The sequence below is a fragment of the Struthio camelus genome, chromosome 20 (assembly GCF_040807025.1).
Source record: "Struthio camelus isolate bStrCam1 chromosome 20, bStrCam1.hap1, whole genome shotgun sequence".
Taxonomy (NCBI): domain Eukaryota; kingdom Metazoa; phylum Chordata; class Aves; order Struthioniformes; family Struthionidae; genus Struthio; species Struthio camelus.
In genome coordinates this window covers 703788-845629 of record NC_090961.1, presented here as the reverse complement: position 1 = coordinate 845629, position 141842 = coordinate 703788, and the positions used below count along the sequence as shown (strand labels likewise).

The 141842-nt window shown below is 50.8% G+C and overlaps 1 protein-coding gene across 5 annotated transcripts; it reads left to right on the top strand.

The window, feature by feature from the left end:
- Positions 1–63298: 63298 nt before the first annotated feature.
- Positions 63299–140243, top strand: MVB12B (multivesicular body subunit 12B). 5 transcript variants are annotated; one of them, XM_068914578.1, is made up of 11 exons: positions 63407–63532; positions 70571–70656; positions 71717–71839; positions 80489–80596; positions 84250–84346; positions 87470–87599; positions 87743–87865; positions 101703–101800; positions 126407–126462; positions 128474–128533; positions 135113–140243. In XM_068914578.1, the coding sequence occupies exons 3-11, from the start codon at positions 71729–71731 to the stop codon at positions 135197–135199; spliced, it is 870 nt and encodes a 289-aa protein (XP_068770679.1). In that variant the 5' UTR covers positions 63407–63532; positions 70571–70656; positions 71717–71728; the 3' UTR covers positions 135200–140243. The 5 variants fall into 5 exon arrangements, with proteins under 5 accessions (XP_068770678.1, XP_068770679.1, XP_068770682.1 ...); XM_068914581.1 differs by lacking the exon at positions 70571–70656 and adding an exon at positions 73261–73375 and having other exon boundaries at positions 63426–63532; XM_068914580.1 differs by lacking the exon at positions 63407–63532 and adding an exon at positions 63932–64006.
- Positions 140244–141842: the final 1599 nt, after the last annotated feature.

Sequence of the window (141842 nt, the reverse complement as noted above, 5' to 3'; positions counted from 1 at the left end):
TCTACAGCTTACTGCCTATATCTCTGGGATTCAAATAAGAGGCAGGCGAACTTGCATACTTATACGTGGGATTTTTGAAACAGTCCTATTTTTTCTCATCCAGAGTATTGTCAGAAATACTGAAGTGCATCGCGCTGTCTGCGGTGGTAGTCAGAGACACTGGAGAGAGGAGACTTTGCAGCTGAGGCACCGCCAGATGCTTTTACCTTGCCCTGCTAATCCTATGGGGTTTGCTTTATTTTGCCTATAGGAAAGCTTGTGCCCACAAAGGGCATATTACAGCCGCTGAGGGTTGCAAAGTGGTACATAACTAATGATTTTTAATATCAGAATAATGAAACCAAGCTGAGAAGTATTAATCTTTTAAAAAATGTAAAGAAATATGGCCCGGTTTCCATGGCAAACCACATCCTGCACATATTATCTATCAATTGGGGATTACAGTGGCACAGTAAATAGAGGGGATAAATGCAAGAGAAAGGTGCTGCTTTTCTGCCTGCAGAAATAAATGATGCTTCCCGTACGAGAGCGTAGCAGCGTTCTCCCCAGCTGACAGCAAGCCGCCGCAAAAGGGTGAGGTTTCGACCAAGGCTCCCGGCCCCTCCGCGGGCCAGGGCACCCGCGGCTCGGAGAGGTCCGTGAAATCCCCGACCCGGTCAGGATTTGGGACCCGCTGCAGCAGCAGGTTGCAGGCTCCCCTGGGGCACGGGCACCTGCGTTACGTCAGACTTCATTTCATGTTCGCATATGAAGCTTTAGCATTTGCAATGGCTGCTTCATCGTTGCTTTGAAATATCCATCCAGCTGCTTTTCTCTAAGGATGCGCTCAACAGTACAGAAAACGCTGCTTTTGCAGGAAGATACTCGGGGTTCCCGCGGCGTCCCCCGCCTGCCGGCGTGGAGCATCCTCCACGGAGGGCCCCCAGAGCCCTGTGCTGCTCCGGGAGAGAGCCCAGTCCGCCGGGTTTTACAAAAAAGGAAAAACTCCGGATGAAAACCCCAAACTTCCCGGAGTTTGCAAAGCCCCTGCTATAAATAGGCCCCTAATAGGAGGCTGTAATAGGATACAATTTATTTCCGCATCTGATGGGCTGACCTTCATCATCACTCGAGGCTCTGCTTGTCGTGAATTATGGGCAATTCACTCACTAGTGGAAATAAATTGTATTACCAGCGCTCAGTATCGTGTCCTACGTACGTAGCGATGGACAGCAGCCCTTCGCCGGCTTTGTTAGAAACCGGTTTCCTTCCACATCCGTGTGAAATCCCTCTTTGGGGAGCCACTCAGCAGCCTTCCGCCTGGACAGAAACAGCTGCATTTATAAGTCATTTCTGAAAGCGCTGCGTGAGCGTCCCACGCCGCTGCTGCCGGGGCGGCTGTTAATCTCGCGAATCGACACCGGCCGGAGACGCCCCGCGCTGCGGGCTGCGACCCAGCGCGCCCGGCCAGCCCTCGGGCCGTTTCCCGGCCCCTGCGGCGTGACCCGGGGTGCCTGCTTCGGAGGGGATGGGAGGACAAGACGGCTGCTGCACAGAGCCAGGGGGGCCCCTCTCCCGCCGCCCTCGCGCCCGCACTTAGGGCAGCCGCGGCCGCGCAGCGCCCGCCTGCCGCAGAGCGGTGCCGGCTCCCGAAACGCAGCACCGCGGGCTCCAGCCCAGCCCCGGCCCCTGCCCTGCCCGCGCTGACTCCTCTCCCCGAGCACAGCAAGAGGTAGGAGAGAAACCAGGAAGATGGACTTAATTTGCACTGCAGTAAAGTGCAATTAAGACGAATGTAAACAAAGCTTGATCCTGAGCAGAGCCACAGGAGCGCTAAGGGAGGCCGGCGGGGCATGCTCCGCGGCAGCAAGCTCCTGCCGGGCGCCGGCCCGTCCTGCCCGGCTGCCTCCCGCCTTCTCGGGTCGTCCTGCCCCGCACAGAGGGAAGGGCAGGAGTGCAGCCCGGAGCGCGGAGGTCCTCGCTCCCCACGCTGCCCGTTCCCGTCTCGGCCCCCTCTGCACCCCCGGCACTTAACGCAGCTCTGACACGTTGCACGGGCTGGATGGCGGCAGCAGTTTCAGAGCAAGCCTAATGGACGCGTTCAGGCTTGCAATTAAGTGCGAGCCTATGGGCAAATAGCAGTTAGCTGCTGCGCTCAAAGCGGTTTGCTCAGCAGAGCGGCGAACGCTTTGCTACAGCTCTATTAGAAATGGTGGGAAGCGCGGAGCGGGGCGACGGCGTGTTAATGGCTTCGCGGCAGCGCCACGGTCGGCGCCGCATCGCGTCCGAAGGCTGGCAGCACGGGGCAGAGACGGGCAGCAGACGGAGCTGCAGGGTTCCCGGGAAAAACACGGGCCTCAGTCAGCGTAAGGCAAAGAGTCAGAGCAGATACTCGTGCAAACGGCTCTGAGCGTCTCTGGCCAGTGCGAGGTGCAGCTGCAGGTCCTGGCTACGCCTACGTGCAGGTCTTCTAAGCTTGGGATGTTTCAGAGCCAGCACAAGGATTTTATGAACGCTTTTCTTCCTTTTGCTCTAAATGGGCACGTTTAGAAGGTGGAGAGAAGCGAAGCAAGGTCAGCACAGGTGACCGGTGGCAGGAGGTGCTCTGGGAGAGCCCGAAGGAGCCACCGCCACTCTCCCGAGCATGCCGGCTCCAGAGGTGAGAGCAGCCTTCACGCACGCCCGGCTCCCGGCCCGGCTGCCGAGGGAGGCTGTCAGGCAGGCGGGGAGTTATTGCCAGGTTCGGTATTTATAACGTGCTTGCCCATGCATATACAATAAAGGATTTCTCAAGCTATGTGGTGATGAGCTCCTGTGTAGCTCAGATGAGAGCTGCGCTTGTGGCGGGTGTTACGCAAGGAGCACAGGAAGCAGGAATTTATTATTCCACACTAGAAACAGTGTGCATGGAATTCTCCTTAGAACAAAAAGGAAAAGGAAGCTCAGACTTGCCCAGCAAATAGAAATCCTCTGTTCCCTGAAATCCTCTGAAAATTTCCAGTCCCTCTTTCCCCCAGCACGGCCCCGTTCCTGCCTGCAGGAGCTCAAGCGGTCAGCCTGCCCCACAAAAATTCATTAAAGGCAACAGCCTGTACCATGGCTTATCAACAATTCATCAAGGCCTGGTCCAACAAGTGGCCAAACACGAGATAAATTATAATCCGTGGCATCAAAGAAGCAACCATCCATTAGCGCGAGAGCTGCCGGGCCCCCTCCCGTGGGACCGGTCCCGGCTGCCCCACGGCAGGACGGCGCCGCGTGGCCGGAGCGCGCTGCTCCCTCGCTACCCCCCTGCCTTAACAACATCTTGAACTTTGAAAGCTTCAGCTCCCATGGCTTGGCTTCCCAGCGCCAATTCGTTATCGAGTTGGCAGCTTTATAATTAGCTGAGAGGAATGTGCTGTTCTCTTTCCTCCTGGATTCACACAGGTGAGCTCGCATGAGCAAGGACCCCTTTCCTTGCCAGCTAATGAACTTCACTGCTCCCCCAAGACCGAGCCCCTTTTCCAGGGCCGAAATTACTGCTAGGAACAGATACTCCGAGTAGGATGCCAGCACTCATCAGCTACCCCGGCTTGTTCATAAATAAGCTAAGTGACAGCAACATCTTTTTGCTTCTCTTGGTGTAGGCACAGAAAATCTCTGCACCTCAGTGGTTCAGAGTTTCGTGCTCCAGCCATGGAGGAACGTCGGAGCTTCTCCCTCCCCGAGTGGAGCCAGCCAGGGCCGAGACCGGCAAAGCCTGCACAGCAAGGCAAGGCTCAGCCTATGCAGAGTTGAAAAGGAAAAGGATTATTCAGAGCTGAGGGAAAAAAATAAGGTTTGTTCTACAGTTTAGTCACTACCTATTGAAAGGAAGAGAAGCACTAGAAGAGTTCAGAGACTGAAAGCTTATCCTGCTCATAGATTTAAGGAGTCTTCCTTCCCTAAACACAAGTCGGCTGTTTTCTTGACAGTTGCCTCATACACAGGTCTCAGGAAAGCAGCTACCTACATTCACCCTTTGTAGCTACTCCTATTCTACAGGCTAGTCAGAGCCTAAAGAACTAAAGTTCGGAATAGTGAAGCATCCCTGTTTCTTCAGGATATTGATAGAGCTTTTCCCTAACTTGGTTTAGGGCTGCAAGCAGAAAAGACCTTGTGCTGAAGCACCATTGAGCTGCTGCCACCCTAAAGCAGCAAGGCAAGAGCCCAGACTCCAGGAACAGCAGGTTTTCCTCCCAGAGCCTCACATTTACAGGACGCCGGCTCCCACCTCCCCATGTGGTGGGTGCATCCTCAGCTGTTTGCTGCAGTAACGAGCATTTTGTGCCTTTAGTGGGGGCAGCTGCGGGCACTTGGTGTCTCTGGGCAGGGGCTATTTTCTTTCGGCTGTTGGTCTGCTGCTTGTTACCTTGCAATCTCCTTTCTTGGTCAGGGAAGCCTGCTGGGTGTAGCGAGGGGCACGTGCAGTTCTGGGCAGAGGTAAGCTGGAATTAAGCCTTTTATAAAAACTACATGTCTCTGCTCTGAGCCTCTTTTCCTAGTTACAAGGCTTTCCAGGTTGGGAGGCACTGCAGTAAAGTAGGTGTACGATATTTTCCGGTGAAGGAAGATTTAGAGGCAAGCTATGTTTCTTAAGTGCTTTCGCCCTTTGTCCGCTGCGGCAGCTGCTGGAGCTCTCCCGTGCCCGCGGGGGCCGAGCGCCAGCCCTGCCCCAGCCAGCCGGGGGACGGGGTGACGGACGAGGGCCCACGGTGCCCCGCTCGCCCTAGGCTGGGCTCGGGGCCCCGGCGGTGGGGTCTGTCCCAGCTCCTCTTCAGGAGCACGAGGCGCCTCCCATCTCTGTTCCTAGCTGTGAAAAGTCCTGCTAAACTGGCAGAAGTAACCTCCTGCCTCAGCTCTTCCTCTGACCTGGAGAGGTGCGTGCACGCTTAGCTGTCTCTTTTTTTTTGTGCTGGTTCTAAAAGTAAGTTTTTTCTGGAGTTTCTCTTTAGGTAGTCCTGGTGGGTAAATGGCTTTATAGCAGGTGGGCAATTTTCTAGGGAAAATACTATTCACATGGGAAGCTATAGGAGGGTCCCAGCAGCTAAGCAAGAGATTTCGAGAAACTTTTAAACACGTGTCTGAGTCGAAGCAGAGGGGCAGCCTGGAGTGTTGCAGGCAGATGCATCTTCTCTCTGTGTGCACAGGGCGTTCAGTGCAACTTTTTCCTCTTTGTTCCTGCTCTAGACGCCCTCCCTTCTCTAGAGCCAAAGGGCAGGGAGGTTTTCTGTTGTTGGAAATTCATCTAGTATTAAATACAATACAAATATGTTGTTTTTTTCAGTAGCGGATGAATATTGCTCATAAGACAAAAAGATGTCACTTTTCCTCATTATTTTGCAACATCCTTCTTACCCAGTGTATGCCTTTGAAACAGTAAGGTACTGCATGGGTATTTTTCCTGTTTTCCTGGCTGCGGATGCATTGAGAATCCTAATTAAAACTTTTGAGTCTCATTCCATTTGCAAGGAGCATATCATTTTTCTTCTAGCTTTTTTTAATACAGGGTCTCAAGGCCCATTACAAAAATTCCAATGCATCTTTGAAGTTAGCAGCTAATTATATTTCTCAAGTTATATATCTGGAGTTCTAGATGTGGGAAAGGCAATTACATTTTTTCTCATTTAGCATAACAATCTCCAAAGCTTTATTGGAGCTCCAGTGAGTCGCACTATAGATCAGAGGCCGGGCTGGAAGGAGGAGGATTTGGGGGTGATGCAGGTGCTTACTCAGCGCTTCCAGCCCCTGCCCCGGTTGGCGTTCTGCTCCCACCAGGACGCTCTCTAATTGTTTGCCGAATGACCGCGGCGCTTTCTGCCTCGATGACTTGGCTGGGTAGGTCATTCAGCGCCTTCGTTAGGGGGGCACCTGCTAGCACTGCTGCCGCTGAGGCTCCGTCAGCGTTTTACAGGAGTTTGTAACTCGGCCGTGGACGTTTGCATAGAGCCGAAAATCGCTGCAGGAACATGAGGCTGGTTCAGCCCATTTGTCTCCTGCCCCTGCTGCGCAAGTCCCAGCTTGCCAAAAACACGTGGGACAGCCTCTAGGAAAAACAGGGCTCCAGAAGTCGGCTGCTGGCGGCCGGCCGGGGCGCGAGAGCCTGCTGGGCAGCGAGCAGAGGCGACGCTCCGCAGCTGGGCGGCTGCAAGCTTCAGTGTGACGCTCCCCGGCTGTGGGGCTTTTTTTTTAAAGCTCTTTGACCCTCAGACTCGCTCTTCTCTTTTCCTTTCACAAAAGCGACCTTAGGAGTGCTCCCCGACATGGGTCGGGGATCTCTGTGTGCAGCATATGAGATGAAATACCGGACCGGCCGTGGTGCCCTGGTGATCACGTGCACGATAAATAGTTTTGCGGGGATTTCTTCTCATCGAGATGGCACTTGTAATAACGTGAGAAAGTTTAAAAAATAAATTCTCTAGCTGGGACCTGCTGGGACGGGGAGGAACGGCAGCCGGTTTCCTGTGGGCTTGGGCCAGCGCGCAGCCCCGCGCTCCTGCCCGCAGGACGCGCAGCTGAGGCATGAGGCTTTTACAGTTGGATCTCCTGCAAGCTCTGCCCCGCTCCCCAAACCCAGGGGCTGGGGGGGACTTGGGAACGGGCAGCGGACCCAGAGGTCCTGCTGCAGGCGCCCGGGGGCCGGCGTCTGCTCCGGCGCTCGCCGCCCCTCAGCCGGGAGCCGTCCCGCTGCTCAGCGCGCCGGCTCGCCCGGGGGAAAACGCCTCCGAGCTCTGCAGCGAGGGCCAAACGTCACCCGCGCGCAGCCCGGCTCGGGGAGAGCTGCTCCCCGCGGCGCTGGTGACGACGGAGGCCGAGCCCGGAGCGCGGCCCGGCCGCGGGTCAGAGCTGCCGGCGCGTGGGGACGCTTGGCTGCTGCGGAGCCGGCCAGAAACTCAATTCTCCGCTTGGCTGGTCCGGGCCGCTCGGCTCGGCTCTGCCGGCTTCTTCCTTCGTTATGTTTTCGGCCGATAACCGACGGCGAGGTTGCCTGCGCCGGCAGGACGGCCCCGCGTGCGGCCCCGCTCCCGCGCGGTTTGCGGTGCCCGGGGCCGGCTGGGGGCACCAGGCTCGGGCCACCGCGTCCCCGGCGGAGCTCGTGGGGCGCCCGAGGAGACGGCGCCTCCTTCGGAGCCGGTGGCTGAGCGGGCGGCAGCAGCGACGCGCGGCGCTGGCCCCCGTGCCGCGGAGGCGTCCGCTGCCTGCCGCGCAGGGGCCGGGGCGCCCAGGGGTTCTCGCGTTTGGGGCTGGGTTTCCTCTCTCTAAGGGCAGAAGCGATGTCGTTTCTAAAACAGCGTTTCGCTGTGTGCGCACCCTCCCGTCTCCGTGCGGCCGATGCCTTTGGAAAGACGTGAGGGTGCAGAAGGTGACCTGGCGTGGGGTCAGAGCCAGCCACATCTGGCAGCCGGTCACATCTGGCGTTTCACATCCCAGGCGTTTCCTCAGCCGGGAGCACCAAACGTACCAGGTTTTTGTTTAATTAAGAGCAAGCAGGGAATTTAAAGATTGGGTTTTCTCCATCCTGCGATAAATTAACCTCCTCCTCGCTCGGGAGCACAGGCAAAAGCTCGAGATCAATGATCTTACTGAAGCTTGGCCTCTTGCTCGTCTGGAGGGGAAAAGAACAACGTGCGTCAGCCCCTGCCCCAGCGCTGCCTCGTGGGGCAGGGAACGGAGCGGCTGCGCGCAATGGTAATGAATGGGGTCATTACGGCTGAAACCTGGACCTGAAGCTAGAATTTTAGGCTCTGTTCGTGGAACAATCCGGCTCCTGCTGCGCTGTTTGGTGGCGTTTGCAGCGCAGCCACAGCACTGGGGTCCTCCAGGCGAGGCGTTGCCGCGCTGCTGCGGCGCGCTCCGGCGTTCGGGGATCGGAGGGCTCCTCCTTCCCTCTGGAGACCGTGGGGCCGCCCTCGGCGGGCGAGGGCAGACGGCAGAGCGGGGCTGCGGGGTGCTCTGGGCTCCCGCCCCGGGGCGGCGGGCTTCCCTCCGGGAAGCGGCCCTTGCAAGCCGCCTTGCGGATCTCCCGTCCAGGAAGCCGGGTTTGATTGCCGGCGCAAAGGGCGAAGCAGCGCGCTGCAGGGGCCCCTTCGTGCCGGTGCTGAGCTGCTATTGAGAGCAGCACGGGCTCTGCAGCGACGGCTGATGTTGTTGCTACTGGCCACAGGAGGGGTGCTAATTTTATTTTGCGCTCTCACTAATCATCAAGAGCAGTATTAGCTAAACTGTATCCAACAAAATACTGCTTTGGAACAGCATGTAATAATGACAGAGTCTGAAAAACATTGATTTAAGCATGGGGGAGCTGGCACGGCTGTGCGCTGCGCCGTGCGAGCGCTCGGATGGGCCAGAATTAGCCCAGGAGCGGGTCGCTGCCCGGCCGGCCGCCGCGCGCCCGCCTGCCCCCGGGCAAGGAGCTCCCTGCCCGGCTCCCCGGGCTGATCCGGGGGCTGCGGGCGCCCCGCAACCACTCCTGAATACGGTCTGTGCTGCAAAAGAGGGTTTTTGGCGAAGGCTGCTCCTGCCGGCTTCTCGGCAGACGCCCTCGGGGCCAGCGCCGGCCAGAGGGGGCTCCGGACGCTGCCACCTCCGTCGGCACCGGCGCTCCCGTCCCGTCCCGGCAGCCGGGCGTCCCCCGGGCCGGCCGGACCCTCAACCCCCTTGGCCGCAACGCGCGCGGCGGCGTGCGGCAACCTGCCTCCGCATCCCGTCGCCGGAGGCAGCAGCCCCTGGCTTCAGACTCTAATTTGTGAGCGTTTACATCGGAAGGCTAGATTTATAAATTCTCAGAAATCATTAAATAGATGGTATCGCACTTGCAGCTCTGTCCAAACAATGCTGGTCCTTATCTGTAGTTTTCGCTTTTCTAAACTCCTTCTTTAAATGTATTTTTATACAGCAGTGTTGACCTTTTCCGCCAGCCCCTGTGGAGCGAGGTTGTATCTTGTGTAAAAGTCATATCAAATGGGCCACAAAAAATCACTCTTGCCTGATTAAAATGAATAGTCTAGACGACGTGTGCATTTTCCTTCTGTGTCGTTAGCTTTGTGTGAGAGCTTGCAGCAATCAGGGCTTTTATGGGAGAAATACAGCTACAGGTACTGCTAGCTGCCTTAACGGATACTAATTACAATCCTTGCAAGGATTGATTTGCAAAGAAAATTTCTATTGCCTCAAGGACAAACGTTTGTGCAAATCATATTATTGTGCACGGAGAAATTGGTAACACTTTATGAAATGGTTCATTTATAAATACTTCACTATTTATTAAATTAAAGGGTGTTTATAACAATCCTTTTGCTAAGTTAAAACGTAGCGAGCGCTCTGGTTCTCACGTTATTTCTACGTAAAGAGCGCTGAGATCTCGCGTCGCTGTCACCTGCGGGCCTTTGCGCGTCTGGCGCGCCGATGCGGCTCGGCGCCGGAGGGGAAGGCGGCGCGTTGCGCCCCGCGGCTCCAGAGCGGGGTCACCTCCTCCTCGGCGGCGCCGGCGGGACCGGGGCGAGGGCCCGAGCGAACCCTTCTCCGGGCAGTGACCAGGGGCTCGCTGGCCCCGCGCGCCCAGAGCAGGGAGCCGACCTTGCTCCCGAAACCCTCGCCCGCCGCGGGAAGCGGGCGGACGAGACGTCTTTACTGAGCTAGAAATTTCTCTTGAGCGTGCCCTCTGTAATTTACGTTCCCTCTCACTTCGCTGCCTGCGGCGAAGGCCGTTAATGGTGGCGGTTTGTGACACAACCGGAGGCTTCTCTGACGGGTCCCACGGCTCTGCCGCGGGCGCCGCGGCGCTCGGCTTCTCCCCCTCTCCTTCCCCGGCTCCGGGGACTAATCCTTCCTTCGGCTGCTTTTGTGCTACTGTGGCAATATTTTCTCCCCCGTAGTGGTAATCATACAACGGTCCCTGCGAACAGCAGGAGAGACGGTGCCTGTTAGATGCGTAAAAGGTAAGATGAACTACATGTCATAAAACTTTTAAAAGTTCCCTTTTTGTGTTTGTGCGGGGGTTATTTTATATGGCTTTTGATATGAAGCTAAAATTGCACATCAAAAAGGATAATGCATCTTTAAGCTGTTACAATGACTTCTAAATTTTTCATTTAATGTCAGTGAGGAAAAAACCCCCTCAGTTGGCTGAGCTACGTTGGTGAGATGGCTGTTTCATTCCATAAAGTGTCTGCAGTGGATTTGAACAGTAGGAAATCCAAGGGTGATAAATAGCTATTTCTAAGTAAATTTCATGCAATTGCCCTTTGGTTAAAGTCTTTCCTCTCAGCACTTTCCTGTGCACATAGCCCAACTAATAATATTCAGGAGCAAGTGCTTTCCAGTGTGACAACTGATTGCACTTTGAAGCAGTAAATGGCTGATTTCATAATTGGTATAATTTTTCACAAGTACCTGAATGTCATATACAGAAAGAATAAGCAACCTGGACTTAATACGGGAGCTTTTTCAATTCTCCTAAAAATCAATAATGTATTAAACCCCTCTAACTGATTAAAATAATGTGAACCCTGAGTAGGTTTTGTGAGGAAGGCAGGTTTCTTCAAGGGTGGCAGATTTATGGCAAAAGGGTTAATACACGGGGAGGATGGGGATACGTTACAGATGGAGCCAGTTTTCCTAATTAAACTTTTATCAAGATTTTCCCGGTTTGAATTGTTTCAGCTAGGGCGATGGGAAAGAGCGTTGCCCTTGCGGCCGGCGGCGCTCGGGGAGGCCCCGAGGGGCCGGGCAGCGGGGCGGCGCGCGCGACCCCCCGGCTGCAGCAGCGAAGCAAGGCGGCCGGAGCCCGAGCCCGAGCCCCCCGGGCGGCTGCCGTCCCCGAGCGGGCGACGTCCACGCGGAGCCGAGCCCCGGGGCCGGCTCCAGCCCGGCTCCTCGAGACCGGGATGAAACGTCTCCAGCTCTGCGTTCTTCGCCTGTTGTTTCGAACTCGTTTCCTATTTTCCAGTTGAGGAACTCCGCCAGAAGCGCTCTTTGCCAGAGATTAAAACAATTTAGGAAGCAGGCACCCAATTCCTTTCTTTGGGTAGCAGGCAAATTGGATATCTGTGAGAAGCAAGCAAATTTTATTATCAACTGGTAGTTTGCTACTTAACCGTCCTGAAGAATCCCCACGCGCTGAGAGGCTTTCCGAGGCGCCCGCGGAGGGCATCCCCGCGCGGGCCGCTGCTGCCCCGACGCCCCCGGCGCGGGAGAGCAGCGCCGCGGGGGACCCCCGGACCGCGGCCCGAGAGCGCTCGGCTGCCTTTCCGTCCGCGTGGTTCGTACCCGCCTGAAACGCCTCTGTTGGGAGTCTGTCGGGGCACTGCCGCGTTACTCCGGGGCAGCCCGTGCTCTGCGAATCTCCGAGGATGCTCGTAACGGGGCCGGGGACGTGCGGAATAGCGCTTATGGCATTAGCTGTGCCTCTCATTGATTGGTATCAAAATAGCTGTTTTAAATGTAATTGCCACTAATTTGTGAAAATGCACCATTAGATATGTAAATCCATTGGCTAATGGATGCACGGAGCAGGAATGACGTGCAATAATGAAACCAGAATGGTTTCTCAGGCTTGCTCAGTACCTTCCCGGGGCCTGGGAATTTGGGAAGGCTGCTCGCCGCCGCTGGCTCTGGCTTCCCCTTCGCGGCTCTCCCCCTCGCCTTTCTCGCCATGCCCTTGGCTGCGATCAGCCGACAGCGGACCTCTGTCGTTCACAGAGTCCTTCCGTCTTCACGTCGCGTTTAGAAAATGTTGAGGCTTGATGTTTTGTTCCCAAACGATTGCAAACGTTTTGCTTTTCCAAGTCCGTTATGGGCGGGGCAGGAAATTCTGCGGACTTCCAGGAGGACAAAACGGATGGCTCTTAAAAATTACACAAAGATCCAAAAAAAAATCATAAAATCATTCATCAGGATTCCTGTAGTTCTTGACCACATAGTAAATGATTTATTTAATCTTAATATATTCCATAAAGAGTCCCCATATTTCCATAAATATGTCATATCTACCTAATACATAGTAATGAACCTGCTCCAAGGGTAAATAAATAAGATCTAAGCTCAGCAAGCCAATGTTTATCAAAGGGAGATATACAGATATTGAGTCCTTTAAAGTACCATTCTTCACAGCAATCACAACCAAGTTAGGCAATTTATAACGTGTCAAGTCAATTAGAATTCCCGGCAGAGCCGGGGTGCGAGTGCGAGGGGGAAGCTGCTCCGGCACGGCGGGGCCTTCGCGCATGTGTGCCTGCGCACACCTGCACGCACGCCTGCACATGTGCCTGCCTGCACACACACCTGCACACGCCTGCAGATGTGCCTGCACGCACCCCTGCACATGTGCCTGCCTGCACACACACCTGCACACGCCTGCAGATGTGCCTGCACGCACCCCTGCACATGTGCCTGCCTGCACACACACCTGCACACGCCTGCAGATGTGCCTGCACGCACGCCTGCACATGTGCCTGCCTGCACACACACCCGCACACGCCTGCAGATGTGCCTGCGTGCACCTGCATGTGCGCCTACGTGTGCCTGCACACACGCCTGCATGCGCGGCCGCACCGGCGGTGCTGCAACAGGCAGCACACTCAGGCGCGTGGCTGTTGCACGGGCAGGTGTTACGTGGCGCTTCGGGCTCAACGGGAAAATAACTCCGGCGCGGCTCCTCTCACAAATTCTCCAAAATTGCTAGTGAATTTTCTCTAGCAGTCCATTAGCGCTGCTATTTTCACATGAATTATTTTACAACAGGATCTTTTAATTTTCATCTATAGAAGGATTTTTTTTTTTTTTGGAAAATAATTTACTTTAAAAAACTGAAATAGTTTCACACTGAAAATTTTCCTTGGGCTGTTTTAATTTTTATTATTACATTATTTCATGGGATTGCACATAATGGTGCATAACATGGCATCATACCCTAGTCTAAACATTCATTTTTATAAAAATGTATAAAAACGCAGTCACAAATAGAAATAACTGCTAATTTTTATAGGTTTCACCTTTTAATCTTATTTTCTAAAGCAAAGTATTTCCTCTCTGTGTTGTAATTAATTTGGCAAAGTCAATAATAATAGAATATTCTGATTATGTCAATATGACATGTAATATTATGCACTTCTACTACTATTATGCATATTATGACATGACTTGACATGATATGACAGGTCACATTATGCACTACTACTGATGTCATAAAATAATGTAAAAGTAATGAAAACAAATTTTGAAATGAAAAATTTTAAAATGAATTCATGACTTTTTCTGAAACAAATTCCTGAGCCAATCTTTCTCGTTTCCATTTGCAAATATTTGTTTCATTCGCATCCAGAAGGCAAACGGGTTTTGAAACGTTAACGTTTCCCGCCAGACGGGAACCTCTGAGGTTCGATCGGGGGTGAAAATCCGCGGCCGGCTCTCCGACGGCGGGAGCGTGTCCGTGTTCCCACGCGCGTCCGTCCCCGCTTCCCGCAGGGCAGAAACATGGAAAATCTTCACAGCGCGTTAAGTACGAGCGCAATGGGAAAATGCAGGCTTTTACTTAATAAATTAAAACCTCTCGTCCTTGCAACAACACTCCCGGTCTGTTTTTGCTGTGAAGCCCCGTCCGCGGCGGGAGCCAGGCAGAGCCGGGACCGCGGGAGGCCCCGGCCGGCGGGGGGCCGGTGTCCCCGGCGCCCTCCACGGCTCTTCCCGGCACCCAGCAGGGATTTCCTGCGCTAAACCGCTCTCTTCCCGGCCTTCGCTCCGGCTGCCCCTGACGCTGCTGCAGCCCGCTCCGCGCACCTCCCGGGGTTTGCCGAGCAGGCGCGTGAGCGTGTGTTTCCGAGTAAAACACGTTGCCCCATCGTCCGCCTCGCTGCCTGTTCGCCGCTGCGCTCGCTCACGGTGCGGTCCGCTCCCGAGCTGGCTGTGGAGCTCCAAGGAGCGGGGAGCGCGCGGGGCGCCCCGGCCTCGGCCTGCCGTCGCCAGCTCCTCCGCGCTGTTCCTCTTTGCTTGCGTTTGCACAGAGACGCAAGGACGAGTCTCGCCTCCCGGAGATGCAAAACAGTTTGGAAAATATTTATAACGAGTCGTTAGTGAGCTGGATGCTTAAAAACCCGAGTCTGTCCTGTTCTCGTACACGCTGTAGCTCTGAAGGTGTAGCTTCCCCGTGCAAATCATTAACAAAATTGGCATGTTCTGGCAGGTAGGTAGGAGTTTTAGCGGCCAGGAGATTTAAGCAGAAATCAAACGCGGGCACGAGGGAACGCAGACTGCGCTCGATGCTCTGCTGCTTAACAGCCAGTGAGATAAGGCAACGGCTGGCGTTCGGGTTCGCCTTAACGAAATACTTTTTGCAACAATCCTACAGCAGCCCCAAACGGTGGCAGCCAAGAGGGCTGCGCTCGCCGGCCGGGGCCGAGCCCCACCACCGGCCCCCCAGCGCGCCGCGGCTCCCTCCGGCCCCCGGGGCGCGCGGACCGCGCCGCGCCGCGACTCCCCGCTGATGGGCGCGCGGGGCGAGGGCGAGGCGAAGGGCTGCCTCCACACTGCGTTTCCTCTCCTGGCCTGCGGTGTGATGGCACGTTACAGCCTGTAATATTCCGCTGCTGCTCTTTTGCATGATTTTTTTAATTAAAAAACTAAGGAGTGAACCGACATTGTGCTCTGGAGTAGCCCCGCAGAGACCCATCGCTGCCGTGTTTACATCCCCGCGCTTTTTCGAGAAAGTTTATATCTGAACCAAAAAAAAAATAATAATAATATCACCCACCCAAACAGTTAGTATTGGATAAAAGTTTGAAGTGAAAGGCAGCTGGCAACCTTCTCCAGCCTGTGAAATGATATTAACATTTTATTATTCTAAGGTGAGCTTTTTGAAACGGAATTTTAAATGTTACCCTGCTGTTCCAGAACACAAAAACCTTTAATTTTATGCAAATGAACAGCGAGGAGCTGAGCGCTTAATGTAAACGAACACTTTCTTTGTAGGAGAGGTTGGAAGAGAAAAAAAAAAAAATTCCCAGGGATTCTTTAATTGCTGTCTGAAATTATGTAAATCCCACCGCTAGGCAGAACGCAATTATCCCGTGCCCCTCTCTGCCAGCATTGCTAATGTCTAACAAAATATCGGTGGGTGACATTTAGTCGAGGTAATGCAAATGAGAATTAATTTTTTTCCAAGACAAAGGGCAGCTAAAAGATCACCTCGTTGGGGCGCAGCGGAGGGCGGCGGGGAGGGGCGGCGGGAGCGCGGCGCCGGGCTGGGGGGTGCCGGGGGGCATCGGGGGGCGCCGGGCCGGGGGGCGCCGGGCCAGGGGAACCGGGGGGCGCCGGGGGCCGGGCCGGGGGGTGCCGGGGGGCATCGGGGGGCGCCGGGCCGGGGGGCACCGGGCCAGGGGAACCGGGGGGCGCCGGGGGCCGGGCCGGGGGGTGCCGGGGGGCATCGGGGGGCGCCGGGCTGGGGGGCGCCGGGCCAGGGGGGCGCCGGGCCGGGGGGTGCCAGGCTGGGCTGGGGGGCACCAGGGGCCGGGGGGTGCCAGGCCGGGCCGGGGGGCACCGGGCCAGGGGAACCGGGGGGCGCCGGGGGCCGGGCCGAGGGGTGCCGGGGGGCACCGGGCCGGGCCAGGCCTGGCCCCCAGCTCGCCGCCCTGTCAGCGGAGCGAGACTCGGGGCGGGCGGGCTGTTGGTTTGCTTTTCTTCCTAATTCCTGGTCACTCTGACGAGGGGGCAGGGTGGGAAGCGAGATTGAAACCCCCTAACGGCTCTGCCTCGTGCTGTGCAGAGACTGCTCGTAATTCATCACCTCGTTGTGCTGATAACTAGCAATAACGCCATTAAACATTCAGAGCGAGGCCGTTGCCACGCCGTCCTCCGTCGGGGTTGGCCGGTGCGGGAATGCCTGCCGGGCGCAGGAAGGGGCTGGGGCGGAGGAGCGAAGCGGGGGGCTCTGTCGGCGTTGGGGGCACCCGGCAGGGAAGTCGCCTGGGGATTTCCTCTTCCTCCTTTCCTTTCTCGCTGCTTGGCTCCGCAGCCCGGCCGCCGCCGCCGCTGCTCCCGACATGGCGGCGCTCGGAGAGGGGGGCTCGGCGGCGAGCCGGGCCAGGCCGGCGGGAGGGCGAGTCCGGCCGCCGCTCCGTCCCCCCGCGGCCCGCCGACCTTCCCAGCGGCAGCTCCCGGCGGGAGGGCGAGGGGGCCGCCCCACGCTGGCGAATCCCCCTCGGGCCGGGCGTCGGGGCCTCCGAAGAGGGAGGCGAAGAGGCCTCCGCCGCCCGGAAGGCCCCGGCCGAGCCCGCAGGCGGGAAGCGCCGTGGCGTAGCCGCCCGGTCTGGCGCGGCGCTCGCTTTGCTCAGGGCCAAATCGCCTCATTTCCCCCCAAACCTCACCTGCGCCAAGCTCTGCCCTGAGACGAGCCCCCCGAAGGCAGCCGGGGGCGGGCGCCCCACCCCGGCCCTGCCCCGGCCCTGGCCCCATCCTTGGCCTTGGCCTTGTCCTTGTCCTTGTCCCTGGCCCCGGCCCCATCCCCGTCCCCATCCCGTCCTTGTCCTTGTCCTTGTCCTTGTCCCTGGCCCCGGCCCCATCCCCGTCCCCATCCTGTCCTTGTCCTTGGCCTTGGCCTTGTCCTTGTCCCTGGCCCCGGCCCCATCCCCGTCCCCATCCCGTCCTTGTCCTTGTCCTTGTCCCTGGCCCCGGCCCCATCCCCGTCCCCATCCCGTCCTTGTCCTTGTCCTTGTCCCTGGCCCCGTCCCCATCCCGTCCTTGTCCTTGGCCTTGTCCTTGGCCTTGTCCCTGGCCCCGGCCCCATCCCCATCCCCATCCCGTCCTTGTCCTTGTCCTTGTCCTTGTCCCTGGTCCCGGCCCCATCCCCGTCCCCATCCCGTCCTTGTCCTTGGCCTTGTCCCCGGCCCCAGCGTCATCCCTGGCCCTGGCCCTGGCCCTGCCCTTGGCCCCATCCCTGTCCCCATCCCCATCCCCATCCCCGTCCCCATCCCCATCCCCATCTCTGGCCTCAGCCCTGTACTTGTCCCTGTCCCCATCCCTGTCCCTATCCCCTTCTCCATCCCTGTCCCCGTCCCCGTCCCCGTCCCTGCTCCCGGCCCAGCGCCTTCTCCCAGGGATGCTCACGGAAAGGTCGGCCAGCGCGCGGTGACAGGCGGCGCGTGGAGCTGGAGGTGCCCAGCGCTCCGCCGTCCCGGCCTCCGGCCCCCCGTCCCCGCGCCAGCTCTGCCTCTTGCGGCGTCCGCCAAATGTTGCAAATGAAATTTTGGGGAAAAAAACAAAAATGTTTTTTGAGACAGGTCCGGGAGCTGCCTGGGCTGAAGGGAACTGGGCGGGAGCTGCTCTTGCCGAGCGCTGGCCAGCGGGAAGGGGCGTCCGGGCCGGCACCGGGCTGTGCGCCGCGCGGCGTCGTTCCTCTGGAAAGAAATGTTATATACGGCCTAGGTGGGAGCAGCACAGAACAAATACCTTCAAAATCTGTGATTACTGTAGGGTACTTTTTTTTTTTTATTTTTACATTGGTGGCTGAGTTCTGCTCTTGCTCCGAAGGATTAGAGGGATAATTCTATTACAATTTAGTAACAAGATTAAAAGAGCCAGTTATCCAGTTATGGGGGTCTATGGAAAGGAGCGGCGGCTTCCAGAGGGCTCGGGATGGGGGCAGGGGTCTCGCTCGCTGCCCGGCCGCCACGGCCAGCTCAGCCCGGCGGGACCCGCGCAAGGGGACGGTCTCGGGATTGGCTGCGAGCGCAGCGGGCTGGTGGGAGGCAGCAGAGCGGCTGGAGGTGCTGCAGCACGGCACAGCGTGGCACGGCACGGCATGGCACGGCACGGCACGGCACAGCATGGCATGGCACAGTGCAGCATGGCATGGCGTGGCACAGCACGGCAAGGCAGCGTGCAGCAAGGCACGGTGCAGCACGGCGCAGCACAGCATGGCACAGCACGGCACAGCACAGCACGGCACGGCATGGCGCAGCACAGCACGGCACGGCATGGCGCAGCACAGCACGGCACGGCACGGCACGGCCCGGTGCTGCTCCGCCACGTGGTAGCCCGCCTGCCCGCCGCTGCCCGGCAGAGAGCAGCACCGCGGTGCCGAGCCCCGCGCCCGCACGCAGCCCCAAACCGCCCGGGTTAGAAACTCGCCATCGCTGGCGTCGTGTGTGTCCTCTGTGCTGATTAACTGATTAATTGATATTTAATTGATTGCACTGTCAGAGCAGGACTTTAGCACGTGCTGATTGTCTCGCTGGCTGTTGCTAACGAGTCTGAGGAACGCTTAGGATAAATCCCTAGAAACTGTACCTGCAGACGGCCCAGAGACTGCTTGAGTTCGGAGAGCGCTGCCGGAGCGCGATGCAAGCGTTCACCTGCGGAAACACCTTTCTTCTTGCTTTTAAATATAATTGTTCAGCAAAATGTAAGTGTAGCTGAGGAGGCGGGGGAAGGATGGTCCTCCGGTTGGCTGCACCAGGACGTAGCGCGCTGCTGTCTGCTGGCCGAACCGCGTTTACGGCGTTTGTGCCGTTTTTGCTCTGTGCCGCGGGTCACGTAAGAGACGGCGGGAGCGGGGCGCTGCTCTGGCCGCCGGCGCAGCCGGGAGGCTCAGGGCCGCCAGCCCAGGACGGCGCCCGGCCTCGGCCCGGGGCGCCCTCAGCTCCCTGACGGATGGGTCTGCGCGTGCTTGTCGCTCACTTTGCTGTTTGTCAAGAGCTTCTTTAAAGGCCTCTCACTCTGCAGAGTTACAGCCCATTGCAATCTGTCCTTTTCTCCTCAAACAAACCCTTTATGGGCTTGTTCTTGTGAAATTTATGGGTTGTTGGGTGAAACATTAGGAAACATTACATCAAAAATGTAGAATGCTTTTCACAGCCTGAACCAAGGTCTGTGGCAAGTGCTGGCTGCTGAGATATGACTCTGACAAGCCTTTTCTTCGCGGAGACCAGAGCTCCTAAATAATATTAGCCAGCGCTGGGAACCCGTCTGCAGGACCAGGGCTGGTTCCCGCACGTTCCCTTTCAACTGGTGTCACTTTGAAGGGACGGATTATCCCACTGGAATAATAAAGATGCAGAGGATGTCATGGACCAAGCTGATTTTTAAAAGACGAATAAATGGGTACCCTGGTAAAACCCGAGAGTTCGTGGAGAGAACAAAGCTGGCTGGAAAAGAGCTCTAAATGAAGTATGAGAATTTGAAGCGACCAATAGGTTTTCAGAAGAGCCACCAGACAATTGTAACGATGTTGTCTTGGTGTATTAGTTTAATGTCCACTTGAATCACTGACCTTAAGGTCTGAAAAGGACTAAATCTAGAAACAGATGATTTTTTCCATGCAACATGACAGAGGGGCTGTGGTCGCTTCTAAATGCAATTTTACGTTCACTTATGGAAATGCATTGTTCCTTGGCTACTTTAAAAAAGAAACCAATATATGTTCTCTTGAAAGGGGTTAGACCTCAATTATTTTAAAGCCATTGTGTAGCAGAGCAGTGACATTAGCTGACAGCGCTGCAGAGCTGTACCAATGCTACCCCCTTGTGACCAGAGCCGCCGCGCCGACGGCCGTGCCGCACCGCGCGTTCGCAGCCGCAGCCGCAGCCGCGCGTCTCGCACCGCCGCTCGCCGCGGGCCCGGCCCGGCTGCGGAGCCGCGAGCCCGGCGGGCGATGCCCGTGCAGCGGCACGCGGGTTCGCTCCGAACAGCCTTCCCCGCTCTTTCCCGTGGGGCTGGGCGGTGATTTCTCCCGTGGCGCTTTACGCTCCGACAGAGCGGAAGGAGCGGCGGAGGTGGGCTTGGCTTCGGCACCCACAGCTCGGAGGGGAGCGGCAGGAGCAGGAGCCCGCGCGGGCCGGCGGCCGGGCGCTGCGGGGCCCCGGGGTGCCGGTGCAGAACGAGCGCAGCAGCACGGTCTGCATGCACGCAAGCATGCAACCTGGCCTGGAGCTGCCGTGCAGCCCGCATCACACAGCTCTGCGTTATACTGCTCGCTCTTTGCATCTTGTTAATGAAAAGCATGGATGTAATTTCAATTAAAGATAATTACATATTTAAACTTAACATTAAATTCTGCACTAAAACAAAATTACATGAAATCTCAGTGTGCAGCCGTGCTGCAAGGCGGCATGTGAGGCAAGCGGAGGAAGGAAATGCTATTATGCAAAGTGAGCTGATCCTTCCTGCCTGCATGATACTTCCCTGTCCAGCAAGGTAAATCCAGCCCGTTCCCACGCGCCACCATCGGAGGCGATTCCTCACGAACTCGGCTTTGCTGGGCCAGCCCCTCCGGCCCCTCGGGCATAACCACTACTGCACTGCATATTGTAGGCAAAACTGAAATACCCCGGGAGCAAGAGCATCCGTCGCCAGCTTCATGAGTGGGGCTTTGCTGAGACTGGCCATTATTAGCAGCAGCCACCACCTTGGCCGAGCAGCCAGCTCCCCACGGCCTCAGAGTCACCGCGGTGCTTGTCCGGGGTCGAGGCTACGGAGTAAAGCTGGGAAGTGTTTTGAACTAGTGATGAGAGACACAGCTTCTGGGCTACTGAAATTTTATGTGTATTAGGTGAAATTCAACAAATTTGTTAGCCCCAAAAGCTTTTTTGAAAATTGAAAAATTTTGGATTATTCTTTACATTTTTTTCTGCCAAATCCCAAACACAACTTCGCTTTCTTTCCAAAACAAATGGAGTTATTTTGTAGCCTCCAAAGCACTGAATATGACTATTTTGAAATGGCATAAATCACTTTTTACTCCCTGTTTGACTAGCAAATTAAAAAGCAAACAATTTGCCCTGGTTGGCGCCAGGGGGTTCGGGGGCAGCATGCTCCTGGCACAGCGCAGGACCTCGCCGCGGTCCCGCATGCGCTTGGCGGTGCCTCCATCCCGCCGCGCTGTGCTGAGCCCGACCGAGCGCTCCCACGTTGGTGGCCTAGCTGGGAGGCTCTGCAGGGATTTTTTTCCCCTAGTTTTATATATTTCCTAGAAATAGATGGTCAGCGGATGAGTGGGTTAAGGCCATGCTAATTCAGGCTGGCTTAAATCCATGCTAACACAATCTGGGCGATGAAGGCGCTGCTAAGCGGTCTTTTGCCCTGGCTGCGCACTGGAGCCAGCCCAGCCCCGGCATCTCTTTCCCTGTGCGCTTTCTGAGCTGCCTTTGCAGAGACCCTCGGGTGGGCGGGAGGGAAGGGTGCCCCCACCCGTGCCCGGGGACCAGCGCTGCCCTTGTGTCCCCCGCAGCGTCCGTGCAAACCCAGGAGGACAACACGTGCGTGTACATGCAGAGACAAAACATAAGGCAAGGGCCCCACTTCTGAAAACCGTTTCTCCTTGCTGTAGACAGGAAAGTCGCGAGAAGAGCAGGGATTTGGATGTCCCATACATGCCACCACCATTCAGGCACCATGCCTATGGTTATTCATGCAAAAAAACAGAGATAGGAATTATTTCTGTCCTTGGCAAGGGCTGGTGTCAGAGGACTGCGCATTTGGCCTATTAATATAAACCTGTGTGCCCTCAAGTTGTGCACAGGGACTCTGAGGGGTGGATGCAGGTAAGAAGCCAGATAGGCAGGCAATAGGCAGAATTAAACAAATTGCATCCAAGGCCCCAATCCCTCCATAGCAGGCCTGAGCTCTGCTCTGTCCGGATGCTGTGCTGTGGCAAGCTGAAGATGCTGTAGCACCATCAAATCCTTCCAGAAGAGAGGCTTTTGTTTAATAAAACATGAAAATTATTCATTGTGTGATTTAATTTGATAGGAAATTCATGCTGCTCCTGTAATAATTATTACCATTATTGATTATTGCAGTGCGGCTGAGCAGCTGCAGCCACGGGCCAGAGGCCCGCTGCGCACGGGCAGACCTCCCCCTGGCAGCCTGAGCTGGCTGCGAGCGCGGAGCTGAAACCCCCGGGTTGTGCCGTGTAACGGTGGGGGTTGCTAGCAGACTTTGTGGTTGCACCAGGTAATGCAATGGGAGGGTGAGAAAATCAAGACATTAACTGAGCAAACGTGATACGTGCGAAACGGAGCACCACTTCACGCTGGTGTTGCTGTCATTAAGCTTCAGTGTGAACACCACCTGAGGAGCCGTTTGTTCCTCTTCTCGGGCCGCAGTTGTTTTCCTGTCCCTAGAAGATGTGGTGTCCTTCAGCTCGCGCTTGGGAGGGTCAGTTTGCAGCCGGGAAGCTGGAAGGAGCTTGGGTTTGCTTGCTGTGCCGCTTGCGCCAAGGCCGGGCGCCCAGGTCCCCGCGTAGCCCTCGTCACGCTGTGCCACTGCGGCCGGCCCGACCTGCTCCCGCAGTGCACCGGGCTTTCCCCTCGCCCGGGAAATGATTGCAGTTATCAAGCACTGACAAGTGGCATTAAAATTTATTAGCCGGCATAAAGTTTTATTTAAGGGATGGCTAGAGATTTAGTGGGCTCTGCGAGTCGGTGCCGAGGCGGCGCCCGTCGCCCTCCCGTTCCCGCGGTCCCGCAGCCGCCGCGCCGGCGCCGCGGCAGCCCCGGGCGCCCTGGGGCGGCTTCGCCCGCGGGAGCCCCCGGCGGCCCCGCGGCCCCCGCGTCCCGCCGCGCTGGGCCAGCCCTCCCGGCCGCGGCAAGGGAGCTCCTCCAGCAACGCTTCCCATTAATCAGTTTGGCAATCGTGAAATACACTACATGCATACCGGAGCTTAAATCCTGGACTCGCTAATGGTTTACTACCCACTAAATCCCCCTTCATGTTATTTAACTTTTAAACCCAAGGAATATTCCAAATCAAAGAGGCTCTGTGTCACGCTTAGTCCATCTCAAAGAGCTGGGAATTAACATCCCTTCATGGCTCGACAGAGCCTGCTGCACGGAGCCACCCCGCTCTCCTTATTAATATTTATAATGGGGAGAGAAAGTTGCATAAATCTTAGTTGATACTTAATTAAGCCCCTCTTCTTTTGATTTCTTCTCTTTCAGCTTCACTTAGTGTGGACTGTACGACTATCAGACGCTCACCCTGCAAGGAGCAGCCCGGCGCGCGGCCGCACGCCCGGGACGGAGCGGGTTTAGCGTCGGCGGCCACCCGCTCATCTGGCCCGGACGGTCCCCGGCCGCCGGCCGCCGCGCGCCAGCCGCTTTGCGGCTGCAAAGGCCCAGCAGGCTAATGCGGGCCGCCGCCGAGAAAGCCCAAGCCAAACTTCAGCCCTTTTGTTTCGTTTTATCTGTGCCTCGTGTCCGATCGGGAGCGTGATTCATAAGAAAACAGTTAACACGCAGCTGACATATCTCTGATACAACGATCATACAGAGGAAGCAGCTTGACCCCCGGAGGCTCCGCATGCGGCGGGATTGACACTTCACATTGACTTTGCTTCAGGCTTATCAACAAATCTAAGCCAATTTTATTAAAGAGCCGCGCGCGGTGTGTGGAGCGTGCCAGTTAGAGACAACTTTATTTATTGGCGGCCCCGAAACCGGGCAAGTGTTTGCTCGCTTTTCCTCTCATCCGCGTTTTCCCTTTGCTTACTGGCAAATTTGACTTTGAAAACATTCACGGTTTGTTTCTCCTAAGGCCGGAAAGCAGCAAAACCCGCAAGGTTTCCTCGCCGTCTTACTCAGAGCGCGGCGAGCGGGTGGATGCCGGGAGGCGCCGGTGCCTCCCGAGCAGAGCCGGGGCGGCGAGCGCGGCCTCCCCGGGACCCGCGCGGTCCGACCGGACCTGCTGGCGCCAAACGTCTGGGAGGTGGTTCCCGCGTGCCAGGAGATGGACCGCCCGGGAGCGGGCGCGGGACGGCGCCGGCCCGGGGCCGAGCCGTGAGCCCCCGCGGTGCCGCCGCGGCGCTCCGGGCTGGCCGGCTCCTGCTGCCGCGGCCCCGCGCGGGCTGCGGGTCCCGGGTCCCGGGTCCTCCCCGCGGGGCTCCCGCCAGCCTGCTGCAGGTTTCCGCGTGGGAAAACGGGGCCTCTGCCTCCTACGGCGCGGTGCTTCCTGCCATGAATTGCAACCGCTCAGGGAAAACATGGAATCCTGGATTCCCACCCAAAATCCAACTGCAGCTGTGCAGACAGTGCTGGTTTTTCTAAACTGGTTTCCTTGTTTTCTGCTCTGATTTTAAAGTCAGTTTAATGTATAGATGATATTTTTAGCCCAGGAAGAGGGCTGGGTCCCGCAGGATCAGAATCAGGGCAGCCAGCAGCCGGCAGGAACCCTCGGCTCTGAGGCATCATTTGGTAATTATGTCTCTTTTTACTCATGCAAATTTTATCAATATTATTTATATATTCAAAGCCATTTATAAATAATATATACATTTATGCTAAGGTAATTGTCTCAACTAGATTATTTGTCCCAGTTTTTATTGTCTATCCAGATGCTGAATATTAGAAGTATGTTTTCCTGTACGCATTAGCAGTTCAGAGCTGGCTGTCGTGTCTTGGAAACTGCCCTCTGCATCTGCGTGCCGGATGCAGGCAGGAGGCGGAAGGTGCCGGGCCGGGTCTGGGGAGCCCGGGAGGCGCAGACGGGGGGTCCGGGCTGGCGGCCGTCTCGCCGCTCGCCCAGCGCCGGCGCCTTGCAGCGGGGAGGGCGAGCGCGGAGAAGCCGGGCGCAGCAGGCGCGCAGGACGACGCTGGCGCGCCGCGGCCCCTCCGGCCCCGCGCCGCCCGCCTGGTGCGCTGTCACCTGCGATTTGCAGCCCAGGCACCGCGCGAGCAGCGTTAATGAGCAGGAGCTGCTGCTTTATTACCCAGCTGTGGAGTGCCTGGTGCTCCAGTTCACTAGCATATTTTTGGTTGTTAAAACGTCTCAATTTTTGAAAGAGAAATGGACTGTCAACGGGAAGCAGCATGGCTGGGCCATCCAGCAGGAATATGGTGGCTGGTGACGCTGCTTCATTAAGGTGTTAGCAGAGGTCTGACCCCCCAAGTCCGGTGAAGTCAGTCGGCGCCCAGCTCCGCGCTGCAGCTGCTGGGAGCTGCTCTTCTGCCAAGGCTGCAGGGAAGGATGCTGCGGGGCGCCGGGAACCGCGGTGCGCAGGCCTTCCTCCCCGGCGCGCTCACAGCCGCTGGATCCTCCCTCGTGCCTTGCTCCCCCCGGCCCCGGGAGGGCGTCCCTGGGACCCTGCCGTGCGGCGGAGGCCGACGTTGCACCCGGGTGCCGCCGCGGCGGGGGCGATCCTGGCCCCCCAGCACTGCGTCTCCTGGAGCCGGGCTGGAGTTACGCACGGCACAAAGCAGAACGAACCCCCGAAAGAGCATTCCTCCCCAAGCATGTCAGCAAAATACACCACGCAACCCCGCGGTGAGCTGCCCTCCAGCCGTGGCACAGCGTTCGGGAATGCCTTTACAAACTCCGTCCCGGTATCATTCACTTTCTGCCTCCCACCTCTTCACTTACCAAAACTTGACATCACAATGAAAAAAGATTAGGAGCATTGACAGGCCTGCAAAGGTGACAGCTACAAAGAAATATGGAGCAATCACATTGTCAGAGTGCCTATTAGGAACCTAAAAAACCTCAGCTCTCCTGCACAAGCAAAACTGATTTATTGCACAGCACAGTTCATGAACTCATCAGTGGTTTTGCATGGAGAAGAGATGGATTTTCTCTCAGATGTTTATGGTGTGAGTAGACTGTCCTGAAAGTTATTGTTTGGTTTTATGAAATCAGAACTGCTTGCTAGGGTGAAATAAGCACAAACCTGAATCTCCGTTCCAAAACACAAACCAAACTCATCCCGAGGCTGGAGAAAGCTCTATGCATTTATAACCTTTTGGGGAATTAGCAGCAGCACCCTCACTGAATGGAGAAACACCTGCGCGTAACACGGACGCTGCTCCCTGCAGTGCTAGGGCCTGACTGCAAGGAGGATTATGTCCGTATCTTCCAAGAAAGCCAAACTGTGTAACCTTTTCTGACGGGTTTCCAGATTAAAGCATAATCTTCCCACGCATTTGTGCAGCACGTAGCAAGCTGGCCTGGACCTCGCTGCTGGCGCTGCAACGCCGGGAGGCTGCGTGCACCTCGCAGCCTGGCTTCCCCGGCCACCACACCGGGCCCTGACATCCTGCCTCCGGAGGGGGAGTTTTACAGGTGCGACGTGCAGAAGCAAGCTTCGCTTTCTGACATCTTGTACCTCTGCTCAACATGCAAATGTTTCCCTCTCCTGCGTGGGATTACACTTCAGATGTCCTGGGAACAGCTGTGGTTTATGTGGATTTTAAAGGTGAACTTTCATGCTCAGTGAAATTTTAAAAGCAGCTGATTTACACATGAATCCATTTCTCCGGCAGCGTCTATGCGGCTGTTTCTCCTCCTAAATGGTTTGTGACCGAGGAGCCGGCTGTAAACAGGAGGTGCCCGGGCAGAGCGCGGACGAGGTGGCCCCGTCCTCCGCGGCCTCGGCCCTGCCGGCTCCGGGGAGAGGAGCCCCGTCCCCTCGCACGGCAGTGCCGGGCTGGAGGAGCGTTTCCTCTGCGGACTTCGCAGCCCTGCAGCGAGCTCCGCGCGCTGGACCGGCCAGCAGAGGCGCTTTCCGGGGCCGGCCAGCGGCAGGCAGGGAGGCAGGAGCGGGAGAGACGGGCTGGGGGCCGCGCTGACGTGCCGCCGCGGCCTCCCCAGGGCTGCCTGCCGCCTCCGCGTGCTCGGCGGCTCTCCTGAAGCTGAAAAGCCTGTTCATAAACACGAAACGAGCAATTCTGCAGAGTTACTGGTGCAGACCCAGCAGGATGGCATGAAATGTTGTTTATGGGAAGCAAGTGCCGGTGACTTGCCCATCTGCACAGCCCTCGGAATAAGAATTCCACGGACTGATGTTGCCATTTAATACTGTTTATAGCAAACAGTTCATAAAAATTCATGTCTGCAGCTGCGCCCCTCTGCTATCTTCCTTTATGCACATTCCTCTCGGGGAAGTACCTACTGCCGGGTTTACGGAGCGGTGGGATATGTGACCTCGAGCACATCGTCCCCTCCCCAGGGACCGGGACCTCCGGCCAGCGCCCTGCACGCAGCCCCAAGGCCAGGCAGATCCGTCGCACCAAGGTGGGAATGTACAGGTGCATCCGCGGTAAAATCCTGCCCAGGAATTCCTGCCTCCCCTCCTCCTGCGCTTCCCTGGGCTCCGATGACGATGAGGCAGGCGCTGGCCCTGAGCTAGGAGAGGCCGCGCCGACCGCTCTGCGCAGCTCGGAAACCTCCCTCCCCGCGAAAGCCGCCAGGCCGGCGCTGCTCCCGCGCTGCGCGAGCTGGCCCCGTGATCCCATTTAAACCCCAGCACCGAGCACAGCTCCCCAAGCCCTCTCCGGCCCTGACCCTTTAAAGACACTCTCTCTTTTTCCTTTGAAAACACAAACTTTAAATGGCTCTGAATAAAATAAAAGAGAATAACTGAACTGTGAAGGGTGATGATTGTATTTCTTTCACTTGTAAGAGAGACCTTTATAACTCTCTTGGGAGGAAAAAAACAATAATGGTCCTTCATGGATGAAGTGTTCTAAATATGGTGTATATTTTTTAAAATACCAGTTCTACAGTTATTGAAACAAATTATTGTTAAATGCATTTACAGCATAATAACTGAGCTAATTTGCTGATAAAAAGCACCCAGCGTTAAGCCCCCCCCCCCATATATTATTTTGTCATTAGCATTTGTTAGCTCCTCTTAGGTATTTTCAGACAGAAGGCTTTGTTCTGTATTTAGCACACGGGCCCTGCATTCCTCGCTCCCCCTGCCTTTGAGATTTGCTTGTGCGCAGAACTGGAGCTTTTTTTTTTTTTTTTTTTTTTAAAAACTTCATGTTTAAAACCGGAAAATTTATTTCATTAATGGGAGAGGGAGGGGCGGGGAAGGGAGGGGCGCGCCACGTGCAACGGCAGCGCCAGCCGCGGCGAGGCCGCCGCCGGGCTGCGGAGCGGAGCGGGGCCGCAGCCAGGCGCGGAGCGGGGCCGCAGCCAGGCGCGGAGCGGAGCGGGGCCGCAGCGCGGAGCGGGGCCGCAGCCAGGCGCGGAGCGGAGCGGGGCCGCAGCCAGGCGCGGAGCGGAGCCGCAGCCAGGCGCGGAGCGGAGCGGGGCCGCAGCGCGGAGCGGGGCCGCAGCCGGGGCGCGGAGCCGCGCGGAGCCGCCGAGCGCTCGGAGCCGCTGCAGGGCGCCGGCGCCTCCCGGCCGCGGCCGGTCCCTGCTGGTCCCCGGCCGGGCAGAGCGGCTTCCGCGGCCCGGAGCGGCCCGCAGCGCCCAGGTCGCGGCTGGAGCCGGCGGGGCCGCGGGGCGGGCGGAGGCGCGGCCCGGGGCACCGCGCCCAGCTCGGCTCGGGCCGGCTCGGCTCGGCTCGGCTCGGCCCGGCCCGGCTCGGCTCGGCCCGGCCCGGCTCGGCTCGGCTCGGCTCGGCCCGGCCGGTCGGGCCGGGTCGGCTCCGTCGAGGCTCCGGCGGGCAGCGGGGCGGCCCGCGCGGGGGCAGGCGGCAGGCAGCGCCGGCGAGCGGTCCGGGGCTTTTCTGGAGACACTGTTGTCATAGCAACTCTACTACGATCATATCGCAGCCAGAAAAGAAAAAAAAAAACAGCTTTATTATCAACACAGATCTTCCCAAATTAACCCCTCACATACCCGATGAGCTTCAGTGCACCCAGAAAACCCCCAATTTCAGACCCAGGAGACAACGTTACAACTTCACCAAGGCCGTGTGGTGCCTTGTGGTTGCTCTCAACAACCAGTCCTTGGCCAAGCCCCAGGAACATTTATGGCTATAGTCCTCCCCTTTCCAACGCAAGTCAGTTACAAATGTGCCCTGTGAAATACCTGGCATCCTGGCACGGAGCGTGTGGACAGCGGAGGATGTTTGGGGTGTTTCCCAAGGAGTGAGGGCTGCTGAGCAGAACGTGAGGTTTTCTCCCACTCAGCGCTGAGATCAAACCTCCTGCTTAGCTCCCTTTCCCGCCGTGAAGAGAAGGTCACATCTGTGAGAGATTTAAAGTCTAGTGAAGCCAACCTTTATGACTCTCTCGCTTCATGCTATTAATCCTAGCAAAGAGATTGTTGCAGTTTTTCTGATGAATTCTGTGGAATTAGGAGAAAATGAGTTTACGCTTTTCTAGAGAGTAACTGAAAAATCCCAGAGATGTTTCCCTTGAACAGAAAAGCCTGGCAAGAGCACAATTGCAAGTTGGTTGGGACTGGACGGGGCTGAACCGCGTGCAGCGGTGGAAAGGCTCACACCGGCCTTCAGATTGCACGCAACCACCATGCTACAGCAAAGCCTGACATTGACCTGTGGGGAACTAGCACAGAGGAAAACATTTTCATCAAATTTCAGTTTAAATGAGTTTTGAGAAAGACTCAGATTAATAAAAGGCATCAACGAGTGAGAAGTGAACATGCCGCCAGCTGCCCTGTTTGCCGCGCTCCCGTGATCCCGCCACCCGGAGCAGCGCTCCCAGGCGCTGCAGGGTAACGAAGGGCTTTCAGAGCTCTTGGGCTCGTCTACGAGTCCCACTCCAGGAAAGAGCAAAGGAATTGTTCTGCATTAGTGAAATGTTAATTCTTCCAAATCGCCTAGGGAAGTACGAGCGTGTTGAGCGTCCTTTAGAATCAAAGATGTTTATTATTGTCCATGTTAGCACCAAAACTTTTAAGTCACCCGTGTAACTAGCATCACTAAAAGCAGCAGCGATGTGCAGTTTGTGCCCTGCCCGTGCAGCGTGGAGCGTGGGGAGCTGCTGGAGGGACGTACGGATGGGCGGAGGGAGGCAACGCCGAGCAGCAGGCTTGGGTCCCAGCCCCGCTGCCCAGCCTCGCTGCCTTTAAAACAGCAGAGATATAGCTCCCCCCTGAAATGCTGAAATATTACTGCTAATGCTCGGTATGAATGTTCCCTGACCCTTCCCATGGCCTCCAGATGCAGCCACAGTGCGGATAAAGATAACAAGTAGCAGGAAGGGACTCAGGCCCAGGCCTCAGCGGAGAGCGACGGCCAGCAGTGATCGCAGGAGCTGCTTAACGAGACGTAAAGAGGAGTTTTAAACTCGGCCACCGCACGGCCCCGCTTTGCATCCTTCTCCCAGGAACACGTTGAATGCACCCGTTTTTGTGCCGCCACAAAGCCGCCGGCGACCCCTCTGATGCCTCTTAGATAACTGATGACCTGCAGATTGAAGGCCTTAGACAAATCAATTAGGATAGCTACTGTATATTGATTAATACCCGTAGCTATAAAAATATAATTGATTACTTAAAGAAGAGCAGAGGTAATGTACAGAACAGACAGAAAACCTGACTGAGAAGTGATCAATACTTACACTCGGGAAACTTACTCAGGAGTGTAATTGGACAAAGCAGAATTTGGGCCAAACCAAGCACCAGGAAAATAATTTTGCTAACAACAAGCCATTAGGAAGCTTGCAGGACTATCCCTCATCCATCCCAGGTCTAGTTTATAGCTGCAGTAGCTGTAGTAGCATTTTTTATTTTGCTCTTTTTGGTGAAGGGAATGACCCCAGGGGACCCACGGCTGTTTCTCGACATCGGCCGCTCTCCTGGCGGGGGACCGCGAGCGCTTTCCCGTGGCCGCCCTGGACGGGGCTGGGCCAGGCACGGCAGGGGCGGCAGCCTGAAAATAAGGCTGTTTGGTCACACGGGGGTTTTGCCCTGCTCTGGCCCCCGGTGTGACCGGGCACTGCTGTGCGGGGGCTGTTCGGCGCGCAGCTCTCCTGCCCCCGGGTGCTCTGCCCAGCCCTGTCGCGACTGAGCAGCTTGTTCGGTCGTTCCTCATCGTTCTCCTGGGAAATGCAAGCTGAGAATAACAAAATCACCCATGAACTAAATGCTGCGCTCAGGGGAACTGCCTGAGAACGGGGGTCTGTGCACAAAGGCAAGCTATGGGCTATTCACACGCACCGGTCTGAGCCCTCGGCAGGGGTAAGTCGGGTCCCTTGCTGCAGCAGCGGCCCAGCTGAGCTCAGCTGCCTTGGGAAAACCTGACCTGGTAAATGTGCTGAATTCCCACTCCTTGGAGAGGAAAAGCAAGCATCATTTGCAGGGTATTTGCACCAACCGGAGTGCTAGACCTGCTTCCTGCCTTATAGCAGGGCAAGACAATTAGTGAGACACGCAGCAAGATTACAAAATGCAATGAAATACTTAAAATCTACCCTCCAGACTAAAGTAAATCAGACATGACTTTGACAAGGTGAAACCAAAGTGATGAAACCAATCCATTGTGCTTGGGGAATCGATCTCCCCGGCAGGGAGTAGAGAGGCCATCGATTCACAGCCTCAGCAGTCAAGGAATGTCAAGCCGCCTGATCTAAATTTCTATATGCATCAGTCCCGATTAAATGATGGAGGAGCGGAGCAGGCGTGCACCCGCGCGGGGCTGGCCGCGAGCACCGGGCTCGCAGGCCCGCGGAGGCGCGCGCGGGCGCCGAGGGAGCGGGGGCGAGCGATGCGGCCGCCGGGCGCCCCGAGCCGAGTCGCCTGCGCCGCGGGGACGGAGCGCGTTACAGCCGCCCTGGGAAACCAGGTGTACTAATTAAGATTTCATCTTTGAAAATTAAATATTTATCGGGGAACATGAGCTGTGGCGGTGAGGGCGGGAGGCGGGGGGGCACAGCTCCGGCTCCAGCCCCGACCCCGGCCCCGGCCCCGGTCCCGCCACGCGCCGCGCCGTGCCGGAGGGGCGCGCACCGGCCGGCCGGCCGACGGCCGCTTCGTCACCGTCACACCCGGCAAGGCCGTTAGTTTTGTCAGTGCGAGAATAAAGAGCCGTCTCTGGGGAGAGGTGGGAAACTCGCTCCGGCTCCCAGCAGCCCTGAGGGGGTTGTGTTTTACCATTTCTTTATGACTTACCAGCTGGAACCAGAGCAGACGTAGCAGTCGCGAGCGGCAGGAGCGTTTTCTGCTTCCAGCCCCCTCTGGGAGTCGGTGACAGAAAGTCAGGGAGTCGTGGCAGGAAGCTGCAGAGCCGGAGAGCAGATCGAGGTGGTGGAGCTCCGCTGTGCCAAATCTGAGACATTGTGGCCCGTTTTGGCCCGTCGCGCTGCCCCTGCCCTGCAGGCGGGCGCCGGTGAGAGCGGACGTCCCGCCTGGGCCATGGGGCTCCGGTGCCGCTGCCCCGCCGCCACCCCGTGCCGCTTGCCCAGCCGCCCTTAAACCTCCTTCCTCGTCACTTCTAGTCTTGCAATAAGTTTGCAGCGCAGAGACACGCAGGTTTAAGCTCAGGAGGAAAAACAGCTGCAGAAAGAGGAGAACTTCCAGGGAAAGGCTTTGCGGGTGTCCTGCGGGGCGAGCGGGAATGGTCCTGCCTGCGGTCCCCTGAACCGGCCTCGGCCCGTGGCAGCCGGGGCCGGCAAACGCCCTGGGCGGGCGCCTGCGCTGGCAGGTTTCGTCTACCGGCTGCGGCTGGGTGAGCCAATGAGTCCTGGGCTCCGGACTCACAAAATCCTCGGAATAAATATATCTGCCTCCACTTTTTTCATCCATAGAAGGACAAAACCATTCTTTTTAAGCAATCGTGTCTCAGGACGTATTTAACCATTCCAGTATAACGACATGGTAGTAATAGAGAGGGCCATATAATAGGCAAGAGGTAATTTAAAGTGTCCCCATGGGAGCCCGTGCATCCCGCATACTCCCATGCGTCCCACACGCTCCTGTGCATCCCATGGGAGCCTGTGCATCCCACATGCTCCCATGCATCCCATGTGCTCCTGTGCATCTCATGGGACCCTATGCATCCCACATGCTCCCATGCATCCCATGTGCTCCCGTGCATCCCGTGGGAGCCCACACATCCCACACACTCCCACGCATTCCGCATGCTCCCATGCATCCCATCAGAGCCCACCTTGGGCCTGCAGTGCCTGAGGGGCTGCAGCATGGTGCAACCTGGCACACACAGCAGAGCCCTTTCCTGCATTGCCAGTTGCAAAATGCCATCCTTTAAAATGCTCCTGTTTGCTTTTCAACACTCTTTAAAAACTTAAATCCAGTAGTATCTGCTAAAAGAGCACGAAGGGCGGTCAGGAAAGGCAAGCAACATCGAGGAGCCCAGCCTCGCCGTCAGCCTTGTAGGGAGTGCAAAAGCAAACAAGCAGCATTAACAAAACTTTAGGAAAAATTTAAGCTTTGAATATTTTAAAGTATTACCGGTTTGATAAGGATATAAGAACTTCTAAATTATTTGCTTTTTTCAAGCCTCACCAAGCCTATTTGCAGTTCTTTGCAGTAATTCCAATGAAACATGCGCTGACAAACATATCTGAAGAAAGGGAATTATCTAGGCACTTAATAATTGTTTATGCAAAATAACGGTTGCTGCCAATGTTTGGTATTAGTATATATCTTTGTCAAGAGGGTTTTAGTAGTGCTCCAGTTTCTGTACAAACTGTTATCTTTGCAGTACTGAGTTATGAAATACTACCCAGCTCCCGCACAAGTTCAGCTACCCAAACAGTTTCATATCACAAGATGTTTGTACTACCTGAAAGGTAGTTTCAAAATTTCATGTTAGTAGTTACAGATTAAATAATATTTAACAGTATTACACTTGAAAGATTTGTTTCCAAGGAGCAAATAGATTCCCCATATTATTCTTTACTGTAAGTAGTTGTTGTTATATCTTATTCATCTGGAAAATAATTTCAAACAGCCATGAAAATAGCGGATTTCTCTCTGTTAAAATGATAGTCAGAGCCTGGGCCGCTGACATATAGTAACATGATTCACTTGGACAGTTACTGACTGCACATCCAATTCATTTCTTCTCTAGAGCACCAAGTTATTATCTGAAATGCACAAGGTGTCTGGGGGTAACATATGATCAGCCAGGGACGCTTTTGACGGCTTGAAGAGCAATCAATAAAAATTGTCTCCAGCAGTTTTGTAGAGTATGGAAGTTGGTGGTGAAATGAAGTGATGGAGATTAACTAGCAGAAGTCAATGCCCTGGTGCTGTGAACCCTGTTTTTTAATTAAAGATCCAAAGCTGCTTTTCACTTGAATAGAGTTTTTTCCCCCCCATACCAAATTCTGTGCTGAAGGATAACTTCCCTCCGCTCTGCGTGTGCATGAGTGCGTGTGCACCGTGTAATAGCTGCCACCTTCTCCGTCTGGCCGGGGCTTCTGTGCATCTGCAGCCAGACAGCAAAATTTGCGTTAGCTGGTGGTGCTGGCTCTCCTTCAGCCCCAAACAGCCCTGCTCCCTCATCCCGTCGCCATAGAGCATGAGGTTTTGCTGTTGTGAGCAGTCACAGTTGCTCACTCCTTGGAAACATGTTTTAAGGATAATCTCAAAAATCATTTTGCCTGAATTAATTCTCCTACTGCCAGCTCCATAACCCAGCGATACCCTTTATTGACAGCTCTTAGCTCGTCCACTACAAAAAGGACCGGTGAGCTACTAGTCTTTTATGACAATAAGTTAATTTAGATCCCTTATTTATGAGCCTGCGTGTGCTCCCACTGAGGTTAATGCAAGTTTTTCAATTAGCATTAATAGTGCGGGACTGGGTTCTGTTCTCTTTGCGAAGAATGACATTTGTTTTGCGGGTAATGACGTCGTGCAAGGGCTGCTGGTTCCTTATTGTTTATCCGCCCGGCAAGGAGGTGTTTGTCTCGCGGAGGTGGGTCACGGCAACGTTGCCGGAGGCACCTGCCCGCCGCCGGCAGCACTCTCCGCCTGTCAGCTCGGGACAGATCCCTTCGTCGCCCCGCGCGTCTTTGTGAAGCAGAAGTACCTCTTTTTAAAGCCCTGTGTTCATTTCTTCCGTTAAGCATGGTACAAAGCTATATGTTTTTGAGGGTAACATAAATACTGAGGGGCTTGTTTAGAAAAGAAATAGTTACTGTTTGCTAAAAAGGTTCCACGGAAAACGTTCCCTGCAGGGGTTTAGCGCCGGAGCACTGTGTCCGCAGGCCGGGCAGCCGCGAGACTCTGCCGCCGCCGGGCTCAGCCCTGCCCGGGGGGCGGCTCGCTCGCTCGCTCCCGGAGGGGGCCGGGAGGGCCCCCCCTCCCTCTCCCCCTCCGAGGGGATCTGGCCTCGCCGGCGCCCGCCGGCCCCGGTTTGCTCCCCTCGTGCCGGGCTCCCGCAAGGCGAGCAAAGAGCATCGGGACGCGCCGCTGGAGGAACTCGCTCCCGAAGGGAGGGCAGGGAAGCGCGGCTGCCCCGAGGGCGATGAAATCGGTGGGACTACTCTTCACCGCTGGCCTGAGCACCGATAGGGGGCCGGGGGAGCCCTCGGTCCGGGCCCGGGGACGGGGGCACGTCCCGCACCGGCGCGCGTCGGCTCGGCTCGGCTCGGCCCGGCGCTGCTGGGCGCGGTGCGGCGCGGTGCGGTGCGGCGCGTGTCGGTGCGGTGCGTGTCGGCGCGGCTCGGCGCGGTGCGGTGCGGTGCGGTGCGGTGCGGCGCGGTGCGGTGCGGTGCGGTGCAGTGCGGTGCGTGTCGGCGCGGCTCGGCTCGGCGCGGTGCGGTGCGGTGCGGTGCGGTGCGGCGCGGTGCGGTGCGGTGCGGTGCAGTGCGTGTCGGCGCGGCTCGGCGCGGCGCGGTGCGGTGCGGTGCGGTGCGGTGCGGTGCGGTGCGGTGCGGTGCGTGTCGGCGCGGCTCGGCGCGGTGCGGTGCGGTGCGGCGCGTGTTGGCTCGGCGCGGTGCGGCGCGGTGCGGCCGCCTCTGCACCAAGGCGGCGGGAGCAGCGGCGAGCACCGGCCCGGGCTGCCCCCGGCCCCGCTCCCCCGGCGCCACCGGCGGCGCGAACGGCGCAGGGGAAGGAGCTGCTGGACGTGAGAGAGGGAGACTTGGCCGCGAGCCCAGGGCCGCGCCGGGCCGCTCGCAGCACCCGCGAACCGTATCCGCTGGGAGCAGGGCGCAGGGGGCTCCGCGCACCCCGCGCACCCCACGCACCCCACGGGCCCCACAGCCCCCACGGGCCCCACAGCACCTGCAGCACCTGCAGCCCCCGCAGCCCCTGCAGCCCCTGCAGCCCCCACGGACCCCACGGACCCCAAGGCCCCCGCAGCCCCGCGGCCAGCAGCGCCGCACGCGGCCTGCAGCTCCCGCCTGGCCCGCTGGCTGCGTCCGCCGGCGCGGCGCGGCGCGGCTGCCTGGGCTTGAACTGTACCGCTTGGTTTAATAAGAAACGTATAAAAATAATAAAAATGGAAACTCGTGGATATTATTTGTCAAGTGTGTGCCTAGCAACTCCCTGTTATTTCACATATCGTTCTAGTGGGAACATAAGTAAAACACATTAGCAGTAATTTAAAGTTGCTATGTGCATTGATTATTTATACACCTACATAAAACTCCAGTCTCTCCGTGCAGCACACCAGCCTTGATAAACTGTGTATGTTAAATCACAATCTCCGAATATGTGGACAGAATCTCCAGGCGAATATTGTAGGTTTTTTTAATATATATGGAGAGAGATAGATCCACTCTTTGGTAGTGACTTGTTTGGTCCAAGTGCATCTCTAAATCACACTATACATATAAATAATAAATAAGGGAGGCTCATATCCTTAACATTATTCTCATGTCTTATTAAACTAATATTTCAAAAAACTTTTATTTTTCCTTTAGTTGCAGGTCACTGCTAAAGTTAAAAAAAAAAAAAAGCAATCCAGCTGTGATGCTTCACAGGAAGAACGCGAGAGTCCCCGGTAAAGCACCGACATGAAGGATTATTCTAATTGCCTGGTGATGCCTTGCAAGAGATGGAATAATTAAGCAGCGAGATGATTGAGACCCTCGGCACCTCTGTCAGTGTCCCCCCCAGTCCCCTCCTCCCCGACACGGGGAAGAAAAGGACCATTCTCTGAAAGCATGTTTTATTTTTCACTTCATCACTATGAACATTTTATTTGATTTCTTGCCATGAAAAATCCTTCACCGCATCTGGGCTGTTTCTTACAGCCCTTTGTGCACAGCGCTACCTGAGGAGCGGGAGAAGCGAGCAGCTCGTGTGGTGGCGGATGAGGCTTGCGGACTCGGGCAGAGGAGCAGCAGCTAGTGGATGGGGAAGAGCCTGCTAACGTGTGGGGACGGCGCCTGTCGGCCGGCGCGCGGGGACGGCGTGCAGCAGCCGTGCACGCAGGGGCAGCGGGCACGGACCGGCGTGCGGGGCCGGCGTGCAGCAGCCGTGCACGTGGGGATGTTGTGCACACTCTGGGTGTGCGCACCCCGCTGCTCCCGCTCCCCCGCCTGCGCGTGGGCCGACACAGCTGCAGCTCCGCGGCGCCTCCGCCTGCACGCCGCGCGGTCGCTCGCTGGCCTTCCTGCACGCGCTGACTGCTCTTGCTGCAGGTTGCTTGCCCACGCACCCTGCAGCGCGTTTGCAACATAGCCGTCGACTTGGCCACGGCTGCGCAGACGGGCTGACGCCGACCCTGACGAAACGCCGAAAGAGCTGATATCCAGGCAGGATTTTCTGTGCTGTGCGCGCAGCGGTGGCTTCGCTGGGCAGGGGGCAGGGCAGCATCCCGCTCATCCAGCCGGGCCGGGCACGGCGCTGCCAGCAGCACTGCAGCTCACGGGCAAGCGGGGAGGCGACGGCAGGAGCCCCTGGAGGGCGGCTGCCGGGCGGCGGGGCGGGCAGAGCGCGCCGGGGCCGGCCGGGCACGGCTCCGCCGTCAAACCCGCAGCAAACGCAACACGTCACGATTCGCTGAGCACCGACGTCCGACGCGCCTGATGGGGCAGCGGGCAGCCTGGCGCCAGCTGCCGCCAGGGCGCAGCCCCGCCGGCGGCGGAGGAGCCCGCGCTCCCCCTCGGAGGCTTCGCCCGTCCTGGCAGGCAGCGCGGCGGCGCGGCGGGCTCCGCGTGCGCACAGACCCCGCAAGCTCCGGCGCAGACAACATGTTTGTTTCCGTTTGTTTACGCCTCTATTGCAAGGCCGGGTGTGCAGGGAGAGGTAGCGTTTGCTGTCAGGCCTGCGAGCACATTTGGAAAAGGTGTCGAAGCTTTTGGGCACGCAAGCGATCCTTCAGACTGGTGCCAAAGAGCCGCTGGCCGCTTTTCCTGCGGGCGCTCCGCAACGTCTCCCGCACATCCAGCTCACGGGGCTACGGCGCCGACCCGAATTCGAGGGGGACGGGGCGAAACCTCCGCGCGGTTTCTCGCCTGGCCCGCGGGTGGAAGCGCGGCGCGGGGAGCTGCGCGCGAGCGGCTTCGCCCCGGCTGCCGCCCGGCCGGGGGCTCCTCGCCTGCAGCTCCCCGGCGGCGCGCACCCCTGCGCCGGGTCTCCGCGACCCGGGCCTCTCCCGCTGCAAAATGCCAGTTTGTCCCAAGGCAAGACGCTCTGCCGGAACGCGTTGCCTTTGACAAAAATTTGTTTCGAAGGAAAAATTGGGGGTGTGGAGGGAAGTTTGCCTGATAAGGTCAAAACACTCAGTTTCAACCTTTTCAGAACAAACATTTCAATTGCCCGTGCCAGACGGATGTTTCCTTTCAATATGGCACTAAGAAATGTAAATAAAATAAAAAGTTGGAATTAAACGTCATGTCTGTGGACCCGAAATCGCTTTCTGCAGCCCGGGGTTCGGCGGGGCGCTGCCGCGCGGCCCCCCCGCAGCCCGGCTGCCGCCGCTCGCCGCGTCGCTGCCCAGCGAAAGGGTCCCCTGCTTCCCGTGGGGCGTGCTGTGCCTCCTGCCACACGGGTAACAGCATTCATAATAACGCACGATAACGTTGGCCGGGGCAGACGCGCCGCAGCCAGCGTTGCGCTCTCCCGCGACGGCGAAACAGGTAGGAGCTGCCGGAAGAGAGAGCGCAACCCTCGCTCGTGCTCGGCAGCAGCGCCGCCCGCGCTTCGTAAAGAAGCGGGCATCCTCGGTCGTGAGCGATCGCAGCGCCGGAGAAGCTGCGCAAAGGGAAACGTACAGCTCGGGCGCCGCAGACGCACGCGCGCCTGTGCCGTTCGGGCAGCTTAGAGGCACCGCTACTCCGGCGATAGGCAGCGCTACCTCCCGACAGCGCCTGGAATCACTTCGCTCCGGGCTATAGCCCCACTGCTGAATTATTCCCGTGCTGCCGCTCACCGGAGCGGGCTTTACAGCGAGGGGCCGGTCTGCACCTGCCGCTCAGGTTTCCTGGGGCGGAGAGGAGCGTGCAAAGTGCCTGCACCTGCGCTCCTCGAGGGGCCAATTACAAATCTCTAGCAATTAGGGAACCTTCAAAACTCCCCATTAAATCTCAGCTGTTTCCATACCTAGCAGACAGATCTGACTTGGACTTTCTCAGGATGAAAGCACTCTGTGGCACTACTGGAGAGAGCCCAGTGGAGGTCTACCAAGATGATGAGGGGACTGGAGCAGCTCTCCTCTGAGGAAAGGCTGAGAGCTGGGCCTGCTCAGCCTGGAGAAGAGAAGACTGAGAGGGGATCTCATCCACGTGTACAAGTATGTGAAGGGGGGGTGTCAAGAGGATGAGGCCAGTCTCTTCTCCGTGGTGCCCAGTGACAGGACAAGAGGCAACAGGCAGAAACTGAACCACAGGAAGTTCCATCTGAACCTGAGAAAAAACTTCTTCACTGTGAGGGTGACAGAGCACTGGCACAGGTTGCCCAGAGAGGTGGTGGAGTCTCCTTCACTGGAGATATTCAAAACCCGTCTGGATGTGATCCTGGGCAATATGCTCTAGGTGACCCTGCTTGAGCAGGGAGGTTGGATAGATGATCTCCAGGGGTCCCTGCCAACCTCAACCCTTCTGTGATTCTGTGAAACCGTTAAAGCCGTTGGCGCTCCCCACGGCGGGTGCTCCGCTGCTCTGCTCCCCGCGTCCCACCGGCCCCGAGCGGTTACAGGCACCAGCTCCCGCGGAGACGCGTTGCCCGACCTCGGCCGCCGAGCGCCTCTCCCAGGTAGGGAGCTGCACTGAAGGCAGCAAAGAAGCGAGCGCGGGAAGGAGCCGCGGCGCCCGCCGGCCTGGCTGCCGGACCACGAGCTGCTCCAGGGCCAACGGCTCCTCCTCTGCTCCCGGCTCGTGCACAGATGGAAAAGTGCGTGTTCGCTGCCGGGGTGCGGGGCAGCCTGCGGTGCTGTGAGCAGGGAGCCGGGGGGGAGGAAAACAGCCGCAGCGGGGGCGACACGGGTGTTTTGCAGCGGCTGCCAGAACACCGGCAGTTTACACATGAAATGGGTCTTTCATTTTGTTTTTGATAATAACAGCACACTTCCTGGGCTGGGATCGCCAAGGATTTAGCAGCCCGCTCTCCCGGCATGTCACACCCGTAAATCTCCGCGGGCGGCAGGACGAGGATGCTGCCGGGCACCGGCTGCCCGAGCTCCTCCTCCGCAGAGCCAGGTGCTGGCGGCCCGTTACGCGGGCTGCGCTCCGGCCTCAGCTGGTGTAAATCTGCGCCTTCCCCTAGCCCTCCGCGTGAGCAGGGCACTGCACGTGCGTGTGGCTCCCGCGCAGGCCCCATGTGCACGCCGCTCCCATGTGCACGCGGCTCCCGCACGCAGCTCCCACGCACACAGCGCCCGCGCAGGCCTCCAGCTCGTTGCTCCCCGGCGCGAGGGCCTGCTCTGTCGGGCTTTGCTGCGTCGAGCAGGGCAGGGGTCGCGGGCTGGCAGCGTCTCGCGCCTCCTTTCTGTGCGGCTTTGGTGGCCGCCGTGACAGCGGCGCAGCGCTGCCGGCTTCCTCGGCGGCTCCGTCTCCCTCCCAGCGCGGAGCTGCTGTCGGCGGCGCTGACATGAGAACAATACTTTATGTAAATAACTTCCAAGTGGAGTTACTCATTATTAATGCAGACAGTTCTGAGGGCGAAAGCAAACAGCACTTGGCAGCGAGAACTTTTAATGAGAATGTCATTAAGGAATTCAGACTGCGAACCGCAAAGTGATTCCTGGTGCACCCGGCTGACTTCTCTGCCTTTCTGTTTCTTTCCTGTCCACTAAACGTAAAAATGTCATTTGTTTTTATAACCCCAGAATCCAGGCTTTCTCTCTCTCCTTTTATTAACCAATTTATTAGCAGGACAAGAGCAGCCAGCTGGAGTTGGAGGGCAGTGGCTTATGAACCCTTTTTTTGCAATCGCCCTAATTATTTATTGCTATCAGACATCAGTGTTTCTATAAATTAAACCCTCTCTTCCCAAAGCTGCCCCACGGGTTTAAATCAATACAGTGCATCGCACATACTACGCAATTATTAATAAGCGATGGTTCGAGATCGTTCTGCACGCCGTGACCGCTCAGTCCAGGAGGTGCCGAGAGGCGGGGGGCGAGCGAGGGCGCACGGGCCCAGAGCGCAGGGCCTGGGCGGCCTTAGGGGCTCTCGTAACCCTAAAACTGAAGAAAAGCTTAGGGTTAGAACTGCTCGGAAAACAGTATTTCCGGCCTATGGAACCGACTGGCCTTTTCATATGCGTTTTTCCTTTGAACAGGAACAAAACCGAAATATTCGCCACAGAACAGAGGGAAAACTAACGCTTAATTTAGAAGCATCTGAGATTTCCTTCTGATAATATCAAATTGTTTCATTATGAATAAAAATATATTAAATACGTATTACAATGCAAAATAAATATTTAATATCATATGCAATTTTAAGCAAAAAGTAATTAAAGCAAGAATGGTGAATGTATTTATTTTTAATATTTTTACCTTATCAAATCGAAATTTTAAACCAAATATAAAAAGGGGGGGGGGGAAAAATTCTTTAATCTTTCTCCCGTCAAAGGTGTCATCAAAACTGACATCCCCACGAAATATTTCCACTTCAATGAGAATGCTTTCCTTGATGGAGAACGGCCCTGCTGAGAAAGGGCGAGGAGGAAGAGCTGGGGCGCTGGGCGCCGCTGGCCGAAGCGGGGCTGCCGCTCGAGGAGCCCGGGCCGGCGCGGGGCCCTCGGCCCCGCTGCCTCCGCCTCCTTTGGCGTCGCTCTGTTACGCGGTAAAGCGGTAACGGCGGTTCGGCGGCGCTACCCGTGGGGATGCAGCCTGGCGGCGGGGGGTGCAGGGCTGCAGCCCCGCTGGGTTCGCGGGCGGTCTGGCTTCCTGCCGCCCCGGCGTCCGCTTTCCCTCGCCCCTGGAAGGGCTGTTTCTGCCTTTTCCTCTCATGCTCTTATGTGGTTTAGTACAGAGAGAGCTTTAAATGCGAAAGATCCAAATGTAAAATACTTTCAGCAATAAGGGCAGGTGCCGGCGTCACTGCACGTCCCGTCCCGTCGCGTCGCATCCCCGGCCCGAGCGGCGGCATCACGGCCCCTGGGCTGAGCAGGGCAGCGCGGCCCTTCGCCACCTCCGCCGCTGGCCGCTGCGTCAGGCGGCACTTGACAGCAAATTGTATTGACAGGCTCTTATTGAGCATAATTACTCACCAGCAGCCACCCCCATCCATTAATCACGCTGCAGCTCAAGTTTAATTTTTCAGGATTGCAGCCCGCACAAAAGTCCCCGCTCGCGTCCTGCTCCCTCGCGGCAGCTCGCGCCGCTGCGGGCGGCTGCAGCCTGTTTCGCCGGGGGGAGGAAGCGCCCGGGGGGGCGATGCCCCATGTCGGGGCGCAGCCCAGGACTCTGCTTTGCCGGGGCTTTCCGGGAGCAGCAGACTCCCCAGCCGTCCACGCTGTGAAGACGCCCTCGTACGAGCAGCTCCTGGGTGCCCAGCGCTGCCTGGGAGGTTTATTTGCAAAAGAAACGTCCGGGGATCCTCGCCTGCTCGCCAGCCCCCGGAGCCGGGGGTCTCCCTCTGCAAAGCTCCCACCATCGGGTCCCTCCCTGCACGTGCTCGTGCCCTGCAGCCTCCAGCAGCACCGCGGCTGGGTGACGGGGACCCCCCGCTCTGCCCCACGCCCTCCCTCGGCCCCGGCGGGACCCGGCTGCGGTGCACGCTGCTGCGCTGCGCCCGCTGCGCCTAGCTGCCTTCAACAGCACCATCTTGTGGGACTGCCCGGGAGGCGCTGCGCGTGGCCACGCTGCGCACGCAGCTGCGCCGTGCATGGGACGCACCGCGCACGCGGTCACGCGGCACATGCCGGCAGGAACACGCTGCACGCTGGCCACGCTGCACTAGTAGGCGTGCTGCGCGCGTAGATGCACTGCACATCAGACATGCTGCACACTGGCCATGCTGCACACTGGATACGCTGTGCACTGGATATGCTGCACACCGGACATGCTACACATCGGATACGCTGCACACTGGATACGCTGCACACTGGACGTGCTGCACACTGGACACACTTCACACCGGGCATGCTGCACACCAGATATGCTGCACACCAGACACACTGCACACTGGACATGCTGCACACCAGACACACTGCACAAGCCTTTGCAGTGTTCCTGGCTCTAGTGCAAAAAATCACACCCTGGGCTTCAGAAATCAGGAGATTTGTATTTGGACACCTGAGACCGTTAAAGATGAACAAATAAATGTAGTCATGCCAGGCTCGGGGAGGCCCCCAAGCCACGCAGAGCCCGGCATCGTTCTGGGGGCAGCGATAGCTGTTGAGGTCTCCCAGCTGTCACTGAGGAGGCAGCTGGAGCTGGGGTTGGGGCTGGGAATGGGGCTGTGGATGGGGCTGGGGCTGGGGCTGGGGATGGGGCTGTGGATGGGGCTGGGGCTGGGGCTGGGGATGGGGCTGTGGATGGGGCTGGGGCTGGGGCTGGGGCAGGGAGGAAAGCACTAAACGCCCCCGACTCATGACAAAATCATGCAAGCTAGCAGTGAAGGAAGCTGGGCCCAAACGGGACGACCCAAATCCTTCCTTCCTGACTTCTGGAGACCCAGGCGGCTCCTTTTGACCTCACCTGGCACCGGCAGGTACCGGAGCATGTGTGTCACCTTCTGCCAGAGCCACGGCACCACCCTGAGCTGGCTACCAGCAGCTTCTTTCCTTTTCCCTTTTCCCTTCCTTCCTTTCTTCCTTCTTCTCTCTTTCTCTCCTCCCCTTTTTCTTCCTTTCTCTTTCTCTTTCTCTTTCTCTTTCTCTTTCTCTTTCTCTTTCTTGATCTTGCTCATTCTTTCTCTTTATTTCTTTCTTTCTCTTTCTTTCTCTCTTTCTTTTTCTCTTTCTTTTTCTCTCACTCTTTCTCTCTCTTTTTTCCTTCCTTCATTTCCTTTCTTTCCTTTCTTTCCTTTCTTTCCTTTCTTTCTTTCTTCGGTTGTGATTAATTAATGGGTCATTTCTTCCTGGGAATTTGAAGGCTCTCTTCCCAGCCATCGCTTGGGCTGGAGCCAGTGCTTCATTGTGCCTGCTCTGTAAATCCCATCTGTGGCAGGCTGAGAAAGAAGAGAAAAGTGCCAGTTTGAAACACTTAGAGATTTCTCCCCTCAAATGAATTGTGCAGCGTTTTCAAGGACACCTTCAGGAGTCACAAATATTAGCCTAAATGCTAACAGAAAAGGAAACAGAAAAGGAGCCTCTACAGCTCCAGTGCAAGAGTTGTTCTCTCCTGCACACAGCGCTGGAGATCGCTCTTTGGGAACAGCCCTGCCTTCAGAGAGCAATGGGAAAAAAAAACAACTTTTTCTTGTTAAAAATAATTATATCTTGTCAAGTACAGTGGCGTCTGCAAAATATCTGTTAATCTAAATTATATGATACTTAAAGTGCAGAACTGGAAGCTGTACTGATGGTTTTTTTTTTCCTTTACCCACTGTTTTAGAAATGGAATTAACATCTTCGTGCGACCTGTGCTGCGCTCGTGAAGGAGCGACCCTCTCGTGGCCAGGGGACTTGCACCAGGGCGTCTGCGCCTCCACCGCCGCTGCGTGCGACACCCGTCCTGGCTCAGCGTATCACCTGAAAAAAGCATCTTTCCTGGTAGGCATCCCGTGCTGTGCAATCTTGTGACAACAGCTGCGGCGCTTTCTGCAAACCGCCGGTTCGGCGGTGACCAGCGCGGGGCCGGGCTTGGCATGAGTCTGGGCGTTCACCGCTTCTCGCGCCGCCCCAGCTCCAGCCGCTTCTCAGCGACTCTTGTTTCCGGACGCCCAGCACAGGCGGACAACGACCAAGGGTATTCGCGCTTGTGCGCAGGCGCCCGCGGAGCAGGGGCTGGGAAGACCGAGCGGAGGAGCGTGCGTACGAGCAGATTAAAAACACAGAGGCGTCCGCGCCGGGGCCGGGGCCGCGCTGCGAGGAGCGCGCCGGCGCCCCGAGCAGGCTGCAGCCGGTGAGCAGAGCCCCTGCAGCGGCGGCAGGACGAGGCGCCTGGCGTGCCGCCGGCCCTGCTGGCACCCGCTGCCGGCGCTATCTGCACGCGCGCAGCTGTGCCGCTGCCGCCCCGTGCCAGCCGGCGGCGGGAGCCAGCGGCGCGTCGAGCGGCGTCCGCAGCCGTCGGCCTCCCGGGCGCCTGCTGTGCACAACGCGCCGCTGAACAGCTGAGGCCAAAAGCTTTTCCCGGCCCGAGAGGAGCGGCGAGCGTCCAGCAGCGTGCCATGCCTGAACGCATCCCGTTCCCAGCGCTCGGGCCGCGGTGCCGCGGCACACGTGCGGCCAGAGCCAGCGCGAGGTGCGGGCAGAGGGAGCCCGGCGTTGGCGCCAGCTCCGGGCTCGTTATCAAAACCTGCGAGACGTTTGTTAGCTCGTTAGTGCTCCTCGCTCCGGCCGGCTCGCGGCAGCACCGGGTGCCCTGGGGTGCCGGTTGCACGCTTGTCCGCTCCCCATGCTGCAGATGCCATCTGGGGGATGAACTTGCTCTCCTGACGCTGGTCATCGTCCACCCGCAAGGAGAAAGCAGAGCTGGCTGCATCCTCCTCGAGTCGCGGAGACGCCCGAGGGAGGTGCAGGGTGGCGGGATCTGGGTCCATCCCTGAGGGGTGCCCGCCGAGAGGAAGAGGCACTGCGCACCCAGAGGAGGACCTTGCCTAAAGGAGCTTGCACTCCTCCGTTTTATCTAGGCCTTCTCACCATCAACATGCAGCCGTGAGGTGCTCTGCTCTAACGCGGACCGAGGAGCCAGCGATGGAGGGGGCACAGAAGTCCGAGTGTGCAGATACAGCGCACCTTCCTGGGGGCAAAGACATGCATTGTTAGAGATTTTGGGAGAGCTCTTCAATTCATCTTGGGTGCTAAACCGTCATGGAGCAACCTCAATGGGAAGCACTTTCCAGCAAATGCCAGGAGCCTCCTGTCTTGCCAAGGATGTCCTGGCCCCAGCTGCTGGTGGTTGCACCTGCAGCTGGCGAGGGCCACGCAGCGTACCTGGGAGCTCGCTGGGCAGCGCTCAGCCAGCAAAAACCGCAACCCTCGCCCTGTGGCACCCATGCCTGCCCGGAAAGGGAAGGAGCGAACGTGCAATCCTGTCACCTGCTGAACTGGGGTGGCCTCAGGTTTAACGAAGAGAAGAAAGAAGTTACGAATGTACATCAGACAGAAGGAGTCTGGGCAGGACTTGAGATGGGCTTAAGAGGGCTGAACAGACAGTCCACAACATGATAAAACACCTCTTTCAAACAGCTGCCGCAGCGTGCAAGCGTTAATGCTTGCCCACAGCTCACTGCCTGCAGGTGAGAAAGAAGCAGGTTTCCAAGAAATAGGTTACTGATGGTTCAGCTTTGGTAGCTTCCAGACAGACCCAGGAGGCAGCAGAGAGGACTTGCTTTGCTCCGTGTTGAGCTGTTGATAGAGCTACTATGCAACATTGCTCCTGAGTCCTGCTGCAGTCAGTGAGACATACATGAGTGACAGCAAACAACGGGCTCGTACCAAGAGGCAAAGCAGGCTTTGACAAACACTCACTAGGATATAATAAAGTGGCAAAATAATTCTGCATCGGACACACTTACCAGAGCATAAAGAGTCTGAAAAGGAGACAACATCTTGTATCATCTATCTTCCTTAAATACCCAAGCTGTGACAAAGTGAAAAGCAAAATTATGATGAATGATCGGACATATTTAGTCTGTACCTGTGCTCTTTAACTAGGCCTGGTGAAATGGGTGCTAATGAAAAGCAGAACACCTACCAAAAAGAGGAGATTTCATTGAAAACAAGTCTTTATTACAAATTGGCACTTCGTTTTCATAAAGTGCATAATGAAGGTGCATATTGTGACATAAATTAAAACAGGCAAGTGATGGGTCAGCACTGCAAAACATTACACAAAGACAAATCACCAGTGAGCCCTCGACAATGGCTGTATCTCATTTACAATTTTTCGAGTACATTTTCAGATTGTGAGGGAACACGGCTAGGTTTTGTTCATAAACGGCATGCCATCATTTATTTTACTGCCTCATTTGAATATGATGAATACTGTAGCCCTTTATTTGTTCACAACAACCAAATAATTGTAGATCCGTGGGTTTCTGGGCAATTAATCACATTTTTTTTCCCTCCAACAATCTACTATAAACATGACATTGAACAATAAAGTACATTAACCTCTGCTTTGCACAAAAACTTTGCTTATTTAAACACCGCACGGGAACAGGTTCCCGTTCTCCGTCAGGATTCACCCGCACGTGGCGGGCTCTTCCCGGGGAAACCGCCGGGACTGTCCCCCGGCCGGTGCCGTCGAAGGGCGCCGTGCTGTGCCGCCGGCAAGGCCTGGCCCAGGGAAGCCGCCGGCTCCTGGAGCTCCCATCCCCTCCACGCCGTCCGGCCCCGCTCCCGAGGCCCCGGGCGCAGCCGCGGCGGCCGGACTGCACGCTCGCCAGCCCGGCGTGGTGCTGAGCAGCGTCGGTCCGAGGAAGAGGAGAGGAGAGGAGAGGCAGCCGGGAGGCGGTGCCGCTTGGCCGCTGTCGCAGCACCGCGTGGACCTGGCTGCAGGGAGGACAAAGGGCAACAGCCGGAGGGGCAGCCCGGCGCCGGGCCCGCGGCTCAGCGGCTGGCCGGGGCGGCCACGGTCTCTGCTCCGGGGCCGCAGCTTGGCCCAGCCCGTCTCACCCTCTCGCGCGGGCGGCGAAGAGCCTGAACTTCCTGCCCGTGCAAGCCCGTACTGTCGGCTGCGGATAGCGCAGGACTCACGGGACGAGCCGGGCGTGCTAGACCCCGGGCAGCGCTGTGGGTTCGGCGGCCGGACGCCAGCATCAAACCCTGCGGCCGGAGGACGGGGCCGCCGCCTCGCCCGAGGGGTGCGACGTCCCGTCCCGCGGCCGTGCCTCTGGCTGCTGAGCCTTTTCGGCCTCCGCTAGCTTTTCCCGACTGCGCTACAGGAAGGCATCGCTCCTTTTTTTGCGTTTATGAAACAAACGTGCCCGTACGCCCGCCTTGCGCTGGGGCTGCCCGCGGGGCGGCTGAGGGAAGCCCCCGAGGCCTGCGCCCCTGTTCTATTTACAGCAGCGTCACGGATCAGCCCAGCCGGTTTCCGCCTTTTCTGCGGTGCCGTCAGCAGCGCCGTGGGTGCCGCCGTGGGTGCCGCCGCGAGCGCGGGCCGGCTGCCCTCGCAGGACCACGCCAGCGGCCACGGGCACGCGTGCCGGGAGAGAGTCAGCTCCCCCGAGTGATTTACCAGGCACCTGATGTTTTCTGAACGGCATCCAATAAATATGTCTGTGCTCCCAGCGTATAAATCCCGCAGTAACTGACAAAGAGCTGATTCCACGTAATTCCAAAATGATTGAGCTGCTGCTTCCTTCTGGCGGCAGGAGCGCGGATGGCCGAGGGAAAGCAGCCTGGCGCGCGCTCCCGGGCTCGCCGGCAGCGTGGGACGGGATCCCCGTGGGGACCGCCGGCCCGGCGCCCTCCATGCCCCGGGCACCCTGTCCTGCTGGGCACGGCCACGAGCTCCGGCTGGCGGGCAGGCAGCCCTGGGACGGGATGGTGCAGAGCAGCCGAGGGGTGCATTGAAATAAAAGGGGGACGATGTCGCAGGAGGCTGAGCAGAAGCCGGGCTCCTTCCCCAGGGACTGCCTCCGGTGGCCGGCTCAGGGCCGCGGGGTGCCCCGCTGCCGGAGGAGGCCCCGCTGCCCTCGTCCGGCGCCGGAGCTGCCTCCCACAGCGGCTCCGAACGGGCCCCCAAGCCTCCTCCGCACCAGCAGCCCGCGGGGATCCCAGCTCGGGCCGGGCCGGGCTGCCTGGGCATCATGCGAGGCTTTTTGGTCCCTGTGAAGAACGTTGTTCCTTCAGCACTTGCATTAGTTATGGGCAGGATCAGTCCAGAGAATTTCCCCACTCTAAAAAAGTTGGCAAGAAAGTTTGTCAGTAACTCACATGTCCTTTTTACAAAAGAATTGCAAAATTTTCCTGAAATAAGAATACCTTTTTGCTGCTTTTGCAGCCTTGGATCCAGCTGACCCATGAGTCAAGAGGCTGCTCGTGCCTCTCACCTGCTAATGCTTCTTGGGCTGCTCCTGCAACCAGGGGAGCGCCGTGCCACGCAGCCCGATCCCACGGCAAAGGCGATCTCACACCCGGCTTGGTCCTGCAGAGCCACTGCTGCTGCTGCTTGCGCTTGAGAGACGTCCTGCGGCTCCACGTGAACATGAGGCCGTGTGCGTGGAGGAAAGGTGGTTTCCCTCCGAACCAAGCTCCCCTGGCGTCTGGCCAGGCCTGGGGGGCCCTTGGCATTCCCATTGCTCTGGCTCATGTGGGCAGAGATGGTCCGCAGCAGCGAGTCGTTTCTCTGTCTCCTGAAAGTTGTTGCTGTGATTTCAGTCAGGACCCGACTGCTGACTTGCTGCTCCTGTAAACGGCTCCACCTCCCACCATCTCGCCGGGCTTCGGCTGACCCCAGCTGCCCGTGCGGGCAGCACAGAGCCTGCCAGTTCCCAGGCTGGACTGAAGGACGGTTGCCGGAGAGCCTGGCACCTACCCACTCTGCAGCATTAAACTGCAACATATCTTTCTTCCATGTTGCTGTTATTTTTAACATGTTGAAAAATCCTGTCTGTGTTTTTTTTTTAGCCTGCCACTGGGGATAGAGCCTGCCTGGAAAAAAATGTGAGTGCAGTCACTGTTAAGCCATGAAAAGCAGTGACTGGACTGTTATCTAACACTGTTGTAAGGTTACTATTTATCTAGAGCAACTGAAGTTGGCACTCACATCTGGCGCCTGGTACTTAGTGCAATTATTTATGATTTCCACCAAGATTTAAAAGCTCATCGCCGGCCTTGTAATGCAGTAACTGATTGCACTGCTAATGTAATTAAGAAAAGATTATGATGTCCACGTGGCACACCAGATGGTGGCATTCATAGCAAGCGGCACACACAACTGGCAGACAACTGCACAAGGGCAGCGAGGCACAGGCAGCTGGAGCGCTTCATTTTGTACCATCCACTTGGAAATGAGAAAAGGTTTCACACCACTCATCCTAGAGAAGGAGCGATTCACCACCAGTGAGTTACAGCTCCCTGGCTGCATTGCTCTCTTAGTGCACACCACCAGGTTTTTGTAGACCCACACCCCCAGGCCCTTTCTCAGCACCCACTATGACCCTACTTGTATAGCCCATCGAAAACACTGTCTCTGAATGCATCCCTGTGGGATGCCCAGCACATATTCCTGCGCACAGCCCGCCCAGTTCACCCACTCCCAAACACACACCGGTGTGTGTGCAGGGATGTCCCGCTCAGGGCAGGTGCACGCTCGTCCCTCTCGTAACACACGCTCTCCCTCACACATGTACACCCTCCCACCACCTGCTGGGTTTGAGAAATCAGTTGCTAGGAATAGTATCCAGTTTGCTGCTCATCACTGAGTTATTCTGGTTAACTTATTTCCCAGGATAGCTGCAGTCTCTCCACCTCTCCCGACCCATGGCAAATTCCCATCCCTTCCTGCAAACTAGCACTGTACGTGTATGTTAACGGGGGACCTCGGGACGCTTCTGTAGCCGCTGGTGTGACTCCCCCTTCGTTGCTAAGCTTCAGTTAGTGACCAGCGCTACCAGATTCCACCTTCCCGTGATGGCTGCAGTTTGTCTCCTTTACTGCTTCTGTTGGCTTGTTTTGTAAGTGTTCTTGCCACAGGCGCCACGGAGCAGAAGACTCTGAAGCTTCCCTTCAGGAGCCTGGGGCGGATTTCTTACGCTGAAATGCGCTCGATGTGTTCGCACAACTGTTCAGAAGCAGCAATGGGCCACAGCACGACATGAGGATCTGCAGCAAATCTTTGCTTGCTGGAGGCATGGGACAAAGCCTCCTTCTTCCCATGCTAGACGTGATTTTTTTTTCTTTTAATATGAACCATTTTGTTAGATCCCTAACGTAACAAAATAACACTCAGTACAGACAAATGCAAAGTGTGATGCTTAGCAAGAAGGAAACAAATGAAGCAAGAAGGAAACAAATGAAGAGATACAAAGTAAGGAAAAAGTGACTTAGCAGTGTGACTGCCCAACAGGATCCAGGGACGGCAATGGACCAGAAACTGAACCTGTGCATCAACAATACAAAGATGCTGGAAAGGGATAAATTTTCTTCTGGGATGTAATGCTACAAGAACGGTTTCTCAGGTACGGAAGGAAGTTATTCTGCTCTGCTTAGCGCTAGTAGGCCTCAGCTGCAGTAGTGTGCAGCCTGGGACACCTTTGCTTTAGCGGAGAGAGAAGGCTGCTGGAGAGAGGTTGGAGACAAGCAGCAATAACAATATGATAACTCCACACTCCTTCACTCCCTATGGAGTCGAGAAGTATGAATCTGAGCTTTTCTTGAGTGAGCTCTTGCCATGGACAGGAATCCCTGCAAAGTTTACCTAGGAACTCCTCCTCCGCGATTTTGCATTTCCCATGCGCAGGAGAGGCTCGTCCCTGAAACGGGTGGATACGTTATTCAGGATAAATGCCCATTTGCTTTTGGACCTTCTGTTGCATGAATAATGCTGCAGCCTTGATTTACTTCCAGCAGGGCAATGGAGAAACTAGAGTTAATATTCTATTAGAGCAGAGAGAACAGAGGAGTATTTGCTCTTTGAAGAAATAATATATGCAAGGAGCTTGTGTCACCTAAAGCCTATTCAACATTGTGTGTTTCCTTTCCTTGCTATTGCGTGTGAATTTAATGAAGTGCCTCTGACTCATTCACTCTCTGTAGTGGAGCTGACATAAGTAAATACGCAGGCTGCAACCTCGCTGGAGATTTTATACCATCTGTATTTACAACATGAATATTTCAGCAAATTTGACATTTTGGAGACTTCTGTCTTCCAGGTTTAGTGACGACGAGTATCTAGGTCAGAAGTGCTGCAGGTTCACAAGCAGCACCCTGTCAATAATTTAATGCTCTAAGTGCTAAGCAGCGCTAGCAGGATGCACTCCGTCACTGCAGGGTTTGTTGGCTCATTGAGCTGACACAGTTTTGAAGCAACGCAGGAACGGTTTTTGATCTCTCGCTGCTGGCCTCTGCCTGGAAAGCATAAAGCAGGAGGCATCCCTGTGGCAGCTATTCCGCTAATGTCACCATAATATGGATGCTGTTTTACCGTCACTTTGAAGGTGGGAACAGAAATACATGGGGTAGGGTAGGACAAGGCCTTTCTTAGCCTTTTTTCCGGCCGCCCAGGTATCTGGACAGATTGGTGTTCGGCAGGAGAAGCCCGGCACCTCGTCCAGCGCTGGACGTGCCGTGCAGTGCCACGTCCTTTGTCAGCTCCTCCGGACAGCTCGCGCCTGTGCGGGAGCCCGGGGCGGCTGTCGCAGACACGCGGCCGCCCGAGCGCCCGAACCCGGCCTGCACGCGGCAGCGCCGGAGGGACAGCAGAGAGCCCACGGGAAGCCGGGCCTCGGCGTCGGCCGCGCTGCCTCGGGGGCACCGTCCGGCCACAGCCTCGACCTGCTGGGGAACACCAGCCTGGTTCGGCCGGGAACCGGGACGCGTCTCCGGGGCGGGACGGGCTGGGGGGGCGCGGGACCCTCCGAGCGCGCACCGGCAGGGAGGGGAGCCGAAGGCCGTCTCCCTCCTCGCCCTCGCGTCCTCCAGCGGCGGTGTCCACGCCGGGTCCAGACCCGCAGGGACGCCAGGGAGGAAGGGGCCAGACATGCCCCACGCAGCGTGAATCCCCAGCTGCTGCCAGGGCGCCACAATTTCTGCATTTAGCTGGGTGTTAGGGCCCGAGTCGGACACCTCTGTTTATCACTTCGGTGCGGGGTGATCGTGGCCGCGACGTGGGCTCGTCACAAGCGCCGGAGGGCAGGCACGGGGCGGGCAGGCGCGTGGCGGCGACCGGCCCCCGGGGTCCTGATGCAGCGCCGGGTGCTAATGGCCCCAGGACCCCACGGGCCCCACCTGGGCCTCTGGGCCCACCCGGCCCCATCTGGGCCTTCAGGCCCAGCCCACCTGCCCACCTGGACCCTATTTAAGCCCAGCCCTGGGGTACCTCCTTCCCCTGGTTCCAGGCCCTCAACTGGCTCCAGGTCCTCCTGGCCACCTTGCTCAGGTATGATGGGGTGGGACTAGGAGAGCTGCCATCCCCTACACAGTGGGTGGTGGATCTGGTGCTGGGGAGCCAGGGGTCTGTGCGGCCAAGGGGAGGCTTTGTGGGTCTCAGCTGGCGTGGTGCTGGGGCTGGTACACAGTTCAGCCCAGTTTTCCCCCAAAGGAAAGGGTGCCAAGGGCCCTTTGCAGCCCCTCCTTTGAGGAGGGGGTAGTGCCACTAGGAGAGAAATGGAACAGCTAAGAAATGAAATACTGCTTATAGACAAATTATTATAATAACTGCCATAATTTTCCAAGTGGTACAGGGAGTGGTGTCCTGCAATAAAGTCTGTGACAGAAAAAGAAGAGACTCTGAGCAGGTCTTCTGTTAAAGTCAGGTAATGTTTTTATTCTTATGAACTACTGTTCTTATAAAATATTTGTAATTAAAAAATGCACCATTTTCCATATAAAAGCATACACTCAGCATAAGCATCCCCTCAGTTAGAAAGGAACTGGAAGTATCCTCCTTCTAACATCAGCTTGTTATTGTATTGCTGAGGCATATTATAAACAGTGAGAGGAAAGAGCACTTTTGCAGTGTTGAACCTCCCTTTGGCTAGCAAGAAGCTGATGGCTGCAGCAGTGAGGAGCAGCCCTGCCTCTGAAGTGTCTGACCTCGTAGGATGCACTTTGAGGGAAGCGTGGGGCTGCAATTGTGGGGCAAAAAAATTTAAACTTATGTAAGAGTAAACTCAAAGCTGGAAAGAAAATAAAATGGCATGTCAAATTATGTATTCAAGGAATAGCTTCTCATTAGTAATGCTGGATGATCTGTAGATTCTCCTATCACATGATACCCCTTCTCTTGTACTTCCTGGCAATGTAGAAATCTCCCTGAGGGAACTGGCTGATGCACTTCACTTTGGTTTTTGTCTCCTTCCTTGTAAGGATTAAGTATGTTTTTCTAAAGAAATCCTACAGACATGTTTCAAACATCAGAAATTCTGGAAGGACACTAAGGAAGGTGTTGAGTATGCAGTCTTTCCTGCAGTCACCTTAGCTGACTGCACTGTAAAATCTGCATATAACCATGCCACAGTGGTGCTCAGAACAGCTCTGCAGAATCAGACTCCTTTTGCTTCAACCACTAACCCGTGTTTGGTTTTTTTGGTGGAGTCCACATTCCTGATCTTGAGCCTCAGCTGTGTAATTAATCTCGCTGGGTTTCTACTCTTGCCTGGAGGTGCTGTGATGCCCTTGGGGCAGTGCCCCTGCATTTGGGGGCTGCCCTAGAGGAGCTGTGGAGGCAGGGGAGACTCTAGCTGTTCCTGCTGGCTGTTTGTTAAAGACATTCTGGTTCCAATTTTTCTCATCTCCCAGTGATACTGTAATTGTCCAGTTATGACTGACTTTGGCATCATTATCCACACTGAGTCCTGTCAGATGGATGAGAAACTCACTGGGGTGCTAATATGCACAAGCTGCGGCAGCCAAGGAACCAAGCAGCAGCATCTAATACTGCCAGCTGGCCTGGGAATTATAACTATGGGAACCAATGTGCTCTTGAAGGAGGGGATAAGACCTTTGGTGTTACCTGGCATTGCGGTGCTTCTTCCCATGTTGCAGCGCAGAGAAGTGGGGCAGGAAGGATGGCTTGGGGTTGCAACTGGGGGCATAAGTTCTCTGGCCACAGCAGTTTTGTGATCTGTTAATTATTTCACTGGGATTAAGAAGAATAAAGAGTACTGGCTGTGGTCCTGGTGTGGGGAGCTTGAAGACCAGAGGTCTGCCTGCATTTTGGGATCCTATATGGCTAAGGGGCTGCATGTGGAAGTCCTGCAAAGCTAGCTGAAATGTGACTGAGCTCCCAGCTCTGCCTGCCAAGTGGTCACCTATTAAGTTATTTACTAGCATTCCTTCACGCAAACCCCAGGTCATGTGCATGCCATTCACGGCAGAAAATGCTGTCTCAGGAGCACGCTGGCATCTGTGGCAGCCAATGACTGTAGCTATTTCCTGCACATAGCCCACAGGGAAGGACTTGATAAAGTGGTAAGCAGCACGTGGATTAGTCCAGTTAACTCTCATTCCTGCCTCCATCAGCCTCCCCTGCAGCAGATGAAGGCACAGGCTTTGGGGCTGCTTGCAGAGGGGCAGCTCTAGTTGTGGAGCTCCTCCAGGGACACACAATGTGAACCAGACATGGAAAAAGCGGCTTGTTCTATATGTTCACTTAATTGGCACTTCTGGCTGTGAGTATGGGACATAAGAATACTGTCCCCTTGCTGCTGTGCTCCTGCTGTGTGTCTGCAGAGGGGTGTGTACTGGCAATGGGTGGTGCAGGGAACTGGGGAGGCTCCAGCTGCAGAGCAGGGGTGCACCCTGCAGAGCTCTGGCAGAGCTGCCAGAGGGAGACCCCAGGCCTGCCTCTAATCAGTTACTAACGGGGCTGTTAGCAGTGAGTAACTGTTGCAGCAACCTGCTAATACTTACAAGGAGAAGAGCAATTTATGCTCAGTCAAATTTATTATGGCCTTTTCCTAAATGAACTGGAGTGGGCAGGCACTCCTTTATGTACAGACACAGCTTGTTATACCTTCAGCTCATCCATCAAACTCTTGTGAGATCTTCTAGAGTGATATAACTGGTGATACAACAGCTGTCACTGGCCCCAGAGGAATGTTGTCCAGCAGAAGTACTGGTTGGGATGAAGCACACAGGGGCTGCCTGGCAGCTTGTTGTTTTCCACTGCCAGCCAAGGAGGAGCAATGAGCTCCCAAAGCAAAACACTGACTCACCAGGTAGTGACCCTGGAAGCTGGAGCAAGTGTCCTGGCCTGGCTGCTGTGACTGGGAAAGTCTGGTGCACTGTGCTACCATGCCTGTCTGCTGGGAACCTGGATTTGTCTTTGTCTGCCAGCAGCCAGCTCACAGTACAACCTTGGGCAAGTCACAGGATTGCTTTGGGCTTCAGTTTCTCTATTCCAGAATGGAATTGATGAAAGTCCCTTTTTCCTGGACCATCTCTTCAGATGAGGAGTTCCCTGAACCTGTTTTATAGTAGATAAAGCTGGACACCTACCCTGACTAGCAGCCACTAGATGCTATATAAATCAGTTACCAGTAGCAGTATCATATGTGTTATTGTACAATATCATATTTACATGTGTTAGTCTTATGACATATGAAATGCAATAGGAAATGTAATACTCATGCCAGGCCCTAATTATACTTGCAAATACAGCAGCAGTGCTATTTAATAACTACAGGACAGGAAAGTAAATAGAAAATAAATGCAAAATGTAGTACCTTTTCCAGGTTAGCTTTATCTGTTCCAAAGTGGACCACTGTGAAGCAACTGTTCAGAATAATTGTCTGCAAAGGTTATTTTGGTAATTTTCCAGGCATTACTCTTGCTCATTTCCTGCAAGTGTGGTGCTCCACTTGCAAACAATATTTTCCTAAATGTGTGCGGTGGGAATGGAGGAAGTCAGCTGACAGGCCAAAGCCAACTTACATGCACAATCTTGGAAACATGCTTGCAAGTGCCAGTAGGACACTGAGCTGATTATCACCTTGCAAGTAAGTGCCACCCCGCACCTACAGCGGGGTTCTTTCAGGATGTTTGATGGCTCTTTTATTAGGAGGGGAGCAGACAGAGCCAGCTGCCCCGAGGGCATGCATAGCTAGTCTGATTCCCTACTTGCCTCTGCCTGACACCTACCAGCCTCTGAACTGTCTTAACTGCACGTAAGTGTCCATGGCACAGCCTGTTTCTTTGGCATGGCCACTGAGTAACTGACTCCACAGCCTTTCCCTTAATCCAGTGACCTATTTAAGCATATGCTTAAAATTTAAGTAGCTCTTTTAGCCTTAATTCAGCAAAGCACTAAGTGGGGAACTGATAACACTGAAATATATAATATATTTTTTTCTTTTGTATTCAAGCTCCAGCATGAGCTGCAGTGTATCTTGCCAGGACTGCAACAACAGAGGTAGGAATGGCAAAATAAGAATGAGTGAAAGAGTGTGAGAATGAGCCACGCACTACTGACATTCCACATGGAGAGCCACCCGATATTAATACGCTACATGGTGTTCCTACCTCCAGGGCATCTTTGCCACTAAATAAGCCAGAAATCAGAACAGAACTACATATAAAGATGCATTATTTCAGTGAATTGAGCTATTTATTCTCCATGTTTCATCTCTGCACTGGTGTTTTGGCCTGGTGAACCCCTTTGTGAACATGCTGGTTCCCAAGCTTCATCTGGGCAAGGCATTCAGGCTGAAATTTTTCTCTGCACCTAATGTTGTCGTCATGATGCCAGCCTGCAGGAGAGCCCACCTGCCTCACTCCTCTTCCGTGTTCACCAGCCCTCAAGCAGGGACACATCACGGCGAGGTGCAGCTGTCAGGTGGTGTACGAACAGGTCATAAATGTGTTTTACAGATGGCTGTTAGTGTGTGCTGAGCAATGCTTGTTCTGTCAGGGAAAACTAGCTACAGGGTGATAGTGAGGCTGCTTCTCTACTGTGGTCCTTAATACATAAAGGTTATGATATAATGCTTCCATTTTTGTCCTTGTACTTTGCCCAGTCCTTGTCCTCAGTTTGTTCAGTTCAGCCTGTTCTGTTCTGGAAAGGTTAACATATTGCTTGTGGTTGAAAGCAATTATCAGCTAGAATAAGTGGCATGTTTATATGCTTCTCTCCTTATTTACTCATTCTCTGCTGGCTGGCAAGGGGCCCTCTGAGGCTTGCCTTTTGACCCCCAGCAGCACTTGACACTGCTACAGGAAGTTTCATATTTTTAGGGTAAAATATGACAGGCCCAGTCTACTCCAGTTATATATTCTCCAACAAATGGATAGGGTGAGAACTGTGTCAGCTCAAATCACTATCATGACACTTAATTTAATGTACCTCCTGTAGTTATCTTGAAAGTGCCTGGATTCTTCAGAGCCAGCCTGAATTCAGCCCCTCAGGAATGTAGTCAGCATCACCCTTGGGGACAGGAGGAAGACCTTCTGCAAGCACCCAGCCTGCATGAGGGCTCAGGAAAGCAAGTGTTGGGGCCCCAAGTGCTGTGTTTGTAACTGTCAGGAAATTTATGAACAATTCATAAATGTGTTTTACAGACAGCTGTTAGTGTGTGCTCAGCAATACTCGTTCTGTCAGGGAAAACTTGTTACAGGGTTATAGCCAGGCCACTTAAATATTATGATCCATAATATATAAATAGTGGGCCAAGTGCTGCTGCTGCTTTGTGCTTTAAAGAGAGGCCTGTGCATTCTGCCTGGATTCTTAAAAACATAGCAGCTAAAAGTGTGCCTGCAAGCCATGTAATAACACAGGTACTTGGTGCTTCTAAGTGCTTCCCACCCCATACTGGGGTCACCTAGCAGACTACTTGAACCGCATGCCACTAGCCTGCCATGGCTGTGGCTGGAGGGAAAGGCAAGGCTGGAGTCTAGAAAAGATTTAGTGACTGAGCTAGTAGCAGTCTTATGCTACCTGCTCAGACCACTGGCTTGCAGGTAGAGGTTTAACTTCCATTTGCCCAAAACCAGAGATCCAGCGATACTACATGCTATTTCACTGAAGGATCTTGAAGGGGAGTACAATTACATCACCTTCAGCAATGAAGCACAGATGACATAAGAGTATAGTGGAAGTTTAAATTCAGAAATGACTTCTAACCTTGACTGATGTCACATTCTTCCTCAGTGTCATGGCCAGACCAAATCAAATCTCTGGCAGGGAACCAAAAGCTGCTGCTCTGCTGGAGCAACTCTGAGAACTGGGAGCTGACAGGCTTTCAGCAAAGTAGCTGCTGGGCCGTGGCATGGCTTGTCTGGCTGTTGAGCTCTCCTTGTAGACTGCAGCCTGGCCTGCCAGCTGTAATGCACACAAGTACATCAAACAAAATAGCCAAAACCAAGAAGAGCTGCTGTACTTACAGTGAGGTTTTCCTACAGGAAATATTACATTGCCTTGTTGAATAAGAACAAAAGATTAAACTCAAAGTACAATGAAATGCAAAAAAAAATGCTATGAAACCCAGTGAGTGATCTGGGGACCTTTGACTACTGCGAGTTCCTGAAATAGAGCTGCATTTCTATTTAGGATTGTGTTGCTGCCTGAAGTGCTTTGGGATCTCTTTACTCAAAGTAACTCACATGTATCCCAGCAGAAACAGTCATCTACTGCACAATTTGCAGGTCGTCTTAAAGCAAACAATCTATTCAGAGAAGCTTTAGCTAAGAATTTGCCGCTATTGTAAGGAACGGCCCTTTAGCTCTTCCAGTGTCAATCTATAGCCAAGGCAGTGCAATGCCCTAGGCTCTTGGTGTCTCTGAGGACAGAAGTATAGTCCAGATAGTTCAGTTACTTTCAAGATTTCTAGCAAACCCCAATTAGATATCCTTGGAGTTACAACCACCTGGAACCTTCTCTCTACCTATCCTTCGAGAAGGATTAATGCCTGGGGATAGTCGTATATTAACAGCACATCATTCCCATTCAGAGATGCATATCCTCTGCATGTTCTGATTTAGGCAAGAGGGCCTTTTTATTCTTTTCTAAATAATCAAGATATAAAATAGAAATAAAGAAGGGAAGTGGTAGCTGCAAAGAGTTGCTTTGTTGCACAGAGTTAAATGGTAGCAGGTTGAACGTAGGTACATGGTAGCTTAAAAATAGGTATCAGCTGAACCTCAATCTGTACCTCCTGTCATGGGAACTTTGCTGCTGACAGCCTCCACCTGTCTTGAGGGCCTCCACTGGACTCACTGCAGGATGCTCATGGCTGTCATGTCCTGGGAGCCTGGCGCTGAACACAGTGTCCAGGTGTGGTCTCAAGTGTCAAGTGGAACAATTGCATGTCAGCCTGCTGACTACACTCTTGCTAGTACCAGCTGGGATGCTGTTAGCCCTCCTTGTTGTGAGGGCATGTTGCTGACCCCTGCTTGACTAGCTGTCCACCACCAGGCTGTTTTTTCTGAGCTGCTCTGCAGCCAGACAGCCCCCAGCCTGTCCTGCTGCACGGTGCTATCCTGTCCCAGGAGCGGGACTTTGCGTTTGCCCTGGTTGAACATTCTGCCAGTCCATTTCTCCAGCCTTTGCAGTTCCTCTGACGAGCATATTCTCCAGCACAGCAAACAAAGCGTACAAGTTGATGCTGATTCAGGGCCTGTGTTTATGTGCTGTGAAAGAGCACAATAGTGCTTTTCCCTAATCTCAGAAATCTGCCAAGGCTTAAAGGTCTCTATATGCAGAAGCTCTGAGTCCTCGCTGAGCCATACAGGCCTTCCCCTTACTCCAACGGAGAAATTCATTCTCTTGTACATTGTAGTACTCTCTTTCGGCAGCTTCCCTGAGTGTAAAGCTGAAGCAGCAACTAAGCTGTGCTCATCTTCCTTCCCTGGCACATGGAAAGTGACTTGTCTCTTTGGAAAAAATGTTATTGCAGATCGTGGCACAGGCACACTGGGATATATGTTTGCAATGTATCTTAGAATATTTCTTGGATACTAAGCAGCAATTAGAGTCTTCCTTTGGAATCAATTCATTTCATACTGCTATGGTAGGCAGGGAGGATCTTATTGAAACTCTAGGATTTTTAATATTATTACACTAAAGACTCTCTCAGTATCAGCATCTCCATGGGGGAGCATTAACACACTGTAATGTGTAACAACTACTTCAGTTCAGGAAATCTTGTTGTATTTGTAATGGGGCATTTGGGGCATATATTATGTATGGGGCATATATTTCTCATTTCCACCAGGCATCATCTTTTCTTCTTTCTAAATTACTCTCCAAATCAAAAAATGCATTGCATTCTTTACCACTCATATAGATATATATTTTTTTTTAATCTTTGGACCCAGAAGCCACTACCAGCCATCAGGGCTGTATCCCATAGAAGCTAGAAGGGCCTGGGTTGAACAGTGAGGGAATAGACCTGTACGTACTGAAGAATACCCAGTTATTGCCGCCTTTTGGCAAGTACTGGTCTAACATGCCTTACCAGAGGGACGTAACAGCCGGGATAGGGGAAGGTTTGGTCCAAGTCCAGGGTTGTATCCAGGAGGAAGACGGATGCAGGGTTTCTGCTGTTGCAGATTGTTTACATTATTGACAGGAACGTAACAATAGTGTTTATGCTGCTTTTTCAGACAAGCTTCTCATACGCTAATTAATCAAAGCTCTTAGTGTTTCTCTTGGTGAGTACAATCATACCAGGATAAAAAGGAAGGATACGGAACAGCCCTGTGGCAGCCTGAGAACCAAACCCAAGAGTTCCTCTGGTTCTCAGCTCACTACGCGTGCACCCAGCTCTGCAGTCATCTTTAACAACCGTGAACCAACCACAGCTGGGCCTCTAGGAGACTCTTGGACAGCTGAGCTTCTGCCTTTCTTAATGAAAGCCTATTAGGTGCAAAAATAGCCTGGAGACACCCACCAAAGGAAAGAGGCTATTTGCTCAGCCCCTCCAGCTGGGCTAAAGGGACTTGCATAGACAGAAGGGTCTAAATAAGACTGAAAAAGCAAATGGCTATCTAGGCGGGAAAACAGCAGGCTCAAAAGAGCACTTAAAATGAACATATCTCAGCAAAAACAAACCAGGGGAAAAAATCAGGATTATTTAGGAATTAGGCATGTAATTAAAGGCAGAATATCAGAGAAGGAATCACCCCGTAACAATGGTGAAGGACCATCCATTAAATGCTCTACCCATTCAGATGGTACTTTTCTTTTTAAGGGCAAAAGAGAAAGGACAAATGGGAGGAAAATTGTAAGACAGCATCTGAGTGAGACCTTTCTCCTTACAACACGTGGAGGCCGTGTTTCCAGGACAAATGAAACCACGTGGTGGAAAAGAGAGGAAAACAGTGCTAGAAGGAACCTGGGAGACCATCTTGCCTGCTCCCTGCCCCAAGGGGATGACTGAGTGATGTCTGACAGGTTTTTAGGAGGATTTTAAACTTGTCCTGTGATTAAAAACTCCCCAAGCTGTGTTTCACTGTCTTTGCCACTGTAAAGTTTCTCCCTGTGTTTTTACAAACTCTCTTTTACTACACACCCATCACCTCTTAATCTAGCCACAAAGGGCATGGAGGACAGGTCACTGCCCTCTTATTTAATGTACTTACAAATTAACTTGTTTCCCTCCCTCCTTTTATTCATCCTTCTTCCCCAGTTTTTTTTTCTTTAGATTAACAACTCCAGCACTTTCACTTTTGCATCAAAGGCCATTGATTCCAACCTTTTCATCTATCTCACTGCTCTTCAGATTATCTTTGATCTTTCATGAAGTAAGGTGCCCAAAACCGAATACAGCATGGCTGCAGGATTAGTTCATATGGCTACAGGCTATGCTGCTGTTCCAGGTTATGCTATTAAATTAGCAGATGGTGCAAATAATAAGCATGTTCTCATTTTCATCATCAAAATGTGAAAACATTGAACAAAAGCAGACCTCTGTAGAACCTCAATTCAAGACAGCTTCCGTGCTGAGAGGGGACTGCTAACGACTCCTGGTTATCCAACCACGGGGCAGATAGTGATCTCTCTGGACTGCGTTCGCTTAGCTTGATTTTCAGGCCACAGTGAGCGATGGTGTAAAATATCTTGCTGAAGTCAAGGTAGCTCAGGACTGCTTATCCCCTAAGCACAGGGGCTGTTTGTTCTCTGAAGAAGAAAACTAGATTGGTTTGAAACAGTTTGTTCTTCATCAGGCCCCAACAGCTGCTACTTATCTCCTAGATGTAGCTTGTTTCAGAATGACAATTGAGGTTATATTGATTGAATTATAATTCTTCAGCTCTTTTTCCTTCTGATGTCACCCATCTTCCAAAAGCCCACAAAGACCATGGCTTGTAACTCGGGCAGAACATTAAGTGAGAGAAATTGTACAGAGATTTCCACCTTAGTGGAAGTCAACAGATTAATCAATTTCTTTGTAAAGTTTTTTTTTTTTTGCGGCATGGGGCCCATAAGAGCTGCTCTTCAGGTTCCTTCAAATTTAGAGTCCTGCTTTTTCTGCTAATTAACATAGGGTGCTGCAGAGGAAAACGTCTGTCCCGACACTGAAAAGCTGCCCGAGCGACGCTGCTGGAACAGAGGATTTTCTAAAAACTCCATCGAGTCCCAGGTGCGGGAACCCTGCCCGATCGCGCTTCCTTCTCCCCGCACCAGCGCTGTTATTTCCTGTGTGCCTTTGACGTAGGTCGGGCAGCGAAAACGGAAAGTCAAGTTTGGCGTTTGCCTGCGGTGCGAGTTTCGCCTCGGGCCGGTGCCCCTGCTCGGGCGCGGCGGCGGCGGCGGCGGCGCTGCATGGCGGTGAGCGGCGGGGGGGGGCGCGGGGCGCGGGCGGGGGGCGCTGGGGAGGGGCCGGGGGGTCGGGGCGCTCCTCAGCGCGGCGCCCCGGTACCGGAGGGGCCCGGAGCCGGGGGTCGCGGTGGCGGAGGGCTGGGGGCGGGGGCGGCGCGTGGGAGCCGGGGGGGGCGGCGCGGCCTGCGCGGCGGCGGCGGCGGGACGCGCCCGAGCTGCGGCTGCTCCGGCTGCTGCGGCCCCGCCGCTCCCCAGGGGCGCCCGGCCGGGCCCCGCCGCAGCGAGCGCCGCCGCCGCCGGGTGAGGCGCTGCCCGGGGCCGGGGCCTGGCGGCCGCCGCTGGCCCCGCTCGGCTCCGCCCGGGCCGCAGGCCGCTCCGCCGCCGCTCCGGCCGGGCCGGGCCGCGCCGGCGATGAGGAGCTGCTTCTGCCTGCGCCGGGGGAGCCGCGACCCGCCGCCGCCGCCCGCCGCACGGGCAACAACAGTTAAGTGTCCCCCGGCCCCGGCGCGGGGCCCTTCGGTGCATCCGGCCCCGGGTGCGCCCCGGCCGGCACCGGCTGCCCCGCGTGGGCGCGGCGCGGGTGGGGGCCCCGCAGCGCCGGGCGCCCCCCGAGGGCCACCGGGCCGGAGCCGCCAGGGAACGGCTCCCTGTGGCCCGGCCCCGCTCCCCCGTCTCGGCCCTGCTCCGTCGAGGGTTGGGCTGGCGGCTGGGGGTTCCCACGGGGGCGGGCAGGGTCCCCCGCTCCGGCGCTGCGGTGGGGGGCCAAGGCTGGACGGCGCTGTGTCCACCCTGCTTTCCCAGAGCAGCGCTGGCTGCAGCGAAGTGGCAGTCCCCACGGCCATAAACTCTAAATCCGCAGGCAGTCACCCCCTGTGGCTGTTGTTGAAGGTAAAGCCCTCTTGGTTTTCTGAAAAAGTCAAAAACAGTGGCCAGAGGTAAAACTGAGCTGGGAGACGGTGCATTTCCCCATTTGGGTTCCGTGCTATGTGTGATCAAGGTGCAAACAATGACACCCATTGGCTTTTGGTGGTTTGTTAGAATTGCGTTTCGTGGAGGAGATCTTTTTTTTTTTGTAGCGCTTCCAGTCTTGCATGCAAGTGACTGAGTTATTTGGGCTTGAGCTATTTGATTTCATCCAAATGAGATCAAGTAACTTTACTGGGTCTGTTGGTCAGCTGTAGTAATAGCTTCCCTAATCTGCCCTGCGACAAAGTCCTAGCGGCCTTGACCTACTGAAGAGTTCATTGGAAACTTTATTAGCGACTGGTTAGAGGAAAATAACAAAAAACTGTTTGTTTGTTTTGCTGTCTTTCAGGGTTTACTTGACTGCCTATCTTTCTCACCTGTTCTCAGAGATTTGTGCGTAGCTTGAGGTGATAAGGTGCATTATTTCTCTTTACAGTACTAACCAGAACAGTGATACTGAGCTGTCTATGCAATCTCTTATATTGTGAAGACTTACGAATTTTCACTTTGGTATTTGGAAAGGGTTAAAGGTCTACTAAACTTCAATATTTTCTAGGCTTTCTTTAGGCTGGGACATTCACAGCTTGATCGTGTTAGCACAAGTTCTGAGTACTTCAGCTGAAACCAGGCAAGCTGGACTTCAGCAGGTGCTCAGCTGGTCAAGTTAAAACTTATTTTTCTCCATCCTCTATTTTATTTCAACTGAGTTAGAACACGCTAAAATACACCTTAGTCTAGCCTGCCATGTCATGTGGCAAGTTAGCAGTGCAATTCAGCATCATCCCTGTAATTTTTAGCTGAGATGGCCTTACCCTTTAGATTTTCTCAGCATGCTGGGATGAAAGCTTAGTTTGAGATTCTGGAGGTGTGAAACTAATCGTGAAATATTTCTGTTTTGCAGCGCATGCTTCTCTCTGACAAAGTGAATCCCCAGCCTAAGAGTCCCTTTAACCCTCAGGGACGCGTTCGTACACCTGCCAAGATAGAAATAACTGAACTGAATGTCATTTAAATTTTGCTGCCCTGGTGCAAGGTCATCTGTGTAGGGAAATCTATTTTGGTTTGAAATAGGACACTCTTCACAAATTAGTGTCCATAGTTAGAACTGTTGAGAAGTAACCAAATTCAGACCTTGCATTAATTCCGTTATTTAAGTTCCTGTTTCCATTCAGTTCTATCACAAATTGTAGAGATTTTGCAGCTGATACAGGGGCAGCTGTCTCAGAAGTGGGAGTTCTTTAGCTTTGCCGTAGAGATGATTCCAGACATAGCTTGGTTTTAGGTGAAACATGAAACTGAAATTCTGTCTACTTGTGATCATCCAGGCTTCCAGAGCACAGACCACATGTCCAGTCTTGGTCTCCTGTTTTCTTTGATTGAAACTGTGTAGTATTCCGTGAATGGAAAGAGAGGTTTGGCTGGGGCTATGTCCTGTGCGGGTGTGCATTTGCATAGGTGATGGGTGGACGAAACACGTAGAGATACACATCCATTTAAGTTCTAAGCCATCCATGTTGTACCAACAGGAGCTACCTCATTTTTTAAATGATGCAGAGGTAACCTGAGCGTATGAATGAAGGTTTTAGCAACGTGTCCACTTTGCTTTGATAAGATTATTTCCTATAGGATGCAGAATCTTAGTGAGGAAGTTGATAATCTTTTCCCAGTTTTGCCTGAGGTCATACTTTCCTGCCTGTAGGAAAAGCAAGTTAGTGTCAGAGTGCAGGGCTTGTAGTTGAAGGAAGAAACAATACAACATTATCTTTCTAACTCCCTTGTTATTTAGCTTCAGAACTTGACCTGTTCTGCTGGCAGCATGGTGTTTCTTTAGCAAATGCATCATCAGGCCTGATCTACTCATGTACCACCACCTGCTCATGAATGGTCAAATTTGTTAAAACAGAATGCCGGGAAGGAAAAATGCTCTACAAAATAACACAGTCACTTATAAAAGTGTATCCCTTTGTTATACGTATCCTAGCTGAAGTGTGTGTGGTCAGATCACCCTAATGGAATATTTGAAATGGACGATGAAGCCAGCAGAAAAATATGTGTAGGATAAACTAATAAAAACAGAATGAGCTAGCAAGAAAATGGGTGAGAGACAATCCAGGAATGTAAGAGAGCAAAAAAAAAAAAAAAAAAAAAAAACAGACTATCTTGGGGGGGGTTTCCAAAAGCCAGGCAGAGGGAGAGATGTGTTACTGCAGGCATGGGCTGCAAAACAGCCTCCTTGGAGTGATGGGCTAGAATAGACTTTGACCTCTCAGGACTGCATGAGACTCGGGCAGCTGAAGCAGCTACCTGAAGCTTCCCACTTCCAGCAGTCAGCAGCGTGCTTTATGAGAGCAGGGAAACAAGGGCCCTATGTTAGAAAATCGTCTCAGGAATAGAGCCAGGGTGCATGCTGGAAGTAAATACTTTGCAGGTAGGTGGACCTGGATCTGAACAAAAGTGAGCATTGTGTGGTGATGGATCAAACCTAGATTCTATGGCTAGATTACACTTGCAGTGACATTTTGTCAGAAAGCCACACATACTGTCTGCATCAACTCCTGGGCTGTTCCTCCCCTTATCCATACCTTGTTGTTAGCCCTGTAGGCTGACAAAGTCTCTGGAGTCAGAGGTGGCAGGATTAGACAAAAGGCCACTTCCTCTGTTTTGTATAAGAGGCCATGAATCTGTTGGCCTAGACTGGCCTGCTGCGAAGACTTTGGAGACCTGGTTAGCTGATCTGTGTGGAGTCTCGGCTTGCTGCACGGCAGGTCTGATGTGGATCTCTGCTACCCAGCCTCTGTGCAGTGTGGCCAGCAGAGCGATCTGCACTGGTGTTGAAACAAGGGTCTTTGCTTCATTACTGGTGGACCAGGATGGTTTTGCCTATGTTTGCTCCAGGAAAGTCCATTCTTGCTATTCCTGCCTGTCACTCCAGAATGGGAATCTTCCTGTGTTCTCAGGTCACCACAAGGAAAATCAAACACTGGGTTAAGTGCAACAATTTGCAACCGAACGTAGGGTTTGCTGCTGATGCAAACAGAGTTCCCTGCTGTTGCTGCAGAGTGCGAGAGTATGTACCCATCTGTTTGCCTCTCAGGTTACAGATGCATCTTCCACTGTGTTGGCCAGGTACTGGGGGGTTCGCAGATGTAGCTTGTTTGGGCAGCATCACTGGCGGTGGGGATGTACCAAGTCAGCTCAGGTGTCTCTGTGCTATACACCTGCAAAGATGCCTGATCTGCTGGATCCAGCCACGCTGAGCCAGGCCCGGATTGGCGCCACACGGACCGAGGAGAGAGAGGACAAAGAATATAAGGCAGGTGTCTCGGGAGAGGGTGAAGAGAAGGAGGTGACAGAGGTGGTTCCTAGAAGAGCCTTGTGAAGGCAGGCCCTGTGGCTGCCCTGATCTGCGTGCTGCGTGCAGCAGGAAGCCTTTGGCTGCAAGTTCAGCAGAACGCTGCTGAGCTGAGCCAGCTCCGACCGCACGCGTGGCGCAAGGAGTGATCCCCTTGCTGCAGGTAGGGATTGAAGTCTCCCTAGCCTTCATCGCCTCCTGCTCTCCCCTGGCCGGTGCTGTGAGGAGGGAAGGCAGATAAACGCAGCTAGTTTGAGGGCACAGGAGGCGTTTAGAATAAAGTCAGCTGCATGTCCATTGCGAATCAAAAGCCCATTCTCCACTTCTTGTCCCGAGGGCATCCCTGCCCCCTCTGCTGAGCACTGCTCGCCCCCAGCTGCCGGCAGGATGCACATAACAGCACGAGGCAGTAGTTTTCTTTGGTGGAGGCATGTCCTTTCCCCACTCGCTTTGTCCGAGGGGCCCCACAGAGTTCGGGAGCTTCTTCCTGCCCTGGGGCTCGCATCCGGCTTCCCTTCCTGCCTTGGGGGGCTGTGAATGGAGGTGGCCCTGGCAGCTGAGGACCCCCTCCAGGGCGCATGTTCCCAAATAACGGGAGGAATGTTCTTCCGATTGTTTTGGGCTGTTCCCAGAACAGCTCTGCAGCGGATGGAACAGGGCTGAACGCGGAGGCTGGAGGAAGGCCGTCAACTGGTTTGAGCTCTTGGCCACCATGATGTTAGGCAAGTGTATAGGTCAGACTTGCGTTGCTTGAAGAGAACTTAATTAAAATAACAAGCTTTCTAATAGGAGTGTTTATTGAATCCTGTTCCCTAATTTAATCTGTTTTTTCACTTTTTTTTTTTTAGTTTTAAGTTCAAAAGTATGATAGAAAAGAAATCAAACTTTGCAGATGCCTCTGAGGGAGAAGTGAAATGTAACTCATCATCTGTGTGATTGCCCATCCAAAAACTCCTCTGACCTGTGTAGATTTTACAAAAACATTTATCTGTGTGCATACAACCTGGTTTCTACTGCTTCGTATCTGTTCCAGATGCATCCTTGATACCATCAACATAAACGAGAAGTTGCCTGTAGTGGGTGACCGTTCGTATCCACGCACGGGTTTTCGCAGCTTGCTTGTACAGCTCCTAGCGCAGAGGAGCCTGGCCTGCACCCCTAATCCTTGCCGCAGGAGAAACGCGCAGGTCCTCCCGGCTTTGGGGGCACGGGCCCGCATCGGTGCTGTCCCGGTCGTCCTGGAGCAGGAGCAGGGCGCAGAGCGATACGCAGAGATCGAGTGGTTAATTTTCCACAGAGAGGCTCTGCTTCCACGACCCCGCTGGCTCTCGGGGCTGGCTGCGGTCTGGGAGCTGGGCAGCAGGAGCAGCCACCAGCCGCCCGGCCCTGCCCGTCGCCCGCTCCCTGCTCGCGGGTGCTGCCAGGAGCCCTCTGGGCCCGTCACATCTGCAGCTTCGATCTTCTGCCATCTCGAGGCAGAAAGCCCTATTTCTTTAGTGCTTAGCCTCTGCTGTTGCCGCCATCAAAAGGCTTTGTGTGAGCGGTGACAAAGTGAGGATTGATGGAGTTTCCTCTGCCCTCCCCCGCCGCGCGTGAGTCAGGCCCCACAAATAGCTTTGTGCCGCTCGCTGCGTGGCACCTCGTCACAAAGGTGCCTTTCTTCCCTTCAGCCCAGGGCAGGTTCCTGTCGGGATGGGAAATGCACCTCTGGGAAGCTGTCCCCGGGGCGCCCCCGAAGCGTCCGCGCCCCTCCGAGGCCGTGCTTTGTCCTGGGGCAGCCCCCGCCCCTCGCTGCCCTCCGCGCGGAGGGCTGCTCCGGGGGCTGCCCGTCGCCGCGCTGCCGGCTCCTGCCGCGGCACGCCGCCCGCTCGCTCCGGGGGAGCCTTCGGCTCGTCGCCCGGGCCGCCGGCTGTCCTCTGGCGAGCGCCCGCCCTGCGTTAGCCTTGTTCCTGCAGCCGCTGCTGGGAAGGAGTACAGCAGTACAGCAGCAATAATGCTGATATCTGCTATGTGTTTTTCTTCAGCGTGCTAGGGAATAGCATTAGTTACCTGTAGTACAGTTCAAAATGACCTAGCAGAAGCCGGGATCAGCATTCATTAGCTCCAGCTCCTCCTGATGCGTCATAACAAGTCATCAGGTTATTGAGAGTAACTTGGAAAAGTTTCAGAAAGCGTGCATTCACACAAAGAACAGATTGTAAGTTCTTTCTTAAATTCACGTTATGTTTGTTCAGTCCTGCATATTTTAGGCCCTCATCTCTGGCTTATCTGCAAGGTATTTTGAGGAGCTCGTGGGCTGCAGTGCGGGAATGCAGCAGGTTCAGTTTGTTGAATTGCGCCCAGCGCCGTGTGAGCATAGTGTCCTCTGTGCGGGGTCTGTGCAGAGGGGTCTGAGGATTTCCTTGTTCCTCGCTGGTGCGGAGGATGGGGAGACTGTCGTGAGGCGGGGGGACGAGCAAGTGAGGTTCAGGATGCGCTTGTGGTCGTGCTTTGGAAGCTGGATTGTGTAGGGGACAAAGCGAATCTGCTCCAGTTGGCTCTGTGCTTTCTGGATGCTAGTCTAGGTGAGGAAGCAGAACTCTTTCCTGGATTTGGTTCATTGGCAATTATGTTTTCATCAGTACTGATCACCGGCTTCTGTTGTTTTGGGTACTTTAGATAGTCTGGTGGTTTTGCGTGGCGTTATTATTTACATAGGGCCCAGACTTGCTCTTTTTTGTTGCCTGCAGCACGATGTTTGTTCAGACTGGGCATTGTGGAGTGTAAACCCAGGTCCCACTGGCACCAGCACTCACCTCTGCCTTTTCTAGAAGCAGTAAGTAACCAGCCATCTTCATGGCCTAGAAATGTTGGGGTTTAATTGCTGTGAAGAGGGAATTGAATTAGGTAGCTCTGGTTCACAGCTTGTCTGGCTGCTCAGCAGTGATGCTTGTTTACACAAAGTGCTGCCCTTTACCTCTGGGTGCGTGGGGGGCGTTCCCTGGGCCAGTCCTACCTGGAAGCCAGAAAAGACCTGCCCTGTCTGGCTGCCTCGGCAGGAGACTGCGGGCTGAGGCCGTGCCACCTTGCCCCATCCTGCTCCTCCTCCTCAGCGAGTTCTTCCAGCAGCGCTCTCGCCCTCTCCTCCTGCTTCCTGCAACAGCATCTCTCCTTGAGTTGGTTTTACCCTCTTCTACCCTCTTTGCATATCTCCCTCCCCTGAAGTATTCAGTGTTGCCCTCCCTCTCCTCCTGGAAGACGCTCAGCTTCTTTTCAAGGCCTTTGTCTGCTTTGCATCAAACCATCCTGTGCTGCTTCGTCTGCGTTCCCCTGGTGTTCAGGCTCTTTGCAGCAAGCGTAGTTTTGCATACAGCGCCAGATACATCTGTGCTGCTACATGAAAATGATCTTGTTAAGGAGGGTGTGAAGGGCCCAAAGCCTCGTGGGGGAAACCCCCAGCTTGTTCAACGCCCTTTATGGATGGGGAGCCTCATAATGAAGCTTTCTTGATGCTTAAAATGGCAGAGCTACTTTAACCATTCTGACTTAAGGATGAAATTTGCTCTTTATTGCAGTGGGGGGATGAGCCTGGGTTTTCTTACTTTGCTAGATAGAGACCAGCCCATGCTGAATATTCTGGAAACAGTAAAATTAATCTCAGAAGAGGCTGTTGGCCCAGATTCCTTACCTGTCAGGCGTTGCACAAATGTAACTTCTTATCAGAAAGAAATGAAAATGCAGAAGGTGTGTCTGGCCTAATCCTGTGTTTAACTTGGCAGTCGTCTTGCTGTGCTTCAGCACAGGCACAGTGGCATGCATGCAGGCTATTAGTGCTCTGTGTTTTTTTCTGGGGTGTGCTGCAGAGCGCCCCTTTAATTCTACTCCTTGTGTTTCAGGATCAGTCCATAATGCCTGAAGTGCGAGACCTTTCAGATGCCTTACCTGACCTGCCGATGGATCCGATCACAGGCGTTGGTGTCGTTGCATCCCGGAACCGAGCACCGACAGGTTACGATGTAGTAAGTAGAGCTGTTTCAGCTGCCGTTGCTAATGCTTTTCTTCTGCATTAATGAGGTTTCACTTTGCTGGGAACAGCATCATTTCCAGAGAGGGCTTGCCTTCAGGAACATGTTTTAAGAACTAATTTTATATACAGCTGCTCACTTCTCAGCTCACAGCCGTGCTTTCCCTCAGCAGAGTTTTGTGGGTGCAATCATGCTACTTCATCTGTGCTACTCCATAGGAGCATAATTACCTGGAGGAGGGGTTTTCAGAAACAGCTGGCCAGTGTGGCATGCAAATTTAATAATCCTGGTAACATTCATCCTGAAGGATTCCTAAGTATTGCACAAATCATATCTCTGAATAATGGATCTTGCATCAGCTGTTTAATCCCGCATATCAGCGCTGCACAGTGATGATGAGAAGCTTCAGAAGGGGAAGCAGAGTTTCACATCCAGCTGAAACTGCAGGGACAGTTCTTATGGACAGAATGCAAACCCCTGAATTAGGCTTGGGCGGGAGGCTAGGCAGCAAGAAAAGGCAGCTGGATACAGTAGAGATGAGAGGCATAAGAATATCTGAATGGATAGATGGAGGTCAGTGTTTAACAGCTGCTTGTTCCTTGGATTGCTTGGATAAGTTGCTGTATAACAAACAGCATGATTCCCACCCCCCATAGGCTAGTGTCCCAACCAGTGGAACATCACAAAATACTATCATGTAGAGCTTTATATGAAGATTTGGCCCATAGTCCATCTGTTCACCTTTCTGTGCCTCTTGCTCTAACTGAATTTGGGTAGTTGGGTGTAGAAGCCAGTTAGCTGAGGCTTTGCTCACACCTTTACAGCTCTGGGTCATAGCAGAGCCTGTGCAGTGTGAAAGGCAAAAAAAAGAAATGGATCAGGCTGAAGTAAGGACATTGTAGGAGAGAGTTGTGAAAAGGCTCCTTAGAGACCCAGAAGGTTTTTTTTTGCATTTGCTGCGTTTTTCTGAGTGCTGATTGCCTGCATGAGCTGGGCTGTGTAATTAGCTGCTTGCTCTGATAAAGGAGCATGGGACAATGTGAGAGTTGTGATAACGGAATTGCATTCTGCCTAAATGACTGGGCAGAGAGAGCGCTCACCCCTGATAGCCTGTCTGTGGTTTAATAGGGAGCTTGAGCACTAACGCAGTTTAAACTAAACAAGATAAAAGATTCTTCCTGTGGCTTAATCCAATTATGGAGGTGTTGTAATAATGCTTGTGAATGTGGGTCGCTCTCTCCTAGGGGGCACAGAGAGGAGACTGCCTTTGCTCTGATTTTTCTCTCTTCCTGTGTGTTTATAAGGAGCTCTTCTCTGACCCAGGGGCTAGCAGTCCAGCTCTAGGCAATGGTGAAGTACCTGCTGTCTGCAATTGCTATACCCTGTGCATGACTTCCACGCGTTTTCTCCTTCAGCCTTATGTGTGGCAAATCAGCAGTCTGACTCTGTGCCTGGATGCTGTGTGTGGACCTCATGACCTGCTGTCTTAAGTCCTTTCCACCTTGGAGAAGCCACATCATCACAGGCAGTGTAGGTGCCACCATGGTGTAACAGAACATCCTTGTGCCAAAACCCAGAGGATGGTGACACGTGGGGCTGTGCTCTTCTTGTCTGGGTGTTTGGGAATGTGCTCCTTCGCACAAGTCGGGACTCTATAACTGTATGTGGTATGCAGGGTTGCCACTTCCTCATGACCTCTCTGAAACCCGGTCCTTACTCTCTCAAAGTATGAAACCAAATATGCAGAAATGCTCTTCTAAATGCAGCGGAAAAAGTCTGTGGCATGTTCTGAGACATGGGCAACGTGCAGATTTGCAGATTTAAGCAGTTGCAGGCTCTGTGCTTCCAGAAATGCAATTTCCCTTATGAGACATTTAGCAGTTGCTTGCCGCTTCAGGGTGTAAGCCTCGAAGGAGGCAGCTGTGGCAACTCCATTCTATGAATGTTTTTCCCCAAACCATAATAACTGGAGGTTCAAAGTGCACCCTGAAAGGGAGAATCAACATCATTTGGAAAGTGTTAACACTCATCTGTCCTGGGATATTCTTGCAGTCTCCCTAGGCAACCTTTTGCTACAGTAGCATCCTGCAGCATTCGATTCTACAGGTGAATTAGAGCGGTATGGGAAAGCATCTCCGTTTGTTAATGATCAGTTTGACATCTCATAGTTTCATTGATGGTTTTGAGCTCTGTGATGGTGAAGATGGGGTCGGAGGCAAGCAGTGCTGCAGAGCAGAGGGCAGAGTTACCAAACCCATGGGGATCTTGGTGAACGAGTGGGAGGTTTTTCCCCCCCACTAGTTTTTTGATTATGCAGAAATCTCTGCTCCCTTTGTGCCTGCTTAGAAAACAGCTACTGACGCTTGTAATGACTAGCTAGTTCTTTTAATAGCTGAAGCAGTAAAGACCCAATTTTGCCAAAATATACAGACTGTATCTGTACTTAGATTCCTGAAAGTCTGCCCAAACTGGCAAGACTGCACATATGGGTGGGGAGGAAAGGGAGGAGAGGTGGGCGGAAGGGACCCTGGGGATAGGAGAGGTGTGGCTCTGGCACACATGGCAGCGCTCCTGATGGAGGGCCAGCAGCTAGCTCGGCTGTGCGCTTTGCTCTGCGGGTGAAAGCCGGAGGGTGCCGTTGACCTGAGGGGCTAATCCAGGGCTCTTCAGCCTGCCCTGGCACACGCGGCTGCGGGGCAGACCCATCCTACGGGGCAGGTCGTTCAGTGAGCCCGTTTGTCAAAAGGACCGTCTTGCCGTCGCCAGTAGTATCATACTAGCTGCTGGGCAGCAGTTAAGTCGCTCCACACTTGGAGAAGCTGGCTGGGGGATATTGCCTTCCTTACTGGGTGCCGCTTTCTTCAAGTCTGTTTGTAGCGCCTGCTTGAGGGACGTCTTTGCTGGACTGTTGGCTGCAAAAATGTCAGAAATCTCCAGCTCAGTGAGGAGAAAGACAATTCCTTGTGGGGCTGGGAAGGAACAGCGCTCTTCAATGCTGGCTGCGTGCCAGGTGAGCTGCTAAAGGGTAGTCAACCTGGTTGTCCAGATTCCTGCTTCACTTTCCTCTGTCACCCCTCCTTGACCCTCTCCTCTCCTGTTCTCTTCTGTGTCCCTTCTTTCTCTAGGACCTTGGGGCCCAACTGTAACCTTCCAGCATTGGCACAGAAGGAAAACTGATAGAGCTTGTGTTTTGCTGCAGAGCATCTTGCTGCACTTCACAGTTATATTTTTGGAGAGTTCATGAATGCAGGGATTTCCTCCCACCTTTGGTGCCTGGTCTAGTTGAGGGGGTGGGAAGAAGCTTGAAGTAGCCTAGCTCCTGCTGGTCCTAAGCCTTGCTGTGGCATGCAGTTCTGCTGCGGTACTGTTCGGCCCGTGTTGTTCCTGCAGTCTGTGTGGCTGTGATTTTGACGCAGGCTGGATTTAGCTCACAGTGTCAGGATGCGGTTGCCAAACCAGAGTCAGTTGATGCCTGGGAATAGCGCCTCACTGCAATATGGTCAGGAGGTATAGGTGTGCTTGCAGCATTGGTTGCCTGGTGTCTCAGTGCTGAGTGCTGTCATCTCCATCTCGCACGTTCCTTGCACCTTTTCTGAGCAGAGAAGATGGTGAGCTGGAGCTGTTTGGTGCCCTCCCTGCCAGGACAGGTCTGCCTCAGTCTTTCCAGGCAGACTCCCTTCTAGTGTTGTCCCACTGAGGGCATGTTCCCATCCTGAAACAGTGCTGCTCAGGCATTTTGAAGGGCAGCGGGGATCCTCCTTGCCTGCAGGAGCCCAGCAGATGATGTAAGAAGTTTCCTGTTTATATTACTCTATTTTCTTTCCCCATCAGTTTTCTGACAAGTCAATGCATGCTTATGTTCTCCAGGCTTGGAAAAAGTCTTCAGCAGGATGATATGGTGCCACAGCATACAGGATTAATTGCTGGGCATGGTGCTTGTGGCTGCTGCATTTCAGCAGAACCAGGAATGGTTCTGTTTGGTGTTTCAGTGGGGCTCTGGAGCTGGATGAGGTCCTAACTGCAGCTGCTTTTTGCTCTGCTGTTTGCATTGTTTGGAAATGCTCTTCAGGTAGTTTTGCTAAGTTTACCTTGTGCATGGCCAGGGGAGCAAGCCCTTCAAGCAAGGGGTAGCTCAGCTTGGTGAAGAAGCATCTGAAGAACCCCAGGGGCCTGACCCACTTCTCCCTAGAGACCCTTTCACTGTGCTCTGTAGAGCTGTGCACTGGGTCTCTTAGCATCCTGCTCCCAGCGACATGTGCTTCGCGTGGGTCCCAGAGGGGTCTTGGCGAGGTGGGGGCGGAGAGGCCGAGGGAGGAGGAGCGGAGGTTTCTGTCGTTTCAGATGCTGGTGAGTGGAGGCAGGGCTTCCTTTCCTTCATCTCACACAGCTCTGCCTTCAGCTGCGCCTTTGGCTGAGGTTTCCGTGGGTGCCGCGGGCAGGACGTGGGATTGCTGACCGGGAAGCACCAGCTTTGCAGCTCTGCTGCGTTCACCCGTGGAGGTGGCACGGGACACGGCATGCACAAAGCTGCCCTGTGCTCCGTGGCCCTGGGCAGACATGAGCAAGAAAGATTTTGCTCAGCTTCGTCAAGAACACGAAACAAGTGGGATTGCGTTGAGAGAGAAAACTCTGTGTTTAGTGTGGGAGCTGCCTTTCTAGTGAGTCGTGTGAAATGAAGCATTCAATTTATCTTCAGAGACTTGCTAACGTGTCATGACTTACTGGGAAATTAACTTTTGTCTTTTTATTAGATATTTGACTGGTTAGAATGTAAGGTTGTTCCCTAAAAGGGGTTCTTTTGCATTGTTAAGTCAAGGTTTAAACAGTGCGAGGCTTTGCTCTTTGGAAGAGGCTGAGATTGTAGCTCACTCACCTGCCCTGGGGGACTCTCCTACGTTTTGGCTAACTGTGATTCAGATGTGTTTTGGGCAGTTAGTTGTAAGGGAGATGGTATCAACTTAAGTGCTGCACTTCCACCTTAAAAATTATTTGGTATTGCTATAAGTATCATATAATATTCCTAAAACTTAACAGACGTTAGCTGAAAAACTGCATTTAACAGCAACTTATGTATCGTCAGTTCTGCAGTTTCAGACTAGGACTATTGTTACCTGTTAAGTTTTGAATGCCTTTCATGTGGGAACAAAGAAAAGAAAACTAGCTAACATGGGAAAAACTGAAACACAGGACTTAAACCGTATTCTTTAACAAAGCGATTGCATTTGGCTGTAGTCTCTCAAGCTGTTTCTAACAAGGGCTGGAGTTCAATCTAGGTGTCCCTGTATATCAACTAAACTATACTGTTTTTCTAAACAGTCTGTTTTCTGAATATCTTTTTACCAGGCCTGGGTAGAGAAGAGTGCATACGAGTTTTTTAATATTCTTAAACCAGCACCTTAAGAGAGATCTGAATTCAAGAAATTAAAAAAGTAAAATCAATTTTTTAAATTTTACTACTTGGAATTCTTGCATTTCTCTTCGCAGAAGCCTGACCACAAAAGCTGTGCGTGTGTCATGCAAGGGAATGAACCGAGCAGGGGCTTGTGAATAGGAGTTGCCTGAATGTAAAGATCAGCCAATACGCTTTGCTCTCTTTGCTGATCAGACAATAAACGTGCTTCTCTCTCACACACTTTGGATAATTGGAGGGTCTTGTCAGCGCACATCTCTTGCTTCCTGCACTCCGTACACAGTCTTTGCTCAACCCAACAGGGGTGCAAACAGAAAAAACAAACGTCAGCTGCTTTGATATCAGGGTATTCTGGGGCCAAAGTCTGAATCAATTCAGTAACATTACAGACTTGGAAGAACAGCAGTAGAAGAGCTTGCCCCCATCCGAAAGGCATTAGACAGAGTTCAGCTGTGCTTCTGAATAGCTTCAGGTCGTGTTAGATTCTTCTGCTGGGAGCCGTCAGCCGGGCAGTAGTGTGGCGGGTGATCTTGTTTCCACTGCCCTTCTCCTTGCCTTTGTGCTGGTGTCTGCTCTCTCAGCCAAAAAACCTTTTGGGGCAGGGATTCTTACCAGCTTGCACCAAGCACAGCAGGTGCCCGCAGCTGCTGGTAGAGAACACCCCTTCTACCTGGGAGGTAGTACTGCCTCATGCTGATTCCCTTTGAATGAGCTTAAAGGTGGGATCTTCTCCTGCCTTGCTTTCTCTGTGCATGCATTTGTTTCTCCTGTGGAGGGCCTAGGATTTTTCTTTGCCTTCAGTGTGGTGTTTGCCATTGATTTAACTGAATGCAAGGTTGAGCTGGAGACAGGACAGCGGACGAGTGTCGTACAGGTGTTCGTGTGCACAGCGGGCGCTGCTGCTAACATCCGTGAGTGACCAGGGCTTGCCTTCTGGCTGTTGGAAACAGCTTCTGGCCTGGGGACCAAAATTCTGCTATTGCTCTTCTGTGAAACTAATGCTGAGATTGGGCAGTTTCCTGAGCTTGTTTGAGCATGTTTGTCCCTGAGGTTACATATGTCCCATTGTAACTCCTTCGGGCCATTTGCTATAGTCATTTATCACATGGTTCTCTCAGTACGTTCTGCAAGTACTTGCAGCTTGTGCTGTGGTACTGAATTTTTGGCCATCAACAGATTATTTTCCTTGGAATTTACTTTCCTCGCCCCATTTTGCATGCTCGGCATTTTATCTCCTTAAGACATAATGCTGTTACAGGCATTCCTTAGCAATAGACGCTTATAGCATTATTAACTCCTTAGGCACCTTTCGAGAACTTGGAGGAAGGCCTAACCATGCAGCCGTGCTCACTCCTCCCTGGTCTGGCTTTGGTGGTTGTGCAAATGACGGACAGCGAGATACAAGTTGAGCCATGGCTTTGGGGGCCACCTGTCCCCATTCCCACTGCTTGGAAGTATGGGTTGGTTGTGGGGGGTCGAGGTATGTGTGTGCGGAGTGTGGACATGGAGTGGATCGTGTTTTTTCAGGGCTTCTCAGCCTACCCCTGCAGAGACATGAGCTGTCTCATCCTCGCCAGTGCCCCATCAATACCACAGTGCAGATCTGGGCATCGTCCCCCGAGGGGCAGGCAGAGCTGATGAATGCCTGCTGCAGCCCTGCTGAGTCAGAGCCAGCAGTTCGTGGGAGATTTCTTTTAGGGCTTGTAAAAGTACATAGGATCCTTCAGGATTATCCTGAACCTGATACTCTTTGACTCCTGTCCTGGCAGCGTTGAATACCTGGGTCTAGTCCCCAATCAGCTGTGATATAACAGACATTGACCTGAGATGGTGGGGTTGTATGTTGTTAGGTGTGATTTGTCATGCTTGAGTAAGGAAAAAATAAAACCTTATCAGAGCCTCAGTGGCTGAGAATGAGTTAATCTGGATTACAGAAAGAACCGAAGAGCTTTGGCTGTTAGAAAACCATTCCTTGAGATGCTTGCTAGGAAGTGGAAGCCTTTCTATTGATCTTAAATGGTTGGCCTATCTGGTGCTGCAGGGACCCTCTTGGTGCTGTTTGCTGCTAAGGTTTGCTCTTTGCTTCTCCCTTAGGCCAGTCCTGAAAATGTCCATACCTCTAATTCCTCTACAAAGAGTTTATGGAAACTGTAGACCGATGAACTGATTTCACTCTGTGGAGACGTTGCAGTGTCTGCTGTTGGAAGGGTTAATTTCTTAAGGATCCCACCTGTGTTCTGTTGGCTTATCTGGCAAGCTCTTTCCCAGTTTAACCCAAAGAACACCAGTGTCTTGGAGTAAGCTGAAGGCAATTAATGCAGCTTGGTCGGGTGCATTAGAAAGTTTCATTCCAGTAGGCCTAGGAAGGAGCTGCAAAAGCTATGGGTCTTGGGGAAGTAGCAGATGCGCTGTTTTGTGTTGAGAGCACTGGTTGTGTTCGTCCATAGTGCTGAGTCTGCTCCAGAGCTCAGCTGCAAGTGCGGAGACTTTCATAAGAGAAAGGAAGAAATTTCAGTTCTGAAAAGGTCATACCTGAGCTCTTGTGTCTCGTTTTTCTGAGCGTGTGAAATGCAGCAGTTCTGGTGCTGATGCTCCAAGTCCTGCTGTGGAAAGATAACTCATGCAAAGGCTTTGCTTTGCCAATCTGTTTAACTGTTGTAGCTGCACTACTCCTTTGAAGTGACGTTTTAAACACAGTAAAAATGGTGTGTGAAATCACAAGGAAAGACTTGATAAAAATCTCTGCAGAAGTGCTTGTTCTAGCCTTGTCCCCTAGCAGGGCAAGTGGCTGTAACTCTTGGTCTGCCTTGGGGCCGTGTCCATGCAGTGGTCACTTTGCAGACAGTCCTTCTGTACTTTGTCAAAATGGAGCGCTGCTTATAGCTTGAAACAGCGTGCCCTTGTATGTATGGTGGTAATGAGTGCCTTAATATGCTGACTTTTCCAAACTATTGTTTGGATACTGTAACCAAAACTGCTGTTTCCTCATTAGAATAGCTTTTGTCAGGGTATCTTTAATCAATGGACTCCCTAGAGAAGGTATTTTTAGAACTACTGTTTTATACCTCTTCTTGGAAGTTCTTTGCACTGCACCTTGTGAAAAGAAACTAATGAGATGCTGTGAGAGTTCAGGCTACTGTTAATTAGAATAGGTCTGAGGAAGAAGTACTGCACATATATTAACTTTATCTTGGCTCACATGTCCCCTCTCTCCCTCTGTCTCTCCTTTTCAGGTTGCACAAACGGCAGATGGCTTGGATGCTGACCTCTGGAAAGATGGCTTATTTAAATCCAAGGTCACACGATACCTGTGCTTCACAAGATCATTTTCAAAAGAAAATGTAAGTTGGTTTGCTGAATGTCTGCATGATTTGCATCTGTGCCTGATATGGTCCTATCCATAGGATGATTCATTTTATGGAGCCAATTATAATTCAGGCAGGCGTTTCACTGAGTTTGGGTGAGTCAGGAGGCAGACTGCAATGGCTGGATATTTGCTCTTTGTCTGTTTTCTTCATGGAAAGAAGTCACTGGCAAAATCTTCAATAAAAGCATCAGAACAGTTAATGTTTGCATTTCAACGACCTCCTTGCGTTCCTGCTCTACCAATGGGCACTGCATGCTAGTAAATCTGATTAATTTCTAGCTCTTAATTACATACAGAAGTAAATGCTGTAGCTAACGTTAACAAAAGAAATGTTAGTTTCTGAATCTGGGGGCATGATACGTATTTTCCTGTAGGATTAACTTTTCGTTCTTTGTTGGTTTTGTGCTGATTCTGGAAAACTTGACCATGTTGTACCCATGCTACCCCTACTTCTAATCTTATAATGTAGCTAGTAAGCTTAAGTTCATATCTGCTAGTGGCAGTTATCTGCCCACATCTCCAGAGATCGCATGCAGTGAGAGCCTGATGCCTTCTACTGTGTTCACTTAATTTTCCAGTTGAGGTTAGTGTGAAAACTTCATCTTTTTCTCGAGGAACTATTTAATTCTACAATGAATGCACTCCATCTAGTGGGTAATTCTGCTGTTCTTGGTGTTTTTGATATTCGCAGTGACTCAGTTGTCAAGAGTATGGAATACCATTTTGTACCTGTGTTTTCACCAATGACAGAAACAGAAAAGCAACTGCTGATCATGGATCTTGACAGGAAAACCAAGGGACCTGCCAATTTTCAGCATTTGACCTTTATTCCCTCTGCTTTCCTGCCTTCCTCTAGATTAAAATAAACCTCCAGAGCTGAGGGAAATATCACTTCCTGGAATAATTGTGCTTTTTGTCCCTGAGATAGCCCCAGATTAGGTAGGGAGGATATAGAACAGAAGGATTTGTGATCATTTGAGTATTAAGTTTATCTGCGGCTACCTTAAATGCAAGGTTGTCAGAAATAATTACAGGGTAGTAGCAAATACTGGCTACCAGAGACAGTGTAAATACCCTCAGTCAGTGCCTGTTGGGCTTTTGGCATGAATCATCTGCTCAGCAAGGTTTGGGAATATGTTCCTCATATTTATGAGGAGTGAATTAAAGTGAGTGTAGGGAGGAGAACTGACGGGGTCTCAGCTGTGCAGCTGATGGATGTGCGAGGTGTGGCACAAGCTGCTGCATCCCGCACCCCTGCGTTGCCTTGCAGCTCTGCGCCAGGGCAGCTGCTGGGCTTACGGGCACTTCTAAGCAAGCTCACGGGCAGCAGCCTGCTGGCTGCGGTGCCAGGGTTTGGGCGCTGGAGTGGAGCTCCTGCTCCTGTAAGGCACTGTTGTCATACCCCAATGGATGGGGAAAACCTGCCTCTCTTCTTGGAGGGTGGATTTCCAAAAGCAGGTCGGTCCTCTGTAAACTGCCTAGTGGGTTCCTTCCTGATGAAGCTCTTCTCCTCAAGTTAAACAGAACAGCAGCTAGTGCTGCTTAATATTGTAGGTTTTGTGTATGCAAGGGGGCTTTTTGTGAGGCAGAGATGGGATCAGTAGATGCTGATAGCAGTCTGCTGGCCCCCGTGAGCACACGGATCCGCATTTCTGCTTCTCTGACTGCAGGACGGCTGGAAAGAGGTTAAAGGCTTGGGAGGACAAGGGGAGCCATGGGGAGAGAACGGCTCCTTTGCCTTGTGCAGAAGGTTAGCGCAGCAAGAGCTTCCCCTCCCTCTCAGGCCACTCTGGCCACAGAGAGCGTGATGTGCTGCCCAGATTGGGACCTCTGAGGGTTAAAAGGTCTTGGACCTGCAGCAGTGAAGTAGGGCTTTTACCTCGTCTCCTTGGACGCTGATGTGTTGCTGCTCCTTGCATTGCAAGTTTTATGGCACAGGGAAGTTCTGTTTTTAACAAAACAATGGGAACTATTTTGCCCTGAAAAACTTGTAGTTAGCAGAGTTAATCCACCTGAGTTACTGGCTTTATAATGGAGATGGTCTGTAAGTATCCCTTTCTCAGAATGATTATGCTCAACAGCTTGGAGTATTTGACAGATCATAACTCATGAAACACTTGGGCGTCTTCCATGTATTGGTATTTAAGTGTCATAGCTAGAGGACCTAAATGACGCGCCTCACAAGTGGAGAGGCTTCCTGCCCTTTTCTTTCGTCTTTATCCCAGAGAATCAATACTGACTCCTGGCCCTTCAATAGTTAATAAACTTAGCAGAGTCATCTTTTCTACCTGTCTGCTACTGATGGAGGAATGATCATCCGTTCAGCTGAAAGCTACCTGCTAATGTAGCACAGCCAGTCTGGATAAATAAAACATGAAAGATGAATCATCAAAGACCACTCTGTCTACCACTTGCTGTGCCAGGACTGTGTGAACTGACGTGTTCAGACTCCACAGAATCCAGCGCTGCTCACTCTGGCATCAGCTACCTGGGCGCAGGGATGGGGTGGCGCGGGGCTGCCCGGCCTTCCTCACTTGTGCAAGCAAAGGACGTGTATCGGGCTTGTGTGCTGCGGGGACAGGGCTGCAGGCATGGTGGCCCTCCTCCTAAGGAATTGACTGTGAAATGGAGAACCTTGAAAAAATCAATTGTAAATACTCAGAGCTGGTCTGCCCTTATTTCGAAGGTTGCAAATTTGAATGCATTGTAAAGTAGTTCAGTATAATAATTGGAGAGCAGAAATACTTTGCCTGACAGATTCAAACTATGGGAGGTACTTAGCAACAAGTAACAGTAAAACACACTGACACGATTAGATGGCTTAGGATGAAATTTTAATTGTTCTGTATTGCATTTCTGTTTATAAAGGCTGTGTAGTAACTAAAGTGTTTTTTTTTTTCTCTTACATACAAGAATCCAGATTATTGGCAGCAATGTTGGCTTTAATGAGAACTGCAAAGAAAATCTGGTCTCTGAACAATAGCAGAGGCTGTCATTCTAAATTGTGTTTTTAGCTCTTCAAGCCTTGATTAATAGGACACGGCATCAGTTCAGAATTTGTATGGATTCCAAATGAAGTTTATCATTCCAAATGGCGTGCTCTTTTGGAGCTTGCCTGCTTTTGGAGCTAGAACCATGTGTATTCAGTACTAATTAGCTAATGCATGTAATAATTTTGGCTGTGTCTACATGAACCGTCTTCCCGTAGTGTTTCCTACTGTTGCTGTCACAGAAACGTCATGTTGCTGCTGTAGATGTAGTGTGAGAAAACTAAAGGGACCAGCTTAGTGGATGGGTTGTTGGTGGTGATACTTCGAACTGCCATGATTTCAAGAAGGAAGAATTTTGTTGTTCTTCTGAGATTCCAGATGTTACAGTTGTGGATGAGGTGTAAGAATCTGTGAATGTAGGAAGTTGCCCAGCATCTCTTACTCAGTGATCATGCCTAGCTCCTGCAGAGGGGACAGTTGAAGTGCTGGCATGGCTAACCTTTTGTTGATCTGCTTACCTTTCTATCAGTCAGCGGTCAGATGCAATGACGAGGCATCCTGGGGTTCAATGGGCAAGAAAGGGTGAGTTTGAGTTTGGTCATGTTGTCACAGTTAACTGTGTTTCTTCTCTCTTCAGAGTCATTTAGGCAATGTCTTGGTTGATATGAAGCTCATTGATATCAAGGACACGTTACCTGTGGGCTTCATCCCCATCCAGGAGACTGTTGATACACGTAAGTTGGTGTCTGTGCTTCTTGCATGTCTTGGGAGCAGCCACTCTTTTGTGCCTGTGCTGTTGGGTGATGGAGAGGCTGTATGCCAGGGAGAGGGGAGCTCTAAGCACTGCTGCTCTCTGGGGCACGTGCATGTTTAGGAACAGTGCCAGACTGGAATGAAACAGCCTTCTCAGTTTTCCTGTACTCTTCAGGTTTTTTAATACTGCTGCCCTGACTACCACCAATTTTCCTGCTAGAGCAGCACAGCTCCTAAGCAGGAAGGAATAGTTGGTTCTTCCGTTCTGCAAGGGTGGACTAGGTGTAGGAGGCAACAGAGCTGCTGTGCTGGGGGCAGATGTTCGCACGTGTATACAGTATGGAAGCCGTGCGCATGTGGTACTGTGTTCATGAAGGCTTTACACTACCTGCCAGGAACAGATGAAGGCCCATGTTTTGGGAGGTGGTGCTGGGGTTGGTGTGATATGTTTGTGCTTGAGAGAAGCCACAGGTGGAATGTCCAGGAAAAATATCATCCTGATTTCTGCAAGAGAAAAACAGCTTTCTGGAGAATACCTAAAATGGAGGAGTGTAATCTAGTCTTAGGCCAGGCTTCCTGCAATGTTTCAGCCAGCAGTTCCCAAACGATGTATTTGGATGGTAGCGGTAGCTGGAGCTGAGTCCAGATGCAGCGCTCTGGCCGACAGCTGGCATCAAGTGCTTTTGGCTTGCGTTGTGGAGGGGCCTGGGGACTAGCAACATGGGAGCAGACGGTGCAAGGGCTGCAGGGTACCATCCGCTGATGCTGAGCATGTGCAGTTACTGCTCAAGAATGTAAGTTGGCTGGTACCAGTTCTTGTCAGTAATGAAATCCAGACTAGTTATGAATAGAAAGGAGTTAAATGAGTCTTATTTGCAGGGAATAATTCATCCAGGTCTGCAGCAGATGAGGATGATTTTTTTTCAGTCACTGCCAACCCGATTCTGGTTTGAAGCTGTGACCCAGAAGTGAAAGGCTCTGTTACCCATTACTGCTTTCCCCTGTGGCTTCCCCCTTCCCTGAGAGAATTGCACAGCACATGTGGGGCAGAGGAAAGCATCACCTTATCGGGCTCACCCTTGGGAGTACGGGACAGTTATCATATGTGTTGCTGCTGTTTTTGTAGAAGTCCTGGTGGAGAAGTGAAAAGGGACTTTGTCAGTATTAATTTAAAAAGCATTGGATTGCAACCCATGCAATCTTTAAAGCAGAGGCACTGTCTGTATTAATGAAGTGGTGCATTTCCCTGCCTCCATTAGCATGACTAAACACATTTCGATTGACTGTTCATAATATGTGTACTTAAAATTAGCTCTGGTTAAACATGTGTAATTAATGGATCTAACTCCTAAACCAAGTTTACTACAGACTCTAGCCAGGTGTGAAAGAGAGAGAAGACAAAAGCAAATAGCTTTGTGCTATTGTGGAAGTCAAATAATAAGAGGCACTAATTTTGTTCAGAGTTAAATTTGTGGTTATACATGTTTCTAGTTATGCTCTTCTCTTTTAAGTGACATTTGGCTTGTAATGAATGCATTAAATATAGCACTCTTTAGCAGATTCTGACAAAATTTACAGATGCGCAAGTCTAAAACCTGGGACCCTAAAATCCATTTTAGGCATTTCATAAAAAAGCCCTAGTTTTCTGAAGCAGGAGAAGATTAGAGTTCAGAGATATAGGTATTTAACATCTTTAAAAAACAGCACTGTACATGTGAAGTTGCCTGCACAGATGCTGAGTTGTGACTCACCTCACACTGCCGGGACATTTGTTGGTGCTGGTCCGACAGCATATTTCAACAGCCAAGATGGATTGCTATTACAAAGATACAGATTACAAAACAGGAGCCTATAGAGACAGGTCTGCATGCCATCTGTTGAAGGGAGGGAATATTTTTAAACTGAAGGATATTTATTCATATTAAACTGAAAGGGTTTTATTTTCCAGGTGCTTGTTTGTACTCGTTGGTAGCTTTCAGTTTCTGATTCAGGGACTGCACTTTTGATTTTCAGTTTATCAGTAGACTTCTGTGATGTCTCTCAAATGCCTGCATTCTCAATAGAAACCTCACCTTGCTCACATTCAGACTCTCACAGACTATTTGGGGCAAGATGGAGCAATGGTTTCCAAGTACTGCAAACCTGTATCTGCATGCTAGTACCGCGTGTTGTCATGCGACTGCCCCATAGCTGAGCGTGGGTAGTATCTGTATGCAGACAGACAGCACACACACATGAATCTGTTCCGCAGATGAGCCTTAACTCTGATGGGCTCAAGTTTTTTGTAGTGGATGACATGGAAACAAGTGAAATTGCTCTGTGCTGCATAGCAGGAAGGAGCTATGCAGGAGACTCAGCCACCCCGGGAGCACAGGTCAAGCTTGCCCAGTTGTGCAGTGGGGGATCCTAGAAATTACTGCTTTGGTTATTTGGTTCTAACCCTGCTAAGATACCAGGACAAATACTGTGGGACTATCGCTTTAGTGCTTGCTGGTTGAATTGGGAGAGAGCATTAACACTTAGGAAGTGTGAGATTTGGACAGACAACTTTTATTATTAGCCATTCTGCATGGCAGTCTGTTTTTCTGACTGCTGTTCATCTGGGTTTGGCTGGCTGGTTGGAAGCACTTGGCAGAAAAAACTGGCTGGTTTTGTCAGTGGCTTCCATGTATGTTCCTAGAGGCAGCCTCTGCAGCAGAAATATTTAGATATTGCTCTCCAGGCCAGTAAGGCAAGCATTACCTTGGAAAGAGAAAGTGAATATGAGAGGTATATGGAAGTGAAAAAATCACCTGCCATCTCTGTTCTCTGGTGCAGTATTCTGTGGCATGCATGATGTCTTATCCTTCTCTGTAGAGGGTAGTATGGACTATTGGTTTATCGCAGTGCCTAATAACAAATCTCGCACGCTGTTCAGAGAGCTCCTGATAGAAAATTTCTTCAGTCACTGAATTGCACTGCACTGTCTGGTTTGCTGACATATATCTGTTCTTTGGCTCCAGTTCCTGCTATAATCATTTGACTAATATTTGGAGAGACAATAAATAACATTTACACACTGATCCTGCATAAAAACCAACCTCTGTCCTGGGTTGTTTTTGCAGAAGAGGTAGCTTTCAGAAAGAAGAGGCTGTGCATTAAATTCATCCCTCGAGATTCTACAGAGGCGGCAATCTGTGATATCCGAATTCTGGGTCGATCTAAACAAGCCCCTCCTCAGTACACATTCATAGGGTGAGTACCCCTCACTCCAGAAGCTGCTCCTGTATTTTCTGTTGAATGGTATATGCCAAGGCTAAGCACTCTATTTTCCTGTAAATACTAAGCAGGCACAGCGTTTGTTTGTAGCATTAATGTCTTCTGTGTTGATTACAAAGGGAATTGAACAATATGGGCATTTGGTACCGGATGGGCAGGGTTCCACGAAATCATGAATCTTCACAGCCCACGACTCCTTCTTCCCAAGTACCGTCTTCAACACCAGCTCCTAACCTGCCTAGGTAAGTTTTCTGCTTTCCATCCTCTTCTGTTTCATGCTGCGTGGCATATTGTTATAAGCTGCTAGCCCAGTGGAACTGAGATCAGGGTACCACGTTAGTATGAATAATTACATCGCCTGACCTGATAATGAGGGAATGAGTTGTTCTTCCAAGTATTTGCAGTTCTGGAAGCTCCTTTGGCTGCCATTGCATAAAGACGTACAGGTGAAATAGAAGAAAAAAAGCCTACAAAGAAAGGAAGACAGTCAGCGAACTACATCCGCATTGCAATATTTGTCACACCTTTTCTTTGCTTTAAACTCTGTAAATGTCATAGGTTCTAGTGCACGTGTGTTGGTTACCGCCGGAGGGTGGGCCAGAACTGTCACCACACTGATTTCTCAAGGACCAAAGGGAGGGAGAAATGTTCATACAGGTTTTAATGCAGAGGGACACCAGTTTTGCCTTATTCAAACCATGAGCAGACTGATTTTGGAGAAGTGCTGGCCCTGTGTTTTACTTTTCTTGGACCTGCCTACTAAGCCTCAGTCTTGCAGTCGGCAGTGAATACACGGAGCAGACTGCTCATCGTGCAGTGAATGACAGGAGCAGAACTTCTGGGCAGACACCGGCGTAGTGTCTGTCCACTGTTTCCGTAACTGTTATCCGTAACTGTTTTTATTTTTTAATAACTTCTTTATTTTTAATATAGATACATATACATATATGTGTGTGTGTATACATGTACATATGACATCTGCCCTATAATGATAGCTTAATTACTGGATTTCTCAGGACAAAACAGCAGACGCGGGCTGAGCTGAGCAATTTATATTCCTAGCTTATGATATGAAAACACAGCATCTAATGTGAGACATGCTCTTACTGATGAGGATAGTCACACGGAACTCCTGGCCCAGCCGTTGCCAGGGGACAGCACGTTCTTTACAGGTCCCTTTTGGCTTTTACTTAATAAAGGGAAAACATATTTTTGCATCAGTGCTTTATTAGACATTTGGTATGCTGCAGATATATTTACAGTATTACAGTAACTGTTGAGAGCTAAAATTTCAAAGGTGACAGCAGAGAGGAATTCCTGGGAGATTGATTCGTATACAAAGGTTGTATAGTGTGGTTAGGAAATAATCATATCCTTTGAAATCTTGATTTACAAGTCATTTCAGAGTTGATGGTTTAAAACAGCTGTAAATAGTTTCTGAAAGCTATCCAGTAACTTGTTGAGGCAGGTGCATATATTAGAGCCTTCACCCGTGACCCACAGAACACTTTTTAAAAAAAAAAAAAAAAAAAAAAACTACTGTATTGTGGTGGCTTTTCCACCTTTCTGCATGGTTTGGGTCTTTATCTTTCACTGAAAGTTTTGCTCAGTGACCTGCCATACCTTGGCACGCTCCTTGCTGTCCTTTACTGACTGTCACGTGTGCTGCGGGCAGAGATCCTGCCTTGCTCTTAAAGCAGAGGTGGAGGCAGAAGAGATGAGAAGCCGACTGACTTCTGGAGTTTTCAGCCTGTTGCACTGCGAGCTGCTGTGTTGTTTTGAAATTCCAGTGGACACAAAGTACATGCTGGCAAAGGCCATGCAAGATCAGAGAAAGAGATGTCTTGATTTGACAGCACAGATCTCCTTTTTTTTGTCTGCAAGAAATTCCTGTCTGGGCAAATTTCCACAATAAAGAGAAAAATTATCATAGCAAGAGAATGTCGGTGGCAGTGCTTAATCACAAAGCGTGGAAGGGTCACTTTATGGCCGAGCAGGGAAGGCTGCAGAACAGCTTCAGAGCTATTGGGAACAGGGCCAAAATTAGAGCTCAGCGCATCAGCGACAGTCTGAAAAGAAGTGTTTACAAGGCTTATATATTTTATAACCTCTTGTTGTACAGTTTATGGTTTACAATGGCTGCAAGGAAATTGGATCAGTTTTGTTTTACTTGCCAAATAAAGCAAATGTCAAAATAGTCAATATAAAATGTATTCTAATTTGGCTGAGTTAAAACAGCCAGTATGCAGTGGAATAATTGAATGTTACATTAATGCCTCCTAGTAAAAACCACCTGTCTGTAGCCAGTTCTACTCTCATGCCCTGTGCATGATTTACAGGTAACTTTTACACCACCAGTCTGATCATTCAAAACATCTTTCATGTCAGTTTTTTACTCTGATTATTTATTATCCAATATATTTTTTAAGAAATAGAAATGTATATAAAAATGCATCCTGGGAATATTTCATTATTACGGGAAACACATGCTACTTGAAAGCCTTTTTTAATACTTTATCAGCAGTGTGGTAAGTTACTCAAGTTTAATGTTTGGGGAAGATTGTAGTCACAAGTAACCTCTTATTTTTACGTCACCGGAGAGATATGAGATTACACTGGTAGCCAGTTTGACATTTTATTCCATGTGGACGTATTCTGACAGGAGCAGCAGTGAATTGTTTGATACTGCAATGAATGCTAAGACAAAACTGGTGAGCAGTGCGGAGTACAGCCCTATGGAGATTCTGCTTTTAGGCTGGTCAGTTATGTAAACTATTCTCTTCGGTTGCTAGCTAGCATTATGAAATAGATTTAAATCAGACAGCGTGCTTGGGTGCTTCAAAGCAATTGTTAAGGCTGGATGTAAACTAAACCAGTAAAGCATACCGGTGAGCTACTGCACAGCAAAACCTTTCTAAATGGAAGAGCTTTTTATTGTGGGAGATCTTTATTTTTGTACCAAACACATTTCCTCCTCTGATCCATGCTGTAATTTGCTGATGGCAATAGATGGCGGCACATCAGAATTTTGTCACGTAGCAGAGGTCTGGCCGCCACAGCTTGGTGGACATCAGCAGTGCTACTTCCTCCATGTGTGTCACAGGGTTACGACTTGCAGTCAGAACTGCGTAAGGGGAAGCTTTGTTTGGTGTTCCTGCTGGGCTGTGTATGTTATCTTTTAGCCATTTCTTCTCCTTGGTGTTTCCTGCTGCAGGCATCTGGCGCAATGGTCTCTAACCGCAGCCCTCACGTATGCCAGTGAGGATGGCCTGCTGTGCTGCGGAACGCAACCGCGCCGTTGTGCAAGGCGTCACGCTGCTTTAGTATCTTTTCTCTCCAAATTCTGCAACAGCTTCTTGGCACTAATGGCAGCCTGGAGAAATGCACTTGCAGTTCTCATCCTAGAAGGCTGCTGTTGAAGAACTGCTTTTGTTGACTTGAATCACCAGTGAGACTGTAATGCAACTTTCCTCAGTTCCTTGACTTCTCAAGGTTTGCACTCTCCAGTATAGATCGGTGATAATGCTGCATGGTGATAGCCTCACTTTGGGGGACAAGTAGGTCATCCTCCCCCAAAAGCAGGTGCTAATAACAGGCAATTCATCTGGCCTTTTGAATACCTTTGCTTCATCCAGCCTATGGATCAGCGATTGCCTGTGCATGTGTTGAGGTTTGGAGAAGTGTGCTTGTCACGAGTATCCGAGCAGTGTTTCAGAGCTCAGCCCCTCCCTGACTTGAGTTCTGCCTGGGAATAGGCTAGAAGAGAGTTTGTGTGATGTTCCCCTCCACACGTCTAATCTCAGCCGTTTGGGGAACAAGTCCTTGGCTTTCCGTGCACGCAAGCAGGGCCAATCTCAAGCCTTTTTGCCTTGCAGCAGCCCGTGCACTGGCTCCGGTCGCAGTTGCGGTGCTTTGGGAGCTCGTGTGGTTTCTTTGGTTGGTGAGTGCATTTCACGTCCCTTCCCAAGGTGCTGCAGGAGTCTCTGCCACCGTCATTCAAACAGTCCTCTCACAATTTGTCAGCGGCAAGCAAGATGTCAGTCAGTGCTGCTGAAGTGTGTTTTACAGTGACAGACATAATTGCACTTAACTTTTTGCGTGGATGTTATCAATCTGTGACAGATACTTTGGGAAATGGAGCACTCTGATTGCAGATGATGTGTCACAGGCGTTTAATCTTCCTCTCGGAGAGACCAGGATTCAGTCACAACTTTTACTTGTTGATGTCAGGTTTTGAAAATGTAGATTCGCACTGACCCTGGGAATCGTTCAGTCATTTAGTTTGCAGGGCTGTCATCTGAAAGGTTAATGGCTTACTAGGGAGAAGGAAGATGTTGCTGCAGTCAGCTGGTGCTCGTGTCGTGCGTTAGCGTGGCAGAATTCCTCCCGGCCTTCGGCCGTCAGGCTGCTTCATCCTTCCTTCCCAGGGCGTCTGTTATGCACCTCCGTGCCTTTTAATTGAAAAGGGGAGAGGTGGGTGAGGGGGGAGGACGGGACAGCGTTGAGAGGTGGGTTGCAGGACCGGAGCTGTACGGGCGCTGCGGGAGGCTGCTCTTGCCGTTCAGGAAGCGGAGCCGGGAGTCGCTGCCGTCACTGGGCCGAGCGTGGCAGCCCCGATGCTCGGCACCAACCGAAAAAGCGAGCGGGGCCTTGGGAGCGGTTAAGGAGCAGCGAGCGAACAGTGTCGTGGCGCGAGCCCGTGGTCTGAGCGCTGCACCTCCGAGGGCAGCTGGCGGCCGAGAGGGTGGCCGAGGCGCTGCCAGCTGCGCCCTGTCCCGGCGGCAGACTAGAGAGACCGGGGCGGCGGGAGGAACTGCTGCCGTAGGGATGGAAGTCGGGAACCACGAACAGCGTTTTCGCTGTTTCTTACTCTTGGGGCACCCGGCGCAGTCCCTCCCATGCTCCCAATTACCTTTTAAATAGTTAAGTTATTCCCCCTTAGAAAAGGGAAACGATTTGCTCCCGGTCCTCTGCTCCCGGTGGAGTTTAATGTTAAGGAATGTAAGGATTTCCTTTCTAGGCAGGGAAGTCTGATATTTGAATCGATTTCTTTTATTAATGGTGTTTGAACTTGGTCGTGGAAGCTTGGAAAGTGATCAGTGTGTGGCTTTCTGCTGGAGGCTGCTGATGTGCAATAGGTGGCAGCTAATAAAGCAGCACCAACCAGCGCGTGTGTTGGAGACCTAGATGCAATTTGATGATAAGCCAGTCCTGCCCCATACAGTGGGTGAATTGAAGGGAAATAGGAATCCTTTGACCTTTCCTTTTTTTTTTTTTTTTGTTTTTAAGTAGCAGCAATGTTGTTTAGAGGTAAAAATGTCTTAAATTCTTCTTTAAGACACTTAAAATAGAGGGTTGATAGATAGAGTTGAAGTCTGTAGAGCAAAAGGATCTCAGATTTTGACATTTTTCTGTTCTGGTAAGGAACAAAGCCAAGACATCAGAAAATTGTCACGGAGCAGAGACAGCCACCGCTGGTAGCCTCGTGCCTGGGATGCGTTAGCAGGCTGGGGTTGGGGGTGGAGGGTGTACCTTAAAGTCCCTGGTCTGAACCAAAGCCTACCAAAGAGGGAGTACTTTGGGATGGGTGTTTCTGGTTTGACTAGAAACCAATCCGAGAGCATAAGAAACTTTGCCAGTGAAAGTCCTGTGAAAATGATGCCTTATTACAAAAAACCTCTGTCTTGATGAAGCTGCATTTTTCTAATATGTTTCATCAAAAAAAGCTCTAAGATATGACTACTTTCTCATTCACACCTAATAAAATACTTTCTTTGACTTGAATACTCAAATCACTCGTACCATGAAATACAGCAAAACATTCCTAGATTTTTGAATGGTTTACTCTTTTAAAAGAGGTCAAGGATGGCCCAATGGCTGGGTTCACATCACAGTAGCTGTGTATTTAAAAAAAAAAACACAAAAAAACCCACACCACTGTGATTGAGGCAATAAATTGAAGCTTGGCAGAAGTGTTTTCCATGGGCCTGTTCCAGTTTGTACAGTAAAAAGCACAGTTTAAGGATGAAATGCATGTAATGTACATACAGTATACATGTCTGAACATGATGGTTTGTTTGAGTGGGTAAGGGGTGCTGGCATACGTTTATCCCGAGTCTGTTTCCCATAAGGAATTTGTTATGAAACTACAGTGACCGTATGGCTTGCATCCAGCTCAGCTGGATGAAGACGTGCAAAAATTGGTCACGGTCCAGTATGTTTTAGTGGTAGAAACTGATGATTAGGAAAAAATGTTTAAACAATAAGAGTGGTTTCCAAGCACAAGAATTGCTTGCAGCAGCTGAGAAAGACAGACGTTAACTGTAGTTAGAAGTTTGATTGATTTAGCTGATTTTGTGGATGCGTTGAAAAATTTTGGGGAGTACTCTGAGCGAAGAGGCTTCAATATCCTTAGAATCATTTTTCTTTATAGAACCCTGTTCCTGGTATAGCAATATTCCTGGAGGCATGTTTTCTTTAGGGCATAGTGTAGGGTCGTTAAATACAAACTGCAGGTACTCATTCAAAGAAGCTATATGCTCAGTTGTTAAATAAGCCCTGTGGGGGAATTGAGCATTTTTTCCCTAAAACTATGTGTTGTCTGCTATTTAATATGATCTCTGCCACTGTTGATTTGTAATCTGTGCTTTCACCCTGAAGTGCATGTGGTTGTGTTCAGATATTTCCTTCTTTAAATCAATCACTTTCACCATTTTCCAAAACACTTCTCGAGTTTATTGCTTTTAGTAAAGTGTTTGGACTGTCATTATTTATTACTGGCAAAGTGCTGACAACGTGCTCTTCCCAAATGAGTCTTTATGTGGAATATTTGTTTAACAGGCTTTGTGGGGGAAACGTTGCTGCTCCCCCCGCGCCGGAGCCTGCTCCCGCAGCACCCGCTAATTCCGTGGGAGACTCTGCCTTGGCGTCAGATCGGTCCCGCCGCGACCGTTCCCCGGCAGACCGATGGCACATCGCAGACAAAAGCACGCAGTTCAGCGAGACGTTTCTCAGTCAGACTTGTGAGCCTGGGCTTTGTTGTTCTGATTAATTTGACAGAATTTAAAATCCTAACCAAGGAAACTTACACTGTGTGTAATTTATCTTTTTGGAGTATTTCTGCTGTTTGGCAATTTTTCCCTACTGCTTCATTATCTGAAAACTCCTGACTCTAGAGAGTAGCTAGTGAAGGATGTGGAAAGCTAGGCTCTCCTCCCGCCGCGGCCTCCAGAGACGCTATACTGTTCATCTAAGACAACCACTTCATAAGCACTTCATGCTTACAGTATGAGGTCTTAGTTCTTTGATGCAGTCCTCAGCCTATAACAATTTAATGGGCTACAGCTCAGACTTTCAAGCAGTATAAATTAAACTTGTTGGGATTTTTTTCCATTGTTTGGCAGCTGTTCTATCCTAGTTACTTAAACACTCTGATCTAAATTAATCCTTGTATAGAAGAAGCCACAGGAGCTTCATTCTGCATTAAGCCTTACATTTTGGGTTGTTGGTCTGCAATAGATCATGCTCCGCTGTTAGCGCGATTGGGTTTTGTTCCATTCAGTTGGTGATTGCTTTCGTTTTGACAAAATAGTATAACATCGTTTTCCGTTGTCTTCAAGGCGTGGTTGTTTCAGAAGGGGATGCACAGAGGCATGCTATATATAATGCATTGAGTAAGCATGCTGCGGGCAGGCCTTTTTCCCTTTTTACAGCTGGGAAAATTAAGTGGGTAAATCTAAAAGTGGAAAGAATCACTCACTCCCTCTTTCATTCTCTCACGCATTTGGGCTTTTATAAAATCTGAATCTGGCACCACCAACTCTCATTGATTTTTGGGAAACAGGATATTTTAGTAGTTTGGAATGAGATGAAATGTTTGCAAAGCCCATATGTTGCTTGTTTTAGGCAGAAGGTCAGTAAGGTTTTAGAAAGTATTCAAATATTTGGTTTACATGATTAGAATAGATTGTCTGGAATGAAGTCCGTTACTCGAGGTAATTCTTGCCTAACAGTTTTGTTTTTCACTGCAGTTCTGGGTATGAGGTAGGTGTTCTGGCATTGCAGTGCTTGAGCACAGTAAAAGTTAAGGACTGTGAATAAATATTGTAGATGTGATTCTGGACACTGCTAAAGCTGTAGGTATCTGCTATGGCATTTTCTGTAAACTACAATTTGGAAAATATATTCTGGAGAAGTGAGCAATTGTTGAAAGGTCCTCTTGCTTCTATCAGTGAAGCGCTAGCAGCTTGTTTCTTAGAAATGTTTTTTTTCCTCTGTCCATCAGCAAAGCTTTCAAGTTGGATTACATTTCTTGAAAACTGCAGCTGCGTATTTACTTCTTGTGTGTTTTTAGCTTTCTATAACTTCGTATTTATTTAATTGCTCCGCCCTCAGTTTTTCATGAGGCATTGATCTTTGCATAATTCATCGAGTATAGAAGATAAAATTCTTTTTGTTTCAAGGTATTCCTATGGGACTATACAGCTTTTGCAGCACTGTTCTTAAGTTCATTTAAAATAAATTGCGGTCATGACTGTGGTACATCAAAGAACAATATAATTCCAGTTCTGCAGTATACAGTATGGTTTCTAATATATTTGATAAGTAGGGGAATTGTTACATTTTGACTGATCTCTCTGATTTTCTCAATCCAGTTGGAAAGCAAAAACTTACCGTTGTTCTTCTGCTATGCATTGTTGATACTCTTATATGAATTATGAAGCATCCTTTGATATCTGGCATTTCCCCTTGTGATCCTTTGTTACTTTTTATAAGTAACTTGCTCCCTAACTTCAAAAGCGGTTCATCACCTTCATGCAGACAGTTATTAATAACGTACTTGGAACTGTCGGGCATTCCTGGACCTGTTTTATGTGAGTTTTTCCTCAAACAAGCATTCAAAAAATGGCCATAACGTATGCAGACCTCAAACCTCCTTTACTAGGCTGTGAAGGATCTCTCTCACCATCTGCTACTTCTGCTGCTGTTGTATGTAGATCTGTTTGGTAAATTTAATGAATAAAAGAATAACTACAAGTAAGAGAGTAATTAAATCTAACCTGTCCCAAATTGTGCTGTTGTGGTTGTTTCGTCCTGAATCTGGAGATTATAGTATGCTGAGGAAAAATATTTTTCCGACCGTTCTGTATCTCGTAACCTGCGTTGAAACAATGTGTTTTCTATTTCAGCATTTGAGAGAGTGTTTCTGAAATCCTAATATCTAGTCTCGTTGGAACAGACATTCTTCCTTACTGTCTAAAGGACACACAGCACCAAATCCACCTTGTCACTTTAATTCAGTGGGGGAAGAAAAAACCTGCTTTTTGTGACAATTCAAAAGGAAAATAATTGGCATTAGGGTGGTTAATGCAAGTTGCCATTCCTTAACATTAGAGATTCCACTAAAGTACTAATAATTACTGTTAATATCTTTCAGTGGAAACTTTCATAGTAAACGAGCACTGGTTGAAACAGTATTTAACGGCATGCTGCTGGCATGATAAGAATGCAAATAAGTGTTATTAGCCTAATGATTTTGCTGTCGCCATGGCTGTGCAGCAGTAGTGTTGTGAATATGTCATGCAGTACCCGTGAATTTGGAAAGTGTGTCAAAACACAACTTCAATTAGTTTGCTCTAATTATGGCTCTAGAGAGTTCATAACTATATCACTCCTCATTAAAAGAGAATTTCTTATATGGATTAATATAGCCTGTAAAGGGAGGTTGCAGAAGAGGGAGGCTGTCCAGGGTGGGCGTATGCCCGGGGGAGCCGGGGGCCTCGTCCGCAGGTGGGTGGTGGCTGTCGAGCCCTGGGAAGGAGCAGCAGCAACCCGTCGGCTTGGCGTTCCCCCGCGCCACGCGAGCCCCGCGGAGCGGGGAGCCCTCGGAGGGACTGCGCCGAAAGCAGCCGCCCCGTCCGCGCCGGCCCCGCTCCCCTCGCGGAGGAGCGCAGCCCCGGAGACGGGTCCAAAACGTGCCTCATCCCTGAAGCAGAGATCCCACCTTAACGAGACGCTTTGGCCGCTCCTGCCTGCCAGGAATTAGCCAAAACGGGGGTATCCGGTCTAAACCAAGTACTATCCACCCCGTGCGTGGAAGGGTCATCCTCCTGAACAGGTTCTGCAGTTTTAAAAAAAACAAACAAACAGACTAGAAACTGCATTTGGTGCTAAACCAGCGATCTGCCCTGAAAGATTTTCTCTGGAAAAGGTCAAGGAGCGTAGGCAGTCGGACGCCTGTGTCAGTCGGGCGTCTCTGAGCCGACCCCGCAGGGCACCGGACGTCCATGTCGCGTTCCCAGCGTCTTCCTAATGTCTTGTAATTGCTGGTTTCTTGTTGCTTGTTTTGTTGAGCATGTTCTTGCTTTGCAGAATTGGGAAAAGAGATTCTTGTGCTCACAGGTGAGCAGTTGATCAAGGGTTAAAGTAGTAATTGTTTAAATCTTTCAGGCTTTCCTCCCAGTTCTGTGATAATTTGATGAAGAACTTCACCCTAATTAAATATTCAAATTAGGAATAAGTGTCAATATGGCTTCCCATTGCCTGGAATGATGATTAATTGTATTCAAAACTCTAGTGGCCGCTGTAATCTAAACCAAACCGTTGTTCTTGATTATTTCTGCAACACATTTACCATGTTTTTGTTTTAAAATTTAAACTAGTAATTGATTTGCCATATGCTGCCGAGCTGCACATACTTTCACGATATGTGTTTAGGAACTTGGGGACTTTGTAATTGGGATTTTCTTGCTTTTCAATGGCAGCCTCTTTTTTTTTTTCCTTTTTTTTTTTTTTGTCTTCTGTGATGCAAAATGGTTTGGCTTTCACAACCCATAAGGAAAATGCATTATGCAATCAACTTAGTAGGTATAAGTTATATTGATCCTGGCCAAAGTTTGCATTAATTTAAAATAAATTATGGTTTCCCGTTTTTCCCTACAATGTCATGCTTAAAAAAAAATTAAAAAAGGTGGGGGAGAGAGAACCGATCTCCTTCGAGCAGTCATTACCCTCTGTCTTGTGGTCTTGCAGCTAAATGTCCTCCTTGGAGAGGGACCTAGCTCTTCATACTGTGGATTGGTAAAAGTGATAAAATACCTATTTGTCCTACTTCAGAGAATGGAAAGCGACAACGAAAGCAGAGGAACAGAAAGGAAGATGTTTTCTGTCATTTACGAACACCATCCTAATGGACAGCGTTCCAGACCCCCACCACTGGAAGCCTGATTTGACTAGCAGTTAAATTGGCAGTTTTGGCATGCAGACCTCATAAGGGCAATTGCCGGACTGAATGCCTGCTAAAAGCCAATTTGAAAGTACCCACCCATTTGCAGTGTTTGTAATTCTCTCTAGCTTTAAGGGGATATTTAGGTATGGATTTTAATGTTGATATATTTGAAATGGAGAGCAAATAAGATATTGTGCCGAGTTAGGAAGCAAGGTCTGGATATGTGATCTTCTGCTGCCATATTTATGTGTATATGGTCAGAGTCCATTAGACTGTGAGCAATTCATTTTAATTACACGCATGGAATGTATACACCACTTTAGCATATGGCGCTCATGAAACCTGGTGCTTATGTGAACTGCCAGGCATGCTTGGTAGTGACTGGGGACTTAGCTCAGAAACTCTTTTGCAAACTAGGAATTCAGAGTTTTATTTGAAGGCTATTATGTGTGTTTGTGGAACTGACAGCTCCTTAATTTTGCTTACACAATGCACGTTATGAACAACTTGTGGAACTGTCTTTCCCAGTCCTGCCGGCTGACGAGAAGTGCATGACCCTGCTCCAACGGTGCAAGGTGGTCTGTCTGTGTTTGGTGGTGGTTGCTGAAAAGAATTGTCCATATGGAAAAGATTCAGACTCTCTTATAGCAGAAGTCGGTACAAACTTTTAAAATATTCTGCTCAGAAATGGGCCTTTTAAACAGATCTGCTTTGTTTACTTCTAACACATCTCTTGCTATTTTGTGTAAGGATGAAAAAAACCAGCCCCCAGTACAAGCAGGAGAAAATAAAGAGTCTTTCTCTGTTAGCTGTTAGCTGTTTTGATGCCTCAGAATATATTTTTGGATACTTTTATTAAAAAACAAATGAAAAGTGCGTAATGCCTACAGGCAGCGGTCTTCAGTTTTTGAAGTGTGTTCATGACAAACCTGCCTGTGCTGGCAAAGAAAGTCTCATACGGATTGTGTTTTAAACAGAAGACTGTTTAGCCAAATTTGAAAATATTTTGATATCACCTTTTTTTTGTAAGAAATATCTCTGGGAGGCACAAACAAATTCAAACTGATGTCTTCTTTTTCCTATGTTGTTCTTGCTCATTGCCATCAACTGCATCAAGGTCTAAAAATATATAGTTCTTTGCAGAATGTGTCCAGTTTTTAAAGGCAGATAACTTCCAAATGATTTGCTTGCTAAATAAAATCCGCTAGCTAAGAAAATGGATTTGATACTCTGCTGGAGAATACACAGGCCTTTGTTGCAAATACAGCATTTGTGACAGGAAACAGAGACTGCCTTGTTTTTCTGGCAGAAGGGCAATACAGAGTACCTTCCCCTATTCAGGTAGCTTTCATGTTTGTGAAATGAGTAGCTGCTGCCTCTGCTTTCATGCTAGACTAGACCTTTGCTATAAGAGGGCGCATCTTCATTACATATGGCAATGGGATCCGGAAGATTATTGATAATACTTTATAAAAATTCACACAGATCTGGGATCAGCATTGGAAAAACACACGTATGAATTAAAAGGGAAAAGCCTGAATCTCTCATCAAAGCATAGAAATCTGTGAGCTATCAGTAACAGCTTCTGGTAAGAAATATTTCACCCTGACAGGCTTCAGTGGAGCTCTTTGGCTGAGTTTTGCAGCTGTACTGACTGATTTGGGGATCACAGCATGACTTCAGAGGCAAAAGCCTGCTTTCTCCTGCATTAGGTTGGGTAGCAGGAAAATCTGTGAGCAGGCTTTCTCACGTTCTCCCAGTCTGAGCGCTCGCGTGACCTCTGGGGTGTCTCCGGGCAGCTTTCCTGGGCTGAGTCCTGCCGGTGTGGAGGATTTCGGAGAGCAGCGGGGAGCCCTCGCCGAGGGAGCTGACCCTTAGGGTTTCTGCTTGTCAGAGGGGTACAGGGTCCATCCCCCTAGCACCAAACCACTGTGGCAGGGGCGCTCCAGCAACTTCTTGTGTGACCACCTTTCTGACCCTAAGGCCTGACAAGAGCTCCTTGTTTTTCCTATTTACAGCTGCTAAATAGAGGAAAGTTTAACATAAGATTGAAAAATATCTCTCTGCTGTGGGAAATGCTGCATAGAGCATCATGGTGAGGCACAGCGTCACTTTGCTCACGCAGCTATAAAGAGGTGACGAGTGACATTTGCGCTCCCTTTCCTCGGTGCCAGATGAAGGTTAGCTTAGTATGTGCACCATCTTCTGCCCCAGGGAGCAAGGAAGCATGCAGCACGCCCAGTAACGGTTTGGAGCAGTCCTTAGTCATCAAGAGGGTTTCAAAGATTTTATTTATGAACGTACTCAGGAGTCCTTGGTTTTGGCAAACCAAACCCACGTGCTGTTAGCACTTTCTGCCTTGGAGGATACGCATTTGAGTCCTGCAGGGTGTTCAGGCATGCTCTTGATGCTTTGTGTTGACGCTTGCGTTTATACGGGGAAGACCATGCTTGTAAGCCACTGTGTAGGCTTTTCCAGGGTGCCAGTTTGTTAAGGAGCTGCTGTGTCCTGCTCTGGATCCCATCTCTGAAGGAGGATGAATGGTTGCCACTGTATAATATTTTGATTGTTGGCTGAGTTTGTTGGTGTTCAGTTGGGTGGAGGGGGCTTGTGTCAGGACACAGGCTTGTGTCTCGCTCACAGCTGGGCTGAGCCACACTTGGCTGTAATGACAGAATCACCACATCTGTCTCCTTGCTGTTATTTGGGGCCCACTAACTTTTACAAGCAATGTTAAAATTGATGTTTGCTGCTTGACCTGACTGGAATTGTCAGGTGAGAACGAGCTGATAGCAGCAACGTCTTCGGCTCTGTAATAACGTCATCTCCGTTTCCCCATCTCTCTTCTTTAGGCATATATCTCTAACGCTTCCTGCCAGCTTTCGAGGCAAAAGTCACAGCACTCGCCTGGACTTGGAACACCAGCACTCAAATTTGTATGCCATATCAGGTAAGCTGGCGCACGCAGCAGTTTCTCGGCTGTTCTGTGTAATCAAAAATCTAACCAAGGAAAGCAGCCCTGTTTGCATTAAAAAGCCAGATGTGTGATAGCCATGAAACATACCTCCAGCTTTTCTGTCAGTGCCATTTAAGTGTCAAGAGCATGTGGGGTCGGAATGGCTCCAGCAAACGTGCAGGCACAAGGTTACTGACAGTGGCTGTTACCGATCACTGGGGGAGAGCACAGCCTTCAGTGAGTGATGCTGCTGCCCACAAGGTTTCTAGGTGAGATCTGATGAAAAGTAACTCACAGATTTTGTTCTTCCTCTTCTTCATGATCTTCACAGGTAAGTCATAAGACACATCTCTGCACATCTCACAGGAAGTTTTTACTTGCCTAACAAGGATGGTTTTCATGCACATCGCTGTCTTCTCTGCTGCACTCAACATACATGTTAAAAATGGATGATATCTTTACTCTTTCCTATTTCTATATTCTGAGCACTGGCACTGCTTAAGTTTGTTTCCCCAGTATTAGGGCAAGTCTGAAATTAGATGTTAGGGTGTGGTGTGTGTGTGTGGGGGGGGGGGTTCTGCTTTATTTTTAAGGAGCATGCACTTGTGCATGCATGCTCTCTCGCTAGCTGTGGCTTTCTCTCTTTCTGTTTGCCTTTCCAGGCTAGTGTACAAGTGCTAAAGCTAGTTATAGTTTCCAGATGTCAGCGTGGAAAAAAACTGCCAATATATTTTTGCTGGTTTTTTTATTTTTAACTAGTTCTAGTCTGCAGTGTAGATGTGTATTTAAATAGAGTGGTCAGGATCAAGACCCTTCATTAACTGATGCAGATATGTGCGCTCTGTTGCTGTACTTCAGGACCACACGGTTGGTTCATTTTGGTAGTGGCGTCCCTGTTGGTCTGTCCCCGACAGCTCTGCTCTTCTGGAAGAGGTTTTGCCTTTAAGTTCTTATTTCTTGAAGAAAAAGTGATGAACTAAACATGCAGCGTGGTTCTCAGGACCGGGATGAGAGAGCATATCTGGGAGGGAGAGGCAGGGGTGTTCAGCAGAACTGTACCCCGTGAAGTCTGTCACTCCTGCGAGTGCCCAGAGTTGCGTAGGCTGGAAGCTGTTTGCAAAGCACAACAAAAGGACTTTTGGTTCTACAAACTGAAGAATAACGTTATGCACAGTGGTGTGGCACAACAGTGCGTTTTACCTGTGTGTTCTCTTATGGGTGTCTCTCGTGTTCTCCAACTTCAGCTGTGGTTCAAAGTAGCGCTGAATTTCAACAGAGTTTTTCTTAGAATTTTTTTTTTTGAGTAATGTTACTCCTGAACAAATACTGTGATAGCCATAGTAGAAACACATTTAGCTACAGTTTGCTCTTTGTTATGCCATTTTTTGCAAGAGAAGAAAAATGTTGGCTTCAAACTTGACTGTGTCAAAATCTAACAAAAGTACAGTCCCTTCATGTGATTGAAGTAGATTTTCAGGACAGTTTGGAAACCCAGAAAAAGCAGCGGTGGATTCAGTGGGCTGTACAATAGGTAACGCTTGTGCATAATCAGGGAAGAGAAGGTGGCAAAAATGTGCCATTCACAGGTTCTTTCTATTAATAGTGAGTGACACTTCTAACATGGGAACATGGCACTAATTCATGTACCATAATCAAAGGGTTATTTAAAAGGTAATCTCTTGACTGAAACTGCAGCTTCAGGTTCCTAAATAGATGGAATATAACAATGGCATAATTCTTGTCAGTACTCGTTTTTCTTGTTACTCTCCTGCCCTAATAGATTTAGAAATGTAAGGAAAAGCATGTTCTTGTGTTCACATGAGACAGTCCTGCATGGCGGATGGGAAAGCTGCAGTTTCTCTCTTGCTAAAACATCAAACGCACAAATAGAGAGGTAGCGGCTCTGCGTGAATGTTGTTGAGAATGACCCTGCTCTAGGAATTCCCATGGATGGCTCCTGCTTGCAGCATACCAAGCCTGGAAAGATGATCTATTTTGCAAAGATTCTGAGTATTTTACCAGGTGATTATAGGCAAAGCACAAAACAGGCCTGTGAAACTGAGCATAGTATTAGTCTTCCACATTTGCATGAGCACATTTCAATCAAAGTATATAACTTTTTTTTTCAACTGCAAATCCTCCTCCAGACACATCGTTACACAAGTTGTTGTGCATGCATGGGCTGTAATGGCTATTCCAGCTGTGAAACGTTTCTGAAGAAAGGGTCTTGTCATATGAAACATCCTATGCGTTGGCAGGGATCTTCATGCGTAGCTCCTGACCAGGGCTGCCTTTCAGCAGCTGTGATTAGGTGCTGCAACAATTCCCTTTGCGTGCTTTAACTTTACCAAGGTGGTTTAACCCCGAGACTCGCTATGGAAACTGTTCCGAAGTTTCCTGTTACGTCAACGTATTTTGGGCTCAGTCTGTTTTATCGACGCTACGATGCCGGGGTCTTGCGGCAGTGCCGCGCTGGCAGGGGGTGTATTACCACCGTCCCCTTGCCGCTCCGCTGGGGTGCGGGTTTGCTGAGCGGGATGGTGGCCGTGACATGCTGTGGGGACGGTGCCCAGGAGCGAGGAGCGGTGCAGGGCCCCGCGGGAGCCCCTGCAGCCCCCCGAGCTGGGGAGGCCAACCCGGCACTCGCCCCTGCGTAGCGGCACGGGCGAAGCTCCTGAGCCGACTGCGCGCAGCGGCTCGGCCGCAGGCACTTGCAGGGCTTCGGCATGCATCTGTTCCTGTTTTGGGTCACCAAAACGCTGCCTTGCAGCCAAAGCCACCGGTCGGGTGAGGACGGCCACGGAGCGCGCCGGCGGGCTGCCCTGGGGTCGCTGTCGGCGCGCGCAGGGCTGCGGACCGCGGCTTGCTCTGTCTGGACAAGCTCGGGCTGAAACGCACGCCGCCGTGCGCGTGCCACGGTGCTTAGCGGCAGCGAGGGCTCCCGAGCGCCCGGCGGCTCCGGCCGGAGCGGGACTGGGCTCTCCCGCGGCGCCGAGCACGAGGCTCCGGCCCTGCGGATGCAGAGCCTTGGTGCAGGCGGTCAGCGCCATCCCTGGACAAGCCTGCTGGCTCCCTCTCTTGGCTCTCAGCAAAACAGAAGGTTTCCTGATGCTGTCCCAGGGAAACAAAAGCAATTATAAACAGTCTCTTTATTTTCCAATTTCAGTATCCCTCAAATTGGAATCCTTGTAGTGAGAACAGGATGGGATATTCAGGAAGGGAGGGTTATAAAGGAGAGAAAATTGAGTGCAGCATGGTCCAGCTTCTTGACTTCTGTCTAAAGGCACCTGAGATTTCCTGGGTAGCCAATGAAAAGGACACTTTCAACTGGTTTTCAGCCTGTTTACGGTAGGTGATGTGGATTTTGACTGTGGAGCCTGTGCTATATCTAGATATATATTTTGGTAGAAACTGCCGCACTGGATCTGCCTTGTACTCTGTTGTGCATGTAATGTAATTATTATTGCAAAGCTGGAGTCAAGGAGAAAATGGTCCTGAAAATAGTAATTACGATTTTTAACCAGCATTTTGCCATTTCCAGTCTTTACAATTAAATGTTGTGTGATCAGAAAGTTAGAGAGACTCCTGATTCCACAATAAACTAATCAGTCTTTGTCAGATTGCATAGAGGAAAATATGGCCCTGACCTCACAGTTCGGTGAAGGGAGACTTCCAGGCGCTGCTGTATTGCAGTACTGAGGTCTGCACTTGGGTTTATGCTGCAAGGGTTCTCCTTCACGTTCAGGAGGGTCCCTCTTCCCACCCCATGCCATACCTCCAAGACCAAAACACAGCATTACTTATAGGTTGATCTGCCAAAGGTCTGTGGGTGCTGCTGGGGAGCATGTCCTGAGGAGTTGACAGGTTCAATGTGTGTTCAAATGGGCAACTGTTGGAGGAAGAATGCCTTGCTCTAGACCGACCTGTCGACAAACAGCTCAGCGTTTCACAGCATAGTCTTCCTTCATGGCCTTCAGCTTAATTAAGATGTTGTTGCTACATACTGCCTTCATTTCAGACTTCAGCATCTTGTGGCTGCATATTGCTTCGGCTTATCAGAGCTACAAGGACAGTGAGAGAGAGGGAGCCCTCTCAGGCAGCCACAGATAATAACATACAGGGAAAATTCCTGAATGAAGTGAAAAATTATTTATAATAATGGTACTCAAATAGAAGGGAAATAAGTCACTTTAAGGGTATATAAATTTTTATGATAGTGTATAAACAGCCATAGCTTGCCTTGTCTCCCATCTATCCCTGCAGAGAATGAGGGCAACATCTAGCATATAGAAAAATATAATAAGAAAATGAAGAAATGAATGGGAAGAGCCAGGAGGATTGATCACTCGGTGTATTTGTATATCCTGATGTAAAAGGTGCTGCTGACAGGTGGCCGGGTTTCTTCTGTACAGAACCATGTGTGTGCTGTCAGGGCGGTGTGAGCAGCCTTGTTTCGATTGATGAATTGCCTGCTTTCTTGATTAAACCTTCCGTCACTTAAGAAACAAAAAGCCTGTGTTTGCATGGCAGAGTGGGACATGTCAAAAAAATCTGTCTGCTTTACCTTTGTGCAGATGTTGGGCACAGACTGTAACATGTATTATTAAAATGAATGTGGCATTTACTGTGCATTATTTCTTTCCTGGGAGAAAGGACCTGTAAATTATATGCTAATAATAAGCTTTAACCCTTTCAGAAACCAAGAGATTTAGGAGTGCAAATATTCCTGCAGGCTTTACTAATTGGATGTGCTTTAATACCACTGTAGCTCTTTCTGAAGTTAATAAACAGTGTGTTTCAGACCAGTATGTTGATGCCCCTTGGGGATCTTGCCTCCAATAAGTTTTCTGCTGTGTAAGTGCCACTGAAACGTAAACCTTTTGAATTACAAGATCCTCCGTAGAAGCCTCCTCCAAATTCTGATTAGCGGCAGAAGCTGCCTCCCTGGCTGAGGACGAGGCCGGCAGCAGGAAGGTTACACAGCCAGCCAGGCAAGACCCCCTCCGCGGGGCGACGCGCTCTTTGCCTTCAGAGCTCGCCTATCTTCCTCGCAGCTGCACCAGCTCTAACATTGCATTTGGCTTTCAGAATCGCTTTAACCTCCTAGTTGGAGACGTACTCAACCAACCTGTGGTCTCAGGAGAAGGACTAGGGGTGGACAAAAGTCTAACGTGCCTTCCAGAGTAGGTGGCAGGATGTTGCATGGGAAACCAGTGACGACTTTGCGAAAGGAGATTTAACAGTGTCACCTGTGATTTCCGGGAAGTTGAAGCTGGTGCAAGCGATGTGCTGACCTATAGTGGGGTTTTCTCTGCGAATGTCAGGCTTTGGTGTGTGATGCTGCTCACCGTTGCATAGGTTTGTCTTTTTTGCCATGAAATTTTACTGTAGCAACTTCTGAGTCATGTTGCAGAAACACATGTTTGTAAGTACTCTCATAGCACAGAAACGTTTACATTCTGAATATAAAACAGTCAATATTTTACCTTCTGGAGTTTAAATGCTCTGAGTGTCAAGACAGAAATTGCGTTGTGAAGTGTGTCAGATATTTCTGCACAGCCACCATCAGTTTGTTCAAAGTCATAAGAACCTCTTTGCACAAATTTTTGTAAGTGTATGCATTTCCAGATATTGCTACAGCTGACACTATCTCTTAGCCAGAAATCTGACTTGAGTAGTATAATCCTATCTCTAAGGATTTTTGTCTTAGCAGAAACCTGGCTATAACAAGATGATCGCAATTACCCTCAGATATGACCGAGTTTCATTTTCTAGAACACTTAAATATGAAAATTTTGTGGAAAAAGCAACAGAAAAAAAGCAGAGCATACTTTGATATATGGTTGTTTACAGTATTTTCAAATAGTACTTGCCAGCTGTCAGCTCGAAACAATTAAAACAGTTGTGTGAGTACTTTAAAAGGAATAAAGTTGATGTTCGCTTGGCATATTGATATGCCACCCATATGTCTGGTACCTCAAGTGGTGTTAATCTGTAGTAATAAAACAGGATCCAGAAGCACATTATTTGTACTGTGTAAAAGTTAACTGAATTGGTTTTTGAAATATGCTTAAGATTCTCATATTATTTGAGGAGTTCTCAGCTCAGCTACAGATCCTTCAGAAGGCGTTTGCAGAGCCAGCGTTCAGTGGTGTCTTTGTAGAGCCGTTCTTGTAGCTGCCTCCGTGAGAGCTCTCGCTGCCGGGAATGAGCAGCCGAGCTTGTCGCCACGCAGTTGCTGCCAGAGCTTTTGCTTGAAGCGTTTTGTGCGGTCTGACTGTAACATGGCACACTGTTCAGTGTGCTTAGTGGTATGTCATTCAAATATGCGTGCTCATTTTTCTCAAACTCCTTTTTTCTTATATGTAGGCTCTGTCCTTAAACTGTGGCTGCCGTTCGCTGAAAATGCCAGAATTCTGAAAAGTTTTGCTTATATTGAACTGAAGATGAAGGTTTTCATACTCCTTCAGAGAAAAAAGTTTTGTCCTCTAGGTTGGAGCTTAGATGTCTCAGCCCTGAAAGAAGCTTGTTACTTTGCAAATTTTTAGTGCGAATGTCTATAAGAAAATGAAAGGAAAAAGGCTTTTTCAGGCCTGGGGTCCTCTGTTTAGACAGTGAACAATTGTCTACGTGCCTTGCGTGTTGTGTAGCGCAAACGATCTAGCAATCTACTGATAAAGCAACTTTCATGATTTTGAACAACGCTGCAATGCTTGCCATCCTTTTCTGTAGGAGCAACATATTTTGGAAACAGTTATTTTCAGCAGCAATGCCCTTAGGCATATTTCTTATCTTAAAAGTGCTATTTTGTGACTTTTTACCCCACTGTTAACACGGTTACTCATGTGAAGTATTTTTCCCAGAGAAACTGGACTGAGCACAGAAGGAAAAGCAGCACTGACAGTTGCCAGTCGCGGACAGTGCTGCTGGCCAACGTGTGCTCGCATCCAGCTAACAGAGAGGACGCTCTTGTGGGCAGCTCTCGTAGGTGGCATTTTCTCTACATATCCGGCTTTGTTTATCTTGGCATCATTTACCTTTTGTTACTCCGTATTTATTTACCTCAAAGATACTTTATGGAAAGGTCAGAACAAACTCTGTGAAAGGAATCGATGCCTTCATTTGAATGAAAATTCAGAGCCTCCCGGCCCACCCACACCCCTTTCAGTCATCACACTGTGAAAATGCACTCGGTTTAGGGAGCATCCACCAGCAGATGCAATGGCATGTGGTTTCTCTCTGCAAAGAGCAGGTTCTTATGGACCTGCAAGTGGTCTGTTCAGGTGGCAGGAGATGATTTCTGTGTCGTTATGTGATGGGCTGTAGGTAGCAGCTTAGCGTAGGCAAATGATCAATGCAGTAGCCTTCATGAAGTAAGATGACTGGGCAGGAACCTGTAAATTGAAATAGTTGCATAAAATAGGTCCGATCTAGTTCACTGAGGCAAATTTGTGCCACATTAAGTGGCTTGGAAGTAGGAGAAGAATCTCAGCAGGACAGTTTGACCATTAGGGAAGAAGTGGTAGGACCCGGTGCTGTGTCCCTCTGCCAGGGAGCGCTGCTCGGGCGTCACGGAGGGCGCGAGCCGTAGTCTGTTGTTAATGCTGAATCGTCAGGGTTTCTGGTAAGACGTGGTCTAGGATTTGAATGTAAGGAGAAAAGTATGTTCCGTAGCTCCTGTAGAAAGTGAAGTCAGATTTGGTAAATAGTATTCATTCCGACACTGGTTTATAATCCAGATTTCTGGAGGCAGCAAAGAGAATGGAAACTGATGCTAATGATCTGGAAAAACATCAAAGCCAGTGGATTCTGAAAAAGAAACTAAGTTGCTTTCCTATATTGGACAATAAAGACCTTGGCAAAGGGAGATTGTAATTTGTCTGCATAGCGTTATTTTTGAAGCGTTTATTTCACACATTGCTCTTATGGTAGCTGTTTGTTTCCACATTCCTCCTTTCCTTCTGGAGCCTCAGTCGATTTCTTCAGCATGGCTTTGAGTTTGATAGTCTTTTGCTCTGAAACATATCTTGTAAGAATTTGCCAATGCGTAGCCATGGCGTCTGGCTTGAATCCCACGGCAGTGATCACCGTGTGCAGTCTAAAGAGAGCCGGTCTAACTGCTTCGCGTTCTGGCAGCTTCGTTTTTCCACTGCTGCTGTTGACTCAATACCCTGTTGCATGTGCCATGTTTAAAAAAAATTTAAAAAAAGTAAAAGAAGTGATCTTTTTCCGTGATCTTTCTGGATTAAGAAATGGAGGAAAAATTAAAGATTTCGTTACATTTCAGTGCCCATATGTCGGCTTCTTGCTTGCTGCAAAATGTCGGGTTATCTATACCACAACTGCCACTTACTTCTCTTCAATGTACATTTTCTTTTAAAAGATACTGTATCTTTTATCTGTATGTAATGAGGACAGACATTTTAATCAGAGGTTAGTCATTTATTTTTGCAAACTATTGTTTTGCTTCATCATTTTTGCAGATAATTAAATGGTTCACTTGGCACAGTGTGTCTGCTTTATTAAAACAGGTAATTTTGAAAAAAAGAAAGATGCTATTTTTTGGATCACTGCACAAGAATTGCTTTTATCTTCATCTTTCAGCATAGTTTCTGGTGGTTTTGCAATACCCTCCAATGTTCGAGTATTTTAGTACACTCCACCCTCTGAAGGGGGAGGTCCTGTGCTGCGTTTTACTGTCGATCCAGATTCCTGCACTTACATTCACTGTACTTCTTAAGAGTAGAAGCAGAACTAAATTTATTTTTTGTGACACTGAATTTTAATCAGGAAGGTCCAAAAAAACCCCAGACAAGTTGTGACACTAGCTTTATTCTGTATTAATCTTAGCCCAGTAGAGAGGTTTCAGAGTCAGCCTGTTCTTTTGCCCTATTGCAATTTCCAGTCTTTGGATATAGAGACCTGGATAATCTTAAAAATACAAAGGACACTATTAATAACCAGCAATTCAGGGAGTAAAATGCTGCAGCTGCGTATTTCAGAAAGGGAAATGTAAGTGTTATTTAATATTGTGTCTAGTGAGATTCAAAGAAGTATGTTTCTTACTAAATTCAGTTCATCCGCGGTAAACAGATTTTTGCATGCTTGCTGATGTGTTGTAGCATCCCTGGTCCCCAGTGCTCCGCTCGGGGAGTCTGGGCCCAAATAGTGCAAGGTGAAGCCATCCGTTCTGCTGCCTATATGTTTTTTTTCAAGCATGTAGGTTTTCTGATTAGCCTACTATAGTCCAGAAAGGAATTCTTTGTTAACCATCTCATTTTCTGCTAAGTTACACAAAAGTACGAAGGTCTTGGTTGTAGTGCTGCTTTGTGCTCGTCTTTTTTTTCTTGCATTTAGTCTGAGTTATCTCAGGAAGCTGCAGACCGATGTGAAGAACTTTCGCGTTCTCCTGCTGTAAGAGATCAGGCTTCCAGTCCTCATCCACTTTTCCCATCTTACTATCATCGTCTAAGGAAACTGCTTTTTGATTTCTGTGCAGAGAATTACCGGGTTCCTTGCCCTCTGATGCCTCTGGATAGTTTATAAGCAGGCGTATCGGCAGGACGCAGAAAGCTGGTGGGGCGGGCAGTGGTGGGACCCCTCTCATCAGCGGAGCATGGCCAGGGCCGGGGGCTTTGCCGATGACAGGAGCGGGGCCAGCGCTGCTCGCTGGGCGCCTCGGCCAGGGCAGGGTGGGGATCCGGGCTTGCTCCCGGGCCAGGAGGAAGCCGCGGGAGGAACCTGGCTGTCCGAAGGTGGCAAGCTGTTGGACTTGCACCAGCTGCTAGTGGAGCACAACCTTTGAGGGGGCTGCAGTGTGTGTGTTTTGCTTTTGAGAGCCACAGTTTAATTTTTTATTTTTTAATAGGAAGCTGCTGTGTAGTTTGGATATTTAAACAGTTATTAACCGAATGACAATTAACAGATTGCACAGACAGATTTTCTTTTCAAAACCTCTGAAATGGAGTACAGTTTGCAAAACTATCACAGCATAGTAATGACAATGAATTTTGATTTCCCGGAACTGATATTAGACTCCTTATTAAACTATGTGCATCTGCTTTTAATTTACTCCAAATAATTGGAAAATGCAATGAAGCTTTCCAATTAAAGCACGGCTTTATGCTGTTTAATAATACCCCCATAATATTATAGCTTATGAAGTGACAGGTGAGTTGGTGTATGAATAAAACATAAAGGCAGCAATAAGGGACAGAAAACCGGAGACAGTTGTTGGGGATTTTAAATGCTGGATGTAATTTGCATATATTAATCTCTTCTTTTCAGCCTTATCAGGCGTTCTTCAGTATTTGAAGTTAAAATAGCGTTGACAGGCGGGAGTACGCTTAGTTTTTTCAAGGATTTATTACTTGTATAATTTCTGATCTTTAATAAGCAGATATGACTGATCCTCATAGTTCTATAGAAATCGGTTAATTGTTCCAGATGGCGTGTACTGATTATGCAAAATTACTTTTCACACCATTTTTTTTTTTCTGATGGAGTTTGGAGTAAAATTAAATTTTTTATAGCCTTCTTATCATGCTGTTTTACAGTGGTTTTTGCACAGAAGTTGAATTTAATCTACTATATTACATTGACCAGCAGAGTTATTCTAATGTAGCATTTTGTGATTTGACAAAGAATAATAGAACACATTGCTCATTGTTCGTTACTGTGCTGCTAATAAAAAGGAGTTCTAGTGCAGAAAACCAGGCTGTTATTTATGAAGAATGCTTAATTTGCACAGTTAAAAATGCAAAATTGTTACAATGAGATGTTCTCTCTTTAGGATAGAAGACTTGGGCAGAATAAATGCAAATAGTCTTGTTGCTACAGATTTCATCTAATAAAGAAGGATTTTTTTTTAAATGACTGGTGTGGTTAAACCATATTTTATTGGGAGGAGCAGTCATCCAGGCAGAACGCTCTGACTCCTGTCACGAGGTGTCACTGGTGTTTTCCCTGATTATCGTAATCCGGATATCTCAATGGCATAATTTCATAATTGAAAAACATTTATAAAGGTTGTTGGGCTTCATTTATCTAATGAAAAGCTGTTTATACAAAATAAACCACACATAAAACCCACTTGCTAATAAGGTTTTTGGGACTCGCTTGAACGTTGGCTCGGTCGCCGGGGCTCCCGCGCGATGCCGGGTTCCCGCGGGCCGCAGCGCCGCTCGGGCGCCGAGCGGTGTCGGGAGTCGTGGCGGTGGTGCTGGCGCCCATGGTGTCGTTTAAGCTCGCGGTCGGCTACTGCAGGTTTGTCAGGGTAACGTCAGCTCCCGTTTAATGTTCTTGCTGTTTTTCTTGTCGTTGTGTGTCGTGCCCTCCTGCGGGCGTGCGTGGACTTCTCTTCTGTAACGGCACTGAGGCCGTTGCCCTCTGCCGCGTTGTAGGCGAGTTTGCTCACGTCCCTTCGTTTGGCCAGTTCTGGGGGTTTCATGGTGCCGTTATCAAACCGCTTCATCCTCAGTGTCCTCGACAGCGCCCGGTCGGAGGGCAGCTGCTTGCGGCTGGGGCAGCGCGGACCTCCGGCGGTGCAGGCTGCGTAGCGTAAATATAAAACGCTCCATCGCACAGGCCAAACTTTGTCCTGAAGTCTTTACTGCCACGTTTTAGACATTTATGGAGAGGCTGAAGGTACAGTGAAGGGCTGAGTCTAATACATCTTATTAATCTTTGAAAAGCAAAACAGCAAATGTTTAAAAAATGACCTTGTAGTTAATGGAATTAAAATCTCCAATTAAATTAGAAAAGTGGGGATACAGTAAATGGACTTTTATAAAGAGTGCTTATTTTTAACTCAATAGAAAAAAGACACGTAATTAACTCAGCCATTAGAAAGCTCAAAATTTCTCTTGTCTCCTGTGGAACTAGAAAATTGTTTTGTGTATACTCTTATGTATGTATATATAATATATATGGAGAGGACTAATGGCATAAATCAGAAATGATTAAAAAATATTTGTTCTAATGAAGTAATAATTTGGTAGTAATGCTTTTCATCAGTGTAGCTTAAGGCTACATTAAGTGGACAGACTTTATATGGATTCTCTAATTTTAATCTTCAAAACGCTATCTAATGTCTCATTAAGACTTGCATATAATGTATCTTAAGTACAGTCATTAAATATAGTTTAGGGAGATTTATGTTCAGATATTGCTTAAAGATGTTTTAATAGGCCCATTTACTCTGATGATATTAATGAGCTCTTAACACATATTAAGCTTCTAAAACTAGTAGTATTACTCTCATAGTGAGCAAAACAACTTAGGAATTGTAAATGAATTGGACGCTCCAACAAGGCTGTTTTTCAATTGAGTCTTCAGACACTTTCCTGAATCTGCTTAGCTCCATCAGTATCTTGTTCAGTCCCCGCTGCTGTTTCTGTATACTTCTCGTGCTTTCCTCTACTATACATTATGTGGCCCTGACAAGGTCAGTCGGACCGTCGTGTCGTATGTTGCGTCTCCCGGGCATGCAGAGGGTTAAGAGAGGTTACTGTTGTTCATACAACCGTATGCACGATAAAGAACTGTGCATTCACATCTCATGGGAATACGCTAGACCTGCTGTAAATGATCTGTAAAATGTTACACAGATTTGATTGTATATTTACTAAAATAAATTAGGTATTTCAAGGAAAGAGCCAAACACAATCATGGTTTTTGATAAATTCTACTTTTTGATCATTTAAAGGTAAGATGCAAGAATTATAATTATATATAATAAAAACCGTTCATTCCCCTATAGTCACTTTAGTTCCGACTCAGAAAGTTATTGCAAACAAAATTCTCTGGTTTCATCACTCAACTCTTCTTAAAAAATCCTTCTGAGTTCAGAGACTTTTATAATTACTAAATTGGTTTGTTAGAAGGAGATAATAGCAAATTTCTTCTTTTCATAATTGGACATTTCTTCCCTGTAGGCTAATGTATGCGCAGCACTTGCATACACAATAAGCTGTGCTTTTGAAAAGCCATAACTAGCTAATAAGTGCTGTGGTGTCATCAGAGAGTAATGGTTTGCTGATTAGCATAATTAATGACAAATGGTGGTGTGGAACTGGTGGATTGGTTTAGTAGATGATGAATGCGTTGCAACCTAAGTTGAATGCTGCCAAGTAGGCCTTGCTGGCTGTCAGCCGTCTGTTCTCGTGCAGGTAGAGCTCATTAGTCACGATGCAAGTGTGCCAGTTTATGTTCGCTGCTGTTTTGAGCGTAGAAAACTCAATAAAATAAGCCGCTGCCCTGTCACTGTTTTCGTTCAAGTATCGTCCTGGAACCTCCTCTTCCGTAGCCGGGAGCTCGGCTGGTGCGGTCCGGGAGCAGGATGACTTTCAGACCCGCCGCGTGGTGCTAAGTGGTGGAAGGTGTTAGACCAAAACGCTGCTGGGAGTCAATAAAGCTCTTACTGGGAGATGAATTGCTGCACCCGTTTGGAATATTTTTGTGGGCTGCGAATGTTCTTTCTCCTTTGAGGGTAGGAGAGAAGCTATAGGCGACCATCCATGCTATGAGATGGGTGCATTTATCTGTGACTTGATTAATCAAGGCTAATTTGCATTCGCAAATGAGACTGATAAAAATGGAGTTACCTTTTCACCTTTAAAGAGGAGGAGGGATTATTTCTAGGTTGTCTCTTTTTTTAAGTGATAAGCAACTCCTTTACCAATAAGGATGAAAATACTTAATTTGCATTAGCCAAAGAAGCTAATTATTATATAGTTAATTAGCATCTGGAAATGAGGATTATCTTAATTACAAAGCACAATTTCCTTAATAGCTACAAAACTGTAAGTTTGATCTGTGTGGAGATTGGTGACTATTATTATGTAATTAGAGATCATATTAATGGTGCAGTGTATTTAGATATAATTTGCATATGCAAATGAAATTTACCTGATAGAAATATGTGGCTCCACTAATGACTCTGAACACTTAAAAATTAAGTTACATTAGGAAATTCAAAGCCTGAGTTGCTGTTCAGTCGCACTTTGGATCTCTCCCTCCCTGTAGAAGGGCGCCTGGTGCGGGGCGCGCGCGGCTCCGGGACTGCAGTCCAGCTGGTGGGAGGAGAGGGAAATTTTCCCCCCGTCTTCCCTGCTCCCCAGCCCTGAATGCATTACCGCCTTCTGGCGGCTGAGTGTTTTCTCGGGCAGCGCAGGCATCGCCCTTGCCGTACTGGTGTCTTGTCTCCTGCATTGAAAACTGTGGCCCTGGATCCTTGTCAAGGCTTTTTTGGTTGGATAGGTGTTGCATCACTTGCATGAAAACATGTATTTTTAGAAGCAAGCGTTCTGTGATGATGGCATCAGTGAGCTCCCCGGAGAGGAAATGGGAGCCCCAGTTCCTTTGTAGCCTTGCTCATAATTTGTTTCTGCTTTCCATTCATATTTATGGATGCCCTTGGTATGGAAAGCATGACGCTTGCAGGGGAACTGATCTGTCCGCTTTCCCCTGCCTTTATTGGAAGCAAAAAGCTCCGTGTACGCTTTAAAAAAAATCCTTTAAAAGAAAGCCACGCTACGGCGCGCAGCCGTAGCTGCAGAGGGAGCCCGGTGGTCCGAGGCTGGCCACCTGCGCGCAGCCGGCCGCGCGGGACGAGCGGCTGCCCCTGCCCCTGCCCCTGCGCCGCGCGCGCCGCGGCCGCCCGCGAGACCGGCCCTGGGCTGGAGAGAGGCAGCCCAGATCCCCTCTCCGTAGTAACGGCGCCGAGAACCCTCCACCCCAGTTTTACGAGAAACATGCCTCTGTAGGTGTCTCGGCAAAGAAAAATCAAAGCTCGCAGGGCCAGATATTGTGACAAAATTCAAGGTGTTTCTTTCGCATACCCAGGTCCCAACCTGTAGCGCTGAAAATGACAGAAGCGCGAAAAATACAAGTGCTGGAAGGAAGCAGCCGTTGCCGAGCAGGATGTTTCTCTCATCAAGAGGGAGGAATTTACAGCCGCCGGTCGGCGAACACTGCTGCTATTGTGGGCGCTTCCTGATGCGTTTTTTGCAACTGTTTGCTTAAGCCCCAGCGCCGCATACCTGCGTCTCCACGTGTCTCTACGGCAGACAGACGTTACACGTTTAATGAGGTCCGAGGAGTCTGTCTATCGTTACGTTCAGAGCTGAAAGTAATTGGAAAACGTCTGTGTTCCTGCGCGGTGCCGAGGCCTCGGCGTAGCGGCTCCGCAGCGCTGCAGGAAGGGCTCGCTGGCCCGAGACCCGCGCGGACTCTTCCACGGCCCAGCACCGGTGCCCTGCTTTGTGTCTGGTCTGGGCTCATTAATTAAGGGTTGTTGCTTGGAAGTAGCACATGCTTAGGTGTGATCTTTGAAGTTGAGTATGGTGCGGAGACTTCAAAGCGGACATTTTATTAAAAAATAATAAAATCAAGAGCTCCTAAACACTTGCAATTTGAAGAGCCTGTTTGAAGTCTCTCCACGTTCTCTGATGCCGATGCAGCCGCCGCGCTGAGGTACTGTGTAGCTGTTACCGCGCAGTGCTTAACCTTAACTTTATTTAAAAAAGAAAGTAATCAAAACCAGGAGTACTCTCTCAAGCCTTTTCATGGCCAGGTCTAGCAGTAAAGAATTAATTGTGTTGTGTCATGAGCTGTGCAGGAAGTAGAGGAAACCAAGGCTGACGATCACATTAGCAAAAGTGAACGTTTAGTCCGTGTCTTTTTTTTTTTTTAATCAACATCACGTCAAGATAAACAGAAAAGCTGCGAACTTCTTTCACAGTTCAGATGTCTCTGCGAAGTCAGGGAGGCCTCTCCTCCCGGCCACCGCTTTAAACGCCTTGTGATTCCCCGAAACGCCTTCGTTCTGCCTCGGCCGGGCTCCCGGGGCCGCGGTGCTGGACCTGGGGCGGTTTTCCAGGCGGGTGGCGTTGGCTGTTGGCCGTTCTTCCTGGCTCGGCTCTCCAGCGCCGGGACCCTTGGGCGGCCTCGGCCGCCGCCGGCTGCGGGGCTCCTGCTCTGGCCGCCGCCGGCCCCGGCTCCGGCTCCGGGGACGTTAGCCCCGTGGCTCCGGCGCCCTGGCTAGCGGCCGGGCCGGGCGGCGGGCGCTCTCGGGGCGGACGGCGAGCCCGAGCCGCGGGGCAGGCTCCGCTCCGTCCCGGCGACGCCGCCGGGCTGCCGCCCACCCGGCCATCGGGCTCCGGCCATCGCGCTCGGGAGCAGCTGTGTTTTCCCCCGCTCCTCCTCTGAGAAGTTATGAATAGCAGGGCTGCTTTGGGTAGGCTGCAGAAGAAGCTGGGGAAGAGGCAGGAGAAGCGCTGGTCCGGTTCTTAGCAGCTGGGCGCTCCTCTTATCAGCGACTGGAGGGTGCGCTGCTGGCGGGGCGCTGGGGCGATGGCCGCGTCCCTGCTGGCGGGGCGCTTGGCAGGCGCTCGCGAGGGTTGCTGCTGCTCTCCTCTGGAGGTTTTGCTATCGTTAGTGATTGGGGAATGCAGAGTGGTGGTGCTCCAGCTGGGACTCGGTGCACAGTAGCTCAGAAAGCACGCGCACATGTTTACTATTCGGGCGGCTATTTAAATTACTACGTACAGAAGTACAGGAGTAGGAGGCTTAGCCGTACATTATGAAGAGCGTGGTTTATTTTGAAAAGCTTGCGTCCTCCTATTGATGCATTGCAGACTGCTGTAAAACATTTTTTCCGTATTTATGAATACCTTTCCTCTGTACTGAGATCACATAACATTCCTCCCATTTTTTATGTAGGTGTTCTGCAGAATCTTCCGCGAGCTGCTGTAAAGGCTCCAAGGGCGCTAGGCTTGCTCTGCGGACTGTCAGAGGGAAGCAGAGAGGCGCTAATCAGAACCAAAGCGCTCTGCGCTTTGTAGAAGATGAAACACAGGCTGAAGGCATGGCAAGCGTTTCGCAGTTGCGGCAGGCAGGCGGGCTGGGATGAGGCGCAGGGTGGGAGCGCTGTCGTGCTCTCTGCCTCGGAGCCTGTTTCCGAGGGGCTCTTCCCTGTGCAACGCGTAGGTGCGAAGCGCTTATAGCGCGTAAGCGCTGGAGAGCGGGCTGGCGCGCCTCTTGTTTTGCCAGCTGCCCCTTGGCGTGCGCCCGGCTAGTTTCACCGGTCCAGGTGGCAACGCCAGCAGCTACTTGCCTTCCAGGCCTCTTCGTCTGCAGGATCGGCCGGGCTGGGTGGACGTGCCTCCGCGGGCAGGCGTGCTCCTGCAGCTGCCGGGCTGCCCGGCCCCGGCTGGGTCGCGCTGGGTCCGCTCCCTCCACGGCTGCTTCTCCAGGAGGTGGGCAGGCTCTGCTCCCCTCCTGCTCGGTTTGCCAGGCAGCCTGGGCGCGCAGGTCTCAGCAGTCTGCAAGTGCTCTGAAAGCGAGACGTTCCTGTCCTGTACCTTGGAAAGTAGCTGGCCTACTTGTCACCCGAAGTTAATAGTCACGGCTGCGCAGAGTGGGTGTTCCCAGGTGGAGAAATATCTGCAGCGTGATCAGTTGTGACGGAGAGGCTCGATGGCTGAATCGCGCCTGATCCCACATATGGCATCGCGTTTGGCTGCGGGAATTGTCTCTTGTCTCCTTGCTGTGGAGGACAGGATCGCACATGGGCTGTGGCTGCCTTGCTGGAAAGGTCTCTCTTGAGCGGGGTGGCCCAGGCTGTGCAAGGCTGGGCTTTTGTGTTAAGCTTATAGTACCTCGTATGGGAAAGCAAGCTCTGTCAGTGTTTGCCCTTGGTGTCCGCAGAGTATGGCGTCTGATTCTCAGTATATTCATTTAATTTAACAATGGCTTCTGTTGGTTTGTTTGGATAGCTGCCAAATCTGAACACTGGCGTGCCAGTAGTCTGTGCCCAGCCTGCCCTTATTCTTACATATTTCCAAGCTCCTGATGAAAACAGTGGAGACATTGTTTCCTCTGGTGTCATTTAGCTGAAAATTAAGTTTTCTCTAAACAGGTGAGCTTTACTGTTTTTATGATATTGTTTTAGGCTGTTTTATGAGATGCTCATCTTGGTGAAACATAAACACTCTGCTAGCATTTCAGGTCTGGGGGAAATCTAAAGACTTTTGCAATGTTACAGAAAGCTATTTCTAAAATCTAAGATGATTTAAATTTTAAAGGTGGCAGTAGCATATCCCATTTTTTTTCTTTTGGATTAGCAATGCTTAATTTTCAAAGTAATACAGAGGAATGTATTGCAAGGCACTTATTTATTTAAATGTTTTTAATACCAGCAATTGAAAATTCAAGTGTAAAAGGCCATGCAAAAATAGCAATAAAGAAATTGAAAGCTATAAAAGCTTATGGTGAGAATTTAAATGCAGAAACAGCTGTTATTTCCTTGGGAGTTGAGGTATATAAACTCTTCCATGGCTGTGTATCCCCACAATAGTGGTGTGAAGAATTAGCGCTCACTGCAGTGTGCAAACTGAACCCGCCAAGCACTGAGGCAGCTATTCATCTATACCCAGGAGCTAAATATGACAATGTTAGCATTTTTCATTTCCCTGACGTTACCATTAATAAAGCAATGATCCAAAAGAAGCTTTGCTGAGTCTGTTCTTTATGCTTCCATCACTCACGAGTAGATAATTTCACACAGGATCGTTTTTAAATTAAATGACGATAAAAGCGCTCTGCTGTCCTGTGTTCACTAGTTCACAGAAGTCTATCAAGTCATTAATGTGTCATGACAAACTGCTAGTTGGGTACAAGAGTAATTAATTATTTGCATAAATAACAGGTTGAACTTCGTGCTTTGAACCACAATGACATATGCATCACATCATGGACATCTTAAAACCTCTTGTGGAGAGTTCGTAGGAGGGGTTAAAACTGAGCCTAGTGTATTTGAAATCATATCCTTGCCACGCTTCAAACGGTCAGAGGCTTGGCTTGAGTTTTGATGCTTTTTGTGTTCTTAAGTTCTTCGTTAATGGCTGTTTCAAGAAAGCATCTGATCATTGGAGATTTCAGTGAACAATTATACAGATTTTCATAATCACCATTAATCACCACATATTTTTCAAGATAATTACAGCAATTATTATTTAGATTCCTCTTTTATGTGCACATTGTAGAAAAGAACAAGTGCTTATTATACTGGGTAGCGTAGAGAACTATAGTCTTAAGTTCTTTGTCATCCAGAAACTCATTATGTTAGCTGATGCTGCCTATGAAAGTTCGTCAGCATGTTGAAATTAGGGTAGCATTGGCAGGTCTGATTATTTAAATCTGGTAGCTTTGCTAAAAATATAGTTATTCTAGAAAGATGAATTACTAATTTGACAACTGAGATTCAGTTGGAGTCTATAGCACAGAAGGCAGCATCTATCGTGTGCTTAGAGGAGGGTGACAGTACTTTCTTCGTATTAAAGAGAATTTCTAAGTGAGCTAACAAGTTGTGTTTATAGAGTATAGTTTTGTGGCATGCCCTGTAAAGGTTAATAGTAAATATTAGTAATTTATAATGAGGAACTGGCAACCCAGTAAAGACTGGTGCATCAGCTAAGGAGTACTGATCGGGTCTCCTTTCAGTTGCCTGCTGACCAGGGAACTCGCTCCTTTGTGCTTGGATTTTGGAGGAGTGGAGTTCTGGCTTTTGGCTCCTTTTAACTCTTTTATCTAATTCCAGTGAAAGAACTAACTGGATGTGACCCTCAGGGAGGAGCTGCTCCTCAGAGACAATAAACAGCCATTGAAAATATTTTTCTTTCTGAAATCCCTTTTTTTTTTTTTTTCCATTTTGAGAGAGAACAGTGCAGGCATCTCCCTAATCTGTTGCAGATGCTGTAGATGTAATTACATGGAGGGGAGGAAACTGCTATCTTTCCTTTCCTGTATCACACATTCTCTGCGTTCAAATCCCGTGTTACAGTAATGGTGCTCCCGAAGCCCTGCGAGCTGAAGCACTGCGAGGTTTAGGGGGAGTTTTTCCCCCCACCAAAGTAACGCACATAGCTGTGAAACGGAATTGGTCGAGGTCTGCAACTGCTTCATGAAGGGACCAGATAAAGATGTTGTTTCTTTCAGACCCTTCCGCTGACCTGTGTCATTAGGAGCGTTTTTTGCCTGGAGAGTCTACAGGAGTTGGCTGCTTTCCCGGGTGACGCTCGTGGCCACCGCGTGGCCCGTGTTGCCGCGCTCTTGCGCCTGCTCCCGTCGCTCCAAGTTGGACCCGGACCGCGGTGGGGCAGGAGGCAGTGTGGGACCGCACGTGCTGTGTCATGCCCCGATTGGTGAGGTTTTTACTGTGTTCAGCACGATTTTGCTAACAGGCGAGGAGTCTCTTTCAGGTGGCAGTACTTTGCCACGGATCCGATCCCGCCGGATGGCAGCTCGGAGCTGCCCGCCGGCTGCTGACAGCACGTGTCCCGTGGGAGCGATTCACTGTCTGTCGCTCGAAGCGGTTGATGCAGTGAGCTGGGTGCCTCTCTCCAAAACTGCCTCTGAGGTCTTGGTGTTTTTCTCCCTTGGGGTTTCTGAGTGAAGAAATGACCAGTACATCCCAGGGCTTGGTGTTAGGTCTGTTTTGTGGTGCAACACTGAGTGCTGCAGTGGTTCCATCCAGGAGGCCTCGGTATTAATGCATGCTTAGCGTTTTGCTGACACTTATAATTTGTTAGAGCTTTTCTTCTGCTGCTCATGAGTGGAAACGAACAGAAGGCTGCCCGGTGACTGACGTGTGGAAGCTGTTACTTGACATCCTTCCAGGCAGGCTTTGACAGTGGTTAGCCAAGGAGGCGCAGGCGACCTGAGCGTGCCCTGGCAGAACAAACTGCTCTCCGAGCACAAAATATGGCAAGGGCAAAAGCTAATATTTCAACGAGAAATTTTAATACCCTTTGAAACAAGGAGTATCCTCACAGGCTGTGCTTGCTATGCCTTTGTTTTAACCTATGTGAGCGCGTGTTTGTGCATAGCACAGCGGAAGGAGGACGCATTGAGGTGGGCACTTTGTGGGAGATGCAGGTTCATGAAAGGCAAGTGTGTGCCATAGAAGGCCAAATTCCTCAAACTGTATAAAAGCAGCAAAGTACAAGAAAAGCTTTGCCTGCTTATTTAAGAGGCTTTTAAGTGAAGTGCGCAAGGTATGTTTTATAGGTCTTTAAAATTATTTTAAAATTACAGCCCTTTAAAGATGTTAGAACGTTTGTGGGTTCTTACATGATCTTACTCATGCGAGCGTATGAATAATGCTGCTTGTAGTAATGCTGTAAAAATTGGACCTTTCCCACCTTTTTTGTTCTGAATCAGTGTGTTTTACCTTTGGAAAGAGAGTTTACTTTACCATTCACCAGCACCTCTTCCTTTTATCCCTTTATGTTACTGTCCACTGGTCTTGAAAGTAGCACAGACTGGCATTAAGGAACACTGAGCAGCTTTGGGCCAAATTAAAACAAGCACTGAAGCTCCAGGCCCAAGAGTTGCTGGTAAGTTCTGAAATGCCCGTGGGAATGTTAATGCCGGGCAGAGTCTCGGTGCAGCACTTTCCCATCAGCAATTGCCAGGAGTTTCTGAAAAGCACTGGGGAGGGGGAAGGAATCAGAGGCTGATGAGGATGATTATTTACAGCACAACATCAGAACAAGGGACGTAGAATTAAAAGCCTCCTACAGTTCTGGTTTCATTTAACTTTATTATAAAATTAACTAGCTGCTGTAAATCGCACCCTGTCTCAGGGTATGCTCTGGGAGCGAGGGCACCCACGTCTGCGCACTGGTGCTGGACACCGCTAAGCGGATCCCAGGGGCGGTGATGGAGCTATTTCCCTCTTCTGCAAGCTAGTGGTGATTCAGGTGTGCGGTGGGGGAGTACTTTATGGTGCGACCCACGCGCGCACCGAGCGTTGCCTTGCCCTGTGCATCGCCCCAGCATTACAGTGTTACCGCTCATGCAGCGCAACCTCGTTTCGCCAGAGCAACGTAGAGAGGATGTACGTGTGTGTGTGTGTATGTGTATCTATATATCTATATATACAGTGTGTATATATATATGTACACATATATATAAATATGGTAAAATTATACACACACACACACACACCCCAGGGCAAGCCCAGCAAAACACATTGCTGCAGCTGTTTTTTGTTCAGACTAGTGTGTTGCCTGGCGTGCATGCTAAGCACACTGTGAACTTGAGGAAAGGCTTAGCGTAGCAAAGATATCTCGCAAACAAGAACAAAGGTTAACGGTAATTAAAATGGTTCAATATTATAGAGGAACTAGTTGTTACTGTATTTATTAATCTTCTTGGTAACCATTTGGATGTATACTCTTATGAGGAAGTTTGGTGCTTCATCCTTGAAGTTGTTGTAAGCATGGTATTGGAGTTTTTAAAAAAAAAAAAAAAACTTTTTAGGTAATAGTGATTTTGAATCTCTTTCTTCCTGTGTCAAGATGTTGGAGTGACCACATTCGTATCTTTGAGGGAGAGGTGCATGAATCTTTGGGGATGTCCTTTGGAGTATTTACTTTGGCCTGGGACACAGCTCAGCTTTGAAGTAAAGATGCTCCTCGCATTTTTCAGATGGATTCCCACCGCCCTGCAGCGGAGCAGTCCGCTTTCAGCCAGTTTTGTGCTGAAGCAGTTCTCATTATGCAGGCTAGCACAGCAGTCTCCACACAGTTGAGTCTTGCCACAAACACGGGTGCTGTGGCTGGCAGGAAAACATCCTTCCCACCCTCCCTGGCGCCACGTGAGGCTGGTGGATGGAGCAGGCAATGGCAGCTTGGTGCTTTATTTGTGTAAAGTTTCCTGAATTGGTGGGTATTTAAATCCTTTTGACTCCTAGTGCCCGGCTATGAAAAGAACTGTTGAATGAGCTTGTTGTCTTCTGATTTTTCCCTTTAATGCGTTTTACAAGCAGCCCAGTGATGGGCCTGACACACCAGTTCCTATGCACGCTCCCTTCGCTTTGGGACTGCAGCATTAATAACGCGCTTCCATGCATCATGCCATTTTTAAGCATGATCGTTATGATAAAGGGCATATACTTAATTACAGGCCTGCTTAATTACAGCTCTGTTGAAGCTCGTTTGTTTAGGAGAGTGCTAATTGCGCTGCTGAGCCTTTGGCACGCCCTGCTTTCATCTGCTGCTTTGCTCTGCACTTTTGTGCTCTGGGCGGGCTGAAGAGCGGGGGACCGGGGACCTGCTGCCGCAGCCCACCGCAGCCCTGGGGGGCCACACGCAAACTCCTGGGGGCTTATTCTTTAAATTGCTTTACAAAAGCCAGTGCGTGACTGATCAAAGCAGGTTTCTGTCGGGATAACAAATGCAGATGGTCTTTCAGGTTCAAAACTTCCTGGATTTTGTAATGCTGCTTTTCATCTGCTTCCTTTTGTTTCATGTAATGTTGGGGCTGCCGCATAGCACCTTTGATAATGAAATGACTCCAGTGTAATTTTTTTAAGTCAAAAATATACAAAGCTAATGTAAAATGAATTCTTGAATAATCTTTGTTCGATCACTAACACAGTAACTGGCTGGTGCTAATGGAAGTTGCAAAGCAGCAAGCAAAGAAATGCAGGGTGGGGGCAGATGCTTTATGAAAGAAAACTCTGTTTGGGGATTACTTGAGGGCATCGCAGGGGTTAAACTTGCTCTAGTTTGACGTTTTTATTTTTTTCAGAGCTGAAAGTTAGAGAGTTAAACTGTTAAAGGTATAACTCAGATAAAAGGGTTGTACTCAGGACTGCGCGCTCCCTTGGAAGTGTGCCCTTTTCAGCCTTGTGTGGAAATTGCTGAGATACATGTTTTAAAAATAAAGTGGCTCACCTGTACTGACATGTCTTACGGGAGGCGTTCTGTGACGTTTCCTGGATAGTAATAGCAAGACAAAACACTAAACATTGCTGCGCTACGAAAGAACGACGCACAAGGTGATATCAGTGCAAAAAACCCCCTCAATATCATTAAGGTTGTGTGACAAACAGAGCACCTGGCACTGTGACATGGGGCTGTGCCATGTACAGTCATGTCCTTGTGTCTGTCTTCATACTTCATTGCTTTCTGTCCTCCAGATGTGGTTAGCATTTTATGTGTGCGTGCCGTTGTTTACTATTCAGTTTTCCTTGGTGGCGGACAGGCATGGGAAGGTGTTTGTCTCCAGCTTTAAGAGATTACATTATCGCTACTGCTGTGACTTTTCTTTAATCTGCCGAGGTAATAGCACTTACTGCTTTGTATTTGAGGAGGTAAAAGTTATCTGAACCAAGTATTTTCCTTATTCTCTTGCTAGGAAGCCAAGTTAGCTCCCGTTGGCCTGTATAGTAGGGGCAGGTAGATGTCTGTCCTCTCGAACTGTTTGTATTTGTTTTCAGCTTCAAATACAGTCCTGTTTGGGGGCTGGACCAAATTGGAAACAGATTCTCAAAACTGAGGCCATAAAACATATATGGATAGAGTGGGGGGTGTTCATCGCATCCTGACCTGGTAGGGGCTAACCCAGCTGTGTCTTGAACAGACAGAAACCCCTGGGAGGTTAAAGGGAGAAAATGCTGGAAATAACTTCTAAGAGGAATCAATCAAATGTCCATGTGGTGTATTTGTGGTACGTTACTGTGAACACGTGCGGTTGCATGTCAGAAATCAGTGGGAAATGTGACGTGTCTGCTCCTTTTGTCCCTTCCAGCAATGGATGGAGTGCCTTTTATGATTTCGGAGAAGTTTGCCTGTGCTCCTGAAGGGGTGAGTTACCTTCATTATTTTTTCCAATGTCTGAAATTCATCTTCTATGGGTGGAATTGATACCTGTGCTTGAGATGACCCGTGGAATTGATACCTGTGCTTGAGATGACCCAAGGTTGCTCTTCAGAATACTTTCCTGTTGTGTCTGAATGGCTTTTACCTGATGATTTCTAAAACTGAATTATCCCAGGAGGTGAAACTTTTATCACCACCAAAAAACAGGAATGGCCAAGCGGCTCTCCGGGTGCTGGATACCTTTGTAATCCCTTACTATAGATATACGCTCTAAACAAAGCAGCAGATAAGTGGTTCTCCTAAATTTAGCCTGTTGTAGTGATGGCATAGTATGGCCAGCCTTATGGCTTTCGTCTGTATCGCAGAATTTCAAGGCAATAGAAGTGACTCGGTGGTCATCAGCGCTAAGGGACGGCTGCAGCTTGCGCGCGCGGCGGAGGCGGCAGGGCTCGGGTCCTGCTCCGCTCCCTCCGTGGCCTAGAGCAGAGCCGTGCCAGGCTCCCCGTCCGTTTCTCTGTTAAAGCTGATGACCTGAATGCCCTCGGTAGCTGCAAGCGCCGGTGGGAACGTCCCAGAAAAACTGGGGCTCCTCGGGGTTGTCTCTGTGCTAACCAAGTACAGTTGGCATCACCCCAATCTTCCAGGGAGCTGCTTAATCTTGAAAAATGCTAGTGATTTTGCACGTGGAGCGCAAGTAACTTTAGCTGACCCAACTTAGCGCGGTTGCCATGGCTACGCTGGCAGAAATCCAGTTTCTATGGAGAGAGGCTGTGCTGTCCTGTTTACCAATTCCAGTCTACAAAGTTTAGAGAGGTTGTTATGTCCTAATGATACAACAGCTGGACCTCTGCTGGGTTCCAGAAAACAGAAACATGGATAGAAAAATGATTTTAGTATTCCTGTTGCCCTCTGGCTTGAGAGGTATATGAGCCAAAGTGTCTCAAGTGCAGTGGCAAAACAGGCTTTTTTTTTTTTTTTGTATACAGCATATTTCTGCGTGAATTTAGTCCTGGTGAAGAGTTGTGCGTTGGCTCCTCGGGGTGCCCCGTTGGAGGCAGCTCCCTGGGCTGCGGGGCCCCAGGTGGCACAGGGCAGCCAGCCAGGAAGGTGCTTGTCATGCCCAGATCGGCTCAGCTGCCTGCAGAGCGTCCCGCCGCTGTCCTGGGGCAAGGGCACGCGTCGCTCCCGCAGGAATGGAAACCCTAATACCGATTCAGAATGACTTCTGAGCATCGGCGGCCCAGCGCTAATTTAAGTGGTGATCCGGAGCTCAAAGGCTCAGCATCCCATTACCAGCCCCCTAATCCATCCAATCCCTAAAACAATATCTCTTTAAAAATCAATTTACAGGAGGCTATTACAGCAAACACAGACCTATCTGATGAATCTGATTTTTCACATCTTGCTCCTGCTTTGCACACTCCTTTTTTACTTACAGAACGTGCATATATGGTGGGATGCAGTTTTTCACAGCCATTGCTTTCTGAAAAGGGCTGTTTACAGGCTGACTTGCGTTCCCAGAAAGCTGAAGTCCCCTGCTGCTAGGACAAATGCAGAGAGATTAGGTCATGCTAATCCTCCCTTCAGATTCTTTAGGCACCATTGCCACCATACGGTCAGTTTGGTCAGGGCTTTCCACAGCTGGTGCCTCTCACACGCGCGTGCTACGGCTGCGTGAAAGCCATGGGGTGCTACAAAGTATGTCCCAGTAACAGCCGTCCTCTTGCAGGGAGATGGATAAAGATCTGCCTGTTTAAAGTGACACTGTGATGAGTGTCAGCCGTCCCCAGTCAGGAGACAGGCATTAGAGCTGTTATCCATAGACCACCTTCTGCTTCTTACGCTCTTGTGGTGGACTGAGAAACAGGATTATGCATGTGTTTACAGATGGTGCCTCTAAATCTCTGATGACAGAGTATTTGCTGACTTTAAACAAAACAGAAGCAAAATAAAAAATCCCTAAATTTGACATTTCTGTGTTTCTTTTTTTCACCAGATGCAGCCAATTGATCTCTTGGGTATCACAATCAAAACCCTAGCAGAAATCGAAAAGGAGGTAAGTACCCAGCCATGCTCTAAGCAAAATGATCATGAGATCTGTGTTCATTTAGTTGCAGGATTCCCTCCCTTAAGGAAAAGGTCTCACTTGTCTTTCCCAAGTCACTGATGATGGATAAAGTCAACATTAAGTTAAGTCAAACAGTAAACTCGGAATTACAGACATCCTCTATGATTTGTGCCAGATAAAGAGGCTTTGAACCTGAGTCATTGAATCTAATGATGAAGTCGTCTGCCCTCCATTTAATTCCAGATGTCTGTTTTATTTAACCTTTCTTATTTATTAACCAAACGTGTTTGTTACAAGCAGGGCACTGGTTGCGTTAGGTTGCCTCATAGCTTGGGAAACAATTGAGCTCAGTTAAGTAGTGTAGTGTAAACTACATCATAATCTTTCAGTTTCATGGGGAATGTAACTTGTCACCAGGAAAAACGATCTGAATTTTTAGTAAATGTGAGTCCTTCATGGAAGAGACAGGAGACTAGAGCCAATCCAAGTATGATCTGCCACAACAGGTAGCTCATATGTTCCCAGAGGAACATTTTGGCATGTGCAAGACTTGGGCTGCAGGATGCTAGGTAGCCACCTGCTCAGGAACAGCTTCCTTCAAGGTGGAATGTCTAAGATCAGGAAGAAAATTGACCTGTTATAAGTACTATGTGTTTCTTTGGGCATCTTTGGTTACGAATATCTGTTATGAAGACCAGCTGTATTAAAGGCAAAGAATAAGAGTATGGCATAGTAAAACTTCTAAGCCTATCATGGCAAACAGAACTGTGGTCTTTGCACTTTTCGATTCCAGTTGTTATGGGTCGCCAAATGGAATGCAAATGTTACGTGCCACAGCTGGCTTTAAAAGCAAAACTATCCATTTCACACTTGTTTTATGGGAAGTTAGGAATTCCTCTGTTTATTTCAATGATGAAAAGGACTTTTATTTGTAAGCTAGGAAGTCTTTAAGGATGACTTAGTTTCAGGGTGAGTGCTAGATGTAGCTCCTGATGCAGCTAGATAGGTTAGCCAGGACTGCCTTCAAGAGCTCCGCGTTCCTCCTTTCCCATAGAAGTCTGCGACCAGGCAGGGCAAATTTTAGTGTTCGCAACATGTGCCCGTGTCACTCATTTCTCCTGCTTGGGGAAAGGCAGGCAGACATTGTGGAAGATTACGGGACCATACATGAGTGACTGTTGAGTGGTAAAGCTGGCATGGAGCGTACTTAGGGCAGGTTATTGAACCATAGCAGGGGAACCATCATCTTACAGGACCTGGCATAGACCCTTGGTGGAAACCAACGTATCTGAAGGCTGCAGGATATCCAGATTTTTCCTAAATCTATCCTCTTTTCCTGCCTGGAAATTTTGTCAGAGTGGGAAAAGAAGTTGGTCAGATGCCAAAGATTTCCAGACATCCAACAGCCCAACTGGAGCAGTGACAGTAGCTCTACAGATGCTGCCTGAGTCAGGAAGTCCCTGACAGAAGCAGCCTGGCTTGCCTCGGGCACGGCATGCGTGCCGGTATGCCTGTCTGGGATTGCCCAGAGGGCAGTGAGGAGCCCCAGTGTGTCTGTCAGAAGAGCTTCAGACCCTCAACTCCTTGAGCGTGGGTTGCTCAGAGGTGATGACCCCATAAGCGCGTCCACCTCCTTTTCCCTGCGCGTTGCTGGGAGTTGTCCACGGGGGCAGCAGGGTTTGTTCTGCTGGAGTGGAAGGGTCAGGTTGTGTTAGATTTCTGTACGCCATGCTGCAGCCCTCGTCATGTTGCGAGGGGTTGGAGAGAGGTCTGGGCAACGACAACATTGCCCCAGCGTTGTGGATCGTGTAGCCCTTTGCTTGTGCCCCGCGCAGGCCTGCTGAATGCTGAAACACAGATATCAGATTTATTTATGAGGCCATGAAAGGAACTGTTGATACCTGCCAGTTTTCCCCACACCCTCCTACTCCATTACAGGCTGTATGTGTTTCAGAGTAATGAAAAGTATAATTATGCAGCCCATATTCCTTGATGAAGCATCTTGTCTGCACATAGATAGCTATGCATATAAATATTGTGAATTTCTGTATGGCTTTATTTCCCTTGCAAGCAATAGCACCATTACAGCAAATCTTCTGGATTTCCAAAGCAGCAAGAACATTTTCCCTGGAGCTAGATGCCTTGCAAAAAATATTCCCAAAGAATTCCGAGAGTTATTATTCTCTGTCACCAGATTTGCAGATATATGTTCCCATCCTCCAAGCTGTGAAGTGAGCCAAATTAAGGGACTCCACCCTTTCAGGAAAACCAGTAAAAATAGATGCAAATCCTGTATTGCACATTCAGGCTGCATCTGAAGTCAGCATCTCATTGTAGCAGGTACAGACACTGCATAGGGTAGAGAAGGGTTAAAGCTGAGGGCATAGTTTGCCCAAGGTCACTTAGCTGGACATGCGGCAGAGACAGGAGTAGATGCTCTGCAGCAGCTCTGCTGTCCTTGCAGACTTGCAGGGGATTTTGTGCTTGCTGGTCCTCAGCTCTGGTAATGTCTCAGCAAGCAAAAATCTCTCAGAGTGGGAGAACGGTGCACGCTGTGCTGAAAAGGGCAGGGGCGGCTCACTGCTGGAGCGCCGCGCTGCAGCTGGAGCAGCGCGTCGGTGGGTTCTGCTAAGCGCGAGTCTGGTTCGGCAGCGCAGGTCGCTGTCGGACCCGTCTGCAGGCCTCCCGCGCTTCTCCAGAGCGGGACTTTGACAGAACGCACACCGAGTCTTCACTCTAACTTGGCGTTCAGCTAAAAGTCTGCAGAGATTCTAATTAGTAAAGTGAGAGTCCAATATTAATCATTCTTTTTAAATTGACAAGGAAGGCAGTTCATTTAACCACTTAATTGCTACAAGTTTTCATAGGCTGATCTTTGCAAATATATTTAATGAAGAAGTTGTAAATCTAAAAGAGCTTAAAATTTTAATTTTATACAGAAATATTTTTCCTTGTTCTCATGTTTGTAGTCAATTCTCCAGAGTGTAGTCACATGAAATGTTCTTTAAATGAACATATTTGCTAACTGGCATGATTTCAGTTTTTAAAACATTGGTTCCAGCAATTAGGCATTTTTTTCAGATCCCAAATGACTAGAGAAATTCGTCTTGATTATAATTGCTCTTAGCCACGCATATCTAATTTGTGTCTTTTTAAGTGTTAATTAGTAAACAGTTTGAGCTGACATCTTTATGTGTTTGTGTGTTGAAAAATGAGGCTTATTGCTTATTTAGCTTGGGGCTGGTACTGCTAGCTGTGACATCATGACATTGAGGTAAAATTAATGAAGACATGTTTGCCAATTAAAACACAGTCTTGAAAAAGATGACTTATTGACATATCCTCTTTGCACAATTTGCACTAGAAGATATGAAGTGTGCACTATATGTTTTTTTAATAGAGTTAACAAAATAGAAGTTCTGTATGTCTTTCATTGATACCCAGTCCTCAGTTATCTAGGCAGCAAAAAAATTCTTAGTCTTGATATTTCATGTATTAAATAAAAAGAGAGTACAGAAAACTAAATGTTAACTTTAAAGATGCTTTAGCATCCGACAACCTGTGGTCACTGAGCACCCTCTAGTGCTGCAGTTTCTTACTGCACTGAACAAAAGTCCGTTTGCCACCGCTGAGCTCCGTCAGGGTCCAGGCACCCTGCCTGGGGACTGGGGATGGGAGCTGTGCCCTGCTCCACCGCTGCCGTCCTTGCGTGAGGCACCGCTCCCTCGGTGCCTCAGTTTCCCTCTGCAGCCGTTGTCTGGGGCGGGCGCGCTCGTCCTGGCAACCTGCAGGCCAGGGTGCCTGGGGCTGGCGCAGGCCTGGCCCTGCGGCACGGGGAGCGAGCCCTGGCCCGGGGAGGCAGCACCTCCTCGGCTTTGTTCCCCACCCTGATGCGAGCGGGTAAGAGTGGAGACGTGACCAAAAAGCGTGACGTCTCCTACTCTGGGCTGTGGGCGTCTCTGGGCTGGGGACTCTGTAAGTGGGATCCCACAGGAAACCCTCCTCAGAGCTCTTTCTGCTGTCAGTGTTGTCCCCAGGTGCACTGGGCTCAGCATTTTCAAGAAGAGCAGATCCGCATTGGTCCCAGCAGTGCGACACCTGGTAGTAACTGCTGAGGGTGACGCCATGGCGCTGCTCGCACCACTGTTTGGCACGTGGTGCCAATGGGACAGGGAGGAGGCTTTGCTGTTAGTCCCTCCTAAGACAGTAAAAGAAGACCAAGGGAAAGGAAGGGGGAAAAAGAGGCCAAGGAAAAGGCCAAGCCCAGGCCAACTGCTGGGAGCTGGTTGGAAGGGTAGACCCAGCTCTTCTCTCTGCAAGAAGCACCTTGCCTTCATGCAGCTCTGTGGGAAGTGTTGCAGAATGGATGGGTGAGCAGCAGTCTGTGCACTGCAAGCTCCCCGGCCCACCATGGTCCATCCCGCCTGTGTGGTCCAGTTAGACATGAGCAAAGCCTTTGGATTCCCTGGGCATTTCTTCCGGGAGGCATGTACCTGGTCTTCAGGCCTAGTTTGAGAAGAGTTGTAACGGGCCTAGCAGGAAGGAACGGGGAGAAGGTCTGGTGGTGATAGTCCCAGAGACCACAAACAGGGAGCTGAGAGACGTTTTCGGATTTAGATAAAAACAAACTGTGCACTGGATGGACGCTGAACACCCACAGTGAGTGAATTGTTCATGCAGATGCAGGCTATAGACAGGAGCCCTGGGTTACGCACCCTGCCAAGGGTCAGAAATAGCTTGCTGTGGTCATCAGGAGGAGCGTGGACAGGCAGGGCAGAGATGGAGACTGAGAGCAGAAGGATAGGACGCACATCCTGCTCTAAGGGCCTTAGGACAGGATGCACATCCCGCTCTAAGGGCCTTAGCTCATGCCCACACCCTGTACATGGGTGTCCAGCTGGAAAGGAAAGGATCTGGGGAGAAGCGTCTGCACCTACAGCTGTTACGGTAGTGGTATTTGAGCCCAGCTGCTAGGGGCAAGAGTAAAGCGCTACTATTGTCTGCATGGCCTCAGTGAGCTGCCTTCCCGTGGGAGCTGGTGGCTCCCCAGTGCATTGCTCTGCTTTGGAATTACTGTTCCCCAAGAGCCTCTCCTGGAAGGTGCTGCAGAGGGACAGGATGCCCTGGCAGTGCAATGCCCATTGCCAGCCTCCCCGAGCACTCGGATCTGCGCCGGGTGCAGCCGATGGTGTGCCACGAGATGGCAGTGCTACGACGCTCGTGGCGCAGCGCAGCACCGGAGCCGGCTGCGGAGATGTCCGACATGACCACTCTGACCGCTGTGAGCTGCTCCCAGTGCTCGGGGCAGCGGGGTCAGTGCTGCTGCGGCCAGCCAGCCCTGCAAAAAGGGACTCCTGCAAAGGGAAGGGTGCAGCATCGTGAGATGGGTTCAAACCTCCTTGGAGCAGCGACCTGCACAGCTGAATAGCCCTCCCGTCGCAGCCATTCCCACCCAGGAGGGGCACAGCGCCCTGTCGCATGGCCGGGTCTGTCCTGCACTAGCTTCATGAGCAGTCTCCGGTCCCCGAGATCAGCCCCCTCTCACTGATCCTTGAACCAAGCTTCCCCTACACACAGTACTGCACTCAGGCTGGCGGATTTGGCTTGGCACTGTGTGCGTGGATGGTCTTGTTATTTTTTAAACCAGGCTTGTTCTGGGTTAGCTTAAATATATCAAGAGCAGGCCAATACTAAACTGAAATAAGCCACGTTTGGGCCAAAAAACGTATGTAGGGATCTGCACCCACTTTGCCAAAGCAATTTTAATTAACATGGTGCAGGCTTGTGTAAATGAGACCTGAACAGGCCAATCTTCCTGTCCAGCTGCTTTATGCAGAGCATGAGCATGATCATGTTTATCTTAACATTGGCCTTTAGGGAAGAGGAACTAATCTGAGGCATGATCATTACTGGTCTGCAACTGGAGGTCTTTAGGAAAGGGTTAGGCAGTGCCATCATGCCACGCTGCTGTGAGCCTACCTTTGGGCAGGAGGTGGATGAGATCCCATCTCAAGGTCCTTCTGGGCCTACTTTTTATCTCGTTCTTCAGGTTGTTGCATGTGTCCTATGAACAGCTTGACCTGACAGCTTGACTCTGAACCATTATTTGAAAATGCTACTAGGACTATGTGTGCGCTGAATAAGGACCGCTTCCCAATTATTTCCTTTGGAGGACGGTGTTCCTTGAAACACAGTTGGCCGCAGGAGGCAAACGAAGGGAGCGTGCCATCCTGGGTGCCCCGGCTGCTTGCTGTGAACGCGAGCGCGTCAGCCACGTCACTGCTAGTGGCTGGCGGTGGCTGCCCTCTGCAGCCCGTCCGCCCCGGGGGCGTGCGGTGCGGCCAGCCCTGTGGCGGGGAGGGGGTCCGGGCAGGGCTCGGGGGTCTCGGCGGGGAACAGAGGTGTGTTTGTCCTGGTGCTGCGCGGCACTGGGTGCGCGCAGCCCTGGGCGCGCCCCCGAGGCTGGGTGCATGGCGGCGCTCGCCCGAGCCTGCTGCCGTGTGCTCAGCTCCGGGCTGCTTTTGGGCCGCTGTCACACGTGTTTGTCCTGTTTGTTTTGCTATCTAGTACGACTACAGCTTCAGGACAGAGCAGAGCGCCGCTGCCCGGCTGCCGCCCAGCCCCACCAGGTGCCAGCAGCTCCCGCAGTCCTGAGCCCGGCGGCCGACGGCGGAGCGGCGCGTGCACGCGTACTACTGAGCGGGATGAGAGGCCTGGCGCGCAGCGTGCCTGGAGCCCGTCTCGCAGCTCGTCCGACGGTCGCTGCCCTCCCCGCGCTGCACCACCCCGCTCTGTGCGAGCCGTTTCCCCCCTTCGGATTCTGTGACCCTGTCAGCTGCCCTCATCCTCTTCCGCTGCTGGGGCTGCTTCTCCACGTGAGTATGTTCGTTAGAGCCCGACTGGCAGCTTCTTCATTGATCCCTTTTCCCATAACCTCTGCTGCAGAACAGCCACAAAACCACAAAGCTATAACAAGATGCTGCGAAGAACAAGCTGCGAGCTTGCAGACGATCAAGAAATGCCCAGCAGTGATCCCTACTACTGCTGGTGCGAGCAGGAGAGAGTGAAAGACGCAGCCAGTTACCAACAAACCCCCAAGCATCCCGTCCGAGTGACGTGGAGCTGGCTGCTCCGCTCCTGTTCCTCGCTGCGGGATCGGAACGGCAGAGCTCCAGACGCACGGAGGCTTTTGTGGCTCTTCGGTTAGCAAATGGAGCACTGAGTGGTGCTGAGCCTGCCATTTGCCTCCAAGCCCAGGCTGTGCAACGGCTCATGCACGGCCAGGATGAACCAGAGACTGCAACCGTTTATTTTTGCTGTAGGCTCATGGAGCCGGGATCGCTTCCTTGGATCTGCTTTGGGCCCTTTCCCTTGCCTTTCACTGGCAAGGTGGCAGAGATCACGAAGATCAAAAGCTGTGCTTTAGTTTCCAAGGAGAAGCACTTTTGCACAAGGTGTCAGCATGTCTGGGAGTAGTGACAAATGCTCTGTATTTCCATCTGGGTTGAGTACCGACCGCGAGCCAGCCAGACCCTGTAACACCCCTCTGACTCCTCACCGCACCTGTGTGCTAAGCCACGGCACTGCTGGTGAAGTGGATGCTATCGCCTGCCAGTTACTTTGGCCAATTTTATAATACTTGTCCCTCTAGCTGCTAAAAGAGATGTGCCTGTTCCCTTTTGCCCTCACAGGGAGAAGCGCTGAACTCTTACGTAGTGCAGGACGAGAGTGGTTTATTTCCACCGGTCGAGAGTGAGATGCATTAAACCCTGACCTCAGCCTCCTTATGACTGGTGACCTTAGCTCACTCCTGAGTCAAATGCATGTCTTGGTGAAGTCTGTTGCTGTAATAAGTTATTTAGAAATGTCCATCTGATCTCTGTGCTGCTTTTTCAAGTCTCTGCTGTAGAACAAAGATACATCATGGCAGCACAATGGCAATTTTTAAGTAAGTGTTAAAATGTGCAACTTTTTATATTGTAAAATACTGATTACCTAACCCTATTGAAATGCAATTGCCATAGTAACAAATAACAGTATTGCAGCTCTCAGTCTGGGTCGTATGTATGCCCTGACCTGCTTTGCACTGCTTTTGATTGATCTTGCATTTTCTAGTAGGACAGAATGGTGACTAACAGTAGGTTTTGTACTGTCAGCTTGTATTTTTTATTTGTACATATGTAAAGTATTTCTTGTCCAAAGATTCATTTCTGGTCTTAAGGCACCGTACCATATTGCTGGGATAACAAACACAAAATATCGTAATATTCAGGATAGACTGACACCAGTTCTCTGCTTCAGCTTCTTCCAGTCAGGTAACCATTTTCTAAAACTGCCTCCGTAAAGCAAGGCCACGTGATTTGAAAGCGTAGGCAGATTTGGTTGCACGTGTGTCATAAGTGGGCAAAAGAATTGTTTGCATCAGCTCTGGAGGTTTGGGTGACCCCCTGCAAGTGCTCATTTACTTGAAGGTTGCAGCACCATTTTTAGTTCTTATTTATCCTACAGGAAAGCAAAGCCAGACCTCACTGCCAAGCTTCACAAAGGCTAGATTGATGATGCCGACATCGACAAATGAACATACCATGGCAGCCTGGTCATTCGGCTCAGGTTCACTTGAAGTTCAAATCCACTCTATGCTGTAGTAGTATGCCCATCTCATCCATCTTTTGTCTTTCTTTTTTTCTGTTCGTAATTTGTTCTGTAGTTTTCTGTGGCATCCGTTCATAGCTTCTCCTGTAGTTTAGTGGATACTACAGGTAGGCAGAAGCTGTCTGCGACATTGCATTCCTCATAGTTTCAGGATGACGGAGTTGCAGAGAGCTGAGCTTCCCTGTTGCTGGAGAAGTGAGAGCAGCTGGTCCAGTGCAGAGACAGCCAGTGCATGGTCTGCAGCATCCGGGATGCAGTTGCTGCCGCCAGGAGATGGTGAGATTGCTGCGAGGAGCTACCTCCTTGAGCAGCGTCTTCTCATGCTGGAGGGCAGGACTGACTACTTCGCTGTACAGCAATTGAAGTGCTCAGTGTGGAGCAGCTGCTGATAGCTGCTGAACTCCACGTTCAGTGGAATGCTTCCTGGGTATGTTCCTCGGTATGTCCAAGCAAGGCCAGGGTCTACGTACCAAGCACTGGTCCACGCTCAGAGCGCAGAACATGTGGCCCTCAACATCGTGAGGAATTTGTCAGAAACAGTAGTATGAGGTTCAGTAGGCTGAGCTATAAAAACCTGCAACTGTGAACTAAAATGTTGGAAAACTGGGTATATAGCTTTCATTTCCTTTCTATGAGATTTAGCTTAAAGAACATCAATAGATAAAATCGATGCTTTAATACATATGGCAACAGTGACATTGTCTCAGCCTTCTTAGAGGTAAGTTCAGCTTTCTCTTCAGTGATTTGCAAGAAGCACTGGATGGCTCAAAGTGCTGACAGGACATGCAATTGGGACAAATACGTAAGAAGTCTTTGGGATATATTTGTACAGCTGGTTCTCACTCTTCCCTCCCTTCCACTGGCCTAGCACAGCTGCTTCAGAGGTGCATCTGCAGAGAAACTTGGCAGAGAAATTTGATCTTTGCAGTGTGCTTCTGCACCATGGCACTGCAAAGATACCCTTTGCTGCAAGCATGAGCAGGACAACTGCAGATCTCTTGGTATAAGCTGAACAGAGGCGTTGTCAGCTAAGAGCTACAGCTGCTGGAAGCCAGTTGTGCTCTCAGACTGGCTAAAGCCCACAGCTCGAACCTCTGTGGGCATTTCTGAAGATGAGAGGGCTCGGAGCCGGTGCTTAGAAGCACGGCAAGACACAGCACGTCTCAGGCGGATTGACTGTATATGTCTTCCTTTCAGTCTGCTGATTGTAGGGAGCTTTTTCATTGCACTTCTGAATTCCTGAGACCTGTGGGCATTCGGTCAGCATTTCAGCAGGCAGGTTTCGTTTGCTATTCCATAATTTTTGTATTTGGAGCAAATCGTTGCAAGGCTGGTCCTTGCATCCTCACAGCTAGTCCTCCCTGTTGGTGCGTGCTGGGGCCAGTACAAGTCCCTCTCTGCATCTTGGTCCCTCCCTGCCAAAAGGCAAGTGTGTTAGCATTGGCCCAGGCAATAAACATTCAGGGAACCTGATATCGTTGTTGTCTGGCCGTGAAGAAGCCTTCTGGAGCGTAAGGGGAGGGGATGAGTCAATGGAAAGCAGTAGAAGTGGTTTTGCAGAGCTTTAACAGATGTGCTTGGCTACCTTGCTTCTATTCCTAGAGTAAAACTAGAGACTGTGTAGCTTAATCTTGCGGTTGGTGGAGAAATTAGTTTGCCAAATTATCGATCATATTCCTATCTCTGCAACTGAGAGAGAAAAGAAGCAGTGAGGGGATTGTTTACTGGAAAATATACCTTCTGATGTGAATTAGTCGTGACGCGCTGTCTCCTAGATTTCTCACAGCAAAGAGCAGGTAACACAGTGAGATGAGTCACGGACCATCCAGGCCAGACTGCAACGTCTAAGGTGTTAATAATGGAGAGGCAAGAAATTAGTCCAGAAAGTAATGTAGAGTGTGAACTTTGTGATAAAATTCAAGTGTGGACTTACTTAGCAGATGTCTTCCCTGTGGGAGCATCCCATAGATGTAGTTGTGTAGGATTCAGCTTTGTCAGATGCTTTGTGCTTTGGCTGCGGCTGGGCGCGCGCGCGCTCGGTGTTGTGCTGGGAGGTCGGCTTTGTTCGCACAACCGCCGCCCCCGGCGGTTCCCCGGGTCCTTCACGCTCGACCTGCAGGCCAGAAGGCCGGGGGGGAGCCCTGAGCCGCGCAGCCACCGCTGCCGCTCACCGCACCCAGCCGCCACGGAGCCGCCCGGGGCCGGCGGCCCGCGCGCCCCGTCTCTGCCGCAGCGCGTCGCCCCGCCGCCGCACGGACCGCTGCCCACCAGGATTTAAAAAAAAAAAAAAAAAAACCAAGAACAAGGATCCCCCGGTGCTCGCCCCGGCGCGAGGGGCGCTTTGCTGGTGCGGCGAGCTGCAGGGAGGCCCGGGCGCCCCGCCGCCGCGATCCCCCTCGCCCGCGCCAGCACCCTCGAACTGCACCTCAGCCCTCGCGCCTGGCCCAGCGGCCTGGCTGCCACGGGGAGGCCCGGGCGCTGCGCCGCCATGATCCCCCGCGCCCGCGCCCTCGAGCCGTACCTCAGCCCTCGCGCCTGGCCCAGCGGCCTGGCTGCCACGGGGAGGCCCGGGCGCTGCGCCGCCGTGATCCCCCGCGCCCGCGCCCTCGAGCCGTACCTCAGCCCTCGCGCCATGGCTGAGCGGCCTGGCCGCGGCGCCCCGCCGGGTTCGCTGTCCTCGCCGCGCGGGCCGGCCCTCGCGCGCTCGGCCAGGCGCTGCTCGATCCACTCAGTGCAGGGAAACCAAACCGTTTCGATATCCTGGTCTTTTATTGTGGACTTTTTCCTAGCGGCAGCAGTTATAAATGTCGTCATATCAGTGGAAGAGAGGAACTTTTTATGCAGTTGCAAAGTGTTTTTTAAGATGCTATGCATTTTGTTGGGTTGTTGAAAGTGAATTTACTGTGCATTAATCTTATGAATGTTATTACCTTTTATATTTATTTTAGATGACCCTCCTGTATTTTACAAAGGGAAGTTTCATTGTGTGATAACTTAGTCTGTATTCTTAATATAATTTGTTAAATAAAGTTTGTTTTAATCAGTTTGTTCTCTGTGGTTTGTGTGGGTGTTTTGGAGTGTAAGAAGTGCGAAATGGCACCGTTCTGGCTCGCAGGAGTGAAAAGGGCTCCCCAGGACGCTCCCCCCCCGTACCGTTGTGGCGTTCGCGTCGTCAGATCCCAGAGCCGGATATTCCGAAGGCATCGGGGCAATGAATTACGCGTTTGATACAGGTAATGATGTTCTTATAGTAGATTTGGACTTCAGTAAGGCATTTGGCTTTGTACCGTGCTGAACATTCATTAAGAAATTAGAGTGGTGCAGCATTGACCTTACATACTAAATGGATTAAAAAATGGGGTTTGTCACGAGAAGGATGTTTTTAGCGGTGTCCTGCAGAGAAGAGCGATCTTACTTTCCCATCTAGTGTTTACTTTTGATGAGGAGGAATGCCCAATCATCACCGGTAAAAGTCCTTGGACTGGAGAGCCTCAGGAAAGAATGGCTATTGCAGGCTTTAACGCAAGAGCCTCATTTTAAAAGGTGCTTTTTTCTCTGTTGCAACTGAACAGCTTTCCTGTGTTTGTGTTCGGGCTGACTGAGACTTGAGGAGCAGTTTTGATGGGACGCGAGAAGAGGGAGCAGAGAGGCCGTTTCCTGCGCTCAGAAGGGAGGCGAGAGACGGCACCAACGCCGTGGCCGGAGTCAGAGGCACCAGAAGAGGCTGGGGGTGACGGGGGAGCGGAGGATCGCTAGCGGTCGGGCGGGAGCCGGCGAGCAGCGGCGGTGGCCTGGGTTGGGCCGCTCTCTTCCTTGGCCAAAGCAGCGCGGTCCGTGTCCTGGATCCAACGCAGTAACTGCAGAGGCGGCAACATGATCCACGCATAGGTAATGTGCTTTTTTTTTTTTTTTAACGTCGAAAATTATATACAAAAAGCCTTGAAAAATCTATCCAAAATGTCTCTGTTAAAGTGAACGCAGAGTCAAAAGCCAGAAGTCAAAATAGCTCCATTTAAGCATTTTCTGGAGGGGGAGTAGGGGACCCCATGGGACATCTACACTTTGTCTGTCATATGGGATGTATCCAAATGCGTTTAGTAGCAGCTGTGCTCAGTACAGTAAGTGAATGTAAATTCAGGGAAACAACCTGTTTACCCTCTATAAGGATTAACAACTTTAGTGGCCCAAAATTGCACCGTGTGTAACTACGCGGCCCCGGAAAGCCGCGGCGGGCGGACGCGGCGGGCGGCCCCCCGCAGCCCCGGGCGGCGCAGGGCTCCTGCTCTCCCTTTTTGCCAGCGACATAAACCGGAAATAAAGAGGGTTTTCTCATCAGCTCCGGCATACGGCCATGTTTAAGAGAGGCCGGTCAGGCGCCAGCGCGAGTTGCAGGGAAGGCGCCGTGCTTTTGCGGGGCACGGCCTGTCCCGCGCCGCCCCCTTCGCTCGGCGCCCAGCGGCAGCAGAGGACGTCGCGGGCCGGGCCGCGGGCGATGGGGGCCGGTGTCGGACTGCGCCGGAGGGGATGAGTCCTCTCCCGTGGAGCAACCCCACTAGTGAGGCAGGACGGGACAAAACCTTGCAAGAAAGGCCTAGTGCAGAGCAAGCGATGAGCGCAGCTCTGCGTCGCGGCGCGCGGTGCCCGG

Coding starts and splice junctions, on each gene's coding strand:
- MVB12B (XM_068914576.1), top strand. CDS start 63,935: ATGAGGAGCTGCTTCTGCCTGCGCCGGGGGAGCCGCGACCCGCCGCCG. Junction 64,007..71,716: donor CCGCCGCACGGGCAACAACA/GTTAAGTGTCCC, acceptor CTTGTGTTTCAG/GATCAGTCCATAATGCCTGA. Junction 84,347..87,469: donor CCAGGAGACTGTTGATACAC/GTAAGTTGGTGT, acceptor TTGTTTTTGCAG/AAGAGGTAGCTTTCAGAAAG.